Source organism: Saccoglossus kowalevskii, chromosome 12 (assembly GCF_978046115.1).
Source record: "Saccoglossus kowalevskii chromosome 12, keSacKowa6.1, whole genome shotgun sequence".
NCBI classification, from domain to species: Eukaryota; Metazoa; Hemichordata; class Enteropneusta; family Harrimaniidae; genus Saccoglossus; species Saccoglossus kowalevskii.
This window is the reverse complement of record NC_140652.1, coordinates 36,643,248-36,787,426: the sequence shown is the minus strand read 5'-3', so window position 1 is coordinate 36,787,426 and position 144,179 is coordinate 36,643,248. Positions and strand designations below refer to the sequence as shown.

At 36.9% G+C, this 144,179-nt stretch overlaps 3 protein-coding genes across 4 annotated transcripts; all 3 read left to right on the top strand.

The window, feature by feature from the left end:
• Window positions 1-35,417: 35,417 nt before the first annotated feature.
• Window positions 35,418-39,309, top strand: LOC102802658 (chondrolectin-like). The gene is made up of 5 exons (XM_085506258.1): window positions 35,418-35,507; window positions 36,145-36,224; window positions 36,591-36,990; window positions 38,220-38,299; window positions 39,111-39,309. The coding sequence occupies exons 2-5, from the start codon at window positions 36,164-36,166 to the stop codon at window positions 39,140-39,142; spliced, it is 573 nt and encodes a 190-aa protein (XP_085362384.1). The 5' UTR covers window positions 35,418-35,507; window positions 36,145-36,163; the 3' UTR covers window positions 39,143-39,309.
• Window positions 39,310-48,863: 9,554 nt separating this feature from the next.
• On the top strand, window positions 48,864-55,544 carry LOC100371195 (splicing factor YJU2-like). Its single transcript, XM_006811787.2, has 6 exons — window positions 48,864-49,127; window positions 51,146-51,246; window positions 52,571-52,715; window positions 53,531-53,859; window positions 54,351-54,480; window positions 54,793-55,544. Exons 1-6 carry the CDS (start codon window positions 49,104-49,106, stop codon window positions 55,117-55,119), a joined length of 1,056 nt encoding a protein of 351 aa, XP_006811850.1. The 5' UTR covers window positions 48,864-49,103; the 3' UTR covers window positions 55,120-55,544.
• A 5,505-nt stretch (window positions 55,545-61,049) lies between these two features.
• LOC102808831 (uncharacterized) lies at window positions 61,050-129,908 on the top strand. Of its 2 annotated transcripts, XM_085506642.1 has the most exons (12): window positions 61,050-61,612; window positions 68,898-69,043; window positions 97,395-97,553; window positions 99,608-99,751; window positions 100,833-100,931; window positions 102,641-102,931; window positions 104,156-104,239; window positions 105,357-105,554; window positions 106,499-106,574; window positions 119,249-119,407; window positions 123,090-123,224; window positions 123,652-129,908. In XM_085506642.1, the coding sequence occupies exons 1-12, from the start codon at window positions 61,316-61,318 to the stop codon at window positions 123,721-123,723; spliced, it is 1,860 nt and encodes a 619-aa protein (XP_085362768.1). In that variant the 5' UTR covers window positions 61,050-61,315; the 3' UTR covers window positions 123,724-129,908. The 2 variants fall into 2 exon arrangements, with proteins under 2 accessions (XP_085362768.1, XP_085362769.1); XM_085506643.1 differs by lacking the exon at window positions 100,833-100,931.
• Window positions 129,909-144,179: the final 14,271 nt, after the last annotated feature.

The following is a 144,179-nucleotide window of genomic DNA, read 5'->3' as shown; positions in this document are numbered from 1 at the left end:
TTAGTGGTTCTAATGATACTGTGATGTTTAAGTGGTTCTAATAGTACTGTGATATTTAAGTGGTTCTGATGGTACTGTGATGGTTAAGTTGTCCTAGTGGTAGTGTGATGTTTAAGTGGTTCTAATGGTACTGTGATGTTTAAGTGGTTCTAATGGTACTGTGATGTTTAAGTAGTTCAGATGGTACTGTGATGTTTAAGTGGTTCTGATGGTACTGTGATGGTTAAGTGGTTCTAATGGTACTGTGATGTTTAAGTGGTTCTAATGGTGCTGCGATGTTTAAGTGGTTCTAATGGTACTGTGATGTTTAAGTGGTTCTAATGGTGCTGCGATGTTTAAGTGGTTCTAATGGTACTGTGATGTTTAAGTGGTTCTAATGGTACTGTGATGTTTAAGTGGTTCTAATAGTGCTGTGATGGTTAAGTGGTTCTAATGGTACTGTGATGTTTAAGTGGTTCTAATGGTACTGTGATGTTTAAGTGGTTCTAATAGTGCTGTGATGGTTAACTGGTCCTAGTGTTAATGCGATAGTTAAGTGGTTCTAATGGTACTGTGGTGGTTAAGTGGTCCTAATGGTACTAAGATGGTTAAGTGTTTTAAATGGTACTGTAATGTTTAATTGGTTCTAATGTTACTGTGATGTTCAAGCGGTTCTAATGGTGCTGTGATGGTTAAGTGGTCCTAGTGTTAGTGCGATGGTTAAGTGGTTCTAATGGTACTGTGATGGTTAAGTGGTTCTAATGGTGCTGTGATGGTTAAGTGGTTCCAATGGTACTGTGATGGTTAAGTGGTTCTAATGGTACTGTGATGGTTAAGTGGTTCTAATGGTACTGTGATGGTTAAGTGGTTCTAATGGTACTGTGTTGGTTAAGTGGTCCTAGTGGTTGTGCGATGTTTAAGTGGTTCTAATGGTACTGTGATGGTTAAGTGGTCTGAATGGCAATGTGATGGTTAAGTGGTCCTAGTGTTAGTGCGAAGGTTAAGTGGTTCTAATGGTACTGTGATGGTTAAGTGGTTCTAATGGTGCTGTAATGGTTAAGTGGTTCTAATGGTACTGTGATGGTTAAGTGGTTCTAATGGTACTGTGATGGTTAAGTGGTTCTAATGGTACTGTGATGGTTAAGTGGTTCTAATGGTACTGTGATGGTTAAGTGGTTCTAATGGTACTGTGATGGTTAAGTGGTCCTAGTGGTAGTACGATGTTTAAGTGGTTCTAATGGTACTGTGATGGTTAAGTGGTTCTAATGGTGCTGTAATGGTTAAGTGGTTCTAATGGTACTGTGATGGTTAAGTGGCTCTAATGGTACTGTGATGGTTAAGTGGTTCTAATGGTACTGTGATGGTTAAGTGGTTCTAATGGTACTGTGATGGTTAAGTGGTCCTAGTGGTAGTACGATGTTTAAGTGGTTCTAATGGTACTGTGATGGTTAAGTGGTTCTAACGGTATTGTGATGGTTAAATGGTTCTAATGTTACTGTGATGTTTAAGTGGTTCTAATGGTACTGTGATGGCTAAGTGGTTCTGATGGTACTGTGATATTTAAGTGGTTCTGATGGTACTGTGATGGTTAAGTGGTCCTAGTGGTAGTGTGATGTTTAAGTGGTTCTAATGGTACTGTGATGTTTAAGTGGTTCTGATGGTACTGTGATGGTTAAGTGGTCCTAGTGGTGCTGTGATGTTTAAGTGGTTCTAATGGTGCTGCGATGTTTAAGTGGTTCTAATGGTACTGTGATGTTTAAGTGGTTCTAATGGTACTGTGATGTTTAAGTGGTTCTAATAGTGCTGTGATGGTTAAGTGGTTCTAATGGTACTGTGATGTTTAAGTGGTTCTAATGGTACTGTGATGTTTAAGTGGTTCTAATAGTGCTGTGATGGTTAAGTGGTCCTAGTGTTAATGCGATAGTTAAGTGGTTCTAATGGTACTGTGGTGGTTAAGTGGTCCTAATGGTACTAAGATGGTTAAGTGTTTTAAATGGTACTGTAATGTTTAATTGGTTCAAATGTTACTGTGATGTTCAAGCGGTTCTAATGGAGCTGTGATGGTTAAGTGGTCCTAGTGTTAGTGCGATGGTTAAGTGGTTCTAATGGTACTGTGATGGTTAAGTGGTTCTAATGGTGCTGTGATGGTTAAGTGGTTCCAATGGTACTGTGATGGTTAAGTGGTTCTAATGGTACTGTGATGGTTAAGTGGTTCTAATGGTACTGTGATGGTTAAGTGGTTCTAATGGTACTGTGTTGGTTAAGTGGTCCTAGTGGTTGTGCGATGTTTAAGTGGTTCTAATGGTACTGTGATGGTTAAGTGGTCTGAATGGCAATGTGATGGTTAAGTGGTCCTAGTGTTAGTGCGAAGGTTAAGTGGTTCTAATGGTACTGTGATGGTTAAGTGGTTCTAATGGTGCTGTAATGGTTAAGTGGTTCTAATGGTACTGTGATGGTTAAGTGGTTCTAATGGTACTGTGATGGTTAAGTGGTTCTAATGGTACTGTGATGGTTAAGTGGTTCTAATGGTACTGTGATGGTTAAGTGGTTCTAATGGTACTGTGATGGTTAAGTGGTCCTAGTGGTAGTACGATGTTTAAGTGGTTCTAATGGTACTGTGATGGTTAAGTGGTTCTAACGGTATTGTGATGGTTAAATGGTTCTAATGTTACTGTGATGTTTAAGTGGTTCTAATGGTACTGTGATGGCTAAGTTGTTCTAATGGTACTGTGATGTTTAAGTGGTTCTGATGGTACTGTGATGGTTAAGTGGTTCTAAGGGTACAGTGATGGTTAAGTGGTTCTAATGGTACTGTGGTGGTTAAGTGGTTCTAATGGTACTGTGATGGTTAAGTGGTTCTAATGGTACTGTGATGGTTAAGTGGTCCTAGTGGTAGTGTGATGGTTATGTGGTTCTAATTGTACTGTGATGGTTAAGTGGTTCTAATGGTACTGTGATGTTTAAGTGGTTCTGATGGTACTGTGGTGGTTAAGTGGTCCTAATGGTACTAAGATGGTTAAGTGGTTCTAATGGTACTGTGATGGTTAAGTGGTTATAATGGTACTGTGATGTTTAAGTGGTTCTAATGGTACTGTGATGGTTAAGTGGTTCTAATGGTACTGTGATGGTTAAGTGGTTCTAATGGTACTGTGATGGTTAAGTGGTTCTAATGGTACTGTGATGGTTAAGTGGTCCTAGTGGTAGTACGATGTTTAAGTGGTTCTAATGGTACTGTGATGGTTAAGTGGTTCTAATGGTGCTGTAATGGTTAAGTGGTTCTAATGGTACTGTGATGGTTAAGTGGCTCTAATGGTACTGTGATGGTTAAGTGGTTCTAATGGTACTGTGATGGTTAAGTGGTTCTAATGGTACTGTGATGGTTAAGTGGTCCTAGTGGTAGTACGATGTTTAAGTGGTTCTAATGGTACTGTGATGGTTAAGTGGTTCTAACGGTATTGTGATGGTTAAATGGTTCTAATGTTACTGTGATGTTTAAGTGGTTCTAATGGTACTGTGATGGCTAAGTGGTTCTGATGGTACTGTGATATTTAAGTGGTTCTGATGGTACTGTGATGGTTAAGTGGTCCTAGTGGTAGTGTGATGTTTAAGTGGTTCTAATGGTACTGTGATGTTTAAGTGGTTCTGATGGTACTGTGATGGTTAAGTGGTCCTAGTGGTAGTGTGATGTTTAGTGGTTCTAATGATACTGTGATGTTTAAGTGGTTCTAATAGTACTGTGATATTTAAGTGGTTCTGATGGTACTGTGATGGTTAAGTTGTCCTAGTGGTAGTGTGATGTTTAAGTGGTTCTGATGGTACTGTGATGGTTAAGTGGTTCTAATGGTACTGTGATGTTTAAGTGGTTCTAATGGTGCTGCGATGTTTAAGTGGTTCTAATGGTACTGTGATGTTTAAGTGGTTCTAATGGTGCTGCGATGTTTAAGTGGTTCTAATGGTACTGTGATGTTTAAGTGGTTCTAATGGTACTGTGATGTTTAAGTGGTTCTAATAGTGCTGTGATGGTTAAGTGGTTCTAATGGTACTGTGATGTTTAAGTGGTTCTAATGGTACTGTGATGTTTAAGTGGTTCTAATAGTGCTGTGATGGTTAAGTGGTCCTAGTGTTAATGCGATAGTTAAGTGGTTCTAATGGTACTGTGGTGGTTAAGTGGTCCTAATGGTACTAAGATGGTTAAGTGTTTTAAATGGTACTGTAATGTTTAATTGGTTAAAATGTTACTGTGATGTTCAAGCGGTTCTAATGGAGCTGTGATGGTTAAGTGGTCCTAGTGTTAGTGCGATGGTTAAGTGGTTCTAATGGTACTGTGATGGTTAAGTGGTTCTAATGGTGCTGTGATGGTTAAGTGGTTCCAATGGTACTGTGATGGTTAAGTGGTTCTAATGGTACTGTGATGGTTAAGTGGTTCTAATGGTACTGTGATGGTTAAGTGGTTCTAATGGTACTGTGTTGGTTAAGTGGTCCTAGTGGTTGTGCGATGTTTAAGTGGTTCTAATGGTACTGTGATGGTTAAGTGGTCTGAATGGCAATGTGATGGTTAAGTGGTCCTAGTGTTAGTGCGAAGGTTAAGTGGTTCTAATGGTACTGTGATGGTTAAGTGGTTCTAATGGTGCTGTAATGGTTAAGTGGTTCTAATGGTACTGTGATGGTTAAGTGGTTCTAATGGTACTGTGATGGTTAAGTGGTTCTAATGGTACTGTGATGGTTAAGTGGTTCTAATGGTACTGTGATGGTTAAGTGGTTCTAATGGTACTGTGATGGTTAAGTGGTCCTAGTGGTAGTACGATGTTTAAGTGGTTCTAATGGTACTGTGATGGTTAAGTGGTTCTAACGGTATTGTGATGGTTAAATGGTTCTAATGTTACTGTGATGTTTAAGTGGTTCTAATGGTACTGTGATGGCTAAGTTGTTCTAATGGTACTGTGATGTTTAAGTGGTTCTGATGGTACTGTGATGGTTAAGTGGTTCTAAGGGTACAGTGATGGTTAAGTGGTTCTAATGGTACTGTGATGGTTAAGTGGTTCTAATGGTACTGTGATGGTTAAGTGGTTCTAATGGTACTGTGATGGTTAAGTGGTCCTAGTGGTAGTGTGATGGTTATGTGGTTCTAATTGTACTGTGATGGTTAAGTGGTTCTAATGGTACTGTGATGTTTAAGTGGTTCTGATGGTACTGTGGTGGTTAAGTGGTCCTAATGGTACTAAGATGGTTAAGTGGTTCTAATGGTACTGTGATGGTTAAGTGGTTATAATGGTACTGTGATGTTTAAGTGGTTCTAATGGTACTATGATGTTTAAGAGTTTCTAATAGTGCTGTGATGGTTAAGTGGTCCTAGTGTTAATGCGATAGTTAAGTGGTTCTAATGGTACTGTGGTGGTTAAGTGGTCCTAATGGTACTAAGATGGTTAAGTGTTTTAAATGGTACTGTAATGTTTAATTGGTTCTAATGGTACTGTGATGTTCAAGCGGTTCTAATGGTGCTGTGATGGTTAAGTGGTCCTAGTGTTAGTGCGATGGTTAAGTGGTTCTAATGGTACTGTGATGGTTAAGTGGTTCTAATGGTGCTGTGATGGTTAAGTGGTTCTAATGGTACTGTGATGGTTAAGTGGTTCTAATGGTACTGTGATGGTTAAGTGGTTCTAATGGTACTGTGATGGTTAAGTGGTTCTAATGGTACTGTGTTGGTTAAGTGGTCCTAGTGGTTGTGCGATGTTTAAGTGGTTCTAATGGTACTGTGATGGTTAAGTGGTCTGAATGGCAATGTGATGGTTAAGTGGTCCTAGTGTTAGTGCGATGGTTAAGTGGTTCTAATGGTACTGTGATGGTTAAGTGGTTCTAATGGTGCTGTAATGGTTAAGTGGTTCTAATGGTACTGTGATGGTTAAGTGGCTCTAATGGTACTGTGATGGTTAAGTGGTTCTAATGATACTGTGATGGTTAAGTGGTTCTAATGGTACTGTGATGGTTAAGTGGTTCTAATGGTACTGTGATGGTTAAGTGGTTCTAATGGTACTGTGTTGGTTAAGTGGTCCTAGTGGTTGTGCGATGTTTAAGTGGTTCTAATGGTACTGTGATGGTTAAGTGGTCTGAATGGCAATGTGATGGTTAAGTGGTCCTAGTGTTAGTGCGATGGTTAAGTGGTTCTAATGGTACTGTGATGGTTAAGTGGTTCTAATGGTGCTGTAATGGTTAAGTGGTTCTAATGGTACTGTGATGGTTAAGTGGCTCTAATGGTACTGTGATGGTTAAGTGGTTCTAATGGTACTGTGATGGTTAAGTGGTTCTAATGGTACTGTGATGGTTAAGTGGTCCTAGTGGTAGTACGATGTTTAAGTGGTTCTAATGGTACTGTGATGGTTAAGTGGTTCTAACGGTATTGTGATGGTTAAATGGTTCTAATGTTACTGTGATGTTTAAGTGGTTCTAATGGTACTGTGATGGCTAAGTGGTTCTGATGGTACTGTGATATTTAAGTGGTTCTGATGGTACTGTGATGGTTAAGTGGTCCTAGTGGTAGTGTGATGTTTAAGTGGTTCTAATGGTACTGTGATGTTTAAGTGGTTCTGATGGTACTGTGATGGTTAAGTGGTCCTAGTGGTAGTGTGATGTTTAGTGGTTCTAATGATACTGTGATGTTTAAGTGGTTCTAATGGTACTGTGATGTTTAAGTGGTTCTGATGGTACTGTGATGGTTAAGTGGTTCTAATGGTACTGTGATGGTTAAGTGGTTCTAATGGTACTGTGTTGGATAAGTGGTCCTAGTGGTTGTGCGATGTTTAAGTGGTTCTAATGGTTCTGTGATGGTTAAGTGGTCTGAATGGCAATGTGATGGTTAAGTGGTCCTAGTGTTAGTGCGATGGTTAAGTGGTTCTAATGGTACTGTGATGGTTAAGTGGTTCTAATGGTGCTGTAATGGTTAAGTGGTTCTAATGGTACTGTGATGGTTAAGTGGCTCTAATGGTACTGTGATGGTTAAGTGGTTCTAATGGTACTGTGATGGTTAAGTGGTTCTAATGGTACTGTGATGGTTAAGTGGTCCTAGTGATAGTACGATGTTTAAGTGGTTCTAATGGTACTGTGATGGTTAAGTGGTTCTAACGGTATTGTGATGGTTAAATGGTTCTAATGTTACTGTGATGTTTAAGTGGTTCTAATGGTACTGTGATGTTTAAGTGGTTCTAATGGTACTGTGATGGCTAAGTGGTTCTGATGGTACTGTGATATTTAAGTGGTTCTGATGGTACTGTGATGGTTAAGTGGTCCTAGTGGTAGTGTGATGTTTAAGTGGTTCTAATGGTACTGTGATGTTTAAGTGGTTCTGATGGTACTGTGATGGTTAAGTGGTCCTAGTGGTAGTGTGATGTTTAGTGGTTCTAATGATACTGTGATGTTTAAGTGGTTCTAATGGTACTGTGATGTTTAAGTGGTTCTGATGGTACTGTGATGGTTAAGTGGTTCTAATGGTACTGTGATGGTTAAGTGGTTCTAATGGTACTGTGTTGGATAAGTGGTCCTAGTGGTTGTGCGATGTTTAAGTGGTTCTAATGGTACTGTGATGGTTAAGTGGTCTGAATGGCAATGTGATGGTTAAGTGGTCCTAGTGTTAGTGCGATGGTTAAGTGGTTCTAATGGTACTGTGATGGTTAAGTGGTTCTAATGGTGCTGTAATGGTTAAGTGGTTCTAATGGTACTGTGATGGTTAAGTGGCTCTAATGGTACTGTGATGGTTAAGTGGTTCTAATGGTACTGTGATGGTTAAGTGGTTCTAATGGTACTGTGATGGTTAAGTGGTCCTAGTGATAGTACGATGTTTAAGTGGTTCTAATGGTACTGTGATGGTTAAGTGGTTCTAACGGTATTGTGATGGTTAAATGGTTCTAATGTTACTGTGATGTTTAAGTGGTTCTAATGGTACTGTGATGGCTAAGTGGTTCTGATGGTACTGTGATATTTAAGTGGTTCTGATGGTACTGTGATGTTTAAGTGGTCCTAGTGGTAGTGTGATGTTTAAGTGGTTCTAATGGTACTGTGATGTTTAAGTGGTTCTGATGGTACTGTGATGGTTAAGTGGTCCTAGTGGTAGTGTGATGTTTAGTGGTTCTAATGATACTGTGATGTTTAAGTGGTTCTAATAGTACTGTGATATTTAAGTGGTTCTGATGGTACTGTGATGGTTAAGTTGTCCTAGTGGTAGTGTGATGTTTAAGTGGTTCTAATGGTACTGTGATGTTTAAGTGGTTCTAATGGTACTGTGATGTTTAAGTAGCTCTGATGGTACTGTGATGTTTAAGTGGTTCTGATGGTACTGTGATGGTTAAGTGGTTCTAATGGTACTGTGATGTTTAAGTGGTTCTAATGGTGCTGCGATGTTTAAGTGGTTCAAATGGTACTGTGATGTTTAAGTGGTTCTAATGGTGCTGCGATGTTTAAGTGGTTCTAATGGTACTGTGATGTTTAAGTGGTTCTAATGGTACTGTGATGTTTAAGTGGTTCTAATAGTGCTGTGATGGTTAAGTGGTTCTAATGGTACTGTGATGTTTAAGTGGTTCTAATGGTACTGTGATGTTTAAGTGGTTCTAATAGTGCTGTGATGGTTAACTGGTCCTAGTGTTAATGCGATAGTTAAGTGGTTCTAATGGTACTGTGGTGGTTAAGTGGTCCTAATGGTACTAAGATGGTTAAGTGTTTTAAATGGTACTGTAATGTTTAATTGGTTCTAATGTTACTGTGATGTTCAAGCGGTTCTAATGGTGCTGTGATGGTTAAGTGGTTCTAATGGTGCTGTGATGGTTAAGTGGTTCCAATGGTACTGTGATGGTTAAGTGGTTCTAATGGTACTGTGATGGTTAAGTGGTTCTAATGGTACTGTGATGGTTAAGTGCTTCTAATGGTACTGTGTTGGTTAAGTGGTCCTAGTGGTTGTGCGATGTTTAAGTGGTTCTAATGGTACTGTGATGGTTAAGTGGTCTGAATGGCAATGTGATGGTTAAGTGGTCCTAGTGTTAGTGCGAAGGTTAAGTGGTTCTAATGGTACTGTGATGGTTAAGTGGTTCTAATGGTGCTGTAATGGTTAAGTGGTTCTAATGGTACTGTGATGGTTAAGTGGTTCTAATGGTACTGTGATGGTTAAGTGGTTCTAATGGTACTGTGATGGTTAAGTGGTTCTAATGGTACTGTGATGGTTAAGTGGTTCTAATGGTACTGTGATGGTTAAGTGGTCCTAGTGGTAGTACGATGTTTAAGTGGTTCTAATGGTACTGTGATGGTTAAGTGGTTCTAACGGTATTGTGATGGTTAAATGGTTCTAATGTTACTGTGATGTTTAAGTGGTTCTAATGGTACTGTGATGGCTAAGTGGTTCTAATGGTACTGTGATGTTTAAGTGGTTCTGATGGTACTGTGATGGTTAAGTGGTTCTAATGGTACAGTGATGGTTAAGTGGTTCTAATGGTACTGTGATGGTTAAGTGGTTCTAATGGTACTGTGATGGTTAAGTGGTTCTAATGGTACTGTGATGGTTAAGTGGTCCTAGTGGTAGTGTGATGGTTATGTGGTTCTAATTGTACTGTGATGGTTAAGTGGTTCTAATGGTACTGTGATGTTTAAGTGGTTCTGATGGTACTGTGGTGGTTAAGTGGTCCTAATGGTACTAAGATGGTTAAGTGGTTCTAATGGTACTGTGATGGTTAAGTGGTTCTAATGGTACTGTGATGTTTAAGTGGTTCTAATGGTACTGTGATGTTTAAGAGTTTCTAATAGTGCTGTGATGGTTAAGTGGTCCTAGTGTTAATGCGATAGTTAAGTGGTTCTAATGGTACTGTGGTGGTTAAGTGGTCCTAATGGTACTAAGATGGTTAAGTGTTTTAAATGGTACTGTAATGTTTAATTGGTTCTTATGGTACTGTGATGTTCAAGCGGTTCTAATGGTGCTGTGATGGTTAAGTGGTCCTAGTGTTAGTGCGATGGTTAAGTGGTTCTAATGGTACTGTGATGGTTAAGTGGTTCTAATGGTGCTGTGATGGTTAAGTGGTTCTAATGGTACTGTGATGGTTAAGTGGTTCTAATGGTACTGTGATGGTTAAGTGGTTCTAATGGTACTGTGATGGTTAAGTGGTTCTAATGGTACTGTGTTGGTTAAGTGGTCCTAGTGGTTGTGCGATGTTTAAGTGGTTCTAATGGTACTGTGATGGTTAAGTGGTCTGAATGGCAATGTGATGGTTAAGTGGTCCTAGTGTTAGTGCGATGGTTAAGTGGTTCTAATGGTACTGTGATGGTTAAGTGGTTCTAATGGTGCTGTAATGGTTAAGTGGTTCTAATGGTACTGTGATGGTTAAGTGGTTCTAATGGTACTGTGATGTTTAAGTGGTTCTGATGGTACTGTGATGGTTAAGTAGTCCTAGTGGTACTGTGATGTTTAAGCGGTTCTAATGGTGCTGTGATGGTTAAGTGGTCCTAGTGTTAGTGCGATGGTTAAGTGGTTCTAATGGTACTGTGATGGTTAAGTGGTTCTAATGGTGCTGTGATGGTTAAGTGGTTCTAATGGTACTGTGATGGTTAAGTGGTTCTAATGGTACTGTGATGTTTAAGTGGTTCTAATGGTACTGTGATGTTTAAGAGTTTCTAATAGTGCTGTGATGGTTAAGTGGTCCTAGTTTTAATGCGATAGTTAAGTGGTTCTAATGGTACTGTGGTGGTTAAGTGGTCCTAATGGTACTAAGATGGTTAAGTGTTTTAAATGGTACTGTAATGTTTAATTGGTTCTAATGGTACTGTGATGTTCAAGCGGTTCTAATGGTGCTGTGATGGTTAAGTGGTCCTAGTGTTAGTGCGATGGTTAAGTGGTTCTAATGGTACTGTGATGGTTAAGTGGTTCTAATGGTGCTGTGATGGTTAAGTGGTTCTAATGGTACTGTGATGGTTAAGTGGTTCTAATGGTACTGTGATGGTTAAGTGGTTCTAATGGTACTGTGATGGTTAAGTGGTTCTAATGGTACTGTGTTGGTTAAGTGGTCCTAGTGGTTGTGCGATGTTTAAGTGGTTCTAATGGTACTGTGATGGTTAAGTGGTCTGAATGGCAATGTGATGGTTAAGTGGTCCTAGTGTTAGTGCGATGGTTAAGTGGTTCTAATGGTACTGTGATGGTTAAGTGGTTCTAATGGTGCTGTAATGGTTAAGTGGTTCTAATGGTACTGTGATGGTTAAGTGGCTCTAATGGTACTGTGATGGTTAAGTGGTTCTAATGGTACTGTGATGGTTAAGTGGTTCTAATGGTACTGTGATGGTTAAGTGGTCCTAGTGGTAGTACGATGTTTAAGTGGTTCTAATGGTACTGTGATGGTTAAGTGGTTCTAACGGTATTGTGATGGTTAAATGGTTCTAATGTTACTGTGATGTTTAAGTGGTTCTAATGGTACTGTGATGGCTAAGTGGTTCTGATGGTACTGTGATATTTAAGTGGTTCTGATGGTACTGTGATGGTTAAGTGGTCCTAGTGGTAGTGTGATGTTTAAGTGGTTCTAATGGTACTGTGATGTTTAAGTGGTTTTGATGGTACTGTGATGGTTAAGTGGTCCTAGTGGTAGTGTGATGTTTAGTGGTTCTAATGATACTGTGATGTTTAAGTGGTTCTAATAGTACTGTGATATTTAAGTCGTTCTGATGGTACTGTGATGGTTAAGTGGTCCTAGTGGTAGTGTGATGTTTAAGTGGTTCTAATGGTACTGTGATGTTTAAGTGGTTCTGATGGTACTGTGATATTTAAGTCGTTCTGATGGTACTGTGATGGTTAAGTGGTCCTAGTGGTAGTGTGATGTTTAAGTGGTTCTAATGGTACTGTGATGTTTAAGTGGTTCTGATGGTACTGTGATATTTAAGTCGTTCTGATGGTACTGTGATGGTTAAGTGGTCCTGATGGTACTGTGATGTTTAAGTGGTTCTAATGGTACTGTGATGTTTAAGTGGTTCTAATAGTACTGTGATATTTAAGTCGTTCTGATGGTACTGTGATGGTTAAGTGGTCCTAGTGGTAGTGTGATGTTTAAGTGGTTCTAATGGTACTGTGATGTTTAAGTAGTTCTGATGGTACTGTGATTTTTAAGTGGTTCTGATGGTACTGTGATGTTTAAGTGGTTCTAATGGTACTGTGATGGTTAAGTGGTTCTAACGGTATTGTGATGGTTAAATGGTTCTAATGTTACTGTGATGTTTAAGTGGTTCTAATGGTACTGTGATGGCTAAGTGGTTCTAATGGTACTGTGATGTTTAAGTGGTTCTGATGGTACTGTGATGGTTAAGTGGTCCTAGTGGTAGTGTGATGTTTAGTGGTTCTAATGATACTGTGATGTTTAAGTGGTTCTAATAGTACTGTGATATTTAAGTCGTTCTGATGGTACTGTGATGGTTAAGTGGTCCTAGTGGTAGTGTGATGTTTAAGTGGTTCTAATGGTACTGTGATGTTTAAGTAGTTCTGATGGTACTGTGATGTTTAAGTGGTACTGATGGTACTGTGATGGTTAAATTGTCCTAGTGGTAGTGTGATGTTTAAGTGGTTCTAATGGTACTGTGATGGTTAAGTGGTTCTAATGGTACTGTGATGGTTAAGTGGTTCTAATGGTACTGTGATGGTTAAGTGGTTCTAATGGTACTGTGTTGGTTAAGTGGTCCTAGTGGTTGTGCGATGTTTAAGTGGTTCTAATGGTACTGTGATGGTTAAGTGGTCTGAATGGCAATGTGATGGTTAAGTGGTCCTAGTGTTAGTGCGATGGTTAAGTGGTTCTAATGGTACTGTGATGGTTAAGTGGTTCTAATGTTGCTGTAATGGTTAAGTGGTTCTAATGGTACTGTGATGGTTAAGTGGCTCTAATGGTACTGTGATGGTTAAGTGGTTCTAATGGTACTGTGATGGTTAAGTGGTTCTAATGGTACTGTGATGGTTAAGTGGTCCTAGTGGTAGTACGATGTTTAAGTGGTTCTAATGGTACTGTGATGGTTAAGTGGTTCTAACGGTATTGTGATGGTTAAATGGTTCTAATGTTACTGTGATGTTTAAGTGGTTCTAATGGTACTGTGATGGCTAAGTGGTTCTGATGGTACTGTGATATTTAAGTGGTTCTGATGGTACTGTGATGGTTAAGTGGTCCTAGTGGTAGTGTGATGTTTAAGTGGTTCTAATGGTACTATGATGTTTAAGTGGTTTTGATGGTACTGTGATGGTTAAGTGGTCCTAGTGGTAGTGTGATGTTTAAGTGGTTCTAATGGTACTGTGATGTTTAAGTGGTTCTGATGGTACTGTGATATTTAAGTCGTTCTGATGGTACTGTGATGGTTAAGTGGTCCTGATGGTACTGTGATGTTTAAGTGGTTCTAATGGTACTGTGATGTTTAAGTGGTTCTAATAGTACTGTGATATTTAAGTCGTTCTGATGGTACTGTGATGGTTAAGTGGTCCTAGTGGTAGTGTGATGTTTAAGTGGTTCTAATGGTACTGTGATGTTTAAGTAGTTCTGATGGTACTGTGATGTTTAAGTGGTTCTGATGGTACTGTGATGTTTAAGTGGTTCTAATGGTACTGTGATGGTTAAGTGGTTCTAAAGGTATTGTGATGGTTAAATGGTTCTAATGTTACTGTGATGTTTAAGTGGTTCTAATGGTACTGTGATGGCTAAGTGGTTCTAATGGTACTGTGATGATTAAGTGGTTCTGATGGTACTGTGATGGTTAAGTGGTCCTAGTGGTAGTGTGATGTTTAGTGGTTCTAATGATACTGTGATGTTTAAGTGGTTCTAATAGTACTGTGATATTTAAGTCGTTCTGATGGTACTGTGATGGTTAAGTGGTCCTAGTGGTAGTGTGATGTTTAAGTGGTTCTAATGGTACTGTGATGTTTAAGTAGTTCTGATGGTACTGTGATGTTTAAGTGGTTCTGATGGTACTGTGATGGTTAAGTTGTCCTAGTGGTAGTGTGATGTTTAAGTGGTTCTAATGGTACTGTGATGTTTAAGTGGTTCTAATGGTACTGTGATGTTTAAGTAGTTCTGATGGTACTGTGATGTTTAAGTGGTTCTGATGGTACTGTGATGTTTAAGTTGTCCTAGTGGTAGTGTGATGTTTAAGTGGTTCTGATGGTACTGTGATGTTTAAGTGGTTCTGATGGTACTGTGATGTTTAAGTAGTTCTGATGGTACTGTGATGTTTAAGTGGTTCTGATGGTACTGTGATGTTTAAGTGGTTCTGATGGTACTGTGATGTTTAAGTAGTTTTGATGGTACTGTGATGTTTAAGTGGTTCTAATGGTACTGTGATGTTTAAGTGGTTCTAATGGTACTGTGATGTTTAAGTAGTTCTGATGGTACTGTGATGGTTAAGTGGTTCTGATGGTACTGTGATGGTTAAGTTGTCCTAGTGGTAGTGTGATGTTTAAGTGGTTCTGATGGTACTGTGATGTTTAAGTGGTTCTGATGGTGCTGTGATGGTTAAGTTGTCCTAGTGGTACTGTGATGTTTAAGTGGTTCTAATGGTACTGTGATGTTTAAGTGGTTCTGATGGTACTGTGATATTTAAGTCGTTCTGATGGTACAGTGATGGTTAAGTGGTCCTAATGGTACTGTGATGTTTAAGTGGTTCTAATGGTACTGTGATGTTTAAGTGGTTCTAATAGTACTGTGATATTTAAGTCGTTCTGATGGTACTGTGATGGTTAAGTGGTCCTAGTGGTAGTGTGATGTTTAAGTGGTTCTAATGGTACTGTGATGTTTAAGTAGTTCTGATGGTACTGTGATGTTTAAGTGGTTCTGATGGTACTGTGATGGTTAAGTGGTCCTAGTGGTAGTGTGATGTTTAAGTGGTTCTAATGGTACTGTGATGTTTAAGTGGTTCTGATGGTACTGTGATGGTTAAGTGGTCCTAATGGTACTGTGATGGTTAAGTGGTTCTGATGGTACTGTGACGGTTATGTGGTCCTAATGGTACTGTGGTGTTTAAGTGGTCCTGATGGTACTAAGATGGTTAAGTGGTCTGAATGGTACTGTAATGTTTAAGCGGTCATGATGGTAGTGCGAAGGTTAAGTGGTCCTGATGGTACTAAGATGGTTAGGTGGTCTGACTGGTAGTAAGATGGTTAAGTGGTCTGAATGGCAATGTGATGGTTAAGTGGTCCTAATGGTACTGTGGTGGTTAAGTGGTCCAGAGTGTACTAAGATGGTTAAGTGGTCTGAATGGTACTGTGATGGTTAAGTGGTCCAGATGGTACTAAGATGGTTAAGTGGTCTGAATGGTACTGTGGTGGTCAAGTGGTCCTTATGGTTTTAAGATGGTTAAGAGGTATAAATGGTACTGTGATGGTTAAGTGGTCCTCATAGTACTAAGATGGTTAAGTGGTCCTAATGGTAGTGCAATGGTTAAGTGGTTCCAATGGTACTGTTATGGTTAAGTGGTCCTAATGGTATTGTGGTGGTTAAGTGGCTCTAATGGTACTGTGATGGTTAAGTGGTTCTAATGGTACTGTGATGGTTAAGTGGTTCTAATGGTACTGTGATGGTTAAGTGGTCCTAGTGGTAGTACGATGTTTAAGTGGTTCTAATGGTACTGTGATGGTTAAGTGGTTCTAACGGTATTGTGATGGTTAAATGGTTCTAATGTTACTGTGATGTTTAAGTGGTTCTAATGGTACTGTGATGGCTAGGTGGTTCTAATGGTACTGTGATGTTTAAGTGGTTCTGATGGTACTGTGATGGTTAAGTGGTCCTAGTGGTAGTGTGATGTTTAGTGGTTCTAATGATACTGTGATGTTTAAGTGGTTCTAATAGTACTGTGATATTTAAGTCGTTCTGATGGTACTGTGATGGTTAAGTGGTCCTAGTGGTAGTGTGATGTTTAAGTGGTTCTAATGGTACTGTGATGTTTAAGTAGTTCTGATGGTACTGTGATGTTTAAGTGGTTCTAATGATACTGTGATGTTTAAGTGGTTCTAATGGTACTGTGATATTTAAGTCGTTCTGATGGTACTGTGATGGTTAAGTGGTCCTGATGGTACTGTGATGGTTAAGTTGTCCTAGTGGTAGTGTGATGTTTAAGTGGTTCTAATGGTACTGTGATGTTTAAGTGGTTCTGATGGTACTGTGATGGTTAAGTGGTCCTAATGGTACTGTGATGGTTAAGTGGTTCTGATGGTACTGTGACGGTTATGTGGTCCTAATGGTACTGTGGTGTTTAAGTGGTCCTGATGGTACTAAGATGGTTAAGTGGTCTGAATGGTACTGTAATGTTTAAGTGGTCATGATGGTAGTGCGAAGGTTAAGTGGTCCTGATGGTACTAAGATGGTTAGGTGGTCTGACTGGTAGTAAGATGGTTAAGTGGTCTGAATGGCAATGTGATGGTTAAGTGGTCCTAATGGTACTGTGGTGGGTAAGTGGTCCAGAGTGTACTAAAATGGTTAAGTGGTCTGAATGGTACTGTGATGGTTAAGTGGTCCAGATGGTACTAAGATGGTTAAGTGGTCTGAATGGTACTGTGGTGGTCAAGTGGTCCTTATGGTTTTAAGATGGTTAAGTGGTCTAAATGGTACTGTGATGGTTAAGTGGTCCTCATAGTACTAAGATGGTTAAGTGGTCCTAATGGTAGTGCAATGGTTAAGTGGTTCCAATGGTACTGTTATGGTTAAGTGGTCCTAATGGTATTGTGGCGGTTAAGTGGTGCTATCGGTACTAGGATGGTTAAGTGGTCTGACTGGTACTAAGATGGTTAAGTGGTCTGAATGGCAATGTGATGGTTAAGTGGTCCTAATGGTACTGTGGTGGTTAAGTGGTCCTGATGGTACTAAGATGGTTAAGTGGTCTGAATGGTACTGTGATGGTTAAGTGGTCCTGATGGTACTAAGATGGTTAAGTGGTGTGAATGGTACTGTGGTGGTTAAGTGGTCCTGATGGTATTAAGATGGTTAAGTGGTCTGAATGATACTGTGATTGTTAAGTGGTCCAGATGGTATTAAGATGGTTAAGTGGTCAGAATGGCACTGTGGTCGTTAAGTGGTCCTGATGGTTTTAAGATGGTTAAGTGGTCTAAATGGTAGTGTGATGGTTAAGTGGTCCTCATAGTACTAAGATGGTTAAGTGGTCCTAATGTTAGTGCAATGGTTAAGTGGTTCCAATGGTACTGTTATGGTTAAGTGGTCCTAATGGTACTGTGATGGTTAAGTGGTTCTAATGGTACTGTGATGTTTATGTGGTCCTAATGGTACTGTGGTGGTTAAGTGGTCCTGATGGTACTAAGATGGTTAAGTGGTATGAATGGTACTGTAATGTTTAAGTGGTCCTGATGGTAGTGCGAAGGTTAAGTGGTCCTGATGGTACTAAGATGGTTAGGTGGTCTGACTGGTAGTAAGATGGTTAAGTGGTCTGAATGGCAATGTGATGGTTAAGTGGTCCTAATGGTACTGTGGTGGTTAAGTGGTCCAGAGTGTACTAAGATGGTTAAGTGGTCTGAATGGTACTGTGATGGTTAAGTGGTCCAGATGGTACTAAGATAGTTAAGTGGTCTGAATGGTACTGTGGTGGTCAAGTGGTCCTTATGGTTTTAAGATGGTTAAGAGGTATAAATGGTACTGTGATGGTTAAGTGGTCCTCATAGTACTAAGATGGTTAAGTGGTCCTAATGGTAGTGCAATGGTTAAGTGGTTCCAATGGTACTGTTATGGTTAAGTGGTCCTAATGGTATTGTGGTGGTTAAGTGGCTCTAATGGTACTGTGATGGTTAAGTGGTTCTAATGGTACTGTGATGGTTAAGTGGTTCTAATGGTACTGTGATGGTTAAGTGGTCCTAGTGGTAGTACGATGTTTAAGTGGTTCTAATGGTACTGTGATGGTTAAGTGGTTCTAACGGTATTGTGATGGTTAAATGGTTCTAATGTTACTGTGATGTTTAAGTGGTTCTAATGGTACTGTGATGGCTAAGTGGTTCTAATGGTACTGTGATGTTTAAGTGGTTCTGATGGTACTGTGATGGTTAAGTGGTCCTAGTGGTAGTGTGATGTTTAGTGGTTCTAATGATACTGTGATGTTTAAGTGGTTCTAATAGTACTGTGATATTTAAGTCGTTCTGATGGTACTGTGATGGTTAAGTGGTCCTAGTGGTAGTGTGATGTTTAAGTGGTTCTAATGGTACTGTGATGTTTAAGTAGTTCTGATGGTACTGTGATGTTTAAGTGGTTCTAATGATACTGTGATGTTTAAGTGGTTCTAATGGTACTGTGATATTTAAGTCGTTCTGATGGTACTGTGATAGTTAAGTGGTCCTGATGGTACTGTGATGGTTAAGTTGTCCTAGTGGTAGTGTGATGTTTAAGTGGTTCTAATGGTACTGTGATGTTTAAGTGGTTCTGATGGTACTGTGATGGTTAAGTGGTCCTAATGGTACTGTGATGGTTAAGTGGTTCTGATGGTACTGTGACGGTTATGTGGTCCTAATGGTACTGTGGTGTTTAAGTGGTCCTGATGGTACTAAGATGGTTAAGTGGTCTGAATGGTACTGTAATGTTTAAGTGGTCATGATGGTAGTGCGAAGGTTAAGTGGTCCTGATGGTACTAAGATGGTTAGGTGGTCTGACTGGTAGTAAGATGGTTAAGTGGTCTGAATGGCAATGTGATGGTTAAGTGGTCCTAATGGTACTGTGGTGGGTAAGTGGTCCAGAGTGTACTAAAATGGTTAAGTGGTCTGAATGGTACTGTGATGGTTAAGTGGTCCAGATGGTACTAAGATGGTTAAGTGGTCTGAATGGTACTGTGGTGGTCAAGTGGTCCTTATGGTTTTAAGATGGTTAAGTGGTCTAAATGGTACTGTGATGGTTAAGTGGTCCTCATAGTACTAAGATGGTTAAGTGGTCCTAATGGTAGTGCAATGGTTAAGTGGTTCCAATGGTACTGTTATGGTTAAGTGGTCCTAATGGTATTGTGGCGGTTAAGTGGTCCTATCGGTACTAGGATGGTTAAGTGGTCTGACTGGTACTAAGATGGTTAAGTGGTCTGAATGGCAATGTGATGGTTAAGTGGTCCTAATGGTACTGTGGTTGTTAAGTGGTCCTGATGGTACTAAGATGGTTAAGTGGTCTGAATGGTACTGTGATGGTTAAGTGGTCCTGATGGTACTAAGATGGTTAAGTGGTGTGAATGGTACTGTGGTGGTTAAGTGGTCCTGATGGTATTAAGATGGTTAAGTGGTCTGAATGATACTGTGATTGTTAAGTGGTCCAGATGGTATTAAGATGGTTAAGTGGTCAGAATGGTACTGTGGTCGTTAAGTGGTCCTGATGGTTTTAAGATGGTTAAGTGGTCTAAATAGTAGTGTGATGTTTAAGTGGTCCTCATAGTACTAAGATGGTTAAGTGGTCCTAATGTTAGTGCAATGGTTAAGTGGTTCCAATGGTACTGTTATGGTTAAGTGGTCCTAATGGTACTGTGATGGTTAAGTGGTTCTAATGGTACTGTGATGTTTATGTGGTCCTAATGGTACTGTGGTGGTTAAGTGGTCCTGATGGTACTAAGATGGTTAAGTGGTATGAATGGTACTGTAATGTTTAAGTGGTCCTGATGGTAGTGCGAAGGTTAAGTGGTCCTGATGGTACTAAGATGGTTAGGTGGTCTGACTGGTAGTAAGATGGTTAAGTGGTCTGAATGGCAATGTGATGGTTAAGTGGTCCTAATGGTACTGTGGTGGTTAAGTGGTCCAGAGTGTACTAAGATGGTTAAGTGGTCTGAATGGTACTGTGATGGTTAAGTGGTCCAGATGGTACTAAGATAGTTAAGTGGTCTGAATGGTACTGTGGTGGTCAAGAGGTCCTGATGGATTTAAGATGGTTAAGAGGTCTAAATGGTACTGTGATGGTTAAGTGTTCCTCATTGTACTAAGATGGTTAAGTGGTCCTAATGGTAGTGCAATGGTTAAGTGGTTCCAATGGTACTGTTATGGTTAAGTGGTCCTAATGGTATTGTGGTGGTTAAGTGGTCCTAACGGTACTAAGATGGTTAAGTGGTCTGACTGGTACTAAGATGGTTAAGTGGTCTGAATGGCAATGTGATGGTTAAGTGGTCCTAATGGTACTGTGGTGGTTAAGTGGTCCTGATGGTACTAAGATGGTTAAGTGGTCTGATTGGTACTGTGATGGTTAAGTGGTCCTGATGGTACTAAGATGGTTAAGTGGTGTGAATGGTACTGTGGTGGTTAAGTGGTCCTGATGGTATTAAGATGGTTTAGTAGTCTGAATGTTACTGTGATGGTTAAAAGGTCCAGATGGTATTAAGATGGTTAAGTGGTCAGAATGGTACTGTGGTGGTTAAGTGGTCCTGATGGTTTTAAGATGGTTAAGTGGTCTAAATGGTAGTGTGATGGTTAAGTGGTCCTCATAGTACTAAGATCGTTAAGTGGTCCTAATGTTAGTGCAATGGTTAAGTGGTTCCAATGGTACTGTTATGGTTAAGTGGTCCTAATGGTACTGTGATGGATAAGTGGTTCTAATGGTACTGTGATGTTTATGTGGTTCTAATGGTACTGTGGTGGTTAAGTGGTCCTGATGGTACTAAGATAAATAAGTGGTCTAAATGGTACTGTGATTTTTAAGTGGTTCTAATGGTGCTGCGATGGTTGTGTGGTTCTAATGGTACTGTGATGTCTAAGTGGTTCTAATGGTGCTGCGATGTTTAAGTGGTTCTAATGGTACTGAGATGGTTAAGTGGTCCTAGTAGTAGAGTGATGTTTAAGTGGTTCTAATGGTATTATGATGTTTTAGTGGTTCTAATGGTACTGTGATGTTTAAGTGGTTCTAATAGTGCTGTGATGGTTAAGTGGTCCTAGTGTTAATGCGTTAGTTAAGTGGTTCTAATGGTACTGTGGTGGTTAAGTGGTCCTAATGGTACTAAGATGGTTAAGTGTTTTAAATGGTACTGTAATGTTTAATTGGTTCTAATGGTACTGTGATGTTCAAGCGGTTCTAATGGTGCTGTGATGGTGAAGTGGTCCTAGTGTTAGTGCGATGGTTAAGTGGTCCTAATGGTACTGTGATGGTTAAGTGGTTCTAATGGTGCTGTGATGGTTAAGTGGTTCTGATGGTACTATGATGGTTAAGTGGTTCTAATGGTACTGCTATGGTTAAGTGGTTCTAATGGTACTGTGATGGTTAAGTGGTTCTAATGGTACTGTGTTGGTTAAGTGGTCCTAGTGGTAGTGCGATGTTTAAGTGGTTCTAATGGTACTGTGATGGTTAAGTGGTCTGAATTGCAATGTGATGGTTAAGTGGTGCTAGTGTTAGTGCGATGGTTAAGTGGTTCTAATGGTACTGTGATGGTTAAGTGGTTCTAATGGTGCTGTAATGGTTAAGTGGTTCTAATGGTACTGTGATGGTTAATTGGTTCTAATGGTACTGTGATGGTTAAGTGGTTCTAATGGTACTGTGATGGTTAAGTGGTTCTAATGGTACTATGATGGTTAAGTGGTTCTAATGGTACTGTGATGGTTAAGTGGTTCTAATGGTACTGTGGTGGTTAAGTGGTCCTAGTGGTAGTGTGATGGTTAAGAGGTTCTAATGGCACTGTGATGGTTAAGTGGTTCTAATGGTAGTGTGATGGTTAAGTGGTTCTAATGGTACTGTGATGGTTAAGTGGTGCTAGTGGAAGTGTGATGGTTATGTGGTTCTAATTGTACTGTTATGGTTAAGTGGTTCTAATTGTACTGTGATGGTTAAGTGGTTCTAATGGTACTGTGATGGTTAAGTGGTCCTGGTGGTACTAAGATGGTTAAGTGGTTCTAATGGTACTGTGATGTTTAAGTGGTACTGTGATGGTTAAGTGGTCCTAGTGGTAGTGTGATGTTTAGTGGTTCTAATGATACTGTGATTTTTAAGTGGTTCTGATGGTACTGTGATGGTTAAGTGGTCCTAGTGGTAGTGTGATGTTTAAGTGGTTCTAATGGTACTGTGATGTTTAAGTGGTTCTGATGGTACTGTGATGGGTAAGTGGTCCTAATGGTACTGTGATGGTTAAGTGGTTCTGATGGTACTGTGACGGTTAAGTGGTCCTAATGGTACTGTGATGGTTAAGTGGTCTAGAGTGTACTAAGATGGTTAAGTGGTCTGAATGGTACTGTGATGGTTAAGTGGTCCAGATGGTACTAAGATGGTTAAGTGGTCTGAATGGTACTGTGGTGGTCAAGTGGTCCTGATGGTTTTAAGATGGTTAAGGGGTCTAAATGGTACTGTGATGGTTAAGTGGTCCTCATAGTACTAAGATGGTTAAGTGGTCCTAATGTTAGTGCAATGGTTAAGTGGTTCCAATGGTACTGTTATGGTTAAGTGGTCCTAATGGTATTGTGGTGGTTAAATGGTCCTAATGGTACTAAGATGGTTAAGTGGTCTGACTGGTACTAAGATGGTTAAGTGGTCTGAATGGCAATGTGATGGTTAAGTGGTCCTAATGGTACTGTGGTGGATAAGTGGTCCTGATGGTATTAAGATGGTTAAGTGGTCTGAATGATACTGTGATGGTTAAGTGGTCCAGATGGTATTAAGATGGTTAAGTGCTCAGAATGGTACTGTGGTGGTTAAGTGGTCCTGATGGTTTTAAGATGGTTAAGTGGTCTAAATGGTAGTGTGATGGTTAAGTGGTCCTCATAGTACTAAGATCGTTAAGTGGTCCTAATGTTAGTGCAATGGTTAAGTGGTTCGAATGGTACTGTTATGGTTAAGTGGTCCTAATGGTACTGTGATGGTTAAGTGGTTCTAATGGTACTGTGATGTTTATGTGGTTCTAATGGTACTGTGGTGGTTAAGTGGTCCTGATGGTACTAAGATGGATAAGTGGTCTAAATGGTACTGTGATTTTTAAGTGGTTCTAATTGTACTGTGATGGCTAAGTGGTTCTAATAGTGCTGCGATGGTTGTGTGGTTCTAATTCTACTGTGATGTCTAAGTGGTTCTAATGGTGCTGCGATGTTTAAGTGGTTCTAATGGTACTGTGATGGTTAAGTGGTCCTAGTAGTAGTGTGATGTTTAAGTGGTTCTAATGATACTATGATGTTTAAGTGGTTCTAATGGTACTGTGATGTTTAAGTGGTTATAATAGTGCTGTGATGGTTAAGTGGTCCTAGTGTTAATGCGTTAGTTAAGTGGTTCTAATGGTACTGCGGTGGTTAAGTGGTTCTAATGGTACTAAGATGGTTAAGTGTTTTAAATGGTACTGTAATGTTTAATTGGTTCTAATGGTACTGTGATGTTCAAGCGGTTCTAATGGTGTTGTGATGGTTAAGTGGTCCTAGTGTTAGTGCGATGGTTAAGTGGTTCTAATGGTACTGTGATGGTTAAGTGGTTTTAATGGTGCTGTGATGTTTAAGTGGTTCTAATGGTACTGTGATGGTTAAGTGGTTCTAATGGTACTGTGATGGTTAAGAGGTTCTAATGGTACTGTGATGGTTAAGTGGTTCTTATGGTACTGTGTTGGTTAAGTGGTCCTAGTGGTAGTTCGATGTTTAAGTGGTTCTAATGGTACTGTGATGGTTAAGTGGTCTGAATGGCAATGTGATGGTTAAATGGTCCTAGTGTTAGTGCGATGGTTAAGTGGTTCTAATGGTACTGTGATGGTTAAGTGGTTCTAATGGTGCTGTAATGGTTAAGTGGATCTAATAGTACTGTGATGGTTAAGTGGTTCTAATGGTACTGTGATGGTTAAGTGGTTATAATGGTACTGTGATGGTTAAGTGGTTCTAATGGTACTGTGATGCTTAAGTGGTTCTAATGGTACTGTGATGGTTAAGTGGTTCTAATGGTACTGTGGTGGTTAAGTGGTCCTAGTGGTAGTGTGATGGTTAAGAGGTTCTTATGGTACTGTGATGGTTAAGTGGTCCTAGTGGTAGTGTGATGGTTATGTGGTTCTAATTGTACTGTTATGGTTAAGTGGTTCTAATGGTACTGTGATGGTTAAGTGGTTCTAATGGTACTGTGGTGGTTAAGTGGTCCTGATGGTACTAAGATGGTTAAGTGGTCTGAATGGTACTGTAATGTTTAAGTGGTCCTGATGCTAGTGCGATGGTTAAGTGGTCCTGATGGTACTAAGATGGTTAGGTGGTCTGACTGGTAGTAAGATGGTTAAGTGGTCTGAATGGCAATGTGATGGTTAAGTGGTTCTAATGGTACTGTGATGATTAAGTGGTTTTAATGGTGCTGTGATGGTTAAGTGGTTCTAATGGTACTGTGATGGTTAAGTGGTTCTAATGGTACTGTGATGGTTAAGTGGTTCTAATGGTACTGTGATGGTTAAGTGGTTCTAATGGTACTGTGTTGGTTAAGTGGTCCTAGTGGTAGTGCGATGTTTAAGTGGTTCTAATGGTACTGTGATGGTTAAGTGGTCTGAATGGCAATGTGATGGTTAAGTGGTCCTAGTGTTAGTGCGATGGTTAAGTGGTTCTAATGGTACTGTGATGGTTAAGTGGTTCTAATGGTGCTGTAATGGTTAAGTGGTTCTAATGGTACTGTGATGGTTAAGTGGTTCTAATGGTACTGTGATGGTTAAGTGGTTATAATGGTACTGTGATGGTTAAGTGGTTCTAATGGTACTGTGATGGTTAAGTGGTTCTAATGGTACTGTGATGGTTAAGTGGTTCTAATGGTACTGTGGTGGTTAAGTGGTCCTAGTGGTAGTGTGATGGTTAAGAGGTTCTTATGGTACTGTGATGGTTAAGTGGTCCTAGTGGAAGTGTGATGGTTAAGTGGTTCTAATGGTACTGTGATGGTTAAGTGGTCCTAGTGGTACTGTGATGGTTAAGTGGTTCTAATGGTACTTTGGTGGTTAAGTGGTCCTGATGGTACTAAGATGGTTAAGTGGTCTGAATGGTACTGTAATGTTTAAGTGGTCCTGGTGCTAGTGCGATTGTTAAGTGGTCCTGATGGTACTAAGATGGTTAGGTGGTCTGACTGGTAGTAAGATGGTTAAGTGGTCTGAATGGCAATGTGATGGTTAAGTGGTCCTAATGGTACTGTGGTGGTTAAGTGGTTCTAATGGTACTGTGATGGTTAAGTGGTTCTAATGGTACTGTGGTGGTTAAGTGGTCCTAGTGGTAGTGTGATGGATAAGAGGTTCTAATGGTACTGTGATGGTTAAGAGGTCCTAGTGGTAGTGTGATGGTTATGTGGTTCTAATTGTACTGTGATGGTTAAGTGGTTCTAATGGTACTGTGATGTTTAAGTGATTCTGATGGTACTGTGATGGTTAAGTGGTCCTAGTGGTAGTGTGATATTTAGTGGTTCTAATGATACTGTGATTTTTAAGTGGTGCTGATGGTACTGTGATGGTTAAGTGGTCCTAGTGGTAGTGTGATGTTTAAGTGGTTCTAATGGTACTGTGATGTTTAAGTGGTTCTGATGGTACTGTGATGGTTAAGTGGTCCTAATGGTAATGTGATGGTTAAGTGGTTCTGATGGTACTGTGACGGTTAAGTGGTCCTAATGGTACTGTGATGGTTAAGTGGTCCAGAGTGTACTAAAATGGTTAAGTGGTCTGAATGGTACTGTGATGGTTAAGTGGTCCAGATGGTACTAAGATGGTTAAGTGGTCTGAATGGTACTGTGGTGGTCAAGTGGTCCTGATGGTTTTAAGATGGTTAAGGGGTCTTAATGGTACTGTGATGGTTAAGTGGTCCTCATAGTACTAAGATGGTTAAGTGGTCCTAATGGTAGTGCAATGGCTAAGTGTTTCCAATGATACTGTTATGGTTAAGTGGTCCTAATGGTATTGTGGTGGTTAAGTGGTCCTAATGGTACTAAGATTGTTAAGTGGTCTGACTGGTACTACGATGGTTAAGTGGTCTGAATGACAATGTGATGGTTAAGTGGTCCTAATGGTACTGTGGTGGTTAAGTGGTCCTGATGGTACTAAGATGGTTAAGTGGTCTGAATGGTACTGTGATGGTTAAGTGGTCCTGATGGTACTAAGATGGTTAAGTGGTCTGAATGGTACTGTGGTGGTTAAGTGGTCCTGATGGTATTAAGATGGTTAAGTGGTCTGAATGATACTGTGATGGTTAAGTGGTCCAGATGGTATTAAGATGGTTAAGTGGTCAGAATGTTACTGTGGTGGTTAAGTGGTCCTGATGGTTTTAAGATGGTTAAGTGGTCCTAGTGGTACTGTGATGGTTAAGTGGTCCTCATAGTACTAAGATGGTTAAGTGGTCCTAATGGTAGTGCAATGGCTAAGTGTTTCCAATGATACTGTTATGGTTAAGTGGTCCTAATGGTATTGTGGTGGTTAAGTGGTCCTAATGGTACTAAGATTGTTAAGTGGTCTGACTGGTACTACGATGGTTAAGTGGTCTGAATGACAATGTGATGGTTAAGTGGTCCTAATGGTACTGTGGTGGTTAAGTGGTCCTGATGGTACTAAGATGGTTAAGTGGTCTGAATGGTACTGTGATGGTTAAGTGGTCCTGATGGTACTAAGATGGTTAAGTGGTCTGAATGGTACTGTGGTGGTTAAGTGGTCCTGATGGTATTAAGATGGTTAAGTGGTCTGAATGATACTGTGATGGTTAAGTGGTCCAGATGGTATTAAGATGGTTAAGTGGTCAGAATGTTACTGTGGTGGTTAAGTGGTCCTGATGGTTTTAAGATGGTTAAGTGGTCCTAGTGGTACTGTGATGGTTAAGTGGTTCTGATGGTACTGTGATGGTTAAGTGGTCCTAGTGGTACTGTGATGTTTAAGTGGTTCTAATGGTACTGTGATGGTTAAGCGGTTATAATGGTACTGTGATGGTTAAGTGGTCCTAGTGGTAGTGTGATGTTTAAGTGGTTCTAATGGTACTGTGATGTTTAAGTGGTTCGGATGGTACTATGATGTTTAAGTGGTTCTGATGGTACTATGATGGTTAAGTGGTCCTAATGGTAGTGTGATGTTTAAGTGGTTCTAATGGTACTGTGATGTTTAAGTGGTTCTGATGGTACTGTGATGGTTAAGTGGTCCTAATGGTACTGTGATGGTTAAGTGGTTCTGATGGTACTGTGACGGTTAAGTGGTCCTAATGGTACTGTGGTGGTTAAGTGGTCCTGATGGTACTAAGATGGTTAAGTGGTCTGAATGGTACTGTAATGTTTAAGTGGTCCTGATGGTAGTGCGATGGGTAAGTGGTCCTGATGGTACTATGATGTTTAAGTGGTTCTGATGGTACTATGATGGTTAAGTGGTCCTAGTGGTAGTGTGATGTTTAAGTGGTTCTAATGGTACTGTGATGTTTAAGTGGTTCTGATGGTACTGTGATGGTTAAGTGGTTCTGATGGTACTGTGATGGTTAAGTGGTTCTAATGGTACTGTGATGGTTGAGTGGTTCTAATGGTACTGTGGTGTTTAAGTGGTTCTGATGGTACTGTGATGGTTAAGTGGTACTAGTGGTAGTGTGATGTTTAAGTGGTCCTAATGGTACTGTGATGGTTAAGTGGTTCTAATGGTAATGTGATGTTTAAGTGGTTCTGATGGTACTGTGATGGTTAAGTGGTCCTAGTGGTACTGTGATGTATAAGCGGTTCTAATGGTGCTGTGAGGGTTAAGTGGTCCTAGTGTTAGTGCGATGGTTAAGTGGTTCTAATGGTACTGTGATGGTTAAGTGGTTCTAATGGTGCTGTGATGGTTAAGTGGTTCTAATGGTACTGTGGTGGTTAAGTGGTCCTAATGGTACTAATATGGTTAAGTGTTTTAAATGGTACTGTAATGTTTAATTGGTTCTAATGGTACTGTGATGTTTAAGCAGTTCTAATGGTGCTGTGATGGTTAAGTGGTCCTAGTGTTAGTGCGATGGTTAAGTGGTTCTAATGGTACTGTGATGGTTAAGTGGTTCTAATGGAACTGTGATGGTTAAGTGGTTCTAATGGTACTGTGATGGTTAAGTGGTTCTAATGGTACTGTGATGGTTAAGTGGTTCTAATGGTACTGTGATGGTTAAGTGGTCCTAGTGGTAGTTCGATGTTTAAGTGGTTCTAATGGTACTGCGATGTTTAAGTGGTTCTGATGGTACTATGATGTTTAAGTGGTTCTAATGGTACTGTGATGGTTAAGTGGTTCTAATGGTACTGTGATGTTTAAGTGGTTCTAATGGTACTGTGATGGTTAAGTGGTTCTAATGGTACTGTGATGGTTAAGTGGTTCTAATGGTACTGTGATGGTTAAGTGGTTCTAATGGTACTGTGATGTTTAAGTGGTTCTGATGGTACTGTGATGGTTAAGTGGTACTAGTGGTAGTGTGATGTTTTAGTGGTTCTAATGGTACTGTGATGTTTAAGTGGTTCTGATGGTACTATGATGTTTAAGTGGTTCTAATGGTACTGTGATGGTTAAGTGGTTCTAATGGTACTGTGATGTTTAAGTGGTTCTGATGGTACTGTGATGGTTAAGTGGTCCTAGTGGTACTGTGATGTTTAAGCGGTTCTAATGGTGCTGTGATGGTTAAGTGGTCCTAGTGTTAGTGCGATGGTTAAGTGGTTCTAATGGTACTGTGATGGTTAAGTGGTTCTAATGGTGCTGTGATGGTTAAGTGGTTCTAATGGTACTGTGATGGTTAAGTGGTTCTAATGGTACTGTGATGGTTAAGTGGTTCTAATGGTACTGTGATGGTTAAGTGGTCCTAGTGGTAGTGCGATGTTTTAGTGGTTCTAATGGTACTGTGATGTTTAAGTGGTTCTGATGGTACTATGATGTTTAAGTGGTTCTAATGGTACTGTGATGGTTAAGTGGTTCTAATGGTACTGTGATGTTTAAGTGGTTCTGATGGTACTGTGATGGTTAAGTGGTTCTGATGGTACTGTGATGGTTAAGTGGTCCTAGTGGTACTGTGATGTTTAAGCGGTTCTAATGGTGCTGTGATGGTTAAGTGGTCCTAGTGTTAGTGCGATGGTTAAGTGGTTCTAATGGTACTGTGATGGTTAAGTGGTTCTAATGGTGCTGTGATGGTTAAGTGGTTCTAATGGTACTGTGATGGTTAAGTGGTTCTAATGGTACTGTGATTGTTAAGTGGTCCTAGTGGTAGTGCGATGTTTTAGTGGTTCTAATGGTACTGTGATGTTTAAGTGGTTCTGATGGTACTATGATGTTTAAGTGGTTCTAATGGTACTGTGATGGTTAAGTGGTTCTAATGGTACTGTGATGTTTAAGTGGTTCTGATGGTACTGTGATGGTTAAGTGGTTCTGATGGTACTGTGATGGTTAAGTGGTCCTAGTGGTACTGTGATGTTTAAGCGGTTCTAATGGTGCTGTGATGGTTAAGTGGTCCTAGTGTTAGTGCGATGGTTAAGTGGTTCTAATGGTACTGTGATGGTTAAGTGGTTCTAATGGTGCTGTGATGGTTAAGTGGTTCTAATGGTATTGTGATGGTTAAGTGGTTCTAATGTTACTGTGATGTTTAAGTGGTTCTGATGGTACTGTGATGTTTAAGTGGTTCTGATGGTACTGTGATGGTTAAGTGGTTCTAATTGTACTGTGATGGTTAAGTGGTTCTAATAGTACTGTGATGGTTAAGTGGTTCTAATGGTACTGTGATGGTTAAGTGGTTCTAATGGTACTGTGATGTTTAAGTGGTTCTGATGGTACTGTGATGGTTAAGTGGTCCTAGTGGTACTGTGATGTTTAAGTGGTTCTAATGGTACTGTGATGGTTAAGTGGTTCTAATGGTACTGTGATGGTTAAGTGGTCCTAGTAGTAGTGTGATGTTTAAGTGGTTCTAATGGTACTGTGATGTTTAAGTGGTTCGGATGGTACTATGATGTTTAAGTGGTTCTAATGGTACTGTGATGGTTAAGTGGTTCTAATGGTACTGTGATGGTTAAGTGGTTCTAATGGTACTGTGATGGTTAAGTGGTCCTAGTGGTAGTGCGATGTTTTAGTGGTTCTAATGGTACTGTGATGTTTAAGTGGTTCTGATGGTACTATGATGTTTAAGTGGTTCTAATGGTACTGTGATGGTTAAGTGGTTCTAATGGTACTGTGATGTTTAAGTGGTTCTGATGGTACTGTGATGGTTAAGTGGTTCTGATGGTACTGTGATGGTTAAGTGGTCCTAGTGGTACTGTGATGTTTAAGCGGTTCTAATGTTGCTGTGATGGTTAAATGGTCCTAGTGTTAGTGCGATGGTTAAGTGGTTCTAATGGTACTGTGATGGTTAAGTGGTTCTTATGGTGCTGTGATGGTTAAGTGGTTCTAATGGTATTGTGATGGTTAAGTGGTTCTAATGTTACTGTGATGTTTAAGTGGTTCTGATGGTACTGTGATGTTTAAGTGGTTCTGATGGTACTGTGATGGTTAAGTGGTTCTAATTGTACTGTGATGGTTAAGTGGTTCTAATGGTACGTTGATGGTTAAGTGGTTCTAATGGTACTGTGATGGTTAAGTGGTTCTAATGGTACTGTGATGTTTAAGTGGTTCTGATGGTACTGTGATGGTTAAGTGGTCCTAGTGGTACTGTGATGTTTAAGTGGTTCTAATGGTACTGTGATGGTTAAGTGGTTCTAATGGTACTGTGATGGTTAAGTGGTCCTAGTGGTAGTGTGATGTTTAAGTGGTTCTAATGGTACTGTGATGTTTAAGTGGTTCGGATGGTACTATGATGTTTAAGTGGTTCTGATGGTACTATGATGGTTAAGTGGTCCTAGTGGTAGTGTGATGTTTAAGTGGTTCTAATGGTACTGTGATGTTTAAGTGGTTCTGATGGTACTGTGATGGTTAAGTGGTCCTAATGGTACTGTGATGGTTAAGTGGTTCTGATGGTACTGTGACGGTTAAGTGGTCCTAATGGTACTGTGGTGGTTAAGTGGTCCTGATGGTACTAAGATGGTTAAGTGGTCTGAATGGTACTGTAATGTTTAAGTGGTCCTGAAGGTAGTGCGATGGGTAAGTGGTCCTGATGGTACTAATTTGGATAAGTGGTCTGACTGGTACTAAGATGGTTAAGTGGTCTGAATGGCAATGTGATGGTTAAGTGGTCCTAATGGTACTGTGGTGGTTTAGTGGTCCAGAGTGTACTAAAATGGTTAAGTGGTCTGAATGGTACTGTGATGGTTAAGTGGTCCTGATGGTTTTAAGAAGGTTAAGTGGTCTGAATGGTACCGTTGTGGTTACGTGGTCCTGATGGTATTAAGATGGTTAAGTGGTCTGTATGATACTGTGATGGTTAAGTGGTCCTCATAGTTCTAAGATGGTTAAGTGGTCCTAATGTTAGTGCAATGGTTAAGTGGTTCCAATGGTACTGTTATGGTTAAGTGGTCCTAATGGTATTAAGATTTTTAAGTGGTTTAAATGGTACTGTGATGGTTAAGTGGTTCTAATGGTACTGTGATGTTTAAGTGGTTCTAATGGTACTGTGGTGGTTAAGTGGTCCTGATGGTACTAAGATGGATAAGTGGTCTAAATGGTACGGTGATGTTTAAGCGGTTCTAATTGTACTGTGATGGTTAAGTGGTTCTAATGGTGCTGCGTATGTTGTGTGGTTCTAATGGTACTGTGATGTTTAAGTTGTTCTAATGGTGCTGCGATGTTTAAGTGGTTCTAAAGGTACTGTGATGGTTAAGTGGTCCTAGTGGTAGTGTGATGTTTAAGTGGTTCTAATGGTACTATGATGTTTAAGTGGTTCTGATGGTACTGTGACGGTTAAGTGGTCCTAATGGTACTGTGGTGGTTAAGTGGTCCTGATGGTACTAAGATGGTTAAGTGGTCTGAAGGGTACTAAGCTGGTTAAGTGGTCTGAATGGCAATGTGATGGTTAAGTGGTCCTAATGGTACTGTGGTGGTTAAGTGGTCCTGATGGTCCTGAGATGGTTAAGTGGTCTGAATGGTACTGTGATGGTTAAGTGGTTCTAATGGTACTGTGATGGTTAAGTGGTTCTAATGATACTAAGATGGTTAAGTGGTCTAAATGGTACTAAGATGGTTAAGTGGTCTGAATGGTACTGTGGTGGTTAAGTGGTCCTGATGGTACTAAGATGGTTAAGTGGTCTGAATGGTACTAAGATGGTTAAGTGGTCTGAATGGTACTGTGGTGGTTAAGTGGTCCTGATGGCATTAAGATGGTTAAGTGGTCTGAATGGTACTGTGATGGTTAAGTGGTCCTGATAGTACTAAGATGGTTAAGTGGTCTGAATGGTACTGTGGTGGTTAAGTGGTCCTGATGGTACTAAGATGGTTATGTGGTCTGAATGGTACTAAGATGGTTAAGTGGTCCTGATAGTACTAAGATGGTTAAGTAGTCTGAATGGTACTAAGATGGTTAAGTGGTCTGAATGGTACTGTGATGGTTAAGTGGTCCTAATGGTACTAAGATGGTTAAGTGGTCCTAATGGTACTAAGATGGTTAAGTGGTCTAAATGGTACTAAGATGTTTAAGTGGTCTGAATGGTACTGTGGTGGTTAAGTGGTCCTGATGGTACTAAGATGGTTAAATGGTCTGAATGTTACTAAGATGGTTAAGTGGTCTGAATGGTACTGTGGTGGTTAAGTGGTTTTAATGGTACTGTGGTGGTTAAGTGGTCTGAATGGTACTGTGGTGTTTAAGTGGTTCTAATTGTACTAAGATGGTTAAGTGGTCTAAATGGTACTAAGATGGTTAAGTGGTCTGAATGGTACTGTGGTGTTTAAGTGGTCCGAATGGTACTGTGATGGTTAAGTGGTCCTGATGGTACTGTGGTGGTTAAGTGGTCTGTATGGTACTGTGATAGATAAGTGGTCTGAATTGTACTGTGGTGGTCAAGTGGTCCTGATGGTGCTGTGACGGTCAAGTTGTTCTAATGGTACTAAGATGGTTAAGTGGTCTGAATGGTACTGTGGTGGTCAAGTGGTCTGAATGTTACTCTGGTGGTGCAGTTGCCCTTATGATACTGTGGTGGTCAAGTGGTCTGAATGTTACTCTGGTGGTTAAGTGGTCCTGATGGTACTATAATTGGTAGGTTGTCAGAATGGTACTGTGATGGTTAAGTGGTCCTAATGGTACTGTGGTGGTCAAGTGGTCTGAATGTTACTCTGGTGGTTAAGTGGTCATAATGGTACTGTAATGATCAAGTTGTCCTAATAGTACTGTGGTGGTCAAGTGGTCTGAATGTTACTCTGGTGGTTAAGTGGTCCTTATGGTACTGTGATGGTCAAGTGGTCTGAATGTTACTCTAGTGGTTAAGTGGTTCTAATGGTACTGTGATGGTCAGGTGGTCTAAATGTTACTCTGGTGGTCAAGTGGTCTGAATGTTACTCTGGTGGTTTAGTGGTCCTAATGGTACCGTGATGGTCAAGTGGTCTGAACGTTACTCTGGTGGTTAAGTGGTCTTAATGGTACCGTGGTGGTCATGTGGTCTGAATGTTACTCTGGTGGTTAAGTGGTCCTAAAAGTACTGCGATGGTCAAAAGTAGATTCTGTTGTTCTATTATTCAAAATAAATATGTGAAAAAAATAGTTCTATTATATTTCAAATCCATGTGTTGTGTTAAATGTGTTACAACAACGTGGGTGTGTAGAGAATGAGGTTATGTTCTACTTTTAAAGATATAATATTGACGGAGCTATACAATTTATTTTAATATTGTTATTTAATACTCCATACTGTAGAACAATTATTTTGTTTGAAGAACACACAACAGTATTCTTTTAAAAAAGTCAAACCTCCAGTACGCAGTCCAGGATGTTGCACGTCAATCAAACTAGTCTGACAGGAAGTTGGTGTTGTCGTGTCTGGCAGCTGTGTTAGAAATGTGATGTGCATGATAGATTTTGGATTACGTTCAACGCTTACCGGTAAGAATGTGCACACATGGATATCGGATTATATCAAATCACGTCAGTCATACCGGTAAAAGTCTATACTCTAGGTTACTGCAAAACGTTAACAACTAATCATGGATTTTTTTCAACAAATTGGGCCCGACGCCTTGACGTCTCTGAGCGAGCGAGTGCCGTAATTAACATAAAATAGAAGTGATGTTATGTTAGCTATGTTGTCACCGAGTGATAATTTCATTGCCATTGAAATAGGATGATGTGACCATCCTTTTAATATTGACTTTGTTGGGTTGCTTGTTTATTGTATATATGAATCGAGTTAGGGGAATCGACATTACGGTATATAATGTCCTCGCTTTTCTGCCCCGTATGGTCAGTGTGAATGCTACATAGAATATCATGCTATTCACAGGGTGAAATTATATTATACAAGTTATTGCAAAGTTATTAAAACTCTCGTTGCTTGAAAGTTCACCTACATTTCTTTTTTTAATTTAATACAGTTATAATTTAAATTGTTCACTAGAAACCGATCATTAAACCCTATTAGGAGATGATAGATTTAAAAAATGTCAACAGAGAATAATTTAAACAAAAAAAAACATTTAGTACAACGTAATCTTAAACAATATCAAACTTAAAAATGAAGACAATATGAATGGACAAATAGTGTATTATTTTCCATCTCCCAGTATGTCTGGTCTGTTCCTTGTTATATCATGATATTACATTTTTTTCAACAATTCCCATGATATTTAGCTTTAAAATTGGTGAAATAAACTAATTGATGGTTTACGTGTATATACATTGTATGCAAGACAAATTAGAATATACTGCATACGAATTGTACTTAATAACTAATAATGATTGAGTAGTAGCTACGTGAGTAAATACTTTAAAAGATGTTTGGTTATTTCTATAACGTATGACCAAATTAGCGAGTCTTTAAAATAATCCTCACAATTCACACTATAGGTATTTCTTTTTAACTCGGTGAATGTGTCAGTGCATGTATTAAAATAATTATAAGGTGGTAGATATACAACACCAGGTGCAGTCTGTTCGTCTGTGTGATTACATAGTTGTTATCTGCAGGGAAATTTTATGCGTTTAGTTTTTTGTCCGGAATCTTGTATTTGAAAATTTCAATTTTTAGCTGTTTCCACTCAAACTGATTTTAAATACTGTAATACATTAAAATATAATCAGTAATTGAATAGGCCAATTACATATCTATCTGTTCATTTGTGACGGTGGTGAATTAATAATAAATGATGATGCATTCTTAAATAAATTACACACTTTCTTGATTTACGGAACACATTGTTTTGAAGTTAGACACTCCTGGATTATCGGATAAATATGCGAAGAGTTTACAAACAGAACACGCCAGGGTCACATTATTTGATTACGGAAAATGTGTATTTATTGACCTGACAGCATAAGTCTTTTATCATATCATCTTTACAACGTAACTTTATCAACTTAGAGGTCCATCTAATTTAATTAACGTCTAGGCCCCCTATCTTCTGGAAGTCTCCTCGATACATTTCCATCGTCACACGATCAATGACGTCATCGCCGGGGGACGAACAATCGAATTTCTGTGCACATACATATGTATGGTTCATATACTTGTAATTCACCTAAAAAAGACGAGCTAATCCCCCGGTTTGTAGTAGTCACATAAAAGGCACAGATTTTATTACGATTTCATATCCGGTAATCAACTATAGAAGAGTTGTTGGTGAGTATTTTGTTTGTCTGCTGATAATATTTTGCTACTTCAATAATGTTTGTGTTGATTTGTTTTACCACGTTGTTCGATGTAGTTCTAAGTTCAGTGTATAATTTACAGTTCATAAAATGATGTGTGTTCATCTTCTTCTTCATTGGAGTTTTGTATTGTGCTCAACGTTTCTAATTTGTAGTTGCTTGTTCTAAATTGTGCTTTTACTCTGACGAAGACAATTTTCCATATTTCTATTGTAATCTACCCTCCTTGGGAAATGTTTTGATTTAATGTCTACAAATAATGTAGATAATATATAATGTTTAGCAGCTTTCACTTTCAGGATTTAAAAGTACGTAAAAATATTCTCGATGTAAAGACACGTATATATGTTTTTTAGCTAAATTATGTGAACATTTTGAGTAAATGGCTTAGAATTATTAATAAAAACCAACAAGTACTTTGGATAGATCCATTCGACAAGATATTTTGATTGATTTATTGTTTAGATCAAATATTCTTTTATGCAAGATTTTATGTGAAACTATTCTGTCTCTGTTTTGTACCATATGATTTCACTGGCATAATTCAATAATCAACTCTGAGTTGTGTTGAAAGTCACGACTTGATAATATGCGTTCATTAATTGTAGACGTATTACTTAGATCAAGATGATGTTGACTACCATATCGCTCGCTGTGATTGGATTATTCTTGGTGGTAACGCCTGTCGGTATGTGCCATGATTTATTTGTTTCGATTTTAATGACAATATTACAACAATCACAATCGTCTCGTGTCGCTTCTAGTTTACTGGTTCGGAGATTACCTCCATGTATATTGTGCTTACCTTAAAGGATGATGGTCGTCGCGCAGCGCGTGTTCGAATTTCATGTAAATAAACAATGTATTTTACACGCGTTGTATACGTCGCTATGAGTCCCATATCGAACAGGACGCGGGTGGACAACCACCGCCCTTTAAATAGAATACATAGGATAACAATACATGAGATGGGTGGGCAACTATTATGGGATGCCACACGTAGCGATTGTATACCTTAATATCTGTCTTCCTATCTGCCTATATTTCAATTAAGAGATGAACAACCCTGAAGTCGGATGTTATAGAAGCTGTAGATGTCTGTTATATAAAGTGTTTTGCCGTAATGACCATTCTACGTGGGATTGGTCAAAAGACTACTGTGAGAACCTGGGTGGTAGCCTAGCAACTATCGATCAGCAATCAACGCACAAGGCAATAAAAAAGATTATCAAGGAAACAGAAGGAGTAAACGAACGGAAATGTCACAACTGGGGTTTCTGGATTGGATATTACGACCCACGTGACCCCAAACCATCTCGTCATAAGGCACATCCTGAGTTGTTTGAATGGTTGCAGACTGACCCACCATGTGTTCAGTTCGTAAAGTGGGCAGAAAACCAACCTAACGATCAAATCGAAGAAGACGCTGGTGGACAGAACTGCGTTCAGTTATGGTAACTTATAAATTGTTACTACAAACTAGTTAGCGTAGCTTCCATCTATCTACGATATTTTAAAGATAATGTTATACCATTTCTTGCTTTAAAAATAACAGCGGGGTATCTAGTTGTCACAAAAAAACTCGTAACACTTGTCCGAGCCGATACGACTCGTCACGTTGGTTTGATGTGAACGCCCCTTATTATGCAGCCGAGGTTCATCCCCATATAGTGCCTGTAATTACTACTTATGCCAATATGTGCGCGTAGTAGGGTGGTATATTTCATGTATATATATAGCAACAATTACAGAGTTTCAAAGCATAAAATTGTATTAGATATTCCTAGATATGCTAATTGTATTAGATATTCCTAGATATGCTAATTGTATTAGATATTCCTAGATATGCTAATTGTATTAGATATTCCTAGATATGCTAATTGTATTAGATATTCCTAGATATGCTAATTGTATTAGATATTCCTAGATATGCTAATTGTATTAGATATTCCTAGATATGCTAATTGTACTAGATATTCCTAGATATGCTAATTGTATTAGATATTCCTAGATATGCTAATTGTATTAGATATTCCTAGATATGCTAATTGTATTAGATATTCCTAGATATGCTAATTGTATTAGATATTCCTAGATATGTGCTAATTGTATTAGATATTCCTAGATATGCTAATTGTATTAGATATTCCTAGATATGCTAATTGTATTAGATATTCCTAGATATGCTAATTGTATTAGATATTCCTAGATATGCTAATTGTATTAGATATTCCTAGATATGCTAATTGTATTAGATATTCCTAGTTATGCTAATTGTATTAGATATTCCTAGTTATGCTAATTGTATTAGATATTCCTAGATATGCTAATTGTATTAGATATTCCTAGATATGCTAATTGTATTAGATATTCCTAGATATGCTAATTGTATTAGATATTCCTAGATATGCTAATTGTATTAGATATTCCTAGTTATGCTAATTGTATTAGATATTCCTAGATATGCTAATTGTATTAGATATTCCTAGATATGCTAATTGTATTAGATATTCCTAGATATGCTAATTGTATTAGATATTCCTAGATATGCTAATTGTATTAGATATTCCTAGATATGCTAATTGTATTAGATATTCCTAGATATGCTAATTGTATTAGATATTCCTAGATATGCTAATTGTATTAGATATTCCTAGATATGCTAATTGTGGTTTTGTTGCAGGTATAAACCGAAAGCCAAAGGTGACTTTGATGACGAGTATTGCTACGAGAAGAAAGGATTTGTGTGCATGTTTGAGGAAGGTAAGGTCCGACCAACTGGTCTCGGTATCAAGTGATAACCTTGTCTCACGGGATGATCAAATCAGACATCTTGTTAATCTCATAATTCGTTATTAGTCGTAGTTAGTCCTGGATCGTCATAGTTAGTCGTAGTTAATCCTGGCTAGTCGTAGTTAGTCGTGGTTAATCCTGGCTAGTCGTAGTTATTCGTGGTTAATCCTGGCTAGTCGTAGTTAGTCGTGGTTAATCCTGGCTAGTTGTAGTTAGTCGTGGTTAATCCTGGCTAGTCGTAGTTAGTCGTGGTTAATCCTGGCTAGTCGTAGTTAGTCGTGGTTAATCCTGGCTAGTTGTAGTTAGTGAAATTATAATCACTAAATGAGTAGATATCCTAACGCGTCGTAAACAAACGAGCCGACAAGATGCTGACGTAGTCGGACAGAATATCACGTGACCAGAATCTCGCAAATAGGGCAATTCTGATTGGTTTAGTCAGTTACCCAAGATGCTCCCTGAAACTTGTATAATATACCCTGAGATACAAGTTGGTTACGATTTGCTGTTGTGTATGTTTTTTTTACCTTCACCATTTGTCACCAAACTAACAGTTTACTACTATGAACAGAAAAACAACAACTCAACCAACAGTATTGTAATACTGCTGTTTTGCAATATTGATATTTCAAAATGACAGTTTGTAATTGTAAGTTGATATTAATATTGAAAGCTATATTGCGATACTGCTCAGACTGGTTGGGTTGCACTGTCGTTCAAGGCATTTTACATTGTATTTAAATCACATGTCTGATTCTTTTTTTTTTTTTTTGCTTTGTAGAATGTCCATGTGCGAACGATTCGTGTGAATAGTACATCCAACAATATATGGAGAAACATACAAACAAAGCTTCAAGTTATAGTTTTCTGATATAGTTACTAAATATGTTTTCGCTACTCAATACTATTGAGTATTCTGTTCAATCTCGCTGTACTTAATACATATGTAGTTACGATTAGTATTAAAATGTAATAATATATCTAATTGTACTCTGGGTATTATTTATTTAAAGCGGGGGAGTCGTCACCTGCACATGCGTCAGATGGCCATAGCGTGTCATTGTTTACAAACAAGCGTCTACCCATGAGCCTTTGCGTTTTTAGCGTGCGTTGTTATCGTCGCGTGGAACTCAATTCCCGCGCGTGCGCAGGTGATGACCCTCCCGCTTTAATGTATGTGAATTGGACATGTGTGTCATGTGATCATTTGTGGGTTTGATGACACGTCATACTATTTGGGATATATATCTATATATGTATATATATCTATCTCTTTCTAGTTAGTGTACCATATGGACAGACATGGATGTCTCTTGCAACTCAATCGAATAACGCCTGAAATAACACGAATCAAGATTAAGTATGAAATAGTTCCAGTGTAATCTTAAAGAACTTAGCAACGAGGTCCCTCCTCTCAAATCCAGGTCCACCATATTGTAATGATATGTTCCAATGAGTAAGTAAGTAAGTAATGCCTTTATTGAAATCATATCCTGTTCAGGATCTGGATTTTTAAAATACAATAAAGTTTCAAAAACATATAGAATGGCAAGACGAAAAATACAAATGAAGACATAGTGAAAACATAATAAAATCAAATAACAACGGAGAACAAGAAATGGTTAGAAAAAAACAAAACAGAAAAGGTATCTTAATAAGTTATATTAATTATAAAGCAGCTGGTATTTTTTGTTTATGAGTGTCATTTCTTAAATTGAAGCACTCAAAGATATATTTTGCCAAATGAATTAGTGATTGTTTATCTTTTGTTTTTAGAATGTCTACAGTGTTTTCAATATCAGATTTGTCAATTGTTGTAATGACCTTTGTGGTATGGAGGAACTTGTTTCTTAAATCAGCATAAAGAGAACACTTTAATAGAAAATGGCTTTCATCTTCTATTTGATTTTCCTGACAGTAGTGGCATTTTCTCTCTTCTACTGTTTGGTTGATGTATCTTCCTGCCTCAATCTGCAATGTGTGCGCACTGATCCTTAGCTTAGTTAGAGCAGATCTGTGCGATGGGTTTTTAACATCTTCCAGATATTTTTCAAAATCGAAATTATGTTTTGTCATTCTATAAGTTCTTATTTTATTTTTGCGATTTTTACCTTTGTTATCATTATATAGTGTCTCTTTAAAATGATTTTTGAACATTGATTTTAGATTGCTCTCAAGGGATGTAATGATTGTCTGTTTTTTATGAGTGATTTATTACAACTGGTTTACAAATTCCCTCCACTCAAATCCAGGTCCACCATATTGTAATGATATGTTCCAATGAGTGATTTATTACAACTGGTTGAAAAAGTCCCTCCACTTAAATCCAGGGCCACCATATTGTAATGGTATGTTCCAATGAGTGAAGTATTATAACAGATTTAAAAAGTCCCTCCACTTAAATCCAGGGCCACCATATTGTAATGGTATGTTCCAATAAGTGAAGTATTATAACAGATTTAAAAAGTCCCTCCACTTAAATCCAGGGCCACCATATTGTAATGAAATGTTCCAATGAGTGATTTATTACAACTGGTTTAAAAATTCCCTCCACTCAAATCCAGGTCCACCATACTGTAATGATATGTTCCAATGAGTGAAGTATTATAACAGATATAAAAAGTCCCTCCACTTAAATCCAGGGCCACCATATTGTAATGGTATGTTCCAATGAGTGAAGTATTATAACAGATTTAAAAAGTCCCTCCACTTAAATCCAGGTCCACCATATTGTAATGATATGTTCCAATGAGTGATTTATTACAACTGGTTTAAAAAGTCCCTCCACTTAAATCCAGGGCCACCATATTGTAATGGTATGTTCCAATGAGTGAAGTATTATAACAGATTTAAAAAGTCCCTCCACTTAAATCCAGGGCCACCATATTGTAATGATATGTTCCAATGAGTGATTTATAATAACAGATTTAAAAAGTCCCTCCACTTAAATCCAGGGCCACCATATTGTAATGGTATGTTCCAATGAGTGAAGTATTATAACAGATTTAAAAAGTCCCTCCACTTAAATCCAGGGCCACCATATTGTAATGGTATGTTCCAATGAGTGAAGTATTATAACAGATTTAAAAAGTCCCTCCACTCAAATCCAGGGCCACCATATTGTAATGATATGTTCCAATGAGTGATTTATTATAACAGATTTAAAAAGTCCCTCCACTTAAATCCAGGGCCACCATATTGTAATGATATGTTCCAATGAGTGAATTATTATAACAGATTTAAAAAGTCCCTCCACTTAAATCCAGGTCCACCATACTGTAATGATATGTTCCAATGAGTGAAGTATTATAACAGATTTAAAAAGTCCCTCCACTTAAATCCAGGGCCACCATAGTGTAATGGTATGTTCCAATGAGTGAAGTATTATAACAGATTTAAAAAGTCCCTCCACTTAAATCCAGGGCCACCATATTGTAATGATATGTTCCAATGAGTGAAGTATTATAACAGATTTAAAAAGTCCCTCCACTTAAATCCAGGGCCACCATATTGTAATGGTATGTTCCAATGAGTGAAGTATTATAACAGATTTAAAAAGTCCCTCCACTTAAATCCAGGGCCACCATATTGTAATGATATGTTCCAATGAGTGAAGTATTATAACAGATTTAAAAAGTCCCTCCACTTAAATCCAGGTCCACCATATTGTAATGATATGTTCCAATGAGTGATTTATTACAACTGGTTTAAAAAGTCCCTCCACTTAAATCCAGGGCCACCATATTGTAATGGTATGTTCCAATGAGTGAAGTATTATAACAGATTTAAAAAGTCCCTCCACTTAAATCCAGGGCCACCATATTGTAATGATATGTTCCAATGAGTGAAGTATTATAACAGATTTAAAAAGTCCCTCCACTTAAATCCAGGTCCACCATATTGTAATGATATGTTCCAATGAGTGATTTATTACAACTGGTTTAAAAAGTCCCTCCACTTAAATCCAGGTCCACCATATTGTAATGATATGTTCCAATGAGTGATTTATTACAACTGGTTTAAAAAGTCCCTCCACTTAAATCCAGGGCCACCATATTGTAATGGTATGTTCCAATGAGTGAAGTATTATAACAGATTTAAAAAGTCCCTCCACTTAAATCCAGGGCCACCATATTGTAATGGTATGTTCCAATGAGTGAAGTATTATAACAGATTTAAAAAGTCCCTCCACTTAAATCCAGGGCCACCATATTGTAATGATATGTTCCAATGAGTGATTTATTATAACAGATTTAAAAAGTCCCTCCACTTAAATCCAGGGCCACCATATTGTAATGATATGTTCCAATGAGTGAATTATTATAACAGATTTAAAAAGTCCCTCCACTTAAATCCAGGTCCACCATACTGTAATGATATGTTCCAATGAGTGAAGTATTATAACAGATTTAAAAAGTCCCTCCACTTAAATCCAGGGCCACCATAGTGTAATGGTATGTTCCAATGAGTGAAGTATTATAACAGATTTAAAAAGTCCCTCCACTTAAATCCAGGGCCACCATATTGTAATGATATGTTCCAATGAGTGAAGTATTATAACAGATTTAAAAAGTCCCTCCACTTAAATCCAGGGCCACCATATTGTAATGGTATGTTCCAATGAGTGAAGTATTATAACAGATTTAAAAAGTCCCTCCACTTAAATCCAGGGCCACCATATTGTAATGATATGTTCCAATGAGTGAAGTATTATAACAGATTTAAAAAGTCCCTCCACTTAAATCCAGGGCCACCATATTGTAATAGTATGTTCCAATGAGTGAAGTATTATAACAGATTTGAAAAGTCCCTCCACTTAAATCCAGGGCCACCATATTGTAATGAAATGTTCCAATGAGTGATTTATTACAACTGGTTTAAAAATTCCCTCCACTCAAATCCAGGTCCACCATACTGTAATGATATGTTCCAATGAGTGAAGTATTATAACAGATTTAAAAAATCCCTCCACTTAAATCCAGGGCCACCATATTGTAATGGTATGTTCCAATGAGTGAAGTATTATAACAGATTTAAAAAGTCCCTCCACTTAAATTCAGGTCCACCATATTGTAATGATATGTTCCAATGAGTGATTTATTACAACTGGTTTAAAAAGTCCCTCCACTTAAATCCAGGGCCACCATATTTTAATGGTATGTTCCAATGAGTGAAGTATTATAACAGATTTAAAAAGTGTCTCCACTTAAATCCAGGGCCACCATATTGTAATGATATGTTCCAATGAGTGAAGTATTATAACAAATTTAAAAAGTCCCTCCACTTAAATCCAGGGCCACCATATTGTAATAGTATGTTCCAATGAGTGAAGTATTATAACAGATTTGAAAAGTCCCTCCACTTAAATCCAGGGCCACCATATTGTAATGAAATGTTCCAATGAGTGATTTATTACAACTGGTTTAAAAATTCCCTCCACTCAAATCCAGGTCCACCATACTGTAATGATATGTTCCAATGAGTGAAGTATTATAACAGATTTAAAAAATCCCTCCACTTAAATCCAGGGCCACCATATTGTAATGGTATGTTCCAATGAGTGACGTATTATAACAGATTTAAAAAGTCCCTCCACTTAAATTCAGGTCCACCATATTGTAATGATATGTTCCAATGAGTGATTTATTACAACTGGTTTAAAAAGTCCCTCCAATTAAATCCAGGGCAACCATATTTTAATGGTATGTTCCAATGAGTGAAGTATTATAACAGATTTAAAAAGTCCCTCCACTTAAATCAAGGGCCACCATATTGTAATGATATGTTCCAATGAGTGAAGTATTATAACAGATTTAAAAAGTCCCTCCACTTAAATCCAGGGCCACCATATTGTAATGATATGTTCCAATGAGTGAAGTATTATAACAGATTTAAAAAGTCCCTCCACTTAAATCCAGGGCCACCATATTGTAATGGTATGTTCCAATGAGTGAAGTATTATAACAGATTTAAAAAGTCCCTCCACTTAAATCCAGGTCCACCATATTGTAATGATATGTTCCAATGAGTGAAGTATTATAACAGATTTAAAAAGTCCCTCCACTTAAATCCAGGGCCACCATATTGTAATAGTATGTTCCAATGAGTGATTTATTACAACTGGTTTAAAAAGTCCCTCCACTTAAATCCAGGGCCACCATATTGTAATGGTATGTTCCAATGAGTGAAGTATTATAACAGATTTAAAAAGTCCCTCCACTTAAATCCAGGGCCACCATATTGTAATGGTATGTTCCAATGAGAGAAGTATTATAACAGATTTAAAAAGTCCCTCCACTTAAATCCAGGGCCACCATAGTGTAATGATATGTTCCAATGAGTGAAGTATTATAACAGATTTAAAAAGTCCCTCCACTTAAATCCAGGGCCACCATATTGTAATGGTATGTTCCAATGAGTGAAGTATTATAACAGATTTAAAAATTCCCTCCACTTAAATTCAGGTCCACCATATTGTAATGATATGTTCCAATGAGTGATTTATTACAACTGGTTTAAAAAATCCCTCCACTTAAATCCAGGGCCACCATATTTTAATGGTATGTTCCAATGAGTGAAGTATTATAACAGATTTAAAAAGTGTCTCCACTTAAATCCAGGGCCACCATATTGTAATGATATGTTCCAATGAGTGAAGTATTATAACAGATTTAAAAAGTCCCTCCACTTAAATCCAGGGCCACCATATTGTAATGATATGTTCCAATGAGTGAAGTATTATAACAGATTTAAAAAGTCCCTCCACTTAAATCCAGGGCCACCATATTGTAATGGTATGTTCCAATGAGTGAAGTATTATAACAGATTTAAAAAGTCCCTCCACTTAAATCCAGGTCCACCATATTGTAATGATATGTTCCAATGAGTGAAGTATTATAACAGATTTAAAAAGTCCCTCCACTTAAATCCAGGGCCACCATATTGTAATGATATGTTCCAATGAGTGATTTATTACAACTGGTTTAAAAAGTCCCTCCACTTAAATCCAGGGCCACCATATTGTAATGGTATGTTCCAATGAGTGAAGTATTATAACAGATTTAAAAAGTCCCTCCACTTAAATCCAGGGCCACCATATTGTAATGGTATGTTCCAATGAGTGAAGTATTATAACAGATTTAAAAAGTCCCTCCACTTAAATCCAGGGCCACCATATTGTAATGATATGTTCCAATGAGTGATTTATTACAACTGGTTTTAAAATTCCCTCCACTCAAATCTGGATCCACCATATTGTAATGGTATGTTCCAATGGGTGATTTATTACAACTGGTTTAAGGTAGCGAGAAGGGTTTTGTGACGTTTTTAAATAAAACATTCTCTGTCTGTTGTCTCGTTCAGAACAGTAATTTAGGTTATATATATCAAAAGACTAAGTATAGAGGTGCAAGTTCGCACAAACTGGACAGTCATTGTTTACATAATTATCACGTGACATCAAAAATGGCGAACCTTGTAAAAATGACTAAGTCCGCGATTGCGAGAGCACACTGCGGAATTTCCTGGTGAAATTTACGTCATGCATTGTCCGTAATCAAGTCCATTGAAATGCGTCTCCGATAATCAAAAGACCTATTATTCCGATTTCTATGCAGGTTTGTTTTTTTGTCGCCAAATTATTTCATACTTGGCACCTTTAACCAAATACTATAGAGAAGCTATAGTCTTTGCTTTAACAGACTATTATTCTGTGACAAAGCATTTTCTTTAAAAACCCAGACATATTTTGCACCATCATTATCTTTTAAACGATAACTGCGAGTTTGAATGTCCTAGTCCGAACGCACTTGATTTGGCGGCGGTCCCAATGAGTCGTACTCGATCAAAACTTCAACTCGAGAAAAACGCGAAAAACAGTTTTGGTTAATAAAACACTGTAGATTTTCTGCATTATTATAAATATACACTGAAAACGGCCAAACATATTAACCACTGATATCATAGAACTCATAAATGATAGATAATGAATAATTTCAAGCTCGAGCGTGAAAAATGAAGAAAACTGCTGGCATTTGAGACCGTACTCCAGGAACGTTCGGGTTTTCCATTGTTATGCAAACGAACAACGAGGGATAATCCTCTGACAAACATTACTGTCCCACTGTACACGCTGACAGTTTACAAACAAGCTAATCCTTCAAGTGTCTCTGATAAGACATCTAATAACACGGTTTTCATGGTGAAACAAAATGGCCGATGCACAGTCACTCTACTAGGAGAGTGACTGTGGCCGATGTTTGAAAAAAAAATGCTGTGTCAGAGTGCGACACTGAGTGGCAGATTTTTCTTTGCCTCGTCTGTCAACGCTTTCTTTCTTTTCTTCGCCATTGCGTTAGAAAAAAAATGTATTAGTAAAATAGAATATTGACTTGGAAAATAAAAACGATTTAAAAGAAAGTTGTGCAAAGTTACAGTACTCCTTTCGCACAAACTCCCGCCCGCTTCCGCTTTCCAATCACCTTTTTCTCTTGCTTTTGCGACCGCTTGTTGAATTCGACCGGACAATTTCCGCTTTGTTTTCGACCGCGCAAATCCCGAAATATCACCGCCCACCTGCTCACTCGCGCGCATTCAAAATTCGGACTAACAGAATAATTTCCGAGGTTCACATTGTCTTATAATTGTCTTTCTGATTTTTATTGATGTTGAACAGTTGACAAAAGTTCAAATACTTTTTGTTTTAACTATCTATAATTATATGCACGCAACCTGACCCTTTGGCTTGGACTGAATATTTTATTTTAAACAATATTCTGACGTGAAATACAAAATGTAATTCAACACAAGTACGACATGGTTGTCTGGGGTTTCTTTCCTGATTGTTGAGTCTTCGCAATGTGTTTTGTATAATTATTGTTGTTTTCCCCCGATGCTGAAGGACCGTAAAGCTAAATGGCAGTTACATGCATGGGCTGAGTGAAAGAACATATTTCTAAGCCTAAAATAAAAACCTAATATTACACCTTTTTGTGTATTTTACATATGTTTGTCATGACAGTATGTTTGTAAATATCTAAAAAAAATCTCGTCTTTCGTTGATAATTTCGATCGTTTGTTTGGAATGTCGATCCCCGTTGGTTTCTCCATACTGAGTTTAGGAAGGGCGTCGATCAACACCGTGACAATCAGTATTTCACAACATTCATGTTGAGTCTGGCAAAACAATGTAATCTGAGTGCACACAATTTTCAACCAATCCATTAGTAACAAATTATGGTTGCACATTTTCAAAATGTCTCGACCACACCCTGGGTAAAGGATTTGAAATCAATTTTCATTTGCATTCAGTCGTTGACAAATTCCGTATTCTTTAAAAAATCCAATTTTTGTTTTACTTAGTCGAAATGTATGTATACCCACCAGGTTTGTGTGATTAAATCGACAGTCTCGTGATAAACGTTCTTTTATAATAAAAAACACGTATACGTTTATTCAGTACTGTCGCCATGGGCCATTGGTATACGTGTAAAGAAATAATTGTACAAGTGACGTGAAATGTGAGTTGTTTACGTTGTTTATGTCTAAATGTGTATAGCACATACGTAATATACAAGGACTCTCACTTGATTGCATAAAATGGATGATTTTTTTTTGGAAAATTACAGAACATAACAAATTCTGTGGTTTTGGTCTAGCCGACGCACCAAGCTAAATTATTGATTGATTGATTGATTGATTGATTGATTGGTTGGTTGATTGATTGACTGACTGACTGATTGATTGACTGATTGATTGATTGACTGATTGATTGATTGATTGATTGATTGATTGATTGATTGATTGATTGATTGATTGATTGATTGATTGATTGATTGATTGATTGATTGATTGATTGATTGATTGATTGATTGATTGATTGATTGATTGATTTGCTTATTTGTTGATTTACTGAACGGCCGAGTTAGTCTGATTAATTTTCATCTGGACTCATCACAATAAAAAATACAAGGAGACATTATTAGAAAGTTGACATAGCACACATAAAAACAAAACAAAAATGTTGTCAGGGGAATATTTTTATGAATAAATCACATAGCTTTGTTACAGTGAACCTTGCCTTGAATAAGTAACGTAAAATAGTAAGATTATCAATGCAAACGAAATACTGATTAAAACATTTGCAATATCTACACGTTTGGTATAACAAACATCATTTGGGGTAATAAGAGGAATTTTGTGACAAGATTGTCAAGTAAATGCCATCACAGTCACTCCCTAGTAGAGTGACTGTGATGAAGTCATGACGCATTACGTAAATCGTGATTAAACCGTTAAACGCTACAAACCCGGGCACTAATCCACACTTTCTCAAAATACATGCCAAAAAATCACGGGCGCTAACAGAATGAGACCGTTACGGTTGTATGAATTTTACTGTTTATAAATGCGTGTTTTTAAACGTCATTTACCAACCTTTTCATACAACGCATTCGTTACTTTTGTGTTAAAGCGCGCCGCTTACGACTGAATAATGAAATGAGTAGTCCAAGCTCTACCACAAGAGGGCGAGATGCGCACAAAATACGTCATCAAAACGTCTGCGCAGTTAAGAGTTCAGTTGTAAATAGTGTTGTGTATTATCGCAAACTCACGAAAAGCTTTGTTAACTGGCACTTTGGTAGTATTTTATCAACCACAGAGGTGTTGTGCACAAGGAGGGAAGTCCGTTTTTTCACCTGGACACACAATTCTGCGTGAAACATCTTAATCAAAACGTCATCGGCTCGAAACAGTCTATTTCCGAAGATCAAAGATGTCTGAAAGAAAAGTGTTAAACGTGAGTTATCTGTAATCTGGTGTATTTGTAGCTACTATGTGATTCATCATTTTGTGGCTCCAATTCCTTATTAAATTTATCATAGACACATCAACAAATTTTACCCAATTGATCTTAGTTACGGTCAGACTTTTAATAAACTATCAGTGTTCTCCCCAGAAAAATGTATCAGAGTGGCGGCTAATTTGCATATAATTTACATATCATTAGCATTTGTCTGAAGATAAAGAAAACAATAATGACAGGCTTGCATGGATGAAAATGTGTCTTTATTTTTTAACAAATTTATGTAGAAGATTAAATGAATCTGCTGCTGTGTGATTTCTATGTAATGTTGATTCTTCGGACTTTCATGGAAGCCCAGTGATCTGCAGCTTTTGAGAACGCCGTGATTTTCTTTGCTTCCCACTTCTATTAAATGACATGGCCTTCTTGTGCATCTCCGAGTGTGCGTGTTTATCGATAGCATATTTCGTAATAGTTATACATGGCATAGAATTCCATACCAAAGAACTATTTCTGGATGTTTTTAAGTTGAATTTTCCACATATGTGTCACAGCATTCCTAAAAGATAAGAAATAGGAGCGAATCAATACTTGTATTTAAAAAATATCGTTACGATCAACACGAAAATAAACAAATTGCCGCCATTTTGAAAAGTCGCTAAACTTAAAAATTGCCACGATAAACTTTACCCAACTATTTCAAAACACAATACTAGTATTAGTTACTTTGATAAATCGTAGCCAACAGTTTTTGAACTTCCAGAAAGAAGGTCGTTTCCAAAAAAATGTTTCGACGATCGGCAAAAAATGAAGCCATACAAAAATTTACTAAACTAGGTCAAAACTCGCTTCCAAGTAAAACGCTACAAATAAATACTTTTTTTACCTTTGCCATCGGATGTTTCTCTCAGCCACGTATATTTTGTTGTCCATTGTGCATCAAATCTAGAGTTTATTTTTTTGCACTTTTCGTTGTAACATCATCTTGGACACGTTTAGTACCACTGCCGACAGGGGTACCGGTGACCGCGTTGCTGGTGGGTTTATCGCTCGCAACCAGGGGCCCAGCAGGGCGTTCTACGCGGAACCACAACGTAATATTTCTGCTGTTTGACATCGTTGCTTCTTCCAGCCAAATATGCTACTGAGAAAATACTCGCTATTACCCCAATTAAATAGGGCGAAAGTGTTTATTGTCGAAGTACGAAGCTGTATTAGTCCATTGTCTTTGCGTAATCACTGACATGTTTCCATTCACACCTGATTTGGCTCACAGTACCGGACGCTGATGACGCTGACTAACAGATTCGCACGTGTATTAACAAGCTAAAAGAAAGAGTAACAGGAAATGCCACAGAGTAGCGGGCAATCTCTCAGAGTAGCGGCATAAATAATGGAGTAGCGGCCCCGCTACGCTAAAACGCTTTGGGGAGAACACTGACTATAAAGTGTTTACTCACTGTGTTGTTTGTCGTGGAGTCGTCTGAAAAAGGTGGGTTGAGATATCTAGGGGTATCTAGATGTTCAGTACTCATCAATCCAATACTGTCTATAGATCTTTGGAATCTATTGCTTCAGGCACAAATGTGACCATTGCATCTATGGAGTTCAGTCTGAGTGGGTCACTGACCAATAAAAAGATGTATTATGATATTTGGACTTACAATCACTTAACACTCCATTGGGAAAAAGTCCTCAAGTCACTATTCTGTCATAAATATTTGGAATACCAAATACAATTGTACAAGTGATGCAGTAAATCACTTAGCCAATTATACTTTTCTTCAGACATTTTTGATTGGTCATAGTGACGTAATGAGGTACCCAGATACTACTATCATAACCAGTCTATCATAAGTTCCTTGTGTCCAGATTGCAATTCCCCAGTTAACTATTGTCCATTTGTAGGTTATAGTTTTGACATTGTGACAGTATTCTGCATTCTTCTCATATATACAACTTGATATGAATATCAAAACCTTCACTATAATTTCTTTTTTTATTTTTTACAGAAATACTATCCGCCTGACTTTGATCCATCTAAAATCCCTAAATTAAAACTTGCCCGTGATAGGCAGTATACAGTAAGATTGATGGCACCGTTCAATATGAGGTAAATAATTGTTTACATACATGTATTTTCTCTTCTCCAATAACTACACTGTATACAGAGACATTGCCTTGTTCCCTACATGTCTACAGATATTTTTTGTATTATTATTTTAAGGCAATTTGATCATCAAAGTACCCTCTCAGCTGTGAAGTTTAAGCCCTGTGTATATTTTCTGGTCATTTACTAACACGCTGCTGACATTAAAGACACGATAAAAGTTGATATCGGTCTTCAGCCCACATTGCATACACTGGAATAAAAATAATAACAATGCATTGGTTATTATTCATTTACATGACTTTGTGTGACAAAATATAATGCGTGTTTGATCAATTTACTGTACACATGATTAGTTCTTTACATATTTGACACATCCTTGCAGGCGCTAATGTACGATAACCCAAGTCCTGACAATAATCAGACTAGAGTTGCATTATACTCGACTCAGACAGATGTGGAAAATGAATTATTTGTACTTCATCTTTTAAAAATTTATTTTCGGTTGAATGCCAATGAAACACTGTGGGAACTTATTAGCTTATTTTGTCTCTGCCATAAGCCACAGTGTCATCAATAATTAACATTCCTATGTCTTGGTTGATGAAGCTACTATAGTCATAGTGTCTCTTCATGCAGGTGACATTCATCATGGAACTAAATTCTCTAGTTGCCTGTTTTGGTACAGATGATAATTTTTGTGTTAAAAATTTTTCTGGGAAGTCTTGCCCAAAATGTTCAGTGCAAGTAACCACTATGCTGTCAGTGGCAATGGATATGAACAGTAGACGCACTTATTGTTATGTGTCGAATCTTGACAATGACCTGAGCAACATTCTAAATGAATATGCTCGAAATATTAAAATAGTGAACTTTAAGACTCTGAATTCAAATTTTGTACTACTGCACATGTTACTGCACAATATAAACACAATGCATTATGGGAGATAACCTCCTATTGTAAATCGCCCTAGAAACTTGCTTAATGATATGTCAATTTTTTTAAATGTTTCTACATTATTAGGATTCATGTGAATCATAATATGACTATCTCATCCCATGTCACCAACTGAAAAAATAATCTCACCATAGAAAACAATATTAACCGTGTTAAAATGCTAGTTTTGACCATTTTTTTAACATTATGATTGTATCTTGCAAAAATTGTCTGGTGACCCTTATTTCTTTATTTCATTTTCAGTATCCTGGTGGAATGAACCCATAAAAATAGTAGTTTTAAATTCAACTCAAACCTCCTGAAATACCAGCAAAAATAATTTGTTTTACAGTACAAGGTTACTATTGTTTAACTATGTTTATATTCTAGATGTTTATTCTGTACTGAGTATATTTATAAAGGCAAGAAATTCAATGCAAGAAAAGAAACCGTACAAGGAGAATCATATCTGGGATTGGCGATCTTCCGCTTTTATATCAAATGTCCACGATGTGTGGCTGAGATTTCATTTAAGGTGAGAGTAATTTGCAGTGTTTGAAATTATATTTGTTTCTATGTGTTTGCTATTGGTAATGATCCTGACAAATTATGTTTATTGTTACACAAGTTTAACTTAGGTATTACTGAACCAAGTTAAAGAATTACGATGGTTACTACGTGTGTATGAGTTCTATACTAACAATATACCGATAGTCATATGTGTTGTTTCGCACAAAATTCAAGTGCATGTTGTCAGGATGACCACTGCCTTTCAATACTTGTTAGAAGCTTTAAAATTTGAATGCTATTAAAAAACAAATTTACATATACTGTAGAATACTTTATTTTCGCTTGGAATTAATTTTCGCTATTTTCGCTGAAGGGATGATTCCGTGAAAATAAAATCAAGCGAATATACTTTTTTTACTATATTTCACATTAAACTCATCAAAAATCAGTGAAAATAAATTCCAAGCAAAACGCCTAAAAAGCCTTTTCAGCGAAAATTAAATCCAGCGAAAATAAAGTATTCCACAGTAGTTGCAAGTTTGTCTGTCAACTGAAGACAAAACAGTAAATTGGATATTAAAGACATACTTATAAATTAAAGGGCCCACAGAGTTTGATAAAAATATAAGTTAAAGCGTATTTACTGTAATGGTAATCACATCATTATTGTTGTTGTTCTCCATTTCCAGTGCCCTCTGATGTCAAGTATGTCACTCACTGATCTGAAAAGAATCCAAATGTTGGTTTAGAAATTTAAATGGTATTATCTCTGTACACAAGACTCCCTAACTTACTATTATATAGTGCAGATGTTCTAACTGTTTATTGTCTATTGCACAGACTGACCCTGAAAACACAGATTATGCTCTGGAAGCGGGCGCTACTCGTAACTTCCAAGCTGAGAAGCTCATCATTGAGGAGGAGGAGAGGCTGAAACGAGAGAGGGAGGAAGAAGAAATGAACAACCCAATGAAGGTTCTGGAGAACCGAACAAGAGATTCCAAGCGTGAAATGGAGGTGTTGGAGAATCTGGAAGAGCTGAGAGATCTGAATATGAGACATGCTAGCGTTGACCACGCAGCAATATTGGAAGACAAGGGTAAAAGGTGGATGCAACAACAGCAAGAAATTATTAGGAAAATGGAAGAAGACGAGGAAGCAGAAATTCAGTAAGGAAATACCGTAAACAGCTTATTGATAATAAGAGATAATTTGTTATGAGTCATGGACAGTTGATAGCTGTGGGAGTATTTCTGGTATTTTGTTCTCAAGCAATAATTTCAACCTTCTATATTTAGTGAAACATGTTCAGATTCAGATGAATGTCAAAATATATAGATTTTTTTAAGCAATATAAAATAATTATATTTGCATATTGTTAGCATACTGTTATATATTTCTTACATACATGTATTCATTCATGTTCAATTGGTCCAAATTAAAACAGGACAGACATAATGTATTACTGGTATTATAATATGTTTGGCTGGTGCTAATGGACATGTCATTCCATTTAAATATCTAGTGTGCATTATTACATGCAATAGCATTTGTTTCCACTCCATTCTAACACACATGCAGTCACTACAATAAAGGCCATACTTTCTGTGCTCTCATAGTACAATATGTATTAATATTTTTTTCACTATGTTCTTTTCAGAGCCATATTTGGAAGAAATGATACCGATAACATCAAAAGACTGATAGATGATGACCAAGATGATAATGATGATGAAATAGTCAAACCAGTGAACAGTAACAATAAAAGACCAACAGATGTACTAACTGGGGTTAGTATCTTTGTGCTTTGAATAACTCATTGAGTCCTTATAGCAATCAACGTTTCCAGAAACTACAGTGTTGAAAATCACTTGTATTTACTACAGCGTCATCTGTCTTTACAGTTATGTGAGATGCAAATGTTTTGTTGCTCTTTGAGTCATGCACGTCCAGCAAATAAACACTGATTATTGTAACAGACTATTTAGGAATCATACACATCACCAACTTAGTTGAAGCTTCAGAATATTTTATTGTAATAGTAAAGGTTTTATGTTTGATGCTTTCTCTAATCAAATACTATAATTTCTATATATTTTCAGGGAACAGACAGTAGCAGTTTTTGTGCAACACAACCAAAGAAACTGAAAACATGGGAGAGAAGTATTGGAGGACTTTCTAAGAAATCAGCGTTGGCATCACTTGTAAAAGTCAGGACTAGCAAAACAAACACTGTAACAACAAACAAAGACAATAAAAAGGAAAACTCTGTTATTAATAAAGATGATAAAGTTGCAATGGAGGATAAAACTGATGGTATTCCATCATCCATGAATAATCAGAGCAAGACTGAACTCAAGCCAACAATTAATTCATTGAGTCTACTTGGAAACTACACTGACAGCGACACAGCAAGTGATAGTAACTGAATACCTGAATTCATTGTTATTAAGGTGAACTGAAAATGTGGATGTTTTATGCAGTACTTCATTTCCATGGTTTCTTGTGCATTATTACATGTATAGGAATTTATCCATCCACAGATGTGTATCTCTGATGGTTGACTCACACAATGATGTAAAGTGACAATCTAAACTGAAAATCTTGTATTGACTGTCATTCCGATAGAGGCATACTTACAATGTACCCAATACTGCCCGTTAGCTACATTGATATTTTTAATGTAACATGAGATCTTTTTAACATGGGAAACAGTCACAAATGTAAAAAAAAAATCACCATTATTCTGGATGTTTGAAGCATTTGTTGTGTGAAAAGTAGTTCCATGTTCATATTGTTCATCTAAATTTGGTGAACAATATAAAATAAAACCACATTATAAAAGTCAAGAGAATTCGATTTGTTTTATTGATATTCAGCTACTAGTATATATGTACCATTCAATGAGAGAGAACTCTTATACTAGGCAGATCTTTTTTTTTATATCAAGAATATAGATCACATGAAAACTGTGTATCCGAAACATAACAAGAAAGTGTTACCGTAGTGACAAATAAATATGAAAATGCTTACCAGATTAAACCATATTATTTTTAACAATATGTAGGTCAGAGGAGTTTTTCTAAAAAGCAATTTGGTTTAATCAGTAAGCATCCAAATTCCACTATTTTTTGATTGTCTATTTCATTAGTTTTTGATAAATTTTCTACTTACCCCATTCATCAGTGAAGTAAAAATAGTCCTGCATGTGTAAGTATGAGCCACTGATATTTCTCTTGTCTATCATCTACCTAGCTCACATTGTAGAGGGCCACTGATATTTCTCTTGTCTATCATCTACCTAGCTCACATTGTAGAGGGCCACTGATATTTCTCTTGTTTATCATCTACCTAGCTCACATTGTAGAGGGCCACTGATATTTCTCTTGTCTATCATCTACCTAGCTCACATTGTAGAGGGCCACTCAGTTTGGCTGATCAGAAGAAACATGGTTTTAGCCATGCCACTAGAAACAAATATTTGTTTTATAAGTAAGGAGAGGCGATGCCCCTGACCCATTTCCCATAGCAGGAGGGTAATGAAACTTGGCACAGTTATTAGTCTTTCTCTACATAGGAACCACCCACAGTTACGCATTTCTCCCATCTTTTGATGCAGCTCTGGCACAATTTTTGTAGAACACCCCAGGTTGGTTCTCCAACCATGTCGTAATTTCAGAAATCAAGGCTGCATCATCTGGGAAATGCTTTCCTTTAAAAAACAACTTCATGGCTGGGAAGAGATGAAAGTCAGAGGAGGCAAGGTCAGGAGAGTAAGGGGGATGTGGGAGGATTTCATAGCCACACGCCTGTGCTTCAGAGTTGGTGACATGTGAGTTGTGTATCGGAGCTTTGTCCTGCAGGAGGAGGATACCTTTGCTGATCTTACCCCGCCCCTTGATTTTGATAGCTTCTATTAATTTCATCAAAAGTGAAGCGTAATAGGCTCCTGTAATTGTGGTACCCTTTGCCAGGAAATCTGTCATCACTACTCTGTCCTGGTCCCAGAAGACTATGAGCATGACCTTGCCTTCTTTGGAGGTGGTGAGTCCAAGTGCTTCCACTGCATTGACTGGGGGGCTGTCTCTGGATCATAGTGATGGATCCAAGTTTTATCCTGTGTAAACAGTCTTTTGAAAAACTTTGATTCATCTTCTTGGCATATCTCCAAATTCATCCTGGAGCACTCAACGCGTTCTTGTGTCTGGAAAGGTGTGAGCAACCTGGGAATCCATCTGGCAGACGCCTTATGCATATGCAAATGGTCATGAATGATAGTACCTCTTAGGCTATTTGGCGTCGATTTTCCATAATCGCTGCTTCAACTTGTTAGACAGATGCCTCATCAATGGCAGAAGAGGGACGACCAGGTCTGGGAGCTGTTTCCACAGATTTCCGGCCATGTTTGGTTTCACGATGCCAGCGTTTTACAAGGTCATATGATGGGGCATCATCATCCATAAGTTTCTTGCATTTTATCAAAAGTCTCCTTTGGTGTGCGTCCTTTCAAATACAAAAAACGGATCACTGCACGACACTCAACTGGCTTCATTTCACACCTGACTCAGTTCAAACACCTGTAAATCAGAAACCACATAACCCATAGAGATGTAAATAATTACACATGAACATTTCATCTAGATCAGACAACTGGAAGTGGGTCAGAGGCATTACTTATTGAACGCCCCTCGTAGCATATTCACACCTGGTAATCATGAGAGAACAACTTTGGGTCTGAAACTAGCAAAAGAAAACTATCCAGTTCATGAGTAAAGAATACATAACAAAATACGATTTTGAAGGTAAGTGTTGGTTACTGAATAAAAAAGGCTTGGTTAGAAAAATAGTGATAAACCAAAGACAGATATAACATATAAACCCATAGTTTTGCCCAAGTCTTGTGAACTCTCCCTGTTCTAGCGCCCTCTGTAATTTGTCGACATTCAATAGTGTTTCAAACTCGTACCACTTAAAAACAATAACAGCTATGTGACTGAGAACTGTTCTTGTATTATTTCCACAAGTTTACAGATACAGGTAGTGTAAAAGAATATCTTTATGCTTAGTTTCATATATATAAATATTTTATAAATAAGATAATCTTAATTGTATCACAAATACAGACAACGTGAATCTAGCATACTATGTTTAGGTATGTACTAAATACTAAATGAATCCATTCTCAGTAATTGTAATAACATAAAACAATACTACTGATTTTCTAATTGACTAAATTTAAAAGTTGATATTTCAGTTTCTGTACATTCCGTAACACTGCTAACTTTTTGAATTTCGAAACAAATACTACCTCTAACTTGGATGAAGTACTTCAGAGTTATTTGTTCTGAAATTGTTAATGATGCGCCATTTCAGTATTTCTAGCTTGCATGCATCGGTACATGCTGCCTTGTGTGTACTACACCCGTCATATCAATCTTTATTGTGAACAATTATTATCACCACTGGTGGCGCTATCACACGAGCTCACAACTTTGGTGTAACTTCGGACTGGCTTTCGAGTGATACTTTGCCATGGATTATGCCATATGTGCACTTGTTGGATATTGTCATTGATACACTATGTTGCGTATCCTGCTACTCTTCTGGGATCTCCAATGAAATATATTTATGCTAACTGTGACATGTATGTTAATAATTTTTGGCATATCTTGGATTAGATTAAGATATAAGAAATTTAAGATATTTGTAGTAATTGCTGAAAACTCACAATGTCATCTTTTGTTTATTTTTGATATAATGACTAAATACTGAACAGAGATTACTCGTATGTCATTGATAAGGGAATGTTGCGCAGACATAGGGCCATGTTTTTTGTGCATATTATTTATCTCATTTCAGCATGTGTTTATAAAATCTCAAAAACTGTAAAGCAGATTTTGATCAAATTTGCTATATATTGGTGCTGAACTTCTGCTGGCTGACGATCCTAACCTCTAATGCCATTTCTTACCTATTGTTTTTTTATATAAAACAACAATAATTGCATATACTCTGTATTCACGTGGGAGCTTTGCAGAGTATTCGTCATACATTCGAATGCGACAATTAATCGCAAAAACTATTGGGGAGATACTGCACAGGGTACACTCATTCTAAATAGTATAAATGTATAGTAATTCGGTATTTATACTAATTTCTTAGAACTGAAGATGAGTAGTCATAGGGTTTGATTATTGGCTATAGTCCTAAAAGATTAGGCCTACTCATAATGTTTGAGGAAGTTGGTCATAAATCGCATAAATATTACTGTCTCATGGCACCATGAAATAACATTTTGTTGTGTGTTACAGTTACGTATTTTGAGAAACTTCGCTATTTTTAGAACAATTCTATAAAACACAATGTTTTATAATGTTTAAAACCCAGATTTTTGAACTAATCAGGACAACAAAAAGTACCAAATCATTTCCAATAAATGTTTTTTTTTTCTTCAGCCTATATGACCAGACTACAAATATGCCATAGGAACCTATGGTAAAAAAGTGATACTGACAAAACGTCCTCTTTCCACTAAAATACAACCATCATTTTCTCAAAAAATAGGCTGGCGATCCCCACATCCACCACCACCACCATTGTGTTTCAATTTGTAAGTACTGTAAGTGTCAGAAACTTAGCTTTCAATTTTACGATTATCTGACCGGTAATTATGTTCACTGTTTACCTGCCTATTAAACGGTTATGGAGTAATAGACCCGCCGTGTGTATATCAATATATCAGTCTTAGCATGTATAATATCACAGTATTCATTGAAAGTAACTTTTCGACCATTTAAATGTTTCTTGATGTCCAAATACTAGAAAACTCTCAGAACAAATTTCAGGACTGACGAAACCATGGCGCCATCTGAGAGTCAAATTACGCAACTCGTTCTAAACAAAACTACTCTTATATTTCTCCGTAAAGGTTAAAGCAAAATAATTCCTATACGTGTAATATTTGTTAATGTATCAATAATTACAGGGGTATTGTTAAACAATTTTAGTAGGGTTAGTACAAATTATAGCAAAACAGATTTCATTGATATTATCATATGTAATTGACAACTCGTTCATTAGTTTATGTTATGACAACAACTGTAGTAACATCTACGTTTGTGTCGTCGAATTGTAAACGTTGGCAACAGACTGAGTAAATGTTGCCATTGCGATTACACTACATAAAAAACAATAACAGACAGATTATGTTCCTATTGTAATGAAGTTGAAGAACCAAAATGCAAATTTCATGAATTAGAATGAAGGAAATCAATTGAAATATATACTACAATCAAAACATAAAACTACGATTACAGCTCCCAATGTGTGAACAAATAACAGTGAACGAATGTGCACTTCATCATCTGGTTTGTTTTTATTTCTTGTTTTTGTCTACTCAATCTATTGACTGACTCGATTTTACTATTAACTTTATATTTCATTTTAAACTCGAAATTAGAAATGTAAAAGTATCTACACGTGTGAAATAAAGTTTGTACCTATTTGTGTGAGTGAAACACAAAAACAGGAAACAAATTTGTGTTTTGGTTGTCATGGCGACATATGTTTGAGCGTTAACGTTCCTTCCTGTTTTATCACTGCAGAGTGAATCAAAACTGAAGTCCTCAGACTAATTTGATTAAACGAGATATTTTTCAAGTTGTAGAGGAACATTTTGTTTGTCGTTACATTAAAGATTAATATTGTGTCATGATAATAATATCAATTATGTAGATTGCAGAAATATTTCTATAAGTTTGTTTATATGATGACAATTTTCTTATAAGAACCAGCAATTGACACAGAACGCTAGTACAATGGAGCTTGCGTAATACAGTAGTACCCGGGAAGTCGTCGTAGTGTACGCGTGTATTGTAATGACATATTTGATTCTCTGGAGATAGCCTAGGTGCTTTATTTTTTTTTTCTTTTCAATGAAACAGACAAACGATGGACAATTCCAGCTCCGGATAATCCGTTACACATTACAATAACATTTCCCGGCGTAACCATTGGCAACGCACATAAGCATTCAACAGGTGCTTGCCACTGAACCGCGGATGGTTTGGACAACGCGTTCATTGCTTTCCAGTTTAATGTTATTCACAGACATTCGTGCTTTAGTTAACCACATTTCATCAATATTGATTCGACTCTTGAGTTTATTGTTTACACAAAGATTGGTAATTATGTCAAATAATAAAAAAAGTAGTCTGGACGTTTTGTGATTGATTGGTTTTCGCAGCAGCTGATTTGCATGCATTACCATATCGTCGCGCATGACCCCTGTATCTACGGTGCGGTAACGAAGGATCAAATCACAGTTTTTGGTGATCACTACGAGTGATGTTTTTGCTCTATTTTTCATGAATATTCTCCTAATTTTGAACACATTATGGGCTAAATCTAATAGTCGAGTAACCATGACAACTATATGCCGCCCAAAAAGAAGACCTTTTTGAGGATATTTTGCGAGTCTGTATGTTGTACCGTGTTTGCAGTGGGCCCTGTCTGTGCGTGATCAACACAACAACCGCGACTGAACTGACCGGTGTCAAAGCTATTGTGAACGCAAAGTGGATATAACCGGGTGTTTTTATGTCGTGACGATATTTTACCGTCCAAATGGAACTTGCCCGTAGAATGATGTCGGAGCAGTTACAGGAGAAATTTAACTCAGACGGCGATCCCAATAAGGCGATCTTTCCGTCACTTCCACGACATATCCCAAATATTCAACACCTTTACAGTCCTTCGCCGACCAAATCACACGATTCAGTGTTATCTCTGAATAAAGCACACACTCTTCCGGACTTGGAGAAATTACCACAACTAGTAGAGCTGGCAAGCTCTGCCAGGAATGGCTACCGACGAGAACACACGACGCTACACACAGTCAGGACGTCAAGAATTCCCCCTAAGGTAAGATAAATCCACGCAAACCAAAATGGCCCCTGTCCATCGATCGTTTAAGGGTCGTTTATTATTTTGGCTTTTTACAGCACTTTGTTCTGAATTGAACGACTTAAAAGCTTACAGTGTACCCCATACTTTTCAAATCAAACGCTACGTCCCCTTGCAGTCTATATTCTTAATTTTAAAGACTGTAGTGTACGTCCTTGGATACACCTGTAGCGCTGTCCTTGTCTTAGAGAATACAGCCCGACTCAGACTAGACGAGCGTGGTCACGGCGGTAAAGGGACGATCTCCTACATTCACTTTGGTAACAATGATCAATGCTGTCACTACATTGTGTTCTAACACAGCATGTATTTTATTATTTGTGACACAGATACCACTGTTTTGTCGTCTCTTGTCCACCTTACTGAATAATAAACCATTGAACTTGAAGTATATTCTCTACCGACAATAGACTTTAAGTTAGATTACTGAGAGAACCATGTTTTTGTTGTGGTGTTGTTTACAACCATTGTCAAATGTCATTGAGTAAAAAAAACAAGTGATTCCATATTACATTTAACTTACTTCACAGCTTTTCAAAAATTCAAACTTACTGCAGAATCAGTTGAAAATAAATAAACACCACTTCTCTGAATAAAATATGAAAAAGACCATTGCTAAATATTGCTTGAAGCAAAATCATGTTTTCCAGTTGTTAGCTTCTTTATGTTCAGCATGTAGACCCTAAAATAGCTAGCTTGGCTAATTCTGCTGTTTGTTGGTCTAAACAAAGGTTGCATTCTGAGTCAAATATTGATTCCTGAATTACTGACAGACATGATGTAATTCTCTTTGTACATGCATAAACCTAGCAACGGGTAAGGGTGGGACAAAATATAAACGTTCAAAAATGGACAGGCAACCTCTGAAGAAGACAGTGGCATATTTGAGACAATTATTAAAAGGTTGTAGAGTGAGTGTGGGTTTGTACAAAAAGGAACAGATAGAAGAACTATATACTGTAAAGGGGTTAATTATTCACTGGGTTTTAATTATGCTTATTTCGCTGACTGGAAAATGTGCTAATTTAGAACCCAGTGAATATGTAATATTTTGCATATAACACATTATCTAAATGATAAAACTGTGAATTTAAAACCAACTGAATATGCCTGAAATGGTAAATCAGCGAAATTTAAACCCAGTGTAAATTAGTCATTTTACAGTATATCATATGTAAGACCGCTGAGAAACAAGGATAACCAGATGAAAAGGATGAGAAAATCATCTGAAATTGAGAAGGTGTGTGTTGCTGAGTATGATTGTGAAAGTTTTTCAACCCGAAAAATAAAAATATAAAAATATTTAGCATGAGCCACAAATAATGTGCATATTAATTTTTCTTACTTTGGCATAATAATTTGCATATTCATTTTTCTTACTTTGGCATAATAATTTGCATATTCATTTTTCTTACTTTGGCATAATAATTTGCATATTCATTTTTCTTACTTTGGCATAATAATTTGCATATTCATTTTTCTTACTTTGGCATAATAATTTGCATATTCATTTTTCTTACTTTGGCATAATAATTTGCATATTCATTTTTCTTACTTTGGCATAATAATGTGCATATTCATTTTTCTTACTTTGGCATAATAATTTGCATATTCATTTTTCTTACTTTGGCATAATAATTTGCATATTCATTTTTCTTACTTTGGCATAATAATTTGCATATTCATTTTTCTTACTTTGGCATAATAATTTGCATATTCATTTTTCTTACTTTGGCATAATAATGTGCATATTCATTTTTCTTACTTTGGCATAATAATTTGCATATTCATTTTTCTTACTTTGGCATAATAATTTGCATATTCATTTTTCTTACTTTGGCATAATAATTTGCATATTCATTTTTCTTACTTTGGCATAATAATGTGCATATTCATTTTTCTTACTTTGGCATAATAATTTGCATATTCATTTTTCTTACTTTGGCATAATAATTTGCATATTCATTTTTCTTACTTTGGCATAATAATTTGCATATTCATTTTTCTTACTTTGGCATAATAATTTGCATATTCATTTTTCTTACTTTGGCATAATAATGTGCATATTCATTTTTCTTACTTTGGCATAATAATTTGCATATTCATTTTTCTTACTTTGGCATAATAATTTGCATATTCATTTTTCTTACTTTGGCATAATAATTTGCATATTCATTTTTCTTACTTTGGCATAATAATGTGCATATTCATTTTTCTTACTTTGGCATAATAATTTGCATATTCATTTTTCTTACTTTGGCATAATAATTTGCATATTCATTTTTCTTACTTTGGCATAATAATTTGCATATTCATTTTTCTTACTTTGGCATAATAATTTGCATATTCATTTTTCTTACTTTGGCATAATAATTTGCATATTTTCCAAGACTGCATACGAGTTAGTTGACACTTTTATTTGAGGGGATTTGTTACACTATGAGTTGGAAACACAGACAAGCAGTGTATTGCGACTCATGCAAGTTTGAATCATTCAATATGTTCTACATTTGTACCTTCACTTTCCTGGGCACGGTCTACTACCTTTTTTATGGAATAAAAGTCCCTGTAGATCAGATACTTTAAAGTACATTTTAAAGTAAAATTGTTGTAGATATTTTTCTGAGGCAAGAAATATTTTATTGCACTTTTATAGAAACTAATTTTGAACTAATACTTGATCTGAAATGTTTTTCTGTATTCATGTAGTTTTTCTGTGTTTAAGAAGACATCAAAGCTAACATAATAGTTACTTTAACCGTATACTCCATTGAAGATAGTCTATCCTTTAACAAAGTATTCACTTTCATTGATCCGAAATATTGGCCTTTTTCTGTGGGTCACCAGATTTGAATATTGTCTTGCTGGTACAGTGTACTATTGTAACTTTTTTACTTCATTATGCCATACAGACATGTGTGGCATTTACCAATATGGAACGTATATTGCTCTCTCCTATTTTTAAGCAATTGTGAATTATTCTGAAATATAATTTTAATAAATGAGTTTAATAATTTTAATTTGGTGAGGATTAAATGAAAATTAACACATTATCTACTGGGGCTTTTTATAACAGTAAATATCAGCAATCTGTGACTTTCTATGGAGGCTTTCACCAGTTGATGTGTTATGGCCAGGTAATCACAGATATAATGTTTGTTCATAATTGTAAAACCTAATAATGATAATAAAATTAATAATACAGGCAACTTATATTGTGCCTATTCTCATAAATGTAGTTCTAGATGCATAACATAAAGAGTAAATAACTGTTAAATAAAAAATAAAGTACAAAAAATAATATTTAAAAAAAAAAAAGCTGCATATTAAAATATATTTGACTTTATATAAATGTTTAAAAATGTAGGTCTTTGGTAAATATTTAGAAAGACTTTGGATTTCCATTGTCTAAATATTAACTCATTCCAAGTATTGGAAACATAGTAATTAGTGAATTTTGTGAATAAAGGCTGTACTGGCAAATGAGTATTCAGTTTTGGATTCATATAGTCCTTTGGGATAGTGCCATCTTGTGAGAGTTATGTCGGCCATGTCAAGTTTGTGTTTGATGGTCATATGCAGTCAAGAAACATAAGATATAAGTAATAATAATACAAATTTAGTTAAGTGATGTTCACTGCACCACACACTGCTGTACCAAACATGAATACAAATCATATTAAGAGAAAAATTAACAGCATTATAAAAAAAATAGACTAAAACGTTTTCAAAACACTTTAAAAATAACATTACCATTTAAATGAATAACTGTCTTCTAAACAAATGACTTTTCAGACTTCTCTTAAGAACATTGATATTGATTGATTGACGAATGGCGAGTGAGAGTCAAAGCTAGCTAAAAATTACTTTGGGGTCATGGAAGTGGAACTCCCCACAAAACCAAAAATTGTCCATGGAATCAGTTATCTGTCTGGTGTCCTGTGGACTTGCTGCTACCCTGATCTAATATTTATTTACTAACACAACACATACCGGTACATAAAATGCATAGTAAATACCACAGCTATTGTATCATTGAGTGATGGAACCAGTGTTTTCATTGTATTTACACCTATAATAAGTCCTTTACCTAACATGCCATACACATTTGCACATTGTGTCGCGCTTACATTTATCTCATTAAAAATTGTGCTATCATTTGAAGAAATGATCTGACATACAATGGTGATCATAAAAGTTAAAATGTATGAAGCAAAAAAGCAGCGCAATCATGATGGAATGGCAATAAATGCAGACTGAAATACAATAAAAAACAACGACAATATGATAAATGTGAAAATTATGAAACTTTACGAAAAAATCGCAAAACGCTTACAAGTCATTTACAAGAAAAATCGCAACATCCACATCAAATAACAAACGGAAAAAATACCATTTATACTTGAACAAAATTAAGACTATTAAAGTTTTAGCAATAATTGAAAAAATACCATTTATACTTGAACAAAATTAAGACTATTAAAGTTTTAGCAATAATTAAAGAGACATCAATTTGTGGAAGATAACACAAAATAAAAATTCTATTTACAGTTGTTACAACAAGAATGTGTAACTATGTTCTGTGGAATCCCAGAATTACTATACAATGGCAGTTTACATTACTTACAAAGCATATATCATGACAATATTGCCTAGCTATGGGGTCATAGTATGCTTCTAATGACACCCTTACTTTCAAAGCTTTCATTTTTAGACATGCTTAATTGGTTGTTTGATACTCCAAATGATATTCTATTAGAATGAATTATAACATTAATCTCTACAGAGTTTTTATTGCATCAACATAAATGCAGCAATCTCATGCTGGACAGCACTGTCTGGCACCCATTAATAACAACCAGCATGCATTGCTGCCATCTAGCACCATTGATTGTTACATTGTATGTTGTCATAATGCAACAATCACACTGACAGACAGACAGTCCAACTATCAAATACATGTTTGGATGGTTAATCAAAGCTTGGGTCATATCACCAATGAATCACTTAAAACAAAAAAGCAATGGCAAGAGTATAGATCCCCAGTGACAATCAAAACTCACCGGAACACATCAACTGCTGATAGAAATGGCATGTACACGTATTTAGAAAACGGTTGCAATTTCCTGTCAATCAAGTCAAATCAATTCAACATGAGTGAATAAAAATATGAGAATCATGCTCCATCATTTTATAAATGTCTAGTGATAATGAACATTGTATGTGTTTACAGCAACATAGTACATGTTTACAGCAACATAGTACATGTTCACATCAACATAGTACATGTTCACATCAACATAGTACATGTTCACAGCAACATAGTACATGTTCACATCAACATAGTACATGTTCACATCAACATATTACATGCTCACAGCAGCATAGTACATGTTCACATCAACATAGTACATGTTCACATCAACATAGTGCATGTTTACATCAACATAGTATATGTTTACAGAAACATAGTACATGTTCACATCAACATAGTATATGTTTACAGCAACATAGTATATGTTTACAGAAACATAGTACATGTTCACACCAACATAGTACATGTTCACATCAACATAGTAAATGTTCACATCAATATAGTGCATGTTCACATCAACATAGTATGTTTACAGCAACATAGTACATGTTCACATCAACATAGTACATGTTCACATCATCATAGTATATGTTTACAGAAACATAGTACATGTTCACATCAACATAGTACATGTTCACATCAACATAGTAAATGTTCACATCAATATAGTGCATGTTCACATCAACATAGTATATGTTCACATCAACATAGTATATGTTTACAGCAACATAGTACATGTTCACATCAACATAGTATATGTTTACAGAAACATAGTACATGCTCACATCAACATAGTATATGTTTACAGAAACATAGTACATGTTCACATCAACATAGTTCATGTTCACATCAACATAGTACATGTTCACATCAACATAGTATATGTTCACATCAACATAATATATGTTTACAGAAACATAGTACATGTTCACATCAACATAGTACATGTTCACAGCAACATAGTACATGTTCACATCAACAAGGTACATGTTCACATCAACATAGTACATGCTCACAGCAACATAGTACATGTTTACATCAACATAGTACATGTTCACATCAACATAGTGCATGTTCACATCAACATAGTATATGTTTACAGCAACATAGTATATGTTTACAGCAACATAGTACATGTTCACATCAACATAGTACATGTTCACATCATCATAGTATATGTTTACAGAAACATAGTACATGTCACATCAACATAGTATATGTTTTCAGAAACATAGTACATGTTCACACCAACATAGTATATGTTCACATCAACATAGTATATGTTCACATCAACATAGTACATGTTCACATCAACATAGTATATATTTACAGCAACATAGTACATGTTCACATCAACATAGTATATGTTCACATCAACATAGTACATGTTCACATCAACATAGTATATATTTACAGCAACTTAGTACATGTTCACATCAACATAGTATGTTTACAGAAACATAGTACATGTTCACACCAACATAGTACATGTTCACATCAACATAGTACATGTTCACATCAACATAGTACATGTTCACATCAACATAGTACATGTTCACATCAACATAGTACATGTTCACATCAACATAGTATATGTTTACAGCAACATAGTACATGTTCACATCAACATAGTACATGTTCACATCAACATAGTACATGTTCACATCAACATAGTATATGTTTACAGAAACATAGTACATGTTCACACCAACGTAGTACATGTTCACATCAACATAGTACATGTTCACATCAACATAGTATATGTTTAGAGCAACATAGTACATGTTCACATCAACATAGTATGTGTTTACAGCAACATAGTACATGTTCACACCAACATAGTATATGTTTACAGAAACATAGTACATGTTCACACCAACATAGTACATGTTCACATCAACATAGTACATGTTTACACCAACATAGTATATGTTTACAGCAACATAGTACATGTTCACATCAACATAGTACATGTTCACATCAACATAGTATATGTTCACATCAACATAGTATGTGTTTACATCAGTATTGTACATGTTCACATCAACATTCACTTTGTTCTTTGTGTTCAAGGCAATGTCTTCTTTGGCTTACTTTTCCCATGATGCAGTGCCTTAAGATATTTATAATGTATTCATTTCTTCACAGGTTTCCTCACAGTACACAAGGAAACTTAAAGACAACTTGACCAGTGCAGTGTCTCCTGGTTTAAATGAATATAATGATCTGATAGAGGGTGATCTACTCAACCAGTTTAATCCCAATCCTATGCCATATCAAGCAAGAAACTTTAGGTCAGTTTGAAATATTTGTATTTAAATTCAAAACACAGCAGCCAAATATGGCCAATAACAATGGTGTGTTAATAACTATTATTATACATCTGTCACTGTAACGCCATAAGTTACAGTGTGCCGTAATTTTACGGTATTTTACAGGGTATTTTCATCCTACCATATTTGGAAATGCGAATTCCAAATATGGAATGATTATGCACGTAAGCTTCCTCTAACAATAAAAAACAACAGGGTTTGACCAGACTCCACAGAAAGAAGTTCGCTGATTCTGTTCTAAACTTTTTGGATTTCGGCATTCCCATGGTGTATCCTTGGATGGAAAAGATGTATAATAATAAGGTTATTACGAGAATACCTCAAAGTATGCACTCAGACAGTACACCATGCATCGACCTCTGCTGTGCCGCGGTCAATACTTCAGCTATACTGTCTTCGTGTATACTTTGAGGTATTCTCGTAATAACCTCATATTATGTTGTGTCCTGCCTGTTGTTATGGTAATAGGGGTAAAACTGATTCAGACATTCTCTAAAAATTGACTAAACATACTAACAACTTATATATAATCTGAAAGCATAGATATAGGTGAATATGGTAGTGTATATTCCATACTAATGTTTGTTTAAGGGATTACCTGATGGCCAGTATCGCATTATGCTTTATTTACTATTCTGTCTATTGAAAATACAGTGCGAATGACCTGTGAATTGTACAAGACGTTGGTATAAACACTGTAGTCTGTATTTGCCTATATCTACCTGTGAATTGTACAAGACGTTGGTATAAACACTGTAGTCTGTATTTGCCTATATCTAAGTTAATAAGGTTATTGTAGTATCATGCATAGTAACATGTGCAGCCTGTTAATAAGATGCTAAGCTGGCTGTGTTTGTGATTCTCAAACAGATGAATCAATTTGTGTGTGATATTGCATAAAACAAACCAAATATAAGGTTGAACAGTTCTGGCTATTTTTATCTGAAAAATCACATACAAACATTTTTTGCAAGAAGAAAAAATGCAAAAAAACTTAAAACAAAATTTGGAAAAAATGGAAAACAGATTTTAGACAATAACAACAAAAAAATCACAGGATTAGGACATGTACGTGTATTAGTAAACCAAATATTCACCAACACAAATATGGAAAACAATCCAATTTATTTTTCCATTATTATTTCTGCTTTTATTTGCTTGTCAGTTTTCCTTTTTTTTTATTCTCATCTTGTTTGTTTTTCTTTCTTCACATCTGTATTGCATTTTATTCAAAATTCACAATAGGGATATGAACACAATAAAGATTATTATAACAAATATGTACATGTAATGAGAATACATGTTTCGCACACTAACAAGACAGAAAATTTCTTTCTTCTTGTGCATTTATTCAAATTTGTGAAATATAATTAAAATATAGGACTCCACACAGTTGTATGGTAATGTATTAAATAATGGGCTTCACTATGTCTAGACTCTTCCCATTTTCCATTTGTTAACATAATAATGGGCAGTGCAACACCATTTATTCTCTAATAAAAAAAAAAGGTGTAGGAATAGACAAACACAACATAATAAAATAATTGAGTTGCTACAAACTAAACCACATGAGCCATTGGGTAGTTTGATAAAGGCTAACATGGATCTCTTAACCCCTCTAGCTGTGGGGTAGTTTGACAATAGGCGCTAATTACTTAACCCCCCTGGCTGTGGGGTAGTTTGACAATAGGTGCTAATTTCTTAACCCCTCTAGCTGTGGGGTAGTTTGACAATAGGTGCTAATCTCTTAACCCCTCTGGCTGTGGGGTAGTTTGACAATAGGTGCTAATTTCTTAACCCTTCTAGCTGTGGGGTAGTTTGACAATAGGTGCTAATTTCTTAACCCCTCTAGCTGTGGGGTAGTTTGACAATAGGTGCTAATCTCTTAACCCTTCTGGCTGTGGGATAGTTTGACAATAGGCGCTAATTTCTTAACCCCTCTAGCTGTGGGTAGTTTGACCATAGGTGCTAATTTCTTAACCCCTCTAGCTGTGGGGTAGTTTGACAATAGGTGCTAATCTCTTAACCCTTCTGGCTGTGGGGTAGTTTGACAATAGGCGCTAATTTCTTAACCCCTCTAGCTGTGGGGTAGATTGACAATAGGTGCTAATTTCTTAACCTCTCTAGCTGTGGGGTGGTTTGACAATAGGTGCTAATTTCTTAACCTCTCTAGCTGTGGGGTAGTTTGACAATAGGTGCTAATCTCTTAACCCTTCTGGCTGTGGGGTAGTTTGACAATAGGCGCTAATTTCTTAACCCCTCTAGCTGTGGGTAGTTTGACCATAGGTGCTAATTTCTTAACCCCTCTGGCTGTGGGGTAGTTTGACAATAGGTGCTAATTTCTTAACCTCTCTAGCTGTGGGGTAGATTGACAATAGGCGCTAATTTCTTAACCCCTCTAGCTGTGGGGTAGTTTGACAATAGGTGCTAATTTCTTAACCCCTCTAGCTGTGGGGTAGTTTGACAATAGGTGCTAATTTCTTAACCCCTCTAGCTGTGGGGTAGTTTGACAATAGGTGCTAATTTCTTAACCCCTCTAGCTGTGGGGTAGTTTGACAATAGGTGCTAATTTCTTAACCCCTCTAGCTGTGGGGTAGTTTGACAATAGGTGCTAATTTCTTAACCCCTCTAGCTGTGGGGTAGTTTGACAATAGGTGCTAATTTCTTAACCCCTCTAGCTGTGGGATAGTTTGACAATAGGTGCTAATTTCTTAACCCCTCTATCTGTGGCGTAGTTTGACAATAGGCGCTAATTTCTTAACCCCTCTAGCTGTGGGGTAGTTTGACAATAGGCGCTAATTACTTAACCCCTCTAGCTGTGGGGTAGTTTGACAATAGGTGCTAATTTCTTAACCCCTCTAGCTGTGGGATAGTTTGACAATAGGTGCTAATTTCTTAACCCCTCTAGCTGTGGGGTAGTTTGACAATAGGCGCTAATTTCTTAACCCCTCTAGCTGTGGGGTAGTTTGACAATAGGTGCTAATTTCTTAACCCCTCTAGCTGTCGGATAGTTTGACAATAGGCGCTAATTTCTTAACCCCTCTAGCTCTGGCGTAGTTTGACAATAGGCGCTAATTTCTTAACCTCTCTAGCTGTGGGGTAGTTTGACAATAGGCGCTAATTTCTTTACCCCTCTAGCTGTGGGGTAGTTTGACAATAGGTGCTAAACTCTTAACCCCTCTAGCTGTGGGGTAGTTTGACAATAGGTGCTAATTTCTTAACCCCTCTAGCTGTGGGGTAGTTTGACAATAGGTGCTAATTTCTTTACCCCTCTAGCTGTGGGGTAGATTGACAAGTACTGTAGGTGCTAATTTCTTAACCCCTCTAGCTGTGGGGTAGTTTGACAATAGGTGCTAATTTCTTTACCCCTCTAGCTGTGGGGTAGATTGACAATAGGTGCTAATCTCTTAACCCCTCTGGCTGTGGGGTAGTTTGACAATAGGTGCTAATTTCTTTACCCCTCTGGCTGTGGGGTAGTTTGACAATAGGTGCTAATTTCTTAACCCCTCTAGCTGTCGGATAGTTTGACAATAGGCGCTAATTCCTTAACCCCTCTAGCTCTGGCGTAGTTTGACAATAGGCGCTAATTTCTTAACCTCTCTAGCTGTGGGGTAGTTTGACAATAGGCGCTAATTTCTTTACCCCTCTAGCTGTGGGGTAGTTTGACAATAGGTGCTAAACTCTTAACCCCTCTAGCTGTGGGGTAGTTTGACAATAGGTGCTAATTTCTTAACCCCTCTAGCTGTGGGGTAGTTTGACAATAGGTGCTAATTTCTTTACCCCTCTAGCTGTGGGGTAGATTGACAAGTACTGTAGGTGCTAATTTCTTAACCCCTCTAGCTGTGGGGTAGTTTGACAATAGGTGCTAATTTCTTTACCCCTCTAGCTGTGGGGTAGATTGACAATAGGTGCTAATCTCTTAACCCCTCTGGCTGTGGGGTAGTTTGACAATAGGTGCTAATTTCTTTACCCCTCTGGCTGTGGGGTAGTTTGACAATAGGTGCTAATTTCTTAACCTCTCTAGCTGTGGGTTAGTTTGACAATAGGTGCTAATTTCTTAACCTCTCTAGCTGTGGGGTAGTTTGACAATAGGCGCTAATTTCTTAACCTCTCTAGCTGTGGGGTAGTTTGACAATAGGTGCTAATTTCTTAACCCCTCTAGCTGTGGGGTAGTTTGACAATAGGTGCTAATTTCTTAACCTCTCTAGCTGTGGGGTAGTTTGACAATAGGTGCTAATTTCTTAACCCCTCTAGCTGTGGGGTAGTTTGACAATAGGTGCTAATTTCTTAACCTCTCTAGCTGTGGGGTAGTTTGACAATAGGCGCTAATTTCTTAACCTCTCTAGCTGTGGGGTAGTTTGACAATAGGTGCTAATTTCTTAACCCCTCTAGCTGTGGGGTAGTTTGACAATAGGTGTTAATTTCTTAACCTCTCTAGCTGTGGGGTAGTTTGACAATAGGTGCTAATTTCTTAACCCCTCTAGCTTTGGCGTAGTTTGACAATAGGTGCTAATTTCTTAACCCCTCTAGCTTTGGCGTAGTTTGACAATAGGTGCTAATTTCTTAACCCCTCTGGCTGTGGGGTAGTTTGACAATAGGTGCTAATTTCTTAACCTCTCTAGCTGTGGGGTAGTTTGACAATAGGTGCTAATTTCTTAACCCCTCTAGCTGTGGGGTAGTTTGACAATAGGTGTTAATTTCTTAACCCCTCTAGCTGTGGCGTAGATTGACAATAGGTGCTAATTTCTTAACCCCTCTAGCTGTGGCATAGTTTGACAATAGGTGCTAATTTCTTAACCCCTCTAGCTGTGGGGTAGTTTGACAATAGGCGCTAATTTCTTAACCCCTCTATCTGTGGCGTACTTTGACAATAGGCGCTAATTTCTTAACCCCTCTAGCTGTGGGGTGGTTTGACAATAGGTGCTAATTTCTTAACCCCTCTAGCTGTGGCGTAGTTTGACAATAGGTGCTAATTTCTTAACCCCTCTAGCTGTGGGGTAGATTGACAATAGGTGCTAATTTCTTTACCTCTCTAGCTGTGGGGTGGATTGACAATAGGTGCTAATTTCTTAACCCCTCTAGCTGTGGGGTAGTTTGACAATAGGTGCTAATTTCTCAACCCCTCTAGGTATAGGGTTGATTGACAATAGGTGCTAATTTCTTAACCCCTCTAGCTGTGGCATAGTTTGACAATAGGCGCTAATTTCTTAACCCCACTAGCTGTGGGATAGATTGACAATAGGTGCTAATTTCTTAACCCCTCTAGCTGTGGGGTAGTTTGACAATAGGTGCTAATTTCTCAACCCCTCTAGGTATAGGGTTGATTGACAATAGGTGCTAATTTCTTAACCCCTCTAGCTGTGGCGTAGTTTGACAATAGGTGCTAATTTCTTAACCCCACTAGCTGTAGGGTAGTTTGACAATAAGTGCTAATTTCTAAACCTTTCTAGCTATGGGGTAGATTGACAATAGGCGCTAATTTCTTAACCCCTCTAGCTGTGGGGTAGTTTGACAATAGGTGCTAATTTCTTAACCCCTCTAGCTTTGGCGTAGTTTGACAATAGGTGCTAATTTCTTAACCCCTCTAGCTGTGGGGTAGATTGACAATAGGTGCTAATTTCTTTACCTCTCTAGCTGTGGGGTAGATTGACAATAGGTGCTAATTTCTTAACCCCTCTAGCTGTGGGGTAGTTTGACAATAGGTGCTAATTTCTTAACCCCTCTAGCTGTGGGGTAGTTTGACAATAGGTGCTAATTTCTAAACCTTTCTAGGTATGGGGTCGATTGACAATAGGTGCTAATTTCTTAACCCCCTAGCTTTGGCATGATTTGGCAATAGGTGCTAAACTCTTAACCCCTCTAGCTGTGGGGTAGTTTGACAATAGGTGCTAATTTCTTAACCCCTCTAGCTGTGGGGTAGTTTGACAATAGGTGCTAATCTCTTAACCCTTCTGGCTGTGGGGTAGTTTGACAATAGGCGCTAATTTCTTAACCCCTCTAGCTGTGGGTAGTTTGACCATAGGTGCTAATTTCTTTACCCCTCTAGCTGTGGGGTAGATTGACAATAGGTGCTAATCTCTTAACCCCTCTGGCTGTGGGGTAGTTTGACAATAGGTGCTAATTTCTTTACCCCTCTAGCTGTGGGATAGATTGACAATAGGTGCTAATTTCTTAACCCCTCTAGCTGTGGGGTAGATTGACAATAGGCGCTATTTTCTTAACTTCTCTAGCTGTGGGGTAGTTTGACAATAGGCGCTAATTTCTTTACCCCTCTAGCTGTGGGGTAGTTTGACAACAGGTGCTAAACTCTTAACCCCTCTAGCTGTGGGGTAGATTGACAATAGGCGCTAATTTCTTAACCCCTCTAGCTGTCGGATAGTTTGACAATAGGTGCTAATTTCTTAACCCCTCTAGCTGTGGGGTAGTTTGACAATAGGTGCTAATTTCTTAACCCCTCTAGCTGCGGGGTAGTTTGACAGTAGGTGCTAATTTCTTAACCCCTCTAGCTTTGGCGTGGTTTGACAATAGGTGCTAATTTCTTAACCTCTCTAGCTGTGGCGTAGATTGACAATAGGTGCTAATTTCTTAACCCCTCTAGCTGTGGGGTAGATTGACAATAGGTGCTAATTTCTTAACCCCTCTAGCTTTGGCATAGTTTGACAATAGGTGCTAATTTCTTAACCCCTCTAGCTTTGGCGTAGTTTGACAATAGGTGCTAATTTCTTAACTCCTCTAGCTGTGGCGTAGTTTGACAATAGGTGCTATTTTCTTAACCCCTCTAGCTGTGGGATAGATTGACAATAGGTGCTAATTTCTTAACCCCTCTAGCTGTGGGGTAGTTTGACAATAGGTGCTAATTTCTTAACCCCTCTATCTGTGGGGTAGTTTGACAATAAGTTCTAATTTCTTAACCCCTCTAGCTGTGAGGTAGTTTGACAATAGGTGCTAATTTCTTAACCCCTCTAGCTGTGGGGTAGATTGACAATAGGTGCTAATTTCTTTACCCCTCTAGCTTTGGCATAGTTTGACAATAGGTGCTAATTTCTTAACCCCTCTAGCTGTGAGGTAGTTTGACAATAGGTGCTAATTTCTTAACCCCTCTAGCTGTGGGGTAGTTTGACAATAGGTGCTAATTTCTTAACCCCTCTAGCTGTGGGGTAGTTTGACAATAGGTGCTAATTTCTTTACCCCTCTAGCTTTGGCATAGTTTGACAATAGGTGCTAATTTCTTAACCCCTCTAGCTGTGAGGTAGTTTGACAATAGGTGCTAATTTCTTAACCCCTCTAGCTGTGGGGTAGTTTGACAATAGGTGCTAATTTCTTAACCCCTCTAGCTGTGAGGTAGTTTGACAATAGGTGCTAATTTCTTAACCCCTCTAGCTGTGGGGTAGTTTGACAATAGGTGCTAATTTCTTAACCCCTCTAGCTGTGGGGTAGTTTGACAATAGGTGCTAATTTCTTAACCCCTCTAGCTGTGGGGTAGTTTGACAATAGGTGCTAATTTCTTAACCTCTCTAGCTGTGGGGTAGTTTGACAATAGGCGCTAATTTCTTAACCCCTCTAGCTGTGGCGTAGATTGACAATAGGCGCTAATTTCTTTACCCCTCTAGCTGTGGGGTAGTTTGACAATAGGTGCTAATTTCTTTACCCCTCTAGCTGTGGGGTAGATTGACAATAGGTGCTAATTTCTTTACCCCTCTTGCTGTGGGGTAGATTGACAATAGGTGCTAATTTCTTTACCCCTCTAGCTTTGGCATAGTTTGACAATAGGTGCTAATTTCTTTACCCCTCTAGCTTTGGCATAGTTTGACAATAGGTGCTAATTTCTTAACCCCTCTAGCTGTGGCGTAGTTTGACAATAGGTGCTAATTTCTTAACCCCTCTAGCTGTGGCGTAGTTTGACAATAGGTGCTAATTTCTTAACCCCTCTAGCTGTGAGGTAGTTTGACAATAGGTGCTAATTAGTCCCCGTTCGGACGCAGTCCGAAAACGGGGACTTATGTTTTGCCCTGTGTGCGTCCGTGCTTCCGTGCGTCCGTGCGTCCGTGCGTCCGTGATCACCTGTATCTCGAACATGCATGGACCGATTGAGTTCAAACTTCACTCATACATCACACATTATATGGGACATATGCACATGCATTTTTTTCATGATCCGATTAACGATAGCCGAATAGCGGCCATTTTAAGGCCGAAAATGCATCAAAATCGCACATTTTCACCATTCCGGACCCGGATCTCAGTTATGCATGGACGGATTTTGTTCAAATTTGGTACATACATTAAACATAATAGGACCTTGATGCACGTCATTTTTTTTTTGGATCGGGTTCGAAATGGCCGACTGGCGGCCATTTTGTTTTAAAGAATTCAGTTCTGGATCCGTATCTGAGACATGCTTGGATTGATCGAGTTCAAACTTCACACACACAAGGTACATCATGTCACAAATATGTATGTGCATTTGTTTCATGATCTCATTAACGATAGCCAAATGGCGGCCGCTTTAAGGCCGAAAATGCATTGAAATCGCACATTTTCACCATTCCGGACCCGGATCTCAGTTATGCATGGACGGATTTCATTCAAATTTGGTACATACATTAAACATAATAGGACCTTGATGCACGTCATTTTTTTTTTCGGATCAAGTTCGAAATAGCCGACTGGCGGCCATTTTGTTTTAAAGAATTCAGTTCTGGATCCGTATCCGAGACATGTCTGGATTGATCAAGTTCAAACTTCACACACACAAGGTACATCATGTCACAAATATGTATGTGTATTTGTTTCATGATCTCATTAACGATAGCCAAATGGCGGCCGCTTTAAGGCCGAAACTGCATTGAAATCGCACATTTTCACCATTCCGGACCCGGATCTCAGTTATGCATGGACGGATTTCATTCAAACTTGGTACATACATTAAACATAATAGGACCTTGATGCACGTCATTTTTTTTTTCGGATCAAGTTCGAAATAGCCGACTGGCGGCCATTTTGTTTTAAAGAATTCAGTTCTGGATCCGTATCCGAGACATGCTTGGATTGATCGAGTTCAAACTTCACACACACAAGGTACATCATGTCACAAATATGTATGTGCATTTGTATCATGATCTCATTAACGATAGCCAAATGGCGGCCGCTTTAAGGCCGAAAATGCATTGAAATCGCACATTTTCACCATTCCGGACCCGTATCTCAGTTATGCATGGATGGATTTTGTTCAAATTTGGTACATACATTAAACATAATAGGACCTTGATGCACGTCTTTTTTTTTTTCGGATCAAGTTCGAAATGGCCGACTGGCGGCCATTTTGTTAAAGAATTCAGTTCTGGATCCGTATCCAAGACATGTCTGGATTGATCAAGTTCAAACTTCACACACACATGGTACATCATGTCACAAATAGATATGTGCCTTTGTTTCATGATCTGCTTAACAATAGCGAAATGATAGCCATTTTAAGGCCGAAAATGCATCAAAATCACGTATTTTCACAATTCCAGAACCGGATCTCAGTCATGCATGGATGGATTTTGTTCAGATTTAGCACAATGTGTTGTACATATGCAGGTGCATTTCGGTCATGATCTGCTTTGAATGTATATGTCACTCAAATATGAACGGAACGGGGACGTGTCATTGACAATGACTTGTTTCTTAACCCCTCTATCTGTGGGGTAGTTTGACAATAGGTGCTAATTTCTTAACCCCTCTAGCTGTGGGTAGTTTGACAGTAGGTGCTAATTTCTTTACCCCTCTAGCTGTGGGGTAGATTGACAATAGGTGCTAATTTCTTAACCCCTCTAGCTTTGGCGTAGTTTGACAATAGGTGCTAATTTCTTAACCTCTCTAGCTGTGGCGTAGATTGACAATAGGTGCTAATTTCTTAACCCCTCTAGCTGTGGGGTAGATTGACAATAGGTGCTAATTTCTTAACCCCTCTAGCTTTGGCATAGTTTGACAATAGGTACTAATTTCTTAACCCCTCTAGCTTTGGCGTAGTTTGACAATAGGTGCTAATTTCTTAACTCCTCTAGCTGTGGCGTAGTTTGACAATAGGTGCTATTTTCTTAACCCCTCTAGCTGTGGGATAGATTGACAATAGGTGCTAATTTCTTAACCCCTCTAGCTTTGGCGTAGTTTGACAATAGGTGCTAATTTCTTAACTCCTCTAGCTGTGGCGTAGTTTGACAATAGGTGCTATTTTCTTAACCCCTCTAGCTGTGGGATAGATTGACAATAGGTGCTAATTTCTTAACCCCTCTAGCTGTGGGGTAGTTTGACAATAGGTGCTAATTTCTTAACCCCTCTATCTGTGGGGTAGTTTGACAATAGGTGCTAATTTCTTAACCCCTCTAGCTGTGAGGTAGTTTGACAATAGGTGCTAATTTCTTAACCCCTCTAGCTGTGGGGTAGATTGACAATAGGTGCTAATTTCTTTACCCCTCTAGCTTTGGCATAGTTTGACAATAGGTGCTAATTTCTTAACCCCTCTAGCTGTGAGGTAGTTTGACAATAGGTGCTAATTTCTTAACCCCTCTAGCTGTGGGGTAGTTTGACAATAGGTGCTAATTTCTTAACCCCTCTAGCTGTGGGGTAGTTTGACAATAGGTGCTAATTTCTTAACCCCTCTAGCTGTGAGGTAGTTTGACAATAGGTGCTAATTTCTTAACCCCTCTAGCTGTGGGGTAGTTTGACAATAGGTGCTAATTTCTTAACCCCTCTAGCTGTGGGGTAGTTTGACAATAGGTGCTAATTTCTTTACCCCTCTAGCTTTGGCATAGTTTGACAATAGGTGCTAATTTCTTAACCCCTCTAGCTGTGAGGTAGTTTGACAATAGGTGCTAATTTCTTAACCCCTCTAGCTGTGGGGTAGTTTGACAATAGGTGCTAATTTCTTAACCCCTCTAGCTGTGGGGTAGTTTAACAATAGGTGCTAATTTCTTAACCCCTCTAGCTGTGAGGTAGTTTGACAATAGGTGCTAATTTCTTAACCCCTCTAGCTGTGGGGTAGTTTGACAATAGGTGCTAATTTCTTAACCCCTCTAGCTGTGGGGTAGTTTGACAATAGGTGCTAATTTCTTAACCCCTCTAGCTGTGGGGTAGTTTGACAATAGGTGCTAATTTCTTAACCTCTCTAGCTGTGGGGTAGTTTGACAATAGGTGCTAATTTCTTTACCCCTCTAGCTGTGGGGTAGATTGACAATAGGTGCTAATTTCTTTACCCCTCTAGCTTTGGCATAGTTTGACAATAGGTGCTAATTTCTTTACCCCTCTAGCTGTGGGGTAGATTGACAATAGGTGCTAATTTCTTTACCCCTCTTGCTGTGGGGTAGATTGACAATAGGTGCTAATTTCTTTACCCCTCTAGCTTTGGCATAGTTTGACAATAGGTGCTAATTTCTTAACCCCTCTAGCTGTGGCGTAGTTTGACAATAGGTGCTAATTTCTTAACCCCTCTAGCTGTGGCGTAGTTTGACAATAGGTGCTAATTTCTTAACCCCTCTAGCTGTGAGGTAGTTTGACAATAGGTGCTAATTTCTTAACCCCTCTATCTGTGGGGTAGTTTGACAATAGGTGCTAATTTCTTAACCCCTCTAGCTGTGAGGTAGTTTGACAATAGGTGCTAATTTCTTAACCCCTCTAGCTGTGGGGTAGATTGACAATAGGTGCTAATTTCTTTACCCCTCTAGCTTTGGCATAGTTTGACAATAGGTGCTAATTTCTTAACCCCTCTAGCTGTGAGGTAGTTTGACAATAGGTGCTACTTTCTTAACCCCTCTAGCTGTGGGGTAGTTTGACAATAGGTGCTAATTTCTTAACCCCTCTAGCTGTGGGGTAGTTTGACAATAGGTGCTAATTTCTTAACCCCTCTAGCTGTGAGGTAGTTTGACAATAGGTGCTAATTTCTTAACCCCTCTAGCTGTGGGGTAGTTTGACAATAGGTGCTAATTTCTTAACCCCTCTAGCTGTGGGGTAGTTTGACAATAGGTGCTAATTTCTTTACCCCTCTAGCTTTGGCATAGTTTGACAATAGGTGCTAATTTCTTAACCCCTCTAGCTGTGGGGTAGTTTGACAATAGGTGCTAATTTCTTAACCTCTCTAGCTGTGGGGTAGTTTGACAATAGGTGCTAATTTCTTAACCCCTCTAGCTGTGGGGTAGTTTGACAATAGGTGCTAATCTCTTAACCCCTCTGGCTGTGAGGTAGTTTGACAATAGGTGCTAATTTCTTAACCCCTCTAGCTGTGGGGTAGTTTGACAATAGGTGCTAATTTCTTAACCCCTCTAGCTGTGGGGTAGTTTGACAATAGGTGCTAATTTCTTAACCCCTCTAGCTGTGGGGTAGTTTGACAATAGGTGCTAATTTCTTAACCTCTCTAGCTGTGGGGTAGTTTGACAATAGGTGCTAATTTCTTTACCCCTCTAGCTTTGGCATAGTTTGACAATAGGTGCTAATTTCTTTACCCCTCTAGCTGTGGGGTAGATTGACAATAGGTGCTAATTTCTTTACCCCTCTTGCTGTGGGGTAGATTGACAATAGGTGCTAATTTCTTTACCCCTCTAGCTTTGGCATAGTTTGACAATAGGTGCTAATTTCTTAACCCCTCTAGCTGTGGCGTAGTTTGACAATAGGTGCTAATTTCTTAACCCCTCTAGCTGTGGCGTAGTTTGACAATAGGTGCTAATTTCTTAACCCCTCTAGCTGTGAGGTAGTTTGAGAATAGGTGCTAATTTCTTAACCCCTCTATCTGTGGGGTAGTTTGACAATAGGTGCTAATTTCTTAACCCCTCTAGCTGTGAGGTAGTTTGACAATAGGTGCTAATTTCTTAACCCCTCTAGCTGTGGGGTAGATTGACAATAGGTGCTAATTTCTTTACCCCTCTAGCTTTGGCATAGTTTGACAATAGGTGCTAATTTCTTAACCCCTCTAGCTGTGAGGTAGTTTGACAATAGGTGCTACTTTCTTAACCCCTCTAGCTGTGGGGTAGTTTGACAATAGGTGCTAATTTCTTAACCCCTCTAGCTGTGGGGTAGTTTGACAATAGGTGCTAATTTCTTAACCCCTCTAGCTGTGAGGTAGTTTGACAATAGGTGCTAATTTCTTAACCCCTCTAGCTGTGGGGTAGTTTGACAATAGGTGCTAATTTCTTAACCCCTCTAGCTGTGGGGTAGTTTGACAATAGGTGCTAATTTCTTTACCCCTCTAGCTTTGGCATAGTTTGACAATAGGTGCTAATTTCTTAACCCCTCTAGCTGTGAGGTAGTTTGACAATAGGTGCTAATTTCTTAACCCCTCTAGCTGTGGGGTAGTTTGACAATAGGTGCTAATTTCTTAACCCCTCTAGCTGTGGGGTAGTTTGACAATAGGTGCTAATTTCTTAACCCCTCTAGCTGTGAGGTAGTTTGACAATAGGTGCTAATTTCTTAACCCCTCTAGCTGTGGGGTAGTTTGACAATAGGTGCTAATTTCTTAACCCCTCTAGCTGTGGGGTAGTTTGACAATAGGTGCTAATTTCTTAACCCCTCTAGCTGTGAGGTAGTTTGACAATAGGTGCTAATTTCTTAACCCCTCTAGCTGTGGGGTAGTTTGACAATAGGTGCTAATTTCTTAACCCCTCTAGCTGTGGGGTAGTTTGACAATAGGTGCTAATTTCTTTACCCCTCTAGCTTTGGCATAGTTTGACAATAGGTGCTAATTTCTTAACCCCTCTAGCTGTGGGGTAGTTTAACAATAGGTGCTAATTTCTTAACCCCTCTAGCTGTGAGGTAGTTTGACAATAGGTGCTAATTTCTTAACCCCTCTAGCTGTGGGGTAGTTTGACAATAGGTGCTAATTTCTTAACCCCTCTAGCTGTGGGGTAGTTTGACAATAGGTGCTAATTTCTTAACCCCTCTAGCTGTGGGGTAGTTTGACAATAGGTGCTAATTTCTTAACCTCTCTAGCTGTGGGGTAGTTTGACAATAGGTGCTAATTTCTTTACCCCTCTAGCTGTGGGGTAGATTGACAATAGGTGCTAATTTCTTTACCCCTCTAGCTTTGGCATAGTTTGACAATAGGTGCTAATTTCTTTACCCCTCTAGCTGTGGGGTAGATTGACAATAGGTGCTAATTTCTTTACCCCTCTTGCTGTGGGGTAGATTGACAATAGGTGCTAATTTCTTTACCCCTCTAGCTTTGGCATAGTTTGACAATAGGTGCTAATTTCTTAACCCCTCTAGCTGTGGCGTAGTTTGACAATAGGTGCTAATTTCTTAACCCCTCTAGCTGTGGCGTAGTTTGACAATAGGTGCTAATTTCTTAACCCCTCTAGCTGTGAGGTAGTTTGACAATAGGTGCTAATTTCTTAACCCCTCTATCTGTGGGGTAGTTTGACAATAGGTGCTAATTTCTTAACCCCTCTAGCTGTGAGGTAGTTTGACAATAGGTGCTAATTTCTTAACCCCTCTAGCTGTGGGGTAGATTGACAATAGGTGCTAATTTCTTTACCCCTCTAGCTTTGGCATAGTTTGACAATAGGTGCTAATTTCTTAACCCCTCTAGCTGTGAGGTAGTTTGACAATAGGTGCTACTTTCTTAACCCCTCTAGCTGTGGGGTAGTTTGACAATAGGTGCTAATTTCTTAACCCCTCTAGCTGTGGGGTAGTTTGACAATAGGTGCTAATTTCTTAACCCCTCTAGCTGTGAGGTAGTTTGACAATAGGTGCTAATTTCTTAACCCCTCTAGCTGTGGGGTAGTTTGACAATAGGTGCTAATTTCTTAACCCCTCTAGCTATGGGGTAGTTTGACAATAGGTGCTAATTTCTTTACCCCTCTAGCTTTGGCATAGTTTGACAATAGGTGCTAATTTCTTAACCCCTCTAGCTGTGGGGTAGTTTGACAATAGGTGCTAATTTCTTAACCTCTCTAGCTATGGGGTAGTTTGACAATAGGTGCTAATTTCTTAACCCCTCTAGCTGTGGGGTAGTTTGACAATAGGTGCTAATCTCTTAACCCCTCTGGCTGTGAGGTAGTTTGACAATAGGTGCTAATTTCTTAACCCCTCTAGCTGTGGGGTAGTTTGACAATAGGTGCTAATTTCTTAACCCCTCTAGCTGTGGGGTAGTTTGACAATAGGTGCTAATTTCTTAACCCCTCTAGCTGTGGGGTAGTTTGACAATAGGTGCTAATTTCTTAACCTCTCTAGCTGTGGGGTAGTTTGACAATAGGTGCTAATTTCTTTACCCCTCTAGCTGTGGGGTAGATTGACAATAGGTGCTAATTTCTTTACCCCTCTAGCTTTGGCATAGTTTGACAATAGGTGCTAATTTCTTTACCCCTCTAGCTGTGGGGTAGATTGACAATAGGTGCTAATTTCTTTACCCCTCTTGCTGTGGGGTAGATTGACAATAGGTGCTAATTTCTTTACCCCTCTAGCTTTGGCATAGTTTGACAATAGGTGCTAATTTCTTAACCCATCTAGCTGTGGCGTAGTTTGACAATAGGTGCTAATTTCTTAACCCCTCTAGCTGTGGCGTAGTTTGACAATAGGTGCTAATTTCTTAACCCCTCTAGCTGTGAGGTAGTTTGAGAATAGGTGCTAATTTCTTAACCCCTCTATCTGTGGGGTAGTTTGACAATAGGTGCTAATTTCTTAACCCCTCTAGCTGTGAGGTAGTTTGACAATAGGTGCTAATTTCTTAACCCCTCTAGCTGTGGGGTAGATTGACAATAGGTGCTAATTTCTTTACCCCTCTAGCTTTGGCATAGTTTGACAATAGGTGCTAATTTCTTAACCCCTCTAGCTGTGAGGTAGTTTGACAATAGGTGCTACTTTCTTAACCCCTCTAGCTGTGGGGTAGTTTGACAATAGGTGCTAATTTCTTAACCCCTCTAGCTGTGGGGTAGTTTGACAATAGGTGCTAATTTCTTAACCCCTCTAGCTGTGAGGTAGTTTGACAATAGGTGCTAATTTCTTAACCCCTCTAGCTGTGGGGTAGTTTGACAATAGGTGCTAATTTCTTAACCCCTCTAGCTGTGGGGTAGTTTGACAATAGGTGCTAATTTCTTTACCCCTCTAGCTTTGGCATAGTTTGACAATAGGTGCTAATTTCTTAACCCCTCTAGCTGTGAGGTAGTTTGACAATAGGTGCTAATTTCTTAACCCCTCTAGCTGTGGGGTAGTTTGACAATAGGTGCTAATTTCTTAACCCCTCTAGCTGTGGGGTAGTTTGACAATAGGTGCTAATTTCTTAACCCCTCTAGCTGTGAGGTAGTTTGACAATAGGTGCTAATTTCTTAACCCCTCTAGCTGTGGGGTAGTTTGACAATAGGTGCTAATTTCTTAACCCCTCTAGCTGTGGGGTAGTTTGACAATAGGTGCTAATTTCTTAACCCCTCTAGCTGTGGGGTAGTTTGACAATAGGTGCTAATTTCTTAACCCCTCTAGCTGTGGGGTAGTTTGACAATAGGTGCTAATTTCTTAACCCCTCTAGCTGTGGGGTAGTTTGACAATAGGTGCTAATTTCTTAACCCCTCTAGCTGTGGGGTAGTTTGACAATAGGTGCTAATTTCTTAACCTCTCTAGCTGTGGGGTAGTTTGACAATAGGTGCTAATTTCTTTACCCCTCTAGCTGTGGCGTAGTTTGACAATAGGTGCTAATTTCTTAACCCCTCTAGCTGTGGCGTAGTTTGACAATAGGTGCTAATTTCTTAACCCCTCTAGCTGTGGCGTAGTTTGACAATAGGTGCTAATTTCTTAACCCCTCTAGCTGTGAGGTAGTTTGACAATAGGCGCTAATTTCTTAACCCCTCTAGCTGTCGGATAGTTTGACAATAGGTGCTAATTTCTTAACCCCTCTAGCTGTGGGGTAGTTTGACAATAGATGCTAAACTCTTAACCCCTCCAGCCATGGGGTTGTTTGACCATGGGCAATAATTTTTCATCCTGCCATTTTTCCAAGGCTCCCTTGGGGGCTAACTTTTGAGCCATTCAGCCATGTAGTAATTTGACCAAGACTTTGGTTTCTGTATGCCTCAGGGTTACAGGGTTTGACAGAATGACAAATAAGATATTTTATAGCTTTAAAAAAGAACAAAGATTATGTGTACCTGTCATGAACTTTGACCAGAGTCATAATTACAGAGTAAATGTGTGCTCTGTTGTACATTTTTTATGTGTAGCAACAAGTTTACATGAACTCAATGGACAGTGAACCTCATAGAGAGATTGAGATTTGCTATCTTGTAATTGTTCAGACAATTGTGTGGGGGAGTAATCACTATCAATAGCATTGTTATCTCTGTATTTGTCACACAGCTCATTGTTTCCAAGCACCTATCTGACAATCTGACAAACCTTTTGTGTTTATCTTCTTACTGACAACCACCTGTTGTTGAATCGTTACTTATACATCGTAGAATCGTAGAGGCTTGATCAAGATCAAGTTTGATAATCAATTTTTTTTTTTGTAATAACATTTAATAAAATGATATTGCCACTAGGTTTGATGTAAAAACTACATTTAATAAAACGATATTGCCACTAGGTTTGATGTAAAAACTACATTTAATAAAATGATATTGCCACTAGGTTTGATGTAAAAACTACATTTAATAAAATGATATTGCCACTAGGTTTGATGTAAAAACTACATTTAATAAAATGATATTGCCACTAGGTTTGATGTAAAAACTACATTTAATAAAATGATATTGCCACTAGGTTTGATGTAAAAACTACATTTAATAAAACGATATTGCCACTAGGTTTGATGTAAAAACTACATTTAATAAAATGATATTGCCACTAGGTTTGATGTAAAAACTACATTTAATAAAATGATATTGCCACTAGGTTTGATGTAAAAACTACATTTAATAAAATGATATTGCCACTAGGTTTGATGTAAAAACTACATTTAATAAAATGATATTGCCACTAGGTTTGATGTAAAAACTACATTTAATAAAATGATATTGCCACTAGGTTTGATGTAAAAACTACATTTAATAAAATGATATTGCCACTAGGTTTGATGTAAAAACTACATTTAATAAAACGATATTGCCACTAGGTTTGATGTAAAAACTACATTTAATAAAATGATATTGCCACTAGGTTTGATGTAAAAACTACATTTAATAAAATGATATTGCCACTAGGTTTGATGTAAAAACTACATTTAATAAAATGATATTGCCACTAGGTTTGATGTAAAAACTACATTTAATAAAATGATATTGCCACTAGGTTTGATGTAAAAACTACATTTAATAAAATGATATTGCCACTAGGTTTGATGTAAAAACTACATTTAATAAAACGATATTGCCACTAGGTTTGATGTAAAAACTACATTTAATAAAATGATATTGCCACTAGGTTTGATGTAAAAACTACATTTAATAAAATGATATTGCCACTAGGTTTGATGTAAAAACTACATTTAATAAAATGATATTGCCACTAGGTTTGATGTAAAAACTACATTTAATAAAATGATATTGCCACTAGGTTTGATGTTAAAACTACATTTAATAAAATGATATTGCCACTAGGTTTGATGTAAAAACTACATTTAATAAAACGATATTGCCACTAGGTTTGATGTAAAAACTACATTTAATAAAATGATATTGCCACTAGGTTTGATGTAAAAACTACATTTAATAAAATGATATTGCCACTAGGTTTGATGTAAAAACTATATTTAATAAAATGATATTGCCACTAGGTTTGATGTAAAAACTACATTTAATAAAATGATATTGCCACTAGGTTTGATGTAAAAACTATATTTAATAAAATGATATTGCCACTAGGTTTGATGTAAAAACTACATTTAATAAAATGATATTGCCACTAGGTTTGATGTAAAAACTACATTTAATAAAATGATATTGCCACTAGGTTTGATGTAAAAACTATATTTAATAAAATGATATTGCCACTAGGTTTGATGTAAAAACTACATTTAATAAAATGATATTGCCACTTGGTTTGATGTAAATACTACATTTAATAAAATGATATTGCCACTAGGTTTGATGTAAAAACTACATTTAATAAAATGATATTGCCACTAGGTTTGATGTAAAAACTATATTTAATAAAATGATATTGCCACTAGGTTTGATGTAAAAACTACATTTAATAAAATGATATTGCCACTAGGTTTGATGTAAAAACTATATTTAATAAAATGATATTGCCACTAGGTTTGATGTAAAAACTACATTTAATAAAATGATATTGCCACTAGGTAAAAACTACTGAAAATTTCTGAAATGATGTAAGTAAAAGTATTATAATACAACGTTTATGCATGTGATTTCCTAATTTGACCTCAAACCTTTAAACATATATAAACTTCTCCACAATACTAGTAATTTGCACCGTAATAAATTTATACAATCTAGCTGGGATAAGGACTTCAAAAAACACATTATTTTTATACATCACTTTAAATACTACTACATGTAGTATGGTTTTATGAATGGCTTATTTTTCAACAGGCAAGGATAAGCACTGTGGAAACTCTTGTCTGTTACTGTCTTGAATAAAGTTTTTATTGGAATGATCGAACATTGATCATTTATTCCGATAGTTTACTCCATACTGTGCATATTTATCCAGTTACCTTACATGCTTGACACACCCAAGTACAAAATATATTGTGACTTGTAGATTAAACTAAACCATACAGTCCAGTCTGGACATAACATCCAAGCTGGCTTTGCTTTTTCACATAAAACTTGCAAGTTTTAAAATTAATCTCATTGTCATCAATAATTTAAACTTATTATTTATAATATTTACCAATGTTACTAATGAGAAATATAGTCAGGTAGATTACTATGCATAACTCAGATATGTGAATATTTTGATAGCAAGCAAAGCCACTTTAAAGCAAGCTGTATTGTATGTGTATACATTTTAAATATGTAATGTACATTCATAACACATTTCTTGTCGTCTATTGCACTCATAACATATGATAATATTAATTATGACTAGGTTAACACACTTTCATCTGAAAGCTATAAAGCTAGCTAGAATGAACTAGTTAAGGTAGAGATGCAGTTTACCTGACAGGTATTTTAATTAGTTAATTAGGAAACCAAGATGACCTCCCTTGTCCACAAAACTATATATTTTCGGAAAGCTTATTGTATGAATTTTAAAGTTTTGTTAGTATTTTATTTTTATGGACACTGTAGTTTGAAATATGCACAAAAATGTGCTTTTTTGGTCAAAAGTGATTTAAAAAAATTGGCTTCTAAACCATGCTTCTGTTTCCTGTCAAAATTGGTTTATGGGTACATCTGTTTACTATGAAGAAATCGCCGTCTTGAAAACTGTCTACCAGTTGTCAATTTTGTAGGGCAGCAGCTCAAATTTCGGCGTTTTGAAGATAAACACATTGTCAATCAATTGTGAAAATTTCAAAACAAAAGGTCAAAGCGTCTAGGAGCTATTTTTTTTAAAGTTCTGGAATGTGCACTAAAAAGAAGCTGAGATATTTGCTAATTTGCATAACAATTCACTTAGTAAGAAGTTTGCTAATGCTCATAATTAAAATGGCTGTTACAGTTTCAAATTTAAATGTATTATCGTTTTGTAAAAAGTTAAATACAGTGCATAATATGGAGATCCCGTCTTTTCTTTTTTTCACCATGTTTTTTTTTTATTAATTATTTACAGCCATGCTAAATCTTGCTAAGCATTCAAAAGAGATAATTTTGCACCTGTTATCTATATTTTAAAATCGTCTTTTGAGTATGTTCCACTATTCACAATTCTACGAAATTTGAACAGTCTATAGCCAAGACTTTTTGGATAATAAAAAGCAAAAAAAAAATTTCACTCCCAAGTGCCCATGAACCTGCATCTCTACCTTAAAACAGTGTTAGGAGCAGCGATGTGCCAGTACTTTACTGCTATCATTTTTGGTCCTAATTTTATTGTACATATGAAACTATGTATATGCATTGGTGAGTAGTGTTGCCACAACCACATACTACAGTGTTTACGCTGACATGGCTATCAACAAAGAAACTTATACCCACATTATTTTGTCCTTTATAGTGTATCCAGGGTTGTGCATTTATTTTGTTTTTAATAGTGTTTACTTTATCCTGGTAGTTAGTATGCTGTCATCCCTATAATGTGACATGTCTCATCTCATTTTACCCAACTAGACATGCAAGTATACCATCTAATACTGCACACTATGCATTCATACAATAACACTCTGGAAACAAGACTCTTGAAGTAACTCTCAAATTAACAAATTTGTCTGAGTACAACTGACCTTTTACTGCAGCCAGGACAGTGATCCCTTTCTCCATTTCTGGTCACTGGTCACATTATCCCACTCTCTCTTCCTGCTCATTGCCCACTTAATATACCAACAATAGCAGTTCTCTTTCTGGTCTTAACACAATTTCTTTTCTAAATTCATTTTCCAAATTCATTTTTCAGTATTTTATTCATTCACACATGTAGCTTACTTGTAAGGTTGAGTGTAACTGTCATTAAAGTTAATTAAAATAAAATATCTAAACAATGTACAATGTTGCATGCTATCTAGACAAAATTTGAAAGTGTTAACAAATTAATACAAAAAAAAAGTGTCCGTTGAACATTAAAAGTCATGTGGGAGGGGATGTAGATAGGATAAGTTTATGGCTACAACAGTGAGGGATTCTGCAGTCGGATCTCAAATGTTTTACCTGAATTATAGTCTTTAAACGCTTTAAAATTGTCAAGTGTTTTTATTATGTTCAGGTTTTATTTTAATTATGGCAAATAATCGCTGATGACTTACTATTAAAATGTATGTTGTAGATGTGTTCTTAAATCTCAGTATGTTTGCTAAGTGTTATTTTATGCAGCCAAGACATTGCCATTCCTCCTTGCATGGAAATAATAAAATGTATAGTCATTGAATAATTAACATAGTTACTATGGTTAATGATTTGATGTTGTTGTCAGGGTGGATTGGTGGATACCAAATGTTTCTCACATATTTGGACTGCATGGTTAGTTGAAAATTTGGGGTTACCCAAACTATTTGAATTCACAATTTATAAGCATTTTTCAATTCAAAAGAGCTTCCTACCTAGTAGGGGTTAACACTTTAAGAAAATAATTATGATTAAATTGTGGCAATTTGCTTTGTGTTTTAACCCTTCATTTTTGCTAGCTTAAGCCAGCTTGAGCTGTTATGCTCTGATAAAAGGCTGTTGTGTTAATGAGGTAATAATTTCATCTTATTGGACATGATACTAATAAATAATATTAGTATTTGTTACTAACCTACTTGTCAGCTATGATACCAACCACACATAGCCTTTTCTTTTGTACCATGATTCATGGCTGTATAAGCTCACCTCAAGTGGCAATTGTGAAACATTTTATTTGATTGGAGCATAAAATCACTTTTAGGTCATGAATCTACACCAATGCAGATCTGTTATTTTCTGGTTACTATGGTTACAAAAACTACCCACAATTCCTGGTCTTGTTATAGATCCTTCCCTACCCATAATTTAATGGTGAATGCTTTTGAACTTTGGTCTTTAATGATCTGACAGGTGTATTCTGTAAATACCAATATTATAATATATGTATTAATAAAATGATTAACAATATGTTCAGGAACAATCTGGTAATCACTACTAGGATTAAATTCTAAGTTTTGGTACACTTGTATATTATGTGAATCAATTTATAAAATTTGTGATGATCAATTGTGAGTGAATGATGAATGTCAACTCTCTCGTATTATCCAAACCTGTTATACAATGTTAGGATTTCCTCTGACTGTATAGGGTACTTAGCTGACTGGATTTCTTTGATGTTTACGTTATGGTTTTATCTTATATTGTTCTCAAATCCTATGTAAAAATATATGGTCACCTCTACTTTTCACACGAACACAGGTAAAACAGCCATAAAAATGGTGATTTTCAAATCATTTACCCTTGGTTTCTATGGTAGAAAGTTTTCAAAATATTTCAACATATTTTAGGGTATACATATAATGAAAAAAATATGTTGTTAGTACATTCTGATGATTATTGTTCACTTTATATGAAATAAAGTTTTAACATAGCTTTCTATAGCTTTCTCCAAAAAAACCCCCAAAAAACCATAAAAAGTTGATGATATGTTTCAAAATCAATAATTATCCAATGCTCTTGAAACAAGAAATTATTTTGCCTCTATTTCATTGGTTGAATACTCGCAATCTACCTTATATCTCCTGAAACTAAACAGTTTATATTAGGATATAAGACAGTTTTAAAGATATCCTAAATTATATCAGTATTTCAATTGCCTGAATGCATTGTTTTGATTAAAACATGTTTTTAATTATGCAAGCCATGGTTAAATAGATGGTTAATAAGGCACAGACAGGCTAAATCCTGTATGTTAGAATAAGGCACAGACAGGCTAAATCCTGTATGTTAATAAGGCACAGACAGGCTAAATCCTGTATGTTAATAAGGCACAGACAGGCTAAATCCTGTATGTTAATAAGGCACAGACAGGCTAAATCCTGTATGTTAATAAGGCACAGACAGGCTAAATCCTGTATGTTAATAAGGCACAGACAGGCTAAATCCTGTTCTTGACTGAAATATGAAAAAATTATTATTTTGCATTACAGACATTATAAACAAAAAATATGATTCCTATTTTTGAATAAAAAATGATAAATGAGAAAATAAATTCATCTGAATTATACAAACTTCACCAAAACAATGCGTGTTGACTGCATGACAACAGTACAGTGGAAACTATTGATCAGTGCAGTGGTTGATTGAACTCTGTACATTCTATCCTCATAATACCTTGTACATATTCCCCAACCTAATTCCTGATTTATTTGTAAGCCTGGAGTAAGACTCTGACACCTATTATTGAACTAATCGAGTGCTATAATTCTGAAAGAATCTTTTCCAACTCTATATAATAATTGTATAAGAATTTGATTGATTGATTCCTATTGCAAATGTATATTATTAATTCAAATGAATTTTCACACAGATTATACATGTATATCCTACCTGACTGAAAGAAATAAAACAACTGATGTGTTTTCTGAATAATGTTGTACTCCAACTCTATATATGTAATTATCAATTAAATACATTGATTCCTGTTATTGCATGAAATAATTTAAATAATTTTTTTCTGAACGTCAAAACTTTTTACTAGAAGTTTGATGATTTAATATATATAATACACATACACATGTATTGTATCTTGTAAATGTCCTTGCTGTCAGAGGTCAACCTTTGAATTGAATCTAAAAGTCTTTATTAAGTTTGAAGTTGTCCTTTTAGTCGTTGTTGCCAGGAGTTCCATTCATACAATCTAACCCTTGTTGAGATTGTCAAAGAGAACAGGAATGCCTTTGTACTATAAAAGACTAAATGTAATGTTCAAGTCAATTTTGTTGGCAGTACGTGAATACCTGATGTTATTTTTCATTCACTCGGGTAACACCCCCCCTCCCTCATATATATGATTCACATGTACCGAGTAGTTCATATAGGGATAAGCATTTAATGTAAAAAATAGACGAAAAGCTATGTATCAGTATTTAATGTGAAGCAGTTTCCATTAAGGTCTGAAATGTACACCAGACTTTTTTAGCCACTACATGTATATGTCTCTTTTTTTAGTTCCGTTGTCGACTTCTTCTTGGAAACTACAAGTCTGAATGCTTTGATACTTGGTGTATATGTAACTTGGGTAGACCTCTCTTAGATTTGTTCATTTCGTGATGATATCTTCAATTCTCTAATTTTGGTGAATATTTTTGTAATTTTTGGTAAAAAGTGATATTTTCTACTTCTTGTTAAAAACCGCAAGTCCAATTGCTTTGATATTACATATATAGGTACTACATGTGGACCTGTCCCAGATTTGTTCATTTCATGATCATATCTTCAATTCTCTAATTTTGGTGAATATTTTTGTAATTTTCAGTAAAAAGTGATATTTTCAATACCCCAGACCATTCGTCCCGGTGTTATCGCTATCGCCACACGAGACTCCAGCTTGTCTCCTATACAATTTTCCTTCCGCCCACTTAATTTTAATATTCATATGACCTTTGCACTGACATCGATAGCCAATCGCATTCGACCGCGGACGTCACTCTAAATAAACAACTGAATAAATTAATATACCATATTTGGAAGATAGCGGGTAAATTCAACGTTGTTGGTGTGTTCCTTCGGGTTCCGAAGTCGCACGAAACGAGTTCATGTTCCGTTATCTTTCGCAAGTAAAACAGGTCGATATGTATTAAACATGGCATTTGTTTTCTTGTTTTAACCCCCTTATTACGCAAGCTTCCATCGAAGTGGTGTTTTTTTCGACGATTTGTGGCATGTTGCAAAACGAACGAAACATTGCGGCATTCTTAGCGGTGGATAAGGGATCGACTATGTCGTCACATTTATGTCTCGTTTGAAAGAGAATAAACAACCGCTCAGAAAAATATGTTGCTAATATTTAAGTGCGGTGCCTTGAAATCGCCTGCCCGACGTCCAAATTTCAAAAGGATGTTCGATTTGCAATGACGACCGTTCATATGTACTAGGCGACGTTACTAATTACTACTAGGGTCGGTGTTTGCATTAAGAATTATAGAACAAAAGATCAGCAATGCGGTGCTTTTGTTGGCGATTTTGTCAAAGGGAATATTGATAAAATGTTGCAAAACAGAATCGCGAGTTGGGTGAAAAATTGCGCCGGCGGCATTCTCAGCGATGGCGACACCCGAGAAACACCGTGTCACGGTGCATTCGTGCATCAGTACACCGAAGAAATACATACATATTGTTGCGGACGACTATTGTAGACTGTGTTCGTGTAGTGTAGTCTTCGAGTTTGTGGACAGTTAAAGTCGTGTGTGAATTTATTCAAGCCAGGAAAAGCAGGAGGGATAACTTATGGAAATCGTCTTTCCAATTTGATCCAGTGCGACGTTGTGAAAGGAGCGACTCTGTCGTCTCATCTATGTCTAGTTTGTAAGAGAAAGATTGATAGCGCAGAAAAATCCGCCAATAATGTAAAACAGTGGCGTGAAATTGTCAGTCATTCTAATATCTCCCAACCTGTGAACGAAAGGGTTAAGCGTGCTGCCTTGAAATCGCCTGCCAAAACTAAAATGGCGCGTGTCACGTGACTTTGTTTACTAAAGATAGCGTGGGCGTTTGATTGACACTCAACTCATTAGTATTCCACCAATCACAGCTACATCTACTTTCTGGATGTGCGCAGTCAAATTGTATAGGAGACAAGCTGGAGTCTCGTGTGGCGATAGCGATAACACCGGGACGAATGGTCTGGGGTATATTTTCAACTTCTTGTTAAAAACCACTAGTCTGAGTGCTTTGATACTATACATATAGATACCTCAGGTAAACCTCTCTCAGATTTGTTCATTTCATGATGATATTTTCAATTATATAATTTTATGATTATTTTTGGAATTTTTGGTAAAAAGTATCATTTTCGAATTCTTGTTGAAAACAGCATTTTCTTTGATACTATACCTATTGTTCATTTTCTAATTATATCTTCAGTTCTTTAATTGAAATGTGTATAGCTACCAGCGGAGCTATCTCAGCTGTTAGGCTGCTTATTTAGAATTTATAGGTTGACTCATTGGTGTGTCTTTGTATAATAAATCAATATTGTACATCTGTCACCGTAACACCATAAGTTACAGCGTGCCATAATTATGCAGTATTTTACGGGGTATTTTCATCCTACCATATTAGGAAATGTGAATTCAAATTATGAAATGATTACGCACGTAAACAAACATGGCTTCCACCAGAGTTTGACCGGACTCCACACAAAGAAGGAAAAGATGTATAATAATATAAGTTATTACAACAATGACTCAAATTATGCACTCAGACTGTATGCAGTGCATCTACCTCTGCTGCACGCAGGTCGATACTCCAGCTGTACTGTCTTCGTGAATACTTTAAGGTATTCTCGTAATAATCTTATATTACATGTGCATCTAGTATGTGTTAGTTGTGTTTAGTATAACGCAAGGAGAATTAAAAACCACAATTATGCATGACATTTATAGTACTGAAGACAGTATTAATTTACTGTAAAACATGTCTTTTTTGCGAGCATATCTTTTTAGCAAATTTAGCGAGAGAAATGATTTGCTAATTCGAGATGTCGCTAATGACTTTATTATAAATTCAAAATGGCCAAGGCTTGGGGATTTGTATACAGTAATCCGGAACATAAAAATCTGGGGCGCTTCATAATTACACTTGACAGTTTTTCTTTGTTTTTATGGAGGTGATAACTGCGCATTTGTTTTGGCACGCAACAGACAAGTATTGTGAAACAGGAAATCAACAATGACAAGAGAGATTCGCTAAATCAATATTTCGCTATTACGTCATTTTACCACAATTCGCTAAAATTGCATGTCGCTTTTTCAACATGTTTTACAGTATTTGATAACTGTCACAATATACATGTACATCTGCTTTTCAATGAGTACATGTATAACTTACAATTATCTATTAGATTTAATTATTGACAAGTTAGTCATTCAAAATTCCAAGGGCTTAGGTTTTGTCGACAATGAACAGAATATAATGCATCTTGATGCGTTTACATAAAAGTTTGGTTAAGCTCTAACTTTACTGTATATTTAAAACAACTATGCTATTCTAATCAAATGTAAATACATAGCGTATTAACTAATTCAGAATAATCTGTTGATTGTTAGAAAATTTCATTTATTATATGAAATTTATACTAATTTATACATGTAATTACGCACATTAATTTGAAAAGTAACAAAATATTTTTCAACTTGCTGGTGAAAAAAGAATAGTTTGTGTTTGATAAATAGGGAATTACATGTATATGCTAGAACAGGTGTTTCTATGGTCATATTGTATTAATTAGATTATTAGATCAATAATTAACTGTTTAGATTTGTAATTATCAAAGTTTTAAATCAATATCAGACAGGCTGGGACTTGGTATAGTCATAGTCAAGATTAATGATATCAGAAATCTGGTCTAATATCGATCTCAAAATTAGATAATTATCAAGTTTTAACTCAGTATTAGGCAGCGTGAAACTTCATTCAGTTTGTTTTATCAGATAAAAGAATATGCAGTATCCAACATTTTTGGCAAAATTGCAAGGAAATTAATGAAGTTTACTTGTATATTGTTTCCAGAGATCAAACTTTCAAATGATCAGGTTAATTAAACATTCATTTTTTTTTTGTTCCAGGTCTTCCACCATGATTCGTAATGTTCCATTGAGTCGACGACACAACGATTCATTCTGTGTTACTGGTCCAACATTGCTTAAAACTAAAACTGTACCATTCCATACAAGGCCATTTCTTTGGGACCCAGTACAGAGAGCCCAAACATCACTCTTACTTGAGTAAGTATCACCTTATTGAGTACAGTCAAGTTTTGAATCATATCTGATACATGTATAGTGTACTGTATTTAATTTTCAGTTGATGCATTGCATTTGATGTGGGTTCCTGGTGAAAAAAAAAAGATATAGATCTGCAATGAGTGACCATCCAATATTGTATTAAATAAATGAGTATATCGTGTTTAACAAATACAATAAACACCAAATTTAGATATACTATTTATCACATATATGCATTTCAAGCTGTTTTGCCAGCAAACTAACACTAGAATCGTTATTTTTTAGTTTGTATGCTCATCATGGAGCATACAAGGTCTTTCCTTGAATTTGTCTAGCAACTAGTTCATAAGCTGCGATTAAACAATATATTAATTAATTTTTGGAACAATTTATGGAGAAATATGGGCAAAATTTTTACCTAAATTGAGGTCTAGTTTTATCAGTGGTCTTCGCATATCTTTAACATTAAATCAGTAAACAGTAGTGGCAGTTCAGTGAAGAAAACAAGCTTCATGTGTTAAACACGATAAGTTGGGAGAGGTAAAAATGGCAAAATCCTCAAATACGATTTAAAATAAAATTTACATATGATATGGATGAATACATGAATCTATTATTGGTATATAGCAAGACATTCAGATTTGTAATATTTCAAACAGTTTTTACAAAAATTATTAATTTGTCATTAAATGAGGTATGTTTTGGTATTTTAGGCAGTGACTAGTTGGTGAAGCCACAATTTCAATTTGTTTGCAAGGACCAATCAGGTTTGCCATTCAAGGGTGTAATATTGAAAAATACTATATGACTTAATGTCACTGCTAATTGCATAGTACATGTGATAACTATGATAATTAAGTTATTATGAGAATACACCAAAGTATGCAAAGTATAGGTCCTGCATTGACTTAGGTCGTTACATGTCGGTCAATATATTCACATTATTATAATATTTATACAAAAACAATAGAATTTACCTATACATAAAATAACGCATGTTCAAAAGTGTTACTGACACCTTTGAATGTCCTTCCTTCCTTGGAAATTGTGCGTCACATTTACGTCACATTTGAACAATTAATTTCCTATGTTTACTTCAGGCACACTTGATTTGTAATTTTCGGCTTTCATTAAATCATTACTACAAGCAAGGAAAATATGAGTAAGGTTATCATGAGAATATCGCAAAAGTATGCATTCAGGCAGTAAGGTATCACAATCTCTGTACTGCTTCCATGCATACTTGCTGCATGTTTTCTCGTAATCACCTCATAATATGCATCCCTCATTTGTATCTAGGCCAGACTTTTTTTATTCCTTGTTTCTCAAGTTTTCATAAGGCAACTTTTTTGAGGAGGGCGAAAAATAAATAAAATTAATTCTTTTTTTCCATTAGATTTGTGTGATTCTCAAAGAATTGTAAGTGAGATCATTGATCAGATAGAAGAAATAAAATAAAATTTTATTCCATGTATAACTTTGTTTCTCATCTGCGCGAGACTTTGGTACTTTGATCATGATACTCCCATGAAAATGCAGCTTGTTATGCGGCGGGCGTTAAAAAAATGAAGATAAAAATAATATTTTTTTGCACTTACAAGTGCGCGAGAAATTATGCTGAAATAAAATTTTATTTTTATTTCATTTTTGGCTCCTGTTCATTCCGCGGGTTCGCGAAACAAGGAATTATAAAAGTCTGGCCTTACAAAAACAAGTCTTGTCTTTTGAACATTGCTGTGTGTCTTGAACACAGTAATGCAAGTGATTTATGTAGCTACTCTGTTGAAATCTCTTGAAAATAGTATGAATTATAAAAGTGAAAATATCTCTTGTTGGTGTTGCTTTGTGTGAATGATGTCAATTTAGAAACAACTCAGGAATCTGTAAACAATCACTTCATCTGTACCCCATATGTGATATCCTCATCCTCAACAGTCATTGACAACAATAATGAAATCCCAAAAGCAATGTCCTGTATTACATTTACCCTGATGGCTAGTTGGTAGTCCACATATTTAGAAACAGTGAAATTATAACATGTTTTGTTTCAATAGACCAAGTCAGAGGAATAAGTTTAAAGAAGAAGAGAATCTTTTAGAGGAAGTAAGAGGATTGAAAAGAAAACGTGAAGTGATACCACACAGAATAGAATATGGTGATCTAACTGTGGGGGGAATTAATACCAGATTAAATGAAAGGTACGTTAAAAATGCATTCATCTAATTGTATCCTAACACATCCTGCCTACAAATACAGTTGAATATAAAGGTAAAGAGAAGTTTTTAACCTACCAGAGGGTTGACATTACATCCATGTGTGTTCAATAAATTAATAATCTTACCCACACACATATGCTAAGTATAGGATACACACAAGAATGAAACTATACTTTTAATGACCCTCAAACAAAATTACATGTTTTAACCAGAAATGAGTAATTACATGACTGATATAGTGTGTCTTTTTGTCTTGTTTGTCAGCACCTTTTGTATTGCATCATACATGTATGAGGAGTTTTAACTGTGATCTTATCCTGAGTTAAACTTTAGATACAGTATACAACCCTAAAATACCCTAAAATGTGTGCTGTATGTTTGTTCCATATCAATATACTGTCATCCTTATTTCTTGTTGCTGTACAAGGCTTCAATACTTGAATCATTTGGTACTCTTCAGAATACTATAACCTCATCTTATTTCAATAAAGACAAAGTTGTGTGAATTTGTTTAGTTCACGAACATATCTCGATTTTGTAACTAGTTTTCTTAATTATGTTATCTGTGACCCTTAGACCATCAAATTAAATTATTTTTTTTACCTTTTTTAAAAATAATCTGCTTTTTAAAAAATTGTTTTAAAAAATCCAAAATTTAATTAATTAATTAAATTACATATAATTATTGTAAATGTTGTACAGCAATTGGGGCATTAGGCAGGAAGCCATAATGAATTTTTCTAAATTTAGTTTTCTTTAATTTTCATAAATAGGAAATATTTCTGGAAATAACATGTCAAAAGTTTATAAACTAATAGTAATCAAAAAAAATCCTTCATTCTTGTAATCAGTCTAAAGTATTTTTAAAAATGTATTCATTAAAGTTTAAGACTTGTTCATTTCGCAAGAGATATGTATATACTGCAAAAGACAAAAATGAACTTGAATTTGAAGTCACGATGACTTTTGCAAAACTATTTTTTCACTCATTTTTTTAAGTCATCATCCATAGCAAAAATTACAGTACATCTACAGCTAAAAAACAACTTTTTTTTTCACACAGAATGGATTATGGAGAAGAACTTCAAAAAATCAAAGCATTGCCCCAAATACCACCACAGTGCCAGGAACTTTATACAGGGAGAGGAATTAAATTACCACCGTGAGTATGACCTGCTCACCCCTAATTCTGTAGAATGGACTATCCCTTCTACAACCAAACAATGGGACTGTTCCATGATACAAGGAATTCTGGGGTGATAAGGTTACACTTTGGTATGATTTACTCTCTTGTTTTCCGTGGAGTAGATTGCAGTGGAGTTTCAAGTTTTCTGATTGCTGTTCTCTTCTATGTGCTTTTTATTTTCAAAAGTTTTTGTCTAAAAAATATCTAATTTTTTCTTGCATGCTTGAAATGCACTTCTGCCACTTTTTCAATATATTCGGATCATGTTAATCAGTAATTTCATATTTTTTTAATATCACATTTTTGTCAAAATATTGGGAAACATGCTTGCCTGTCCAGCATGCCCATTGTTCCAGCAAAATTAAATTGTAAAATCTTTTGACCAAGCAGCAAGACCTTGCAAGTCGCTTTGAAAGAAACATTTATTGGGAAATGAGCACAGCATTGTACAAGCAAACAACACCGCTAACGCTGCTGCTGAATACTCGCAGAGGGCGCTCTAACTTGAAACTCTGCTGTTTGACATCTACAGAAAACAATGGGACTAAACCATTGATTCATGGGGGTGTGAAGGTTTGTCTGATTGTCATGCCTGCTAACCCAACACGTTAAATGTTTTCCTGGTAACTGTAAAATAAAAATTTGCCTTTTACCTTATAGTTGTTCACTTTCATTAGTTGTACTGTAATTATAATTCCCATTATGTGTTACTTTTATTTGTAATAAACTACTACATGTATTATGTAAGTATAACATGACTTGCAAAAGGCAACCATCTTCAATATTAATGTGTGCAGCAAATACCGGTAATTGTTTTCTGAAATTAATATTTCTAAAAAACTGGCGGAAGATGCAATTTGTTGTAGCCATGGCAATGCTGATATGATGATTGTTGTATCAGTTGCTTATTATTTTTCAGTATGTTTGTTGCATCATATCATTGAATTTGTGTGCCCTTGATAATACACCCTTGGATTTCCTTCACCTTTCCTTTTTAGAAATACATAAAAGCACTATGTAATGCTGTATAATTGTGTGAAAACGATAATCCTACATAACCTGTTTTACAAACACACCTACATACTTAAAATGTACTTTGCATGATAGAAAACAATTGATAGTGAAGGTAGATCCTATTTATAAATAAAGACATCCAGACAGTTAATGATAGCCAATTAAGTGCTGCGGTCATTGTAAATTGTGTTTTTGAATTTGTGAAGCCATGTTGAAGACATTATGATATAATGACTCACTCGAACTAATGTGTTGCAGCAACTGTGACACTACCAAAGACATTGCGATGAAATGACTGTGATCCTTTCAAACGTGTCATGTTGCATTGACTGCAGCCTGTTAATTGTGTTTATGGAAACTTCTATATAATAATTGGGATGGTTGGTAATTTCTAAGATTATATTTTGTCATATACATTAGCAGTTCTGGTGAGGAGTCAAGAAATTTGAATAAAAAATATGCTTAGTTTCATGGAGCCCAAAATGATTTTATTGAACTGAAAATCTTGAATATTAATAAGAAGTTTGGAGACCAAATTTTATTTCTTGAGATTCAAAAATTTAATAAATGGAATAGTTTAGCAACTTTTACTGTATTATTTTATGATACAGATAAGATAGTGATATAGATTGTTTATTCTTGTTTATTTACCATGCCATTTATTGTTACAGAAGCCACTCATCCAATCGGCAACCACTCACAAAAATTGTTTCTGCACCAATGCCTGCTTTGCGCAAGACGGCATCATTTGCCGTGCAAACTGAGGACCCAATGCTCCAAGAACGAGAAGACAAACAGGAACATTTTAAAGTACAGCCTCCCGCAAAGATCAAGAGACAGTCTTCAATTGTCAGGAAGTCGGTGAAACGGAAAGACAGCATAAGTTTGAAACCTGAAAAAGAACCCAAAACTCAGATGGAGAATGAACACATGGAAGATGATGAAATTCCTAAAGAACCAAGGTGTTTATTTCTGTGAATATCATTAACCACATAACAGCCACCATAATTAGCATGACTACCACATAACTTCTATGAAAGCCAAATAAATACTACAAAACTTGATTGCCACAAAACAGCCACAAAACTACATATTACCGATAGCCACTATAGTTTCATGACTACCACATAGCAGCTACCATAGTTGTCATGACTACCACATAGCAGCTACCATAGTTGGCATGACTACCACATAGCAGCTACCATAGTTGGCATGACTACCACATAACTTCTATGACAGCCACATGAATAGCACATAACAGCCACATGACTACCACATAGCAGCTACCATAGTTGGCATGACTACCACATAACTTCTATGACAGCCACATGAATAGCACATAACAGCCACATGACTACCACATAGCAGCTACCATAGTTGGCATGACTACCACATAACTTCTATGACAGCCACATGAATAGCACATAACAGCCACATGACTACCACATAGCAGCTACCATAGTTGGCATGACTACCACATAACTTCTATGACAGCCACATGAATAGCACATAACAGCCACATGACTACCACATAGCAGCTACCATAGTTGGCATGACTACCACATAACTTCTATGACAGCCACATGAATAGCACATAACAGCCACATGACTACCACATAGCAGCTACCATAGTTGGCATGACTACCACATAACTTCTATGACAGCCACATGAATAGCACATAACAGCCACATGACTACCACATAGCAGCTACCATAGTTGGCATGACTACCACATAACTTCTATGACAGCCACATGAATAGCACATAACAGCCACATGACTACCATATAGCAGCCACATGACAACCACATATAGACACTGAACCACCAAATAAAAAACACATGACAGTACAGGTATACAGTCAACTCGGTTGTGTTTGTCAAAATAAGAATTGGTTGATTGCTGTCTTTGATCAAAGAACATTGATTCAAGATGAGTTGAATGTAGATTTTGATTTACAAACTCTCTAAATTGATATTTCATCTGCATTTTTCTCTAAATTGACTGTGCAGTTGTTATTTCATTTGGCACTACAAAAAAATGTTTTTTTTTGTTTTTTTTGTTTTTCTTACATCAATTTGAGTTCAATTCAGCTTTTCAGTTATTATTGTACATTGGTCTTTTGGACTTATTTGCACAAAATAAAGATTTTCTTTCTCTAATAATTTTTTTGTTTTGTTTGCATAGTGTTGAGGTAACAATTAACGAACATGATACTATGGAAACTGAAGACATACCACCATCACCATCACCACCTCCGCCAGAAGACAGGTAACTTTCCATTATAATACATTTCAGTACTTTATAACCTTGGACAACAGCTTGGCTTCTGTTATTTATTGAAAACTATTTGTTTGTAACATTTCTTGATATTACCATGTGAGGGTGCTATTCATTGACATCCACCTGTTGATAACATTTCTTGATATTACCATGTGAGGGTGCTATTCATTGACATCCACCTGTTGATAACACTTCATAATATTACCATGTGAGGGTGCTATTTATTGACATCCACCTGTTGATAACACTTCATAATATTACCATGTGAGGGTGCTATTCATTGACATCCACCTGTTGATAACACTTCATAATATTACCATGTGAGGGTGCTATTCATTGACATCCACCTGTTGATAACACTTCATAATATTACCATGTGAAGGTGCTATTCATTGACATCCACCTGTTGATAACACTTCATAATATTACCATGTGAGGGTGCTATTCATTGACATCCACCTGTTGATAACACTTCATAATATTACCATGTGAGGGTGCTATTTATTGACATCCACCTGTTGATAACACTTCATAATATTACCATGTGAAGGTGCTATTCATTGACATCCACCTGTTGATAACACTTCATAATATTACCATGTGAGGGTGCTATTCATTGACATCCACCTGTTGATAACACTTCATAATATTACCATGTGAGGGTGCTATTCATTGACATCCACCTGTTGATAACACTTCATAATATTACCATGTGAGGGTGCTATTTATTGACATCCACCTGTTGATAACACTTCATAATATTACCATGTGAAGGTGCTATTCATTGACATCCACCTGTTGATAACACTTCATAATATTACCATGTGAGGGTGCTATTCATTGACATCCACCTGTTGATAACACTTCATAATATTACCATGTGAGGGTGCTATTTATTACCAACCATCGATTGATAACATAGCTGTGATTTTGAACATTTTGTTTTTGTTTAAATATAACCACATGACCAAGACTACCAAATCTTACTGAAATATTTTTTTAGACACAATTGCGTATGGTTGCACAACCACATTCTATTAACCATAACAAGACATAATGCATTTTTTAGATTGTTGAATTGAATTACTTTCTTTACTATTACAAGACCTGAATCTGAGATGGACATTGATGTACCAGTAGCAGATGAGAAAGAAAATACATTAAAGCCACCACCCAGTGTTAGTCCTGTTAAGAGTGTCTCACCTAATCCATTGAAATCTGTGGATTTATCATCCCGCATCTCAGATGAAAGGAAAAAACAACTTACCCTTCAATTTCAAAAGCAGGATTCCAACAAGGATGGGTAAGTGTGATATGAAACATTCCTGTTATGTCATCTGTGTTTACACTGCCCTCTAGTGTCATCTATTTATGCTTTTACACTGCCCTCTAGTGTCTATTGTTTGTGTTTTACACCACCCTCTAGTGTCTATTGTTTGTATTTTTACACTCCCCTCGAGTGTCATCTAATTATTTGTGCTACACTGCCCTCTAGTGTCATCTATTCGTGTTTTTACACCGCCCTCTAGTGTCTATTGTTTGTGTTTTTACACTGCCCTCTAGTGTCATTTGTTAGTGTTTTTACACTGCTCTCTAGTGTCTATTTGTGTTTTACACTGCCCTCTAGTGTCATCTGTTTGTGTTTTTACATCGCCCTCTAGTGTCTATTGCTTGTGTTTTTACACCGCTCTCTAGTGTCTATTGCTTGTGTTTTTACACCGCCCTCTAGTGTCATCTGTTTGTGTTTTACACCGCCCTCTAGTGTCATCTGTTAGTGTTTATATACCACGCTCTAGTGTCATCTGTTTGTGCTTTTACACTGCCCTCTAGTGTCATCTGTTTGTGCTTTTACACTGCCCTCTAGTGTCTATTGTTTGTGTTTTTACGCTGCCTTCTAATGTCATCTACTGTGGAATACTTCGCTGAAAAGGCTTTTTGGGCGTTTTGTGTGGAATTTATTTTCACTGATTTTTGATGAGTTTAATGTGAAATATAGAAAAAAAAAAGTATATTCGCTGGATTTTATTTTCATGGAATCATCCCTTCAGCAAAAATAGCAAAAATAAAATCCAAACAAAAATAAAGTATTCAACAGTATTTGTGCTTTTACACCACTCTCTAGTGTTATCTTTTTGTGTTTTTACACCGCCCTTTATCATTGTCTGTGTGTTGGTTGTATCAGACTCAAGATTATAAGCCATTGTTCTATAATTCCTCAATTTATGAAAGATATTTTTTTGGTTTCAGCCATGTCACGTTTCCTGAGTTGTCTGTACTATTATCCAAAGATCTGACTAAATCACAGAAAAAATACCTGAAAGAGGTAAGAGACAACAAACCATCAAACAAATGGAATACAATTACTAAATTGTTGTAATTCTGGTTCCATGGGAGTAGTATGAAAATGACTTGATTTACAACACTTTAAACATTTTGTGTGCATAACATAAGTTTCAAAAAAATTTATGTTTGGAGAAAATATCATATCATTTACATCACCCAATAATAACCATTCAATAAATGTTGCCAAATTCTTTGCAAACTATTCTTTTTCTGTCAAATTTTCAACAAAAATATTTTCTCTGACCAAGTTTATTTAAATAAAATTGACATTGTGCTTTGTATTTATATGAGTGCAATACTAACTTACATTTGCTTTTAAACATCAATCTGCAATAACAATTACTATCAGCTTCTATTGTTGTGTCGTCATCTTTTTAACTGTGATAGTCTATAAACAACTGTACAGTAAGTGTGTCTTCTAAGCCCATATGACACATTACTGATGTACAAAGATATGTTTTCTAATTCACTTGTGTGTCTTTGATACAACATACATTGATATAATGATCTTAACATCTTACTATAGTTATGTAAATTGTAATTTGGTTACAAGTCACCTATACAGTTGAATACAATTATGTTCTTAGAAATCTACCTCCTCAGCAGTCAACAACTGACAACTTAATTTTGGGGATTCCATTTTTACTCAGAATCAGCTTTAGTGAGATTTCTGTCACCTGCCTTTATTGGGGGGGGGGGGGGGCTTGATGAAGGAAATTGCTGATACACAAGTGAACAATGCATTTAAAGTGTATATTGTATAATAAATGCTACACATCAAAAACATTAGAGAATTTAGGATGCATAATACATAACAATAATTTAATGTTTTTTTATATAAAATGAAATACCTATTTGATAGTTACATCAAACACATTCATAATTAATACCATTTTTGTCTTATATTGAAGCGTCAGATGGCCATAGCGTGTCATTGTTTACAAATAAGTGTCTACCCATGAGCCTTTGCGTTTTTAACATGTATTGTTATTGTCGCTTGGGACTCGATTCCCGTGCATGCACAGAGGATGACCCCCTCGCTTTAACACCATTCAAAAACATCCGGGTGAGATTTGGGCAAGTGGGTGAGGTTTGGGCAGGTGGGTGAGGTTTGGGCAGGTGGTTGAATTTTAGACAGGTGGGCGGGGTTTAGGAAGGTGGGTGAGGTTTGAGCGGGTGGCCGGGGTTTGGGCAGGTGGGTGAAGTTTGGTTTGGTTAGGTGGGTTAGGTTTGGTTTGGGCAGGTGGGTGAGGTTTGGGCAGGTGGCAAGGGTTTAGGCAGGTGGGTGAGGTTTGGTTTGGTTTGGGCAGGTGGGTGAGGTTTGGGTAGGTGGCCTGGATTTGGGCAGGTGGGTGATGTTTGAGTAGGTGGGTGAGGTTTGGGCAGGTGTGTGACGTTTGGGCAGGTGTGTGAGGTTTGAGCAGGTGGCCGGGGTTTGGGCAAGTTAGTGAGGTTTGGTTTGGTTTGGGCAGGTGGGTGAGGTTTTGACAGGTGGGTGAGGTTTGGGCAGGTGGTTGATGTTTGGGCGATTGGGTGAGGTTTGGGCTTGTGGGTGATCTTTGGGCAGGTTGGCGAGGTTTTGACAGGTGGGTGAGGTTTGGTTTGGGCAGGTGGGTGAGATTTGGTTTAGGCAGGTGGGTCAGGTTTTGACAGGTGGGTCAGGTTTTGGCAGATGGCCGGGGTTTGGGCAAGTGGCTGGGGTTTGGGCAGATGGCTAGGGTTTGGGCAAATGGCTAGGGTTTGGGCAAATGGGTGAGGTTTGGACAGGTGGGTGGAGTTTGGGCAAGTGAACGGGATTTGGACAAGTGGCCAGGGTTAGGGCAGGTAGGTGAGCTTTGTGCAGGTGGACAAGGTTTTGTCATAAAAACAGCCCAGGTTTGGGCAGGTGGTTGATGTTTGGGCGATTGGGTGAGGTTTGGGCTGGTGGGTGATCTTTGGGCAGGTTGGCGAGGTTTTGACAGGTGGGTGAGGTTTGGTTTGGGCAGGTGGGTGAGATTTGGTTTAGGCAGGTGGGTCAGGTTTTGACAGGTGGGTCAGGTTTTGGCAGATGGCCGGGGTTTGGGCAAGTGGCTGGGGTTTGGGCAGATGGCTAGGGTTTGGGCAAATGGCTAGGGTTTGGGCAAATGGGTGAGGTTTGGACAGGTGGGTGGAGTTTGGGCAAGTGAACGGGATTTGGACAAGTGGCCAGGGTTAGGGCAGGTAGGTGAGCTTTGTGCAGGTGGACAAGGTTTTGTCATAAAAACAGCAACAAAATTTATTGAATAAACACTCAATCATTTAATTATAAAAAATAAACATGGATAGTTTACTAGGATAATAAAAAGAATTTATTTTGTTCCCCTCTTTGAAATTGATCTTAGCTGAAGGGACAGCAATCCTGGTACTGTATGTATGTAGCACATGTTACCAATAGTTACTTTGAAATCAAATAACTGCTGAAAGAGTGCGCTGAAATTGTCACGAAAGGGTACTGTCGCCATGTTAGACTGAGTACACGGTTTTTTATTAACAATAATTACAGTATCATTTTTTTGTTCTTTTTGTCTGCATACTTGATGATGCCATCAATGTGCTATAGCTAAGTAGGGTAAGTCCCCCTAGCTTTATGATTATTTGTTACATTACCTCGTCTGAGGAGAACTATACATTGACCCAGAATGCATTGCACAAATGTCCTCATTCTTTAGTGGTAAAGAAACAGTTCATTTTTTAAAAACACTTATCAAAAAGATATTGTAAATTCTACTTCAAAATAAATTATCGTCAGTACATAAATCCCTTCCTGTATTAAGATCTTCCCAATATCATTAAATTAATTTACATATATAATTACAATCAAGTCAGTTAAACAGTATGTAAGCATTATCATTCCCTATTTTTAATGCATGCATTTACAATAATAAAATCATTGTTAAATAGTCACATATTAATGTTGCTGGTTGCCAGAATAAGCGTTCATTGATGCTTTCCATACTAATACACCAGTAATTTGCATTCTCAACCCCCTCAAGCCAGGGACAAGCCATAATCTTGTTTCCTGTTATATGCAGGAGTGTACAAAACTGTATTATTCCTACTACCAGGAAACATTTCTGATTATAAATCTTTGTAACAATCTGGCTTGATGAAAGTCTTGAGCTTGGGGGGGGGGGCATGGTTGCAGTTGACTGGTGCATAACATGTCTTTGCATTGGTTGATTCCATTCAAGGTGCAGGGGTGTAAAGGTTTTGGGTATCCACTGGTACTGCCTTAAATAACACTGACTTGCTCCTATCATGTTGAAAGAAAGAAAAAAATAAATGAGCATATGCAGAAATTTCATGATTGATGAAACATTTATGTTTAAAAAAAAAGTAACAGTTTTATTAAAGATGAAATGAAAGCTTTTGATGTGTCATGTTGGATTGTAATTTTGTGAGTTTTCAATCATTTTACAATTTTCAATAATTTTATTGAAATTTTTGGTGGTGCTGGTGGATATTTTAGTACTCTTGATCTTTATTTAAATTTTTAATTATATTTTTTGCATTAAATACAGTAAAGTCAGGTAAGGAATGAATGTAACAAATTATTTAAAACCCTAACTATTTACAAACTCAAAATAGTAGTTACACACTGTAAATTATACGCAAAGGGAGACACCTGCTTATAGTCAATCCATTTGTTTTATTTGGATTTCAATGGGGTCAATTTCAAATAAAAATGTTTGTAAGTATGTTTTTAAATAAAAACATGCCTTACCTGACTACATTGTACTGCATGTAACAGAGATCATGTTGATGAGATAAAAGAGTCTCAAGATGTCACCTTACTTGAGACATAATAATTACATTCATTATTAAAAGAAATCACTACACTTTGTGTCTCTTTTTTATTTTATTATTCAGTACAGTCAAAATCCTGTGAATGAGTGACATTCAAATTTTCATTTGACCTCCAGTCTTTCTATCCATCTGATTGGCCCATTTTACCTCTGATTTTCCTCTCTGTCTGATTGGCCTATTTGACCTCCAGTCTTTTTCTCTGTCTGATTGGCCTATTTGACCTCCAGTCTTTCTCTCTGTTTGATTGGCCTATTTGACCTCCAGTCTTTCTCTCTGTTTGATTGGCCTGCTTGACCTCCAGTCTTTCCCTCCATCTGATTGGCCCTCTTGACCTCCAGTCTTTTTCTCCGTCTGATTGGCCTATTTGACCTCCTGTTTGTTTCTCTGTCCGATTTGCCGACTTGACCTCCAGTCTTTCTCTCTGTCTGATTGGTCTATTTGACCTCCGTTTTTTGTTCTCTGTCTGATTGGCCTGCTTGAACTAAAGTGTGTATATTTGTCAGATTGGTCCATTTAACCCCAGTCTGTCTCTCTGTCTGATTGGCAGACCTGATTCCAGTCTTTCTTGCTGTCTGATTTGCCCATTTGACCCCAGTCTGTCTCTCTGTCTGATTGGTCCATTTGACCCCAGTCTTCTCTCTGTCTGATTGATTCATTTGACCCCCAGTCTCTCTCTCTCTGTCTGATTGGCAGACCGGATTCCAGTCTTACTTGCTGTCTGATTTGCCCATTTGACCCCAGTCTTTCTCTCTGTCTAGTAGTAGTAGTAGTCCAGAGTTTTAAATCCGGTTTGGTCCCCGAAGACTAGGGTGGCCGGATTCACCTTAAACTAGTGGCAATCGCTCTTACCCCCTCCCTCCACTTTGCACGATTTAAAGCATCCCTCATCCTCATCCCAACCTTCCCACTCTCCTCCTCTACTTGCATCTTCCACGTCTTCTTTGGCCTTCCCCTTTTCCTTGGACCACTCACCTCTAAATCAAGGGCCCTTCTTAATACATGCCCATCCTCCCTCCTCAGCACATGCCCATACCAACGTACCCCATTTGCCTTCGCCAACCGATCTACCGCTTCCTTCAAACCCAACATCTGCATCTAGTCCTCAGTTTTCTTTCTGTCCATCAACTTCACCCCACACATCACTCTCGCCAAAGTCCTTAAAGTACCCAACTCATTTTCACTCAAACACCATGTCTCGCTCCCATACAGCAATGCTGATCTCACACAACTCTTATAAACTATTCCTTTCATCTCCAAGGGAAATCTCTTCCCATATAGTAACTCTCTACATTCCCTAAACTTCACCCAAGCAAACCTTGCTCTAGCTGTCACAGCCGCCTCACACCCACCTTGTCCCCCAGGTATGTAAACTCCTTCACTGTCTCAACCTCATCACACAACTTTTCTTCCTGTTCCACCACCCTTCCAGCTCCATTCTTACATCTTCCACACACAAAATCCCTTGCCAATCTTTGGGTCACCCTCTTTATCTTTGCACATCTCCCATGTATCCACTTCCCACATTTCACACACCGCACTGAATTTACCTTTACCCTCTTTCCACACATGCCACATGGGTCAACCTTACTCACCAAAGCTTTCTCCTTTGTCCCACTCACCATCACTTTTGTCTTTCCCAGATTTACCTTCAAACCCTTACTCTCAAATGCTTTTTTCCATTTCACAAACTTCTCCCTCAATCCCTCCATTGTGTCATCCATCAAGACCAAGTCATCAGCATACAACATCTCTCTCATCAGCCCTTCTCTTGCACTCTCTGTAACTACATCAATGACAACTGCAAATATCAATGGTGATAGTACAGAGCCTTGATGCACACCCACCTTCACCTCAAACTCCTCTGACAACTCCGATCCTACTCTAACTCTTGTCTTTGCTCCTTCATACAAACTCATCACTGCTCTTACCATTGCCTCTGGTATACCTCTCTTCCGCATTGCCCACTCCATCACCTTCCTCGGGACTCAAAGGCCTTCTCCAAATCCACAAAACACATATACAGTTTCTTCCCTTTTGCACGATATTCCTCTTGCATCCTCCTCAGAATAAACACTGCATCAATTGTTCCTTTCCCTGGCATAAAACCAAACTGCATCTCATCCACTTCCACTAATTTCCGGATTCTATTCACTATCACCCTCTCCACAATTTTCATTGCATGCTCTAATAGTTTCACACCCCTATACGCACCACAACTTTTTGCATCCCCTTTTCCTTTAAAAATTGGTACTACCACACTCACCTCCCACTCCTCAGGCATTCCTCTTTCATCTAACACTCCCTGGCATAACTCCATTATCACACCAATCCCTATGTCTCCACTTGCACAAATCATCTCCGTGCTCACTTCCGAGGGTCCAGCAGCCTTTCCAGTTTTCATGTCTCTGATTGCCTTCACTACTTCTTCTCGACTCACTCTTTCAACTGGCCCTTCCACCAGATCAGCCTCCACATCCTGAACCCACTCATTCTCCTCATTCATGATTTTTTCCATATGTTCTTTCCAGACTTTACTTCTATCTCTCTGTCTGATTGGTCCATTTGACCCTAGTCTGTCTCTCTGTCTGATTGGTCCATTTGACCCCCAGTCTGTCTCTCTCTCTGATTGGTCGACTGGCAGACTAGATTCCAGTCTTTCTTGCTGTCTGATTGGTCCATTTGACCCCCAGTCTGTCTCTCTGTCTGATTGGTCCATTTGACCCCCAGTCTGTCTATCTGTCTGATTGGCAGACCTGATTACAGTCTTTCTTGCTGTCTGATTTGCCCAATTGACCCCCAGTCTGTCTTTCTGTCTGATTTGCCCATTTGACCCCAGTCTGCCGCTCTGTCTGATTGGTCCATTTGACACCCAGTCTGTCTCTCTCTCTCTCTGATTGGCAGACCTGATTTCAGTCTTTCTTGCTGTCTGATTGGTCCATTTGACCCCCAGTCTGTCTCTCTGTCTGATTGGCAGACCTAATTCGTCTTTCTTGCTGTATGGTATGCCCATTTGACCCCCAGTCTGTCTCTCTGTCTGATTTGCCCATTTGACCCCAGTCTGTCTCTCTGTCTGATTTGCCCATTTGACCCCCAGTCTGTCTTGCTGTCTGATTTGCCCGTTTGACCCCCAGTCTGTCTTGCTGTCTGATTTGCCCAATTGACCCCCAGTCTGTCGCTCTGTCTGATTTGCCCGTTTGACCCCCAGTCTGTCTTGCTGTCTGATTTTCCCATTTGACCCCCAGTCTGTCGCTCTGTCTGATTTTCCCATTTGACCCCCCGTCTGTCGCTCTGTCTGATTTGCCCGTTTGACCCCCAGTCTGTCTTGCTGTCTGATTTTCCCATTTGACCCCCAGTCTGTCGCTCTGTCTGATTTTCACAATTGACCCCCCGTCTGTCGCTCTGTCTGATTTGCCCGTTTGACCCCCAGTCTGTCTTGCTGTCTGATTTTCCCATTTGACCCCCAGTCTGTCGCTCTGTCTGATTTTCACAATTGACCCCCAGTCTGTCGCTCTGTCTGATTTTCACAATTGACCCCCAGTCTGTCGCTCTGTCTGATTTTCACAATTGACCCCCAGTCTGTCGCTCTGTCTGATTTTCCCATTTGACCCCCAGTCTGTCGCTCTGTCTGATTTTCACAATTGACCCCCAGTCTGTCGCTCTGTCTGATTTTCACAATTGACCCCCAGTCTGTCGCTCTGTCTGATTTTCTCATTTGACCCCCAGTCTGTCGCTCTGTCTGATTTTCACAATTGACCCCCAGTCTGTCTTGATGTCTGATTTTCACAATTGACCCCCAGTCTGTCGCTCTGTCTGATTTTCTCATTTGACCCCCAGTCTGTCGCTCTGTCTGATTTTCACAATTGACCCCCCGTCTGTCGCTCTGTCTGATTTTCACAATTGACCCCCAGTCTGTCTTGATGTCTGATTTTCACAATTGACCCCCAGTCTGTCGCTCTGTCTGATTTTCACAATTGACCCCCAGTCTGTCTTGATGTCTGATTTTCACAATTGACCCCCAGTCTGTCGCTCTGTCTGATTTTCTCATTTGACCCCCAGTCTGTCGCTCTGTCTGATTTTCCCATTTGACCCCCAGTCTGTCTTGATGTCTGATTTTCCCATTTGACCCCCAGTCTGTCGCTCTGTCTGATTTTCTCATTTGACCCCCAGTCTGTCGCTCTGTCTGATTTTCACAATTGACCCCCAGTCTGTCTTGATGTCTGATTTTCACAATTGACCCCCAGTCTGTCTTGATGTCTGATTTTCACAATTGACCCCCAGTCTGTCGCTCTGTCTGATTTTCTCATTTGACCCCCAGTCTGTCGCTCTGTCTGATTTTCACAATTGACCCCCCGTCTGTCGCTCTGTCTGATTTTCACAATTGACCCCCAGTCTGTCGCTCTGTCTGATTTTCACAATTGACCCCCAGTCTGTCGCTCTGTCTGATTTTCACAATTGACCCCCAGTCTGTCTTGATGTCTGATTTTCACAATTGACCCCCAGTCTGTCGCTCTGTCTGATTTTCTCATTTGACCCCCAGTCTGTCGCTCTGTCTGATTTTCACAATTGACCCCCCGTCTGTCGCTCTGTCTGATTTTCACAATTGACCCCCAGTCTGTCTTGATGTCTGATTTTCACAATTGACCCCCAGTCTGTCGCTCTGTCTGATTTTCCCATTTGACCCCCAGTCTGTCTTGATGTCTGATTTTCACAATTGACCCCCAGTCTGTCGCTCTGTCTGATTTTCTCATTTGACCCCCAGTCTGTCGCTCTGTCTGATTTTCCCATTTGACCCCCAGTCTGTCTTGATGTCTGATTTTCCCATTTGACCCCCAGTCTGTCGCTCTGTCTGATTTTCTCATTTGACCCCCAGTCTGTCGCTCTGTCTGATTTTCACAATTGACCCCCAGTCTGTCTTGATGTCTGATTTTCACAATTGACCCCCAGTCTGTCTTGATGTCTGATTTTCACAATTGACCCCCAGTCTGTCTTGATGTCTGATTTTCACAATTGACCCCCAGTCTGTCGCTCTGTCTGATTTTCTCATTTGACCCCCAGTCTGTCGCTCTGTCTGATTTTCACAATTGACCCCCCGTCTGTCGCTCTGTCTGATTTTCACAATTGACCCCCAGTCTGTCGCTCTGTCTGATTTTCACAATTGACCCCCAGTCTGTCGCTCTGTCTGATTTTCTCATTTGACCCCCAGTCTGTCGCTCTGTCTGATTTTCACAATTGACCCCCAGTCTGTCGCTCTGTCTGATTTTCACAATTGACCCCCAGTCTGTCTTGATGTCTGATTTTCACAATTGACCCCCAGTCTGTCGCTCTGTCTGATTTTCACAATTGACCCCCCGTCTGTCGCTCTGTCTGATTTTCACAATTGACCCCCAGTCTGTCTTGATGTCTGATTTTCACAATTGACCCCCAGTCTGTCTTGATGTCTGATTTTCACAATTGACCCCCAGTCTGTCGCTCTGTCTGATTTTCACAATTGACCCCCAGTCTGTCGCTCTGTCTGATTTTCCCATTTGACCCCCAGTCTGTCTTGCTGTCTGATTTTCCCATTTGACCCCCAGTCTGTCGCTCTGTCTGATTTTCACAATTGACCCCCAGTCTGTCGCTCTGTCTGATTTTCCCATTTGACCCCCAGTCTGTCGCTCTGTCTGATTTTCACAATTGACCCCCAGTCTGTCGCTCTGTCTGATTTTCACAATTGACCCCCAGTCTGTCGCTCTGTCTGATTTTCCCATTTGACCCCCAGTCTGTCTTGATGTCTGATTTTCACAATTGACCCCCAGTCTGTCTTGATGTCTGATTTTCCCAATTGACCCCCAGTCTGTCGCTCTGTCTGATTTTCCCATTTGACCCCCAGTCTGTCGCTCTGTCTGATTTTCTCATTTGACCCCCAGTCTGTCGCTCTGTCTGATTTTCCCATTTGACCCCCAGTCTGTCTTTCTGTCTGATTTTCCCATTTGACCCCCAGTCTGTCTTGCTGTCTGATTTTCCCATTTGACCCCCAGTCTGTCGCTCTGTCTGATTTTCCCAATTGACCCCCAGTCTGTCTTGATGTCTGATTTTCCCATTTGACCCCCAGTCTGTCGCTCTGTCTGATTTTCCCATTTGACCCCCAGTCTGTCTTGCTGTCTGATTTTCCCATTTGACCCCCAGTCTGTCTTTCTGTCTGATTTTCCCATTTGACCCCCAGTCTGTCTTGCTGTCTGATTTTCCCATTTGACCCCCAGTCTGTCTTTCTGTCTGATTTTCCCATTTGACCCCCAGTCTGTCTTTCTGTCTGATTTTCCCATTTGACCCCCAGTCTGTCGCTCTGTCTGATTTTCACAATTGACCCCCCGTCTGTCGCTCTGTCTGATTTTCACAATTGACCCCCAGTCTGTCTTGCTGTCTGATTTTCTCATTTGACCCCCAGTCTGTCGCTCTGTCTGATTTTCCCATTTGACCCCCAGTCTGTCTTGCTGTCTGATTTTCCCATTTGACCCCCAGTCTGTCTTTCTGTCTGATTTTCCCAATTGACCCCCAGTCTGTCTTGCTGTCTGATTTTCCCATTTGACCCCCAGTCTGTCGCTCTGTCTGATTTTCACAATTGACCCCCAGTCTGTCGCTCTGTCTGATTTTCACAATTGACCCCCAGTCTGTCTTGATGTCTGATTTTCACAATTGACCCCCAGTCTGTCTTGATGTCTGATTTTCACAATTGACCCCCAGTCTGTCGCTCTGTCTGATTTTCCCATTTGACCCCCAGTCTGTCTTGCTGTCTGATTTTCACAATTGACCCCCAGTCTGTCGCTCTGTCTGATTTTCACAATTGACCCCCAGTCTGTCGCTCTGTCTGATTTTCACAATTGACCCCCAGTCTGTCGCTCTGTCTGATTTTCACAATTGACCCCCAGTCTGTCGCTCTGTCTGATTTTCCCATTTGACCCCCAGTCTGTCTTGCTGTCTGATTTTCCCATTTGACCCCCAGTCTGTCGCTCTGTCTGATTTTCACAATTGACCCCCAGTCTGTCGCTCTGTCTGATTTTCACAATTGACCCCCAGTCTGTCTTTCTGTCTGATTTTCCCAATTGACCCCCAGTCTGTCTTGCTGTCTGATTTTCCCATTTGACCCCCAGTCTGTCTTTCTGTCTGATTTTCCCAATTGACCCCCAGTCTGTCTTGATGTCTGATTTTCCCATTTGACCCCCAGTCTGTCGCTCTGTCTGATTTTCACAATTGACCCCCAGTCTGTCGCTCTGTCTGATTTTCACAATTGACCCCCAGTCTGTCTTTCTGTCTGATTTTCCCAATTGACCCCCAGTCTGTCTTGCTGTCTGATTTTCCCATTTGACCCCCAGTCTGTCGCTCTGTCTGATTTTCACAATTGACCCCCAGTCTGTCGCTCTGTCTGATTTTCACAATTGACCCCCAGTCTGTCGCTCTGTCTGATTTTCCCATTTGACCCCCAGTCTGTCGCTCTGTCTGATTTTCCCATTTGACCCCCAGTCTGTCTTGCTGTCTGATTTTCCCATTTGACCCCCAGTCTGTCTTTCTGTCTGATTTTCCCAATTGACCCCCAGTCTGTCTTGCTGTCTGATTTTCCCATTTGACCCCCAGTCTGTCGCTCTGTCTGATTTTCACAATTGACCCCAGTCTGTCTTGCTGTCTGATTTTCCCATTTGACCCCCAGTCTGTCGCTCTGTCTGATTTTCACAATTGACCCCAGTCTGTCTTGCTGTCTGATTTTCCCATTTGACCCCCAGTCTGTCGCTCTGTCTGATTTTCCCATTTGACCCCCAGTCTGTCGCTCTGTCTGATTTTCACAATTGACCCCCAGTCTGTCGCTCTGTCTGATTTTCCCAATTGACCCCCAGTCTGTCGCTCTGTCTGATTTTCCCATTTGACCCCCAGTCTGTCTTTCTGTCTGATTTTCCCATTTGACCCCCAGTCTGTCTTTCTGTCTGATTTGCCCAATTGACCCCAGTCTGTCTTTCTGTCTGATTTTCCCATTTGACCTGTATATTTTTCTCAGCAAAGTCACCAGAGCATTCACTATGAACTTCAAAATGTTGTTGGTAGTCCATTGCAATTATGAGTCAAATAATGCAGTATGTGATTGTATTCCTTGTGTACAAAAAGTGAATCAATATTTATAAATACTAGATCTCTGTCTACCACTCACTATAACAACTCTTGGGGTTTTACCTTTTATCAGCTCCGCAGTCGACTTTGTCAAGTGGAGCTTATTATAGATTGATTGTCATTCACTGTCCATGTCAACTTTTTACTTTTTTCGACTTAATACTTGGTGTATATGTACCTTGGGTAGACCTCTCTCAGTTTTGTTCATTTCATGATATCTTCAATTCTCTAATTTTGATGAATATTTTTTGTAATTTTTGGTAAAATAGTGATATTTTTGACTTATAATTAAAAGCTGCAATTCTGATTGATTTGATATTATACATATAGATTTGTTCATTTTGTAATGGTATCGTCAATTCTCTAATTGAAGTGCATTGTTAACAGCAGAGCTATCTCAGCCTGCTTGTTTTAGTTTATTTCTATATAATACAAAAATACATCAATAAAGGCGATTCAGATTTTACGGAGCTCATAGGAACCCAGACAATTTTATGTTTCTACCATTTATACAGCACTATAGACACAAATAAAAAGATGGAAATATAATGCATACATTGTAATAATTTAATTAAGTAAAATACAAAATATTGTAATAATAAAGAATGAACTAAGATTGCATGTTTACATTCGTAATTGAGGTTGTATGGCCCCTAGATGTTTAATAATCCAATATTGCTAAATTTTTTCTGATAGGTATATGAGCTGACTAGTTCAAGTACATTTTTTGGTCTTGAAGAATTTATGACTGTTATGTGTTTAGATGAGAACATGGTGAATCAAGACAACATATTAAACCAAGCGTATGATAACCTTGATTTCTCAAAACTACAGGATGATATAACACACTTTGTGGTAAGTTTGAGTTTTGTCACTTCAAGGCATTAAATTATTTATACCATGCAGATATGTGCAGATGTTTATGGAATATTGCATGATTATACGTCTCCATATAGCTTGACATAGACTAGCAGATGTTTATGGAATATTGCATGTTTATACGTCTCCATATAGCTTGACATAGACTAGCAGATGTTTATGGAATATTGCATGTTTATACGTCTCCATATAGCTTGACATAGACTAGCAGATGTTTATGGAATATTGCATGATTATACGTCTCCATATAGCTTGACATAGACTATCAGATGTTTATGGAATATTGCATGATTATACGTCTCCATATAGCTTGACATAGACTATCAGATGTTTATGGAATATTGCATGATTATACGTCTCCATATAGCTTGACATAGACTAGCAGATGTTTATGGAATATTGCATGATTATATGTCTCCATATAGCTTGACATAGACTAGCAGATGTTTATGGAATATTGCATGATTATACGTCTCCATATAGCTTGACATAGACTAGCAGATGTTTATGGAATATTGCATGTTTATACGTCTCCATATAGCTTGACATAGACTAGCAGATGTTTATGGAATATTGCATGATTATACGTCTCCATATAGCTTGACATAGACTCGCAGATGTTTATGGAATATTGCATGATTATACGTCTCCATATAGCTTGACATAGACTAGCAGATGTTTATGGAATATTGCATGATTATACGTCTCCATATAGCTTGACATAGACTAGCAGATGTTTATGGAATATTGCATGATTATACGTCTCCATATAGCTTGACATAGACTAGCAGATGTTTATGGAATATTGCATGATTATACGTCTCCATATAGCTTGACATAGACTATCAGATGTTTATGGAATATTGCATGATTATACGTCTCCATATAGCTTGACATAGACTAGCAGATGTTTATGGAATATTGCATGATTATACGTCTCCATATAGCTTGACATAGACTAGCAGATGTTTATGGAATATTGCATGATTATACGTCTCCATATAGCTTGACATAGACTAGCAGATGTTTATGGAATATTGCATGATTATACGTCTCCATATAGCTTGACATAGACTATCAGATGTTTATGGAATATTGCATGATTATACGTCTCCATATAGCTTGACATAGACTATCAGATGTTTATGGAATATTGCATGTTTATACGTCTCCATATAGCTTGACATAGACTAGCAGATGTTTATGGAATATTGCATGATTATACGTCTCCATATAGCTTGACATAGACTAGCAGATGTTTATGGAATATTGCATGATTATACGTCTCCATATAGCTTGACATAGACTAGCAGATGTTTATGGAATATTGCATGATTATACGTCTCCATATAGCTTGACATAGACTAGCAGATGTTTATGGAATATTGCATGATTATACGTCTCCATATAGCTTGACATAGACTAGCAGATGTTTATGGAATATTGCATGATTATACGTCTCCATATAGCTTGACATAGACTAGCAGATGTTCATGGAATATTGCATGATTATACGTCTCCATATAGCTTGACATAGACTAGCAGATGTTTATGGAATATTGCATGATTATACGTCTCCATATAGCTTGACATAGACTAGCAGATGTTTATGGAATATTGCATGATTATACGTCTCCATATAGCTTGACATAGACTAGCAGATGTTTATGGAATATTGCATGATTATATGTCTCCATATAGCTTGACATAGACTAGCAGATGTTTATGGAATATTGCATGTTTATACGTCTCCATATAGCTTGACATAGACTAGCAGATGTTTATGGAATATTGCATGATTATACGTCTCCATATAGCTTGACATAGACTAGCAGATGTTTATGGAATATTGCATGATTATACGTCTCCATATAGCTTGACATAGACTAGCAGATGTTTATGGAATATTGCATGATTATACGTCTCCATATAGCTTGACATAGACTAGCAGATGTTTATGGAATATTGCATGATTATACGTCTCCATATAGCTTGACATAGACTATCAGATGTTTATGGAATATTGCATGATTATACGTCTCCATATAGCTTGACATAGACTAGCAGATGTTTATGGAATATTGCATGATTATATGTCTCCATATAGCTTGACATAGACTAGCAGATGTTTATGGAATATTGCATGTTTATACGTCTCCATATAGCTTGACATAGACTAGCAGATGTTTATGGAATATTGCATGATTATACGTCTCCATATAGCTTGACATAGACTAGCAGATGTTTATGGAATATTGCATGATTATACGTCTCCATATAGCTTGACATAGACTATCAGATGTTTATGGAATATTGCATGTTTATACGTCTCCATATAACTTGACATAGACTAGCAGATGTTTATGGAATATTGCATGTTTATACGTCTCCATATAGCTTGACATAGACTAGCAGATGTTCATGGAATATTGCATGTTTATACGTCTCCATATAGCTTGACATAGACTAGCAGATGTTCATGGAATATTGCATGATTATACGTCTCCATATAGCTTGACATAGACTAGCAGATGTTCATGGAATATTGCATGATTATACGTCTCCATATAGCTTGACATAGACTAGCAGATGTTTATGGAATATTGCATGTTTATACGTCTCCATATAGCTTGACATACATTATCTCACCTGAATGCCTTGATGCCTTTCAAAATAGTCAAGAAGTTCCAGGATGTTCTCTATACTCATTTTTTAAACAGTCAAAGCAAGTGTGTGTTTCTTGCTGAGTAAATATTAAAAGGTGGTAGTCGTCTCGCCGCGTCCTGTTCGATATGGGACCCATAGTAACGTATACAACGCGTGTAAAATACATTGTTTATTTACATGAAATTCGAACACGCACAGCGCTACGACCACTGCGCTTTAATCTCAAAATTACCTGAGTGTATTGCACTCTGTGTCTGCAAGATAACTCATTGAGTGAATAAACTATTCAAGACTCAATTTGGTCTTTCTTTCTTTCACAAAATAATAAGTTTACATAATAAATGTTTTGTCAGAAGAATACATATTAAAGGGCGGTAGTCGTTGCGCCGCGTCCTGTTCGATATGGGACTCATAGCGACGTATACAACGCGTGTAAAATACATTGTTTATTTACATGAAATTCCAACACACCCTGAGCAACGACCAGCACGCTTTAAACTTATTTAACATATGTAGTACTTAATGGTATTGGATGTTATGAAATCTTAACATGTATAAATTGTGAAAAAAGGATAGGACATCTTAAGAAGTGGGTGTTAATCAAACAAATCACAGAATTTCTCCACTTCAAATCTTAATAAAGTAAGCAGCTTTAGAATGGCATCAGTTTTGTTTGGGACTTGATGGACTTAAGATGCTGAAAACTTGATCACATACAAATCTACGTAAATACTTGGCTGATTTTTTTAAAACTTTGTGACCTAGATATCTTGTGAATATCATAGTTGTTGTCCACAGCACATACTAAGTCAAATTTTTACAAACAAAATATTTCCAAGTAGATGCTTGCTACTGTTTTTTTTTAATCTTGTGATTTTGATTTCTCATCAAATTTTTCTAAAATTTGAGTGCATTATCAACTACTGTACATGTATATATCTCAATCAACTTATTGTTGTTATAACAATGTTAGGAATATGTTTATTTCTAGGAGTTGTTTGGTTCTGTGGATCGCCGCCAGATGGGCAGTATTTCTACAGAGTCATTACAAGGTATTTTGTCAACTGCCCTGGATCAGGAAATCAAGGACAGCACATACAAACACATTTTGTATGATCTTGGAAAGGTGAGAATTGAACAGAATCTCAGTAAAAATGGAAATGTAATCACTTACTCAAAAGTTTACTCAACTTTTTATATATTAATAGTTTTCATATATGATTGGTAAGTTCTCATTCAATGATGATAAATTGCTGGTAATTTCACCATTAATGCTTAGAATATTTATATCAATGGCTTCTGTCTTCCTAAATGAATTAAAAATGATATTCTACTGTTTTCTAGTAGAACAGTGTCAAACATTCAGTCATTCCAAAACAACCTGTATGATCGCTACAATAACACTCTGCAGAAAATTGTGTGCATGGTAGCCTGGCAACGAGGAAACAGGTTCTACAGTTGCTAGGCAGACTTGTACACAATAATTAGCATAACTATTTTTCGTACATGTTTTTCTCTAATAATTTTCTTTCCATTTTCTATTCATATTTCAGGATCAAAATTCCAGTATTGATAAAATGGAATTTTTGGCTGACATACCATATTTCTTGACATACAGAAATTGAGAACACAGATCAGTATCAGGTGATGCCACCCAATGCTAGATCGGGTAGCCAGCCCATTTCAGTGTGATCATCAATTATTCTTTTCAGATAAGTTTACAATACCTACAGTCAGTGATAGTGTTGTCTGTTTTTATGGTCCACTGCTTAATAGGATGCCTCTAAGTTTATACCCAGTGGTTCAGATTTTAGATGCATTTTTTTTAATTGGTGACAAAATGTGAAAAACCCTGTTTTTTAATTTGTTTATTATTTCATAATTGCTGTAACACTGAGCCATAGGGTATTATCTTATGGCACATGGTGTATATTTATGATAATCACATGTTTTAGCTGTTTATTTTGGATGCATGAGCAGTACATCTTGTCTCATGTGTTGGTACCTAGGTTATGTCGACTCAGTTTTTATGTAACAACACACACTAGAATTTTTTACTAGAAATCTCATCATTAGACGTTTTAGATCTGTCTCATTTCCTTTGACCAAAATGTTTATTTTGACATTTTGTTATTTTTGGTGATTTAACAGAAGCAGGACAACCATGACTGGCGTAAAGGGGTAAACAAATTTCCTATTTACTGCACATAAAATGCAGGCCAGATAGAATTGTAGTATGTAGGTTATTGGTAACATATGGCATGATGGGTGTTATAGTGTTAAAACTTTGGGTGAAAAAGCTGTATGGAATTAAAAGAAAACAAACGCAACATTTGGTGTCAATTCTAAGATGGTGGGAGGTCTAACATTTTCCCAATTTAGTAACATTAATGTTATTTGGGTTTTTCTAACATTTTATTCAGTATGTAAAATTTCTTGTTTTTTTATTAACATTTTGGAAGAAAAATTGTTTGTGTGATGTATTATTTAATTAAGAGTTAATGTACATACTACTATTGTTTAACATTTCATTTACAAAGTGCTTTGGGTTTGTAAATATACTTATAAGATGATTGTGATGGCAAATGGCCATTATATAATTTGTTATAGTTTATTTAATGTTTGTGGTTTGGCTTTGTCAAACAAAGTCACCAATGGTCGCTTTTGTCTCACTCATGCAAAAAAATGCCCTCTGTGGTGATTGTTTTGAATTTTTTTGTTTTTATAGCTGCCTGAGGGCAGTATTCATCTTAATGCTTTGATAACACACTCTGCAGTAACTGCCACAAGCTAATTTTTCATCATTTCATTTAACACATGATTATGTGACTGTGTTGCCTTTTGTTACAATAATTGCAAGTGAAACAGTTTACTTTAATGTTTTTGTTTGTGATCAATTGATTAATCCTTCAGTTTATATGTCTTCCATGATCGGTGCCCTAATTCATAGAACAAGGACGTTGTCAGTATTCAAAATGAGATTTGTAAACTTTCATTTAAGTTTCTTTAGATGCATGGATAATTTAAATATCTAGTAATTGTTAAATCTTACTATGTGTAGTCAGACCACATCAGAGCTCACAGGCCCATCTACTATCTCAGTACTGTGAAGTAAGACTAAATCAGAGATTACAGGCCCATCTACTATCTCAGTACAGTGAAGTCAGACCACATCAGAGCTTACAGGCCCATCTAATATCTCAGTACAGTGAAGTTAGACCACATCAGAGCTCACAGGCCTATCTACTATCTCAGTACTGTGAAGTAAGACTAAATCAGAGATTACAGGCCCATCTAATATCTCAGTACAGTGTAGTCAGACCACAACAGAGCTTACAGGCCTATCTACTATCTCAGTACTGTGAAGTCAGACTAAATCAGAGCTTACAGGCCCACCTACTATCTCAGTACAGTGAAGTCATACTAAATCAGAGCTTACAGGCCCATCTATTATCTCAGTACAGTGTAGTCAGACCACAACAGAGCTTACAGGCCTATCTACTATCTCAGTACTGTGAAGTCAGACTAAATCAGAGCTCACAGGCCCATCTACTATCTCAGTACTGTGAAGTCTGACCACATCAGAGCTCACAGGCCTGTCTACTATCTCAGTACAGCGTAGTCAGACTAAATCAGAGCTTACAGGCCCATCTAATATCTCAGTACAGTGTAGTCAGACTAAATCAGAGCTTACAGGCCCATCTACTATCTCAGTACAGTGTAGTCAGACCACATCAGAGCTCACAGGCCATCTAATATCTCAGTACAGTGAAGTCAGACCACATCAGAGCTTACATGCCTATCTACTATCTCAGTACAGTGAAGTCAGACCACATCAGAGCTCACAGGCCTATCTACTATCTCAGTACAGTGTAGTCAGACTAAATCAGAGCTTACAGGCCTATCTACTATCTTAGTACAGTGAAGTCAGACCACATCAGAGCTTACAGGCCTATCTACTATCTCAGTACAGTGAAGTCAGACCACATCAGAGCTCACAGGCCCATCTAATATCTCAGTACAGTGAAGTCAGACTAAATCAGAGATTACATGCCCATCTACTATCTCAGTACAGTGAAGTCAGACCACATCAGAGCTCACAGGCCTATCTACTATCTCAGTACTGTGTAGTCAGACCACATCAGAGCTCACAGGCCTATCTACTATCTCAGTACAGTGTAGTCAGACTAAATCAGAGCTTACAGGCCCATCTAATATCTCAGTACAGTGAAGTCAGACTAAATCAGAGATTACAGGTATATCTACTATCTCAGTACAGTGAAGTCAGACTAAATCAGAGATTACAGGTATATCTACTATCTCAGTACAGTGTAGTCAGACCACATCAGAGCTCACAGGCCCATCTACTATCTCAGTACAGTGTAGTCAGACCACATCAGAGCTCATAGGCCTATCTACTATCTCAGTACAGTGTAGTCAGACCACATCAGAGCTCACAGGCCCATCTAATATTTCAGTACAGTGAAGTCAGACTAAATCAGAGATTACAGGTATATCTACTATCTCAGTACAGTGAAGTCAGACTAAATCAGAGATTACAGGTATATCTACTATCTCAGTACAGTGTAGTCAGACCACATCAGAGCTCACAGGCCCATCTACTATCTCAGTACAGTGAAGTCAGACCACATCAGAGCTTACATGCCCATCTACTATCTCAGTACAGTGAAGTCAGACCACATCAGAGCTCACAGGCTATCTACTATCTCAGTACTGTGTAGTCAGACCACATCAGAGCTCACAGGCTATCTACTATCTCAGTACTGTGTAGTCAGACCACATCAGAGCTCACAGGCCTATCTACTATCTCAGTACAGTGTAGTCAGACTAAATCAGAGCTTACAGGCCCATCTACTATCTCAGTACTGTGTAGTCAGACCACATCAGAGCTCACAGGCCTATCTACTATCTCAGTACTGTGTAGTCAGACCACATCAGAGCTTACAGGCCTATCTACTATCTCAGTACAGTGAAGTCAGACTAAATCAGAGCTTACAGGCCCATCTACTATCTCAGTACAGTGAAGTCAGACCACATCAGAGCTTACAGGCCTATCTACTATCTCAGTACAGTGTAGTCAGACCACATCAGAGTGTACAGGCCTATCTACTATCTCAGTACAGTGAAGTCAGACCACATCAGAGCTTACAGGCCTATCTACTATCTCAGTACAGTGAAGTCAGACTAAATCAGAGCTTACAGGCCTATCTACTATCTCAGTACAGTGTAGTCAGACCACATCAGAGCTCACAAGCCTATCTACTATCTCAGTACTGTGTAGTCAGACCACATCAGAGCTCACAGGCCTATCTACTATCTCAGTACAGTGTAGTCAGACTAAATCAGAGCTTACAGGCCCATCTACTATCTCAGTACTGTGTAGTCAGACCACATCAGAGCTCACAGGCCTATCTACTATCTCAGCACTGTGTAGTCAGACCACATCAGAGCTTACAGGCCCATCTACTATCTCAGTACAGTGAAGTCAGACTAAATCAGAGCTTACTTGGCCATCTAATATCTCAGTACAGTGTAGTCAGACCACATCAGAGTGTACAAGCCTATCTACTATCTCAGTACAGTGAAGTCAGACCACATCAGAGCTTACAGGCCCATCTATTATCTTAGTACAGTGAAGTCAGACCACATCAGGGCTTACAGGCCTATCTACTATCTCAGTACAGTGAAGTCAGACCATATCAGAGCTTACAGGCCTATTTACTATCTCAGTACAGTGAAGTCAGACCACATCAGAGCTTACTGGGCCATCTACTATCTCAGTAAAGTGAAGTCAGACTAAATCAGAGCTTACTTGGCCATCTACTATCTCAGTAAAGTGAAGTCAGACTAAATCAGAGCTTACAGGCCTATCTACTATCTCAGTACAGTGTAGTCAGACTAAATCAGAGCTCACAGGCCCATCTACTATCTCAGTACAGTGAAGTCAGACTAAATCAGAGCTTACTTGGCCATCTAATATCTCAGTAAAGTGAAGTCAGACCACATCAGAGCTTACAGGCCTATCTACTATCTCAGTAAAGTGAAGTCAGACTAAATCAGAGCTTACAGGCCCATCTACTATCTCAGTACAGTGAAGTCAGACCACATCAGAGCTTACAGGCCTATCTACTATCTCAGTACAGTGTAGTCAGACCACATCAGAGTGTACAGGCCTATCTACTATCTCAGTACAGTGAAGTCAGACTAAATCAGAGCTTACTGGCCTATCTACTATCTCAATACAGTGAAGTCAGACCACATCAGAGATTACAGGCCTATCTACTATCTCAGTAAAGTGAAGTCAGACTAAATCAGAGCTTACAGGCCTATCTACTATCTCATTACAGTGTAGTCAGACAACATCATAGCTTACTGGCCTATCTACTATCTCAGTACAGTGAAGTCAGACCACATCAGAGCTTACTGGCCTATCTACTATCTCAGTACAGTGAAGTCAGACCACATCAGAGCTTACATGCCTATCTACTATCTCAGTACAGTGAAGTCAGACCACATCAGAGCTTACATGCCTATCTACTATCTCAGTACAGTGAAGTCAAACCACATCAGAGTGTACAGGCCTATCTACTATCTCAGTACAGTGAAGTCAGACTAAATCAGAGCTTACAGGCCTATCTACTATCTCAGTACAGTGAAGTCAGACCACAACAGAGATTACAGGCCTATCTACTATCTCAGTACAGTGTAGTCAGACCACATCAGAGATTACAGGCCTATCTACTATCTCAGTACAGTGTAGTCAGACCACATCAGAGCTTACATGCCTATCTACTATCTCAGTACAGTGAAGTCAGACCACATCAGAGTGTACAGGCCTATCTACTATCTCAGTACAGTGAAGTCAGACTAAATCAGAGCTTACAGGCCTATCTACTATCTCAGTACAGTGAAGTCAGACCACATCAGAGATTACAGGCCTATCTACTATCTCAGTACAGTGTAGTCAGACCACATCAGAGATTACAGGCCTATCTACTATCTCAGTACAGTGTAGTCAGACCACATCAGAGATTACAGGCCTATCTACTATCTCAGTACAGTGAAGTCAGACCACATCAGAGATTACAGGCCCATCTACTATCTCAGTACAGTGAAGTCAGACCACATCAGAGATTACAGGCCTATCTACTATCTCAGTACAGTGAAGTCAGACCACATCAGAGATTACAGGCCTATCTACTATCTCAGTAAAGTGAAGTCAGACTAAATCAGAGATTACTGGCCTATCTACTATCTCAGTACAGTGAAGTCAGACCACATCAGAGCTTACAGGCCTATCTACTATCTCAGTACAGCGTAGTCAGACTAAATCAGAGCTTACTGGCCTATCTACTATCTCAGTACAGTGTAGTCAGACAACATCATAGCTTACTGACCTATCTACTATCTCAGTACAGTGAAGTCAGACTAAATCAGAGCTTACTGGCCTATCTACTATCTCAGTACAGTGAAGTCAGACCACATCAGAGCTTACAGGCCTATCTACTATCTCAGTACAGTGAAGTCAGACTAAATCAGAGCTTACTGGCATATCTACTATCTCACTACAGTGTAGTCAGACAACATCAGAGCTTACAGACCTGTCTGACAGCAATGTACAAAACCATATTTCTTGTTTTTATCAGATTGTACATTTTAAATCATGGTAATTGTTTTTTTTGATTGATCTATGTTTTATTTGCAGTTTTGAATGGAGCAATAATTAATCCGTCCATTTCTATGTTTTTTGTGTGAATATTAATAAACAATGATGCAATTTATTACACAATCTTCTGTCTTCTGGTTCACATTTACTTGTGTGTGTAGTACACAGTTATTAATGTATCTGTATATGTGTGTCTGTTTGCGTGTGCGGTAACAGCGTTGTGACGACTTCAATTTAACTTTACACCGACTTGTGACGACAGGACAGGACATTGTGATGACCCTCACTATTTTCATAATTTATATTAATATTTAATCAAATTTAATTCAAGTTTGCAAAGCTTAGGGTTAGTAAAGGGGGAAGGTATGGTTCATTTTATATTAATATTAATATAATTGGTTCATACCTTCCCCCAATACTAAACCTAAGCTTTGCAAACAATTCTTTGTTCAGTCATACGATATTCAACTTTTATTTAATTAAACTTAATTAAAACACAATTCTACTTTGTATTGCATTGTAATTGAGTTTAATTAAATAAAACAACAATTATAACACAATGCTATATAGGAACACTTTTTAATCAAGTTCATATCGCAACTACATTACGTTACAACGATGGTATGTTTGTGTGTGTGGGGGGGGGTATGTGTGTGTGTAACCCTTTCTCTGTTACATTCTCTGATGAAGCAAACACTTATTCATTTTTGATAAAACTAATATTAACTATTACCTGGCAACGGGGACCATTAATTTGGGTTTGTTCCATTGATCCGTCCATCCTTAAGTGCGTACTATATCTCGAACACCCGTGACGAATTTCATTCAAACTTCACATGAAGACAATACATAATGTCTTACATATGCACGTCAAGTTAGTTTATGATCGGAGAAAACATGGCTGATTGGTGGCCATTTTGGATGTAAAATTTGCTATTTCTGATACCTAAACGTGTCAGCATCAGTTTCTCGGAGATGACTGGACCGATTCAAAGTTGGTATGATGATCATACATATTGGGTTGTAGGTGCACGCCATTTTTTTTCGTGATTCGAACATATATGGCCGACTGGTGGCCATCTTGTTTTTCATGGTACCCATGCTACTTTTTCTGTTTAAATTTAGTACAAAGATAGTATACCAAGAGATACAACTACATCATCATTATTTTTGTAATTCGATTCAATATGGCTGAATGACGCCCAAATTTCATGTAAAAGTGCTAAATCGTCATTTTTTACATATCCGGAGCTGTTTCTCAGAGATGACTAGACCGATTTGGATCAAAGTTGTTATGATCATGCATATTGGGTTATAGGTGCACATCATATTTTTCTATGATTCAAACTAATATGGCTGACTGGTGGGCATTTTGTTTTCATGATACCCATGCCTACTTTCCCATGAATGCAATGAACATTTCTGTTTAAATTTTGTACAAAGACAGTATACCAATAGATACATCAACATGAACATTATTTTTGTAATTTGACTCTCGTGTAAAAGCACTAAATCATAATTTTTTACCAAATCCATCTCCTATTAATGGTTTCAATCTAATCTCAATGACTTCATCAGCATCAAATTGATATGTCAGATCACAAAATTTGGGACGGGGACTGTGTCATTAACAATGACTTGTTATGAATGCTTCTTTGTCATGTAGTTTACTAATGTATGCAATTTCTGAAATGAACAGAAAACTTTTATAAGCAGGTTAATCAAATCTCTCTCCAATTTGGATATTTTATTAACCACTTTGGGATCTCGGTTCTATGTATATTTTTCTAGATATTGGTGAAATTTACTCAATATTGTCTTCTTGTAGTTACAATAACCCCAGTCTGGTCATTTTCAAATTTGGATTCTGAAAAGTCAAGTTCAATTTCAGTGTAATTAACCAGTATAGTTTTTTAGATTCAAGATTCTAATTAATAAAAATAATTGTATTGCCTTCTTGTAAATAATAAACTACCATGACTGAGATTTAGAACATTGTGGTAACAATATGCAGTCTACAAAGTTGAGCTATTTTAACCACAAGGTCATTAACAACTCTAAATGATACAACTATAGTGCAAGTTATTTTGTCAGTTCGCCTAGTTTTGAGATGCATGAATTCATATGAACATTTCCGCTAAAACACATTAAAGCATTACCTACTACAGAATTAAACCTTTTACCTTATCAATATGTTTTTTACACATCAGATTTGTTATTTTCTTTTATTTCCTCCTTCTATAAGTTGTATATTACTATCTTGGATGTCCTACCTACCTAACTCCATTTTAATTTAATTATTCTAATCATTATTTAATACCATAATATCATACAATAAGTTGATTCTTGGACTAGATTTTTTCAGACGAACTATTTTCCCTGGACCAAACCAGAAAATTTCAAACATCTTTTTTTTTCTTTCTCACATTGTTTGTTTTCTGCTGTTGTATATTTTCTGGTGAAATAAATCAAATCAAAATGGGGATTTAGATTATAACATGATCTAAATCCTACTTTAAGCCAATAAACTTTCCTTTGTGTTATAGTGTTGAGCTTCTTTGTTAAGTTCTACAGCAATTTAAATATTCTTTTCGTGTCTGGAGAGGGGAACAGTCAACATGCATTTACGAGGAAAACTTGTATATGTTATTACATGTAATATTAGGTTTTGACGGCTGCTGAGTCCAAAAGTGCGCTAAATGAATCAAAAGCATGCATTAAAGACATACCTGTGCAGAATTTGATTTTCCAGTACTTAATCCATTTTTTTAACACTTTTGCCACTCTATTGACATTGGTTGTTTATTTTATTGATTTAGCTCTTGAATTAACTGATAATAGATGTTTAAAATGTGCACAGAATAGCCAAAGCTATCATGTTTCATATGAATTAAAAAAAACGATGTATGCAGAAATTTATATATGTATGTGACTGTATTTTTAACTACTGATTACTGATATCTCTTTTGTCTCTATTACAAAAAACAAACATGGCAGCCCCCAGAGTTTGACCGGACCCCATACAAAGAATTTCCCTTAATCTGTTCTCAACTTTTTGTATTTCATCATTTTTTTTCAGATTCATACAGTAGAAGTATTTGAGGAATATGAATACTTTGTTTTTTATTTAATTACTGATGACTTCATTTTTCTCGTTCATTCTTGTGAGAAAAAATATCGTTATTTATATTTTTTGTCCTGTATGTTTATTTTTGTATATTTGTACAAACAAGCATTCGTTAAAGTGCGGTGGTCGAATTTCATGTAAATAAACAATGTATTTTACACGCGTTGTATATTTCGCGGCACGACGACTGCCGCCCTTTAAACATAGACATACATTTGTAAATGCAGCGAATGAAGACATTTATATATTGTTGTTATAGTTACTCCCCAACATACTACAGTAATCCAATATGTTATTTTCATTTAATGCAATATAAATCATGCTTCACAGTAAAATTGTTGCAAATGTTTTCCCTGCTAATTAAGTATATATTATTCTAAAAGGAACACCAAGATTAATACAGTATATGTAGTATTTCTTAAAAAACACAAAGTTTAGTAATTTGTTTAATGTAATTATGGTGACCTTACTGTTCGTGTTCATTTGGGGTCAGTATTTTTTACGCCAAATATATATGAGGTTATTACAAGGATACTGCAAAGTATGCACAACGACAGTACAGCGGTATTAATGTATTACAGAAATAGACTACTATCATTTTATATCTATATCTTTACATTATATTACAGTAATAGACTACTATCATTCTATATCTACATCTTTACATTGTATTACAGTAATAGACTACTATCATTCTATATCTATATCTCTACATTGTATTACAGTAATAGACTACTATCATTCTATATCTACATCTTCACATTGTATTACAGTAATAGACTACTATCATTCTATAATAGACTACTATCATTCTATATCTACATCTGTACATTGTATTACAGTAATAGACTACTATAATTTATATCTACATCATTTCAGTGTATTACAGTAATAGACTACTATCATTCTATATCTACATCTTTACATTGTATTACAGTAATAGACTATCATTCTATATCTACATATTTACATTGTATTACAGTAATAGACTACTATCATTCTATATCTAAATCCTTTCATTGTATTACAGTAATAGACTACTATCATTCTATATCTACATCTTTACATTGTATTACAGTAATAGACTACTATCATTCTATATCTACATCTTTACATTGCATTACAGTAATAGACTACTATCATTCTATATCTACATCTTTACATTGTATTACAGTAATAGACTACTATCATTCTATATCTACATCTTTACATTGTATTACAGTAATAGACTACTATCATTCTATATCTAAATCCTTACATTGTATTACAGTAATAGACTACTATCATTCTATATCTACATCTGTGCATTGTATTACAGTAATAGACTACTATCATTCTATATCTACATCCTTTCAGTGTATTACAGTAATAGACTACTATCATTCTATATCTACATATTTACATTGTATTACAGTAATATACTACTATCATTCTATATCTACATCTTTACATTGTATTACAGTAATAGACTACTATCATTCTATATCTACATCTTTACATTATATTACAGTAATAGACTACTATCATTCTATATCTACATCTTTACATTGTATTACAGTAATAGACTACTATTATTCTATATCTAAATCCTTTCATTGCATTACAGTAATAGACTACTATCATTCTATATTTACATCTTTTCATTGTATTGCAGTAATAGACTACTGTCATTCTATATCTACATCATTTCACTGTATTACAGTAATAGACTACTATCATTTATATCTACATCTTTTCATTGTTTTACAGTAATAGACTACTATCATTCTATATCTACATCTTTACATTGTATTACAGTAATAGACTACTATCATTCTATAATAGACTACTATCATTCTATATCTACATCTGTACATTGTATTACAGTAATAGACTACTATAATTTATATCTACATCATTTCAGTGTATTACAGTAATAGACTACTATCATTCTATATCTACATCTTTACATTGTATTACAGTAATAGACTACTGTCATTCTATATCTACATATTTACATTGCATTACAGTAATAGACTACTATCATTCTATATCTACATCCTTTCAGTGTATTACAGTAATAGACTACTATCATTCTATATCTACATCTTTACATTGTATTACAGTAATAGACTACTATCATTCTATATCTACATCTTTACATTGTATTACAGTAATAGACTACTATCATTCTATATCTAAATCCTTTCATTGTATTACAGTAATAGACTACTATCATTCTATATCTACATCCTTTCAGTGTATTACAGTAATAGACTACTATCATTCTATATCTACATATTTACATTGTATTACAGTAATATACTACTATCATTCTATATCTACATCTTTACATTGTATTACAGTAATAGACTACTACCATTCTATATCTACATCTTTACATTATATTACAGTAATAGACTACCATCATTCTATATCTACATCTTTACATTGTATTAGAGTAGTAGACTACTATTATTCTATATCTAAATCCTTTCATTGCATTACAGTAATAGACTACTATCATTCTATATTTACATCTTTTCATTGTATTGCAGTAATAGACTACTGTCATTCTATATCTACATCATTTCACTGTATTACAGTAATAGACTACTATCATTTATATCTACATCTTTTCATTGTTTTACAGTAATAGACTCCTATCATTCTATATCTACATCTTTACATTGTATTACAGTAATGGACTACTATCATTCTATAATAGACTACTATCATTCTATATCTACATCTGTGCATTGTATTACAGTAATAGACTACTATAATTTATATCTACATCATTTCATTGTATTACAGTAATAGACTACTATCATTCTATATCTACATCTTTACATTGTATTACAGTAATAGACTACTATCATTCTATATCTAAATCCTTTCAGTGTATTACAGTAATAGACTACTATCATTCTATATCTACATCTTTACATTGTATTACAGTAATAGACTACTATCATTCTATATCTATATCTATATCTTTACATTATATTACAGTAATAGACTACTATCATTCTATATCTACATCTTTACATTGTATTACAGTAATAGACTACTATCATTCTATATCTAAATCCTTTCATTGTATTACAGTAATAGACTACTGTCATTCTATATCTACATCTTTACATTGTATTACATTAATAGACTACTATCATTCTTTATCTACATCCTTTCATTGTATTACATTAATAGACTATCATTCTATATCTACATCTTTACATTGTATTACAGTAATAGACTACTATCATTCTATATCTACATCTTTACATTGTATTACATTAATAGACTATCATTCTATATCTACATCTTTACATTGTATTACATTAATAGACTACTATCATTCTATATCTACATCTTTACATTGTATTACAGTAATAGACTATCATTCTATATCTACATCCTTTCATTGTATTACAGTAATAGACTACTATCATTCTATATCTACATCTTTACATTGTATTACTGTAATATACTACTATCATTCTATATCTACATCCTTTCATTGTATTACAGTAATAGACTACTACCATTCTATATCTACATCTTTTCATTGTATTACAGTAATAGACTACTATCATTCTATATCTACATCTTTACATTGTATTACAGTAATAGACTACTATCATTCTATATCTACATCCTTTCAGTGTATTACAGTAATAGACTACTATCATTCTATATCTACATCTTTACATTGTATTACAGTAATAGACTACTATCATTCTATATCTATATCTTTACATTGTATTACAGTAATAGACTACTATCATTCTATATCTACATCTTTACATTGTATTACAGTAATAGACTACTATCATTCTATAATAGACTACTATCATTCTATATCTACATCTGTACATTGTATTACAGTAATAGACTACTATAATTTATATCTACATCATTTCAGTGTATTACAGTAATAGACTACTATCATTCTATATCTACATCTTTACATTGTATTACAGTAATAGACTATCATTCTATATCTACATATTTACATTGTATTACAGTAATAGACTACTATCTTTCTATATCTAAATCCTTTCATTGTATTACAGTAATAGACTACTATCATTCTATATCTACATCTTTACATTGTATTACAGTAATAGACTACTATCATTTTATATCTACATCTTTACATTGCATTACAGTAATAGACTACTATCATTCTATATCTACATCTTTACATTGTATTACAGTAATAGACTACTATCATTCTATATCTACATCTTTACATTGTATTACAGTAATAGACTACTATCATTCTATATCTACATCTTTACATTGTATTACAGTAATAGACTACTATCATTCTATATCTAAATCCTTACATTGTATTACAGTAATAGACTACTATCATTCTATATCTACATCTGTACATTGTATTACAGTAATAGACTACTATCATTCTATATCTACATCCTTTCAGTGTATTACAGTAATAGACTACTATCATTCTATATCTACATATTTACATTGTATTACAGTAATATACTACTATCATTCTATATCTACATCTTTACATTGTATTACAGTAATAGACTACTATCATTCTATATCTACATCTTTACATTATATTACAGTAATAGACTACTATCATTCTATATCTACATCTTTACATTGTATTACAGTAATAGACTACTATTATTCTATATCTAAATCTTTTCATTGCATTACAGTAATAGACTACTATCATTCTATATTTACATCTTTTCATTGTATTGCAGTAATAGACTACTGTCATTCTATATCTACATCTTTTCATTGTTTTACAGTAATAGACTACTATCATTCTATATCTACATCTTTACATTGTATTACAGTAATAGACTACTATCATTCTATAATAGACTACTATCATTCTATATCTACATCTGTACATTGTATTACAGTAATAGACTACTATAATTAGTCCCCGTTCGGACGCAGTCCGAAAACGGGGACTTATGTTTTGCCCTGTGTGCGTCCGTGCGTCCGTGCGTCCGTGCGTCCGTGATCACCTGTATCTCGAACATGCATGGACCGATTGAGTTCAAACTTCACTCATACATCACACATTATATGGGACATATGCACATGCATTTTTTTCATGATCCGATTAACGATAGCCGAATAGCGGCCATTTTAAGGCCGAAAATGCATCAAAATCGCACATTTTCACCATTCCGGACCCGGATCTCAGTTATGCATGGACGGATATTGTTCAAATTTGGTACATACATTAAACATAATAGGACCTTGATGCACGTCATTTTTTTTTTTTGGATCGGGTTCGAAATGGCCGACTGGCGGCCATTTTGTTTTAAAGAATTCAGTTCTGGATCCGTATCTGAGACATGCTTGGATTGATCGAGTTCAAACTTCACACACACAAGGTACATCATGTCACAAATATGTATGTGTATTTGTTTCATGATCTCATGAACGATAGCCAAATGGTGGCCGCTTTAAGGCCGAAAATGCATTGAAATTGCACATTTTCACCATTCCGGACCCGGATCTCAGTTATGCATGGACGGATTTCATTCAAATTTGGTACATACATTAAACATAATAGGACCTTGATGCACGTCATTTTTTTTTCGGATCAAGTTCGAAATGGCCGACTGGCGGCCATTTTGTTTTAAAGAATTCAGTTCTGGATCCGTATCCGAGACATGCTTGGATTGATCGAGTTCAAACTTCACACACACAAGGTACATCATGTCACAAATATGTATGTGCATTTGTTTCATGATCTCATTAACGATAGCCAAATGGTGGCCGCTTTAAGGCCGAAAATGCATTGAAATTGCACATTTTCACCATTCCGGACCCGGATCTCAGTTATGCATGGACGGATTTCATTCAAATTTGGTACATACATTAAACATAATAGGACCTTGATGCACGTCATTTTTTTTTTCGGATCAAGTTCGAAATGGCCGACTGGCGGCCATTTTGTTTTAAAGAATTCAGTTCTGGATCCGTATCCGAGACATGCTTGGATTGATCGAGTTCAAACTTCACACACACAAGGTACATCATGTCACAAATATGTATGTGCATTTGTTTCATGATCTCATTAACGATAGCCAAATGGCGGCCGCTTTAAGGCCGAAAATGCATTGAAATTGCACATTTTCACCATTCCGGACCCGGATCTCAGTTATGCATGGACGGATTTCATTCAAATTTTGTACATACATTAAACATAATAGGACCTTGATGCACGTCATTTTTTTTTCGGATCAAGTTCGAAATGGCCGACTGGCGGCCATTTTGTTTTAAAGAATTCAGTTCTGGATCCGTATCCGAGACATGCTTGGATTGATCGAGTTCAAACTTCACACACACAAGGTACATCATGTCACAAATATGTATGTGCATTTGTTTCATGATCTCATTAACGATAGCCAAATGGCGGCCGCTTTAAGGCCGAAAATGCATTGAAATCGCACATTTTCACCATTCCGGACCCGTATCTCAGTTATGCATGGATGGATTTTGTTCAAATTTTGTACATACATTAAACATAATAGGACCTTGATGCACGTCTTTTTTTTTTTCCGGATCAAGTTCGAAATGGCCGACTGGCGGCCTTTTTGTTTTAAAGAATTCACTTCTGGATCCGTATCCGAAATGATGGCCATTTTAAGGCCGAAAATGCATCAAAATCACGTATTTTCACAATTCCAGAACCGGATCTCAGTCATGCATGGATGGATTTTATTCAGATTTAGCACAATGTGTTGTACATATGCAGGTGCATTTCAGTCATGATCTGCTTTGAATGTATATGTCACTCAAATATGAACGGAACGGGGACGTGTCATTGACAATGACTTGTTTATATCTACATCATTTCAGTGTATTACAGTAATAGACTACTATCATTCTATATCTACATCTTTACATTGTATTACAGTAATAGACTACTGTCATTCTATATCTACATATTTACATTGCATTACAGTAATAGACTACTATCATTCTATATCTACATCCTTTCAGTGTATTACAGTAATAGACTACTATCATTCTATATCTACATCTTTACATTGTATTACAGTAATAGACTACTATCATTCTATATCTACATCTTTACATTGTATTACAGTAATAGACTACTATCATTCTATATCTAAATCCTTTGATTGTATTACAGTAATAGACTACTATCATTCTATATCTACATCCTTTCAGTGTATTACAGTAATAGACTACTATCATTCTATATCTACATATTTACATTGTATTACAGTAATATACTACTATCATTCTATATCTACATCTTTACATTGTATTACAGTAGTAGACTACTATTATTCTATATCTAAATCCTTTCATTGCATTACAGTAATAGACTACTATCATTCTATATTTACATCTTTTCATTGTATTGCAGTAATAGACTACTGTCATTCTATATCTACATCATTTCACTGTATTACAGTAATAGACTACTATCATTTATATCTACATCTTTTCATTGTTTTACAGTAATAGACTCCTATCATTCTATATCTACATCTTTACATTGTATTACAGTAATAGACTACTATCATTCTATAATAGACTACTATCATTCTATATCTACATCTGTGCATTGTATTACAGTAATAGACTACTATAATTTATATCTACATCATTTCATTGTATTACAGTAATAGACTACTATCATTCTATATCTATATCTTTACATTATATTACAGTAATAGACTACTATCATTCTATATCTACATCTTTACATTGTATTACAGTAATAGACTACTATCATTCTATATCTAAATCCTTTCAGTGTATTACAGTAATAGACTACTATCATTCTATATCTACATCTTTACATTGTATTACAGTAATAGACTACTATCATTCTATACCTATATCTATATCTTTACATTATATTACAGTAATAGACTACTATCATTCTATATCTACATCTTTACATTGTATTACAGTAATAGACTACTATCATTCTATATCTAAATCCTTTCATTGTATTACAGTAATAGACTACTGTCATTCTATATCTACATCTTTACATTGTATTACATTAATAGACTACTATCATTCTTTATCTACATCCTTTCATTGTATTACATTAATAGACTATCATTCTATATCTACATCTTTACATTGTATTACAGTAATAGACTACTATCATTCTATATCTACATCTTTACATTGTATTACATTAATAGACTATCATTCTATATCTACATCTTTACATTGTATTACATTAATAGACTACTATCATTCTATATCTACATCCTTTCATTGTATTACATTAATAGACTATCATTCTATAATTACATCTTTACATTGTATTACAGTAATAGACTACTGTCATTCTATATCTACATCCTTTCATTGTATTACAGTAATAGACTACTATCATTCTATATCTACATCTTTACATTGTATTACTGTAATATACTACTATCATTCTATATCTACATCCTTTCATTGTATTACAGTAATAGACTACTACCATTCTATATCTACATCTTTTCATTGTATTACAGTAATAGACTACTATCATTCTATATCTACATCTTTACATTGTATTACAGTAATAGACTACTATCATTCTATATCTACATCTTTACATTGTATTACAGTAATAGACTACTGTCATTCTATATCTACATCCTTTCAGTGTATTACAGTAATAGACTACTATCATTCTATATCTACATCTTTACATTGTATTACAGTAATAGACTACTATCATTCTATATCTACATCTTTACATTGTATTACAGTAATAGACTACTATCATTCTATATCTAAATCCTTACATTGTATTACAGTAATAGACTACTATCATTCTATATCTACATCTTTACATTGTATTACAGTAATAGACTACTGTCATTCTATATCTATATCCTTTCATTGTATTACAGTAATAGACTACTATCATTCTATATCTACATCTTTACATTGTATTACTGTAATAGACTACTATCATTCTATATCTACATCTTTACATTGTATTACAGTAATAGACTACTGTCATTCTATATCTACATATTTACATCGTATTACAGTAATAGACTACTATCATTTTATATCTACATCTTTGCATTGTATTACAGTAATATACTACTATCATTCTATAATAGACTACTATCATTCTATATCTACATCTTTACATTGTATTACTGTAATATACTACTATCATTCTATATCTACATCCTTTCATTGTATTACAGTAATATACTACTATCATTCTATATCTACATCTTTACATTGTATTACAGTAATAGACTACTATCATTTATATCTACATCATTTCATTGTATTACAGTAATATACTACTATCATTCTATATCTACATCTTTACATTGTATTACAGTAATAGACTACTATCATTCTATAATAGACTACTATCATTCTATATCTACATCCTTTCATTGTATTACAGTAATTGACTACTGTCATTCTATATCTACGTCTTTACATTGTATTACAGTAATAGACTACTATCATTCTATATCTACATCTTTACATTGTATTACTGTAATATACTACTATCATTCTATATCTACATCCTTACATTGTATTACAGTAATAGACTACTGTCATTCTATGTCTTCTACCTTTCATTGTATTACAGTAATAGACTACTGTCATTCTATATCTACATCTTTACATTGTATTACAGTAATAGACTACTATCATTCTATATCTACATCCTTTCATTGTATTACAGTAATAGACTACTGTCATTTTATATCTAAATCCTTTCATTGTATTACAGTAATAGACTACTGTCATTCTATATCTACATCATTTCACTGTATTACAGTAATAGACTACTATCATTTATATCTACATCTTTACATTGTATTACAGTAATTGACTACTATCATTCTATAATAGACTACTATCATTCTATATCTACATCTGTACATTGTATTACAGTAATAGACTACTATCATTCTATATCTACATCTTTGCATTGTATAACAGTAATAGACTACTATCATTCTATATCTACATATTTACATTGTATTACAGTAATAGACTACTATCATCCTATATCTACATCTTTACATTGTATTACAGTAATAGACTACTATCATTCTATATCTACATATTTACATTGTATTACAGTAATAGACTACTATCATTCTATATCTACATCTTTACATTGTTTTACAGTAATAGACTACTATCATTCTATATCTACATCTTTACATTGTATTACAGTAATAGACTACTATCATTCTATATTTTCGACCCCACATTGTAGTATAGTTTCAGCCTATAATTCTATATCTACATACGTGTATTGTTGTACAGTATAATATGAATGTTCAGTGTGAGTATATCAATTTACCTGCAATAGGCATGAATCCAATCCCACAAAATACCAGTCAAATACATTTGCTAACATTTCTTTAACAAAACATAACTTTATACATACTAGACCAGAGTAGAGAAAATTTAGCTCAACTTTATTTCCCATACACTGTGAATACTATAGCATATACTACATAGTTTCCATTGGGAACAGGCATCAATGTTAGTGATATTCTACATGCAGTAATAAACATAGGCGAAAAATAACCCATATCCGTGATAAAACCATGAACACCCCCCCCCCCCCGCCCAGAATTGTTATTAAAAATGCTGTTTCCAATTTTGGTGTTCCGTCACACACTGTCTTGGACACAGAATGGGTAGTATCGCCAATTCTAACAAGTAAAGCAGAAATACACAGCAACCAGAACTAAGAACGTTCGAAAATTCGACAGCAGGTTGTTGATCTGTTTATGCCCCCATTCAACTGTCTACGTTTACATGTAAGATTTTCAGTTGCCTGAGCAAAGTTTGCAGTTTGTCGCTTTACGTAATAATGCATCTTTCTGGCATGGCTTAACTAACTCACAGTTTACTATTGAATGTGTTAGTATACCGCATGTTTTTTTTATTATCATCGAATATTCTTGTACCATAAGAACATTTATTATACTTTGGTGGGGGTGGTCTCATTAATGTTCCACATACAGCAATATTCATATTGATTCCGATATTACAATCATTACTCCACTCAATTCGTACATGTCAATTATTATCTGATTGAAAGGCTGAAATGACATCATGCAAATACCAACCCCAGCGTAGACGATCCCATTGGCTAAGGCATGGTGTTTATGGAAATACTGTCCAACAATCACAACACTCGCAATTAATAATTATATTGCAATTAATAATTATATTGCAATTAATAATTATATTGCAAGTAATACAAAACCATAATATGTTCAACT

Coding starts and splice junctions, on each gene's coding strand:
- LOC102802658 (XM_085506258.1), top strand. CDS start 36,164: ATGATGTTGACTACCATATCGCTCGCTGTGATTGGATTATTCTTGGTG. Junction 36,225..36,590: donor CTTGGTGGTAACGCCTGTCG/GTATGTGCCATG, acceptor ATTTCAATTAAG/AGATGAACAACCCTGAAGTC. Junction 36,991..38,219: donor CAGAACTGCGTTCAGTTATG/GTAACTTATAAA, acceptor GTTTTGTTGCAG/GTATAAACCGAAAGCCAAAG.
- LOC100371195 (XM_006811787.2), top strand. CDS start 49,104: ATGTCTGAAAGAAAAGTGTTAAAC. Junction 49,128..51,145: donor CTGAAAGAAAAGTGTTAAAC/GTGAGTTATCTG, acceptor TATTTTTTACAG/AAATACTATCCGCCTGACTT. Junction 51,247..52,570: donor ATGGCACCGTTCAATATGAG/GTAAATAATTGT, acceptor TTTATATTCTAG/ATGTTTATTCTGTACTGAGT.
- LOC102808831 (XM_085506642.1), top strand. CDS start 61,316: ATGGAACTTGCCCGTAGAATGATGTCGGAGCAGTTACAGGAGAAATTT. Junction 69,044..97,394: donor TATCAAGCAAGAAACTTTAG/GTCAGTTTGAAA, acceptor TTTTTGTTCCAG/GTCTTCCACCATGATTCGTA. Junction 123,225..123,651: donor TTTTGTATGATCTTGGAAAG/GTGAGAATTGAA, acceptor TTCATATTTCAG/GATCAAAATTCCAGTATTGA.